Source organism: Mastigoproctus giganteus, chromosome 3 (genome assembly GCF_048544385.1).
Source record: "Mastigoproctus giganteus isolate SK-2022 chromosome 3, ASM4854438v1, whole genome shotgun sequence".
NCBI classification, from domain to species: domain Eukaryota; kingdom Metazoa; phylum Arthropoda; class Arachnida; order Uropygi; family Thelyphonidae; genus Mastigoproctus; species Mastigoproctus giganteus.
The window spans coordinates 234,595,424-234,739,602 of NC_143577.1; the positions used below are offsets into that span (position 1 = coordinate 234,595,424).

A 144,179-nucleotide genomic window follows, 5' to 3' on the forward strand; every position below is an offset into this window, starting at 1 on the left:
AATTTCCGGGAGAAAAAACCATGCTGCCATCACCTGAAACCGACTTAACTCAGCCACGCTGTGAACAAAACCCCCATAAAAGTTCCTCGCGTCATTGACGCGATTCGAGCAGAGGTCTTTTCCACCTGGTGTGGGGAGGACGGTGATTATACTAACTGTGCTATCCACGAGGGCTTTGCCAATCCAAGTTTTTTCCGGTGTGAGAATTAAGAACATTGCATTATCCCATTATCCATACAGTTTAAATACTACTGACTGAAAAAAAAAAAAAAAAATTCCAGATGAAAGGACAAGACAGCCATTATAAATGTTTAATAGATGTTAATAAGTTTAGCTGTTTGTGCTCAAATTTATTGAAATATGCTGCTCTATAACTGCTCAAGCACTAGGTATATCTCACTAAAATTCAGAAACTCTCAATCCTCGAGTTTGCTGAATTTTAATGAATTTACTGTATATATTTCACTAATAGTATATTATTTATTTGATTCTATAATCATTTAGGAAACCATGGTTTCTCAGTTGTTGTATCAAGAGAAATCTTTGTGTAGAACACCAAAACCTTCTTCTCTCGTGCCTCTGCTTTTAGATAAGCGTTCATAATAGTTTGATTTAAAATATGTTTAGCAAGATAAGATTCTCAAGGAGTTTATCGTTGAGTCATAAAAAGGATAGGATAATTCTATTTACAAAGATGAAAAACAAACGTATGGGCATATTTGAAATTTATCTAAAAAAGGAAAAAAGAGTGAGAGAAACAATTCGACCATTGAAGCGAAATAAATCTATTACAGAGTGGGATTCAGTTATTCCCTCAACAAAAGTTAGGCTAAAATTTAATTAATAAGATAATTACACTGAATTGGTAACGCAAACCAAACAAACAAAAAAACAAATTATAGTAGAATACCCAACTATATTTAACAAATATGGTGAAAGATATAAAATTTATATCAAAAACAAAGTTAGCAATTAATTGCATTACAACATTAAGCTTTAAAATTCTTTGACGTAAAACAATTAACAAAAATGGTTAATAATTCAGAAATCATTTAAATACACCTTAATAATGGTATTTTCACTAAGATAAAAAGTTAAATTGAATATGATAACTTTATATATTGCGTGAAAGGCATAAGTGGGGATGTTTACCATTTAATATAAAAACTATAGCTATTTATTAGCCGAATCACATAAAGCGGGCGGCCTGATGACAGAATTTAACAGTGGATCCAGAAACGTTATCTAAGAGCTGATTAGATTAACCAATGTCGTGTATGTATAAAATGATTATTTGAAAATATTCATTTTATACATACACGGATGAAGAAAAATAAAAGTGATTGTCTATGCTAAAGTAAAAGTATATCTGCCAAAATAAACAGTGGAGTTTCTAAAAAAATAATTAGGTACAAATGAGCTTAAAGAAACATATCATGAAATGTGAAAGAATCACTTGCTTTCCACTCATTAAGAACCTTTGGGGGATGCTTTTGAGAAACCAGTTATGTCTTTCGTTTCTTGAATCGTGGCTCCTTCTAAAAGTGCACCCACGATAAGACCTTTTTCAAAGTCTGATAGATCACGCCTTTTCCCCTTTTTGGCTTCAGATTACTACAGTTGAACAGCCTGTGTAGTCTTTATATTCAACGAGGCAACTCATACTTTATATTCAACTCATCACCCACGTCACAGTTTTCTTTGCATTTATTCGTCATCTATTGCATCTATTTGCCTTTCTTTTGTCTGTGACTGTCTTGATACAAAGGTTAGTATTTTTGTTTTGCCAGTGTGTGTATAAACGACACAATATGGCCTAAGTAGCTGATGCACCAAAAATCCTACAACAAACAAACAAATTTTTGATCCTGTCAGCGTTTGGTAGGATTTTCATCCCCCTTTATTGACTTTCGCTTTAAACGATTTAAATGAATAAAAGAAATTAGTGCGTCATGTGACGTCACTAAGAGCACAATGACCGGGCGCGTGTGTGCATGCTACCGTTAGCATCTACTAAGAGAAAAATTTCCGAGAAATAGAGCGAAGGAGCTGAGAGCAGAACTGTTTTTACGCTATCTCGAACACAATACACTTCTGCTTTTTGAAGCTGTGGACCTCCCTAGGAGATGCCACTGTTTAATACATGACCTTCCCATTAAAAAAACTTTACACACTTTGCTTTATAGAGTAGAAATATAGATATCATAAACAATTTGCTGATCCCTAAGAACCGCAACACCAGGGAAATGACTGAAATATCCAGAAATACGCATTAAAGCATGAAATATTTTATGATTTACCCGATGTTAGTTACAGGCCCCAGTTTCTTATGACCCTAGGGGAGATGCTGGATGGCTCCCATGCGATAGCATATATGCGTAAAGCACTTATTGTCCTCACCATGTCCGTCCGCATGTAATAACTCGACTCCAAGTATATGGATTTTCGTGAAATTTTATATTTGGCTCTTTTAGAATGATATGTGCAACCTTTCAAATTTCATTAAAATTGGACCAATGTAATCTTGCAATTACTATTTCTTTTACTATTTAATGAAAGGACAACACAGTGGATGCGAAGAAACAAAATGTTCTCAGTTCGAGCCCTTACAGAAACATTGAAATAAATGTTGAACAGCAGCTTTGATAATTTCAAAATTTCACTTATTTAGAATACTATTCTAGACCTTTGTACCATATATCATCTCAACAGGTTAAACCCTCCATCTCCCAAAAAAGAACTACACAAATTCCTCGTCACAACTACCCAACACGTGGTGAGACCTTGATAAACACTCCTTTGAGTACAATACAGAATTTTTTTTTAATCCTTGGTATTATTTAAATATATAAATATAGATATCGTAAACAATTTGGATCCCCAAGAAGCAGACAACTAGGAATATGACTGAATATAACTATAACCGCCGTGGACCTTTGCACAGCACGTGAGAATCAGCTTTTATTTCTTTATGAAACAGAATAATAACATGATAATGCTTTTCCCAACTGTGAAAACCACCCTGACCAGCTTGGTGGTGATAGAATTTCTGAGGTTAGGTTAAGCGTTTTCTTTTTGAGGGAGTGGTAGCTAAACCACTCATTCCGGAAACTTAACGTTGGTAGATGACCTAATGATTTGATTATGCTGAAATTCTGGTTTCATCTTCTGATGGTGGAGAAACATTAAGGCCTTTGTTCCATTGTAGTCCGAGTTCATATACAACCAATAGGAGGCAGCTTTATATTTAACTTATAACTTCCTAAACAAATATATGCTTCTTGTACAGAAACATAATTAACTTGAAAGTAAGTCACAACTGTTTATTTATTTTTTATTATTCTTTCAAACGAAACTGCTTGAATTTTTACATGAAATTTGACGAATTACTGTAATTTCACATGAAAAATCAGAGTTACCGGGAGGGAAAACCATGCTACCTTCGCCTAAGGCAGACTAACTCAGCCACGCTGTGAAAAAAGGCCCATAAAAATTCTTCACGTCATCATCGATAGGACTTGAACTCAGGCCTCTTCCACCCGGTGTGGAAGAGACCTGAGTTCAAGCGATCCTACCAACTGTCCTGCCCACGAAGGCTACATATTTGAATAAATAAATAAGCCCCAGCTCTTGTATCCTTTGATTATGGTGAGGATGTAAAATCGCAGTCAGGCTACAATATCGGTCTTAGTGCTTTGAGGGGGAACTGTTGTCACAGAGGCTGAAAAAGGATAATAAAAGTTCATTTATACCCTTCACAGTACCTCATGGCCTTAACATGATAAATTTTCTAAAAGCACAGTTTAAATTCCAGTCGAACAATTTAAAACTGCTATCTCTCATTGTTTTGAAAGTTGTGATCTGGAACTGGTTAAAAGTAAATGTTTTTTAGTAGTACAAGGACCTATTCTTGGAAAACTGGTTGGGTTACTTTGTAATCTGATCTATGTAAGGTATAATCTTTGTTTCCCTTAAGTTTATATAAAAGAGAGAGACAAGTCATGGCCCAATAGCCTTTCTATCTCTTCTTTCTCTATATCATATACAAAAAAGTCACGTAAAAGTGTTACAAGCAGTTTTCTTGAAAATTAATTGAGCTGTTTTGTTTTTGTTTCCTCAGGGGATCTGTAAAAGTGTTTTGTGAATTGTTTTAAAGAAATTTCTCTAACTTATTTTAGTATTTTAATTTTTTTTATTTATCCCATATGACAAATCCTGTTCATTGATTTCCTTTAGGTTGGAAAGAAAGAAAAAGCGTATATACGTAAAGCGCCTACTGTCTTCACCATGTCCATCCGTCTGTCAGTCCATCCGCAGGATTGACAACACATATTCACACACAAACATGTCAAGATATTCCTCCACCACTTGACCTCTATTTGGCTGCAATATTCACTTCATCGCTAACAGTTATCCGTAATACACTGCTCGACAAAATTAACAGAACACGCAGAAACGTGGTGTGGGGGTGCGGTTTGTCACAGATTTTCTTTTCATGCACGACAACGCCACATAGAGGTCAAGTGGTGGAGGAATATCTTGACATGTGTGTGTGTGGACATGTCTTGTGTCTTACGCAAGGTGGCCCCTAAACGTTAGTTCATCATGGTTCTCTGTGATGATACACAAGACTCTGTACAATGGCCAGAAATGAGTGTAGTGTTATGTTTGCGTAGTGTGTGTGTGTTGTTTAGCTGTTTCTGGCGGCTTTGCTACCAGGAAGACTGCTTCTCAGTACCCGTCCATGCCACGAGGAGGCGGTGTAAATAAAATTTTAAAAAAATTATTAATTAATTAGATAAAATGTTAAAATAATAATTATTATTAAAGAGAAAAAAAAGTAGCTTTGTTGAGTATAGAAGTCAGCTCAGTAATCCGCGTCGTCTGTTGAAAACCTGTGTGGCAAATTCCTGTAGAACTGAGAAGGCATTTTAATTTGTAATAAGATATCTCTCATTTCCAGGAGAGAAATTATGCACTGTACTAGATAATGTTTGTCTTAAATCTTGGTAAACTGGGCAGAAGAACAAGACATGACTCCAGTCTTCGGAGGCGCCACAGAAACAGGTATCTGACGTTACTAGATTGATTTGAAGAAGACGAGCGTTCAAAAAATCGTGGCCAGTTAGAATGTATGATGTAAGACTTGGGTAGAACCAAAACTGATTACTTTTTGAGGTAGTGAATTTAATATCAGGTATAATATCTTGAAACTGAAGATATCCAATGACTGCACGATCACCAGATTTAAATCCGATCGAACATGTGTGGAACGCCCATGGGCGTCGCATTGCACACTCCTCGGTCACTTGGTGAGTTAAGGTCTGCTCTGATGGATTTTTTGATTTGGTAGTTGTTGGCGCATCGGCTTCTGTGGCCATATTGCACCTCCCAAGGTTTTTGCAGTACTTTGATCCAAGCCCGAGGCGGGAATCGAACCCGCGACCTTTGGGTTGCCGGGCAGGTACTTTACCCACTCGGCTAGCCCGGTCGGCGCTCTGATGGAAGAATGGGATTTGTTGCCACAGAATCTTATAGACACATCCTTATATCGGGCATGGTTCATCGCTGTCAGGAATGTTTAGCCGTTGGAAGGGATCATACGCCGTACTGATGCCATGTGACCATATTTTCGAGCATCTTGTATCGACTTCTGTAATGTAACCTTTTTGGTAATCCTTATTTCTCGCTGTGTCCTCATTTCCTCGTTATTCTGGTACACCAACATACCAAATTTTGTCCAGCTTCATCGCAAGCTGCACGAGTTACACTACGTGTTCTGTTACTTTTGTCGAGCAGTATATATATATATATATATATATATATAAAGTTTATAAAAATGGGAGTTATTTTGTCTAACAGAACATGGCTGAACGGAACCAAATACCACCCATAAAATTAGTTACCGTTTTTCTTTAAAGCAAGCACGTTTGAGCACTGCGATTGGTCATGCTCTAGAAAACAAGGAATTTCTCATTTTGCTTCCGATAAAAACGGTAGTTCACTGTCCGGGGCGTTAGACATTTTTGCCCCCCTTCAAAAGTGCAAGCACATCTAGGAAAGCGCAGTTTATTATTTTAAGTAGCAGCTGTTATTTGCATCAGAACAAAGTAGCCGTGTGCTAGTTAGATTTAAAAAAAGAGAGGTCTAAAATTTTTCAGTTACCATATATTGGATAAAATAACTTAGAATTAACATAATTATTAAGCTAAATTAAATTATTTTTAATCAAAATATTTAGATATTACCATTATTAATTAAAGTTTTTAATTATCTAATTATCATACGTTAATTATCGAAACTATAAAAGTATTTAAAAATACGTATTTAATTATATGCAAATGATCTCTGATCCGTATTGTTCAATGACCAAGAAATTAAATATCAAAAGAATCAAATAGCAAATAAACCAACCCTCCAAAAAGTACGCACACACAAGCTATTGACGTCACAACCGCTCATTTCACTAGTATGTCGACAAGCCCCCTTTTGCCGCTAATAACCCCCCGACCCACCCGGGTAAGCTTTCCACCAAAGAATAATAGATTGCAGCAAGTAGGGTTCTCCATTCGTATTGCAGAACAGTGATCCGTTGAGCTATCCGTTGAGCTAACCGGTCAGACAGTAGGACGTGTTGGTCTAACCCTTCTCACCACGATCCAGTTCATCCCACAGGTGTTCCATAAGATTCAAATCAAACTCTGCATCGGCCTTTTCAACATTTATACATTCATTTCCATGAACCATTCTCGAGCAATACAGGCGGTATGGCATGAGGCACTATCCTGTTGAAGGAAAGGTGGGTCTGTAACAAAGAACTGCGACAGCCTGGAACTTGCCAAATTTTAAGGTAAAAAAAATCCATAAGTTGCGTGTTCTCTGGTCGGTTTTCTTGCGCCTGAGAACGACTAACTCAGCCACGAAGTGTAAAAATGCCCCTAAAAGTTCCCCCCGTCATTGATGGGATTCGAAGCCAGGACATTTGCACCCGGTATGGGGAAGACTTGATTATAACCACTGTACTACCTCGAGAACAAAACGTTAAGGTAAAAGTGTAAAGTGTATTCGTGTCTAGAGGTACCAGGGGTCCCCCCCCCCCCATCTCCGCGTTGCTTTCATTGTGGGCACTGCAAAGGCCAGAGATTTAAAAGTGTATGGATGGATTTTTAAGTGTAGTGTTATGTATCGTCATTTAGTCGCTAGACCCCTGCTGGGGCCCAACGTTGCCCACACTTTGCCTCATGGAGGTAGACCAGGTACCCAGTAGTTTGAATTTTTACTCTGTCAGTCCCTGTCACCTAGTTTCCTGAGATTTCAATGGTTAGGGCCTATAAAATATATGTATATATATTGTGGGGGAGTAATCGCTGCAATGGTTAAGCCGAAAGAGTTTTGCGTGCGTGCGCAGAAATGTTAAGGTAGTCAGCATTCATGGTTCCCTGCACAACCGCTAAAGGTCCTAGGTCATATCAAGAGAAAGAGCGTCACAACATAACCCCACCTCCGCTGAACTTCACTATTGCCCCAATGTGCTCCGGCAGCAGACTTTCTTTAGGCATCTTCCACAGTCCCACACCAAATTCTGAATATTATTACTATACTATTACTATATTAGGGTTACCCGTAAATGATTACATTAACCCGTATTCGTGTCTGTAAATGCGTGTGTTCTCTGGTCGATTTGCCTGTTTTGCTGGACGAAAAAACCCCAGTTTCTGACGGAAAAAACCTTGCTACCTACGCCTGAGACCGACTAACTCAGCCACGGAGTGAAAAAAGCCCACTAAAGTTCCTCGCGTTATCGACGGGATTCGAACCCGGGCCTTTTCCACCAGATGTGGGGAGGACGGTGACGATACCACTGTGCTACCCACGCAGACACCAAATTCTGAATAGGGTGTAGCGAGATTGGTCACTCCACAGAACCGATTTCTACTGCTTTATGGGCCAAATAGGGCATTCGTCACAAGGGGCGAGATCGCTGAACTGAGGTTGATGAATGGTGGCTTATGTGTCACCGTCTTCCATGAAAACTGATGCTGTGGAGCTCCGCACATAGTGTGTTCGAACAGATCTCCATCTCTTCACGCCTTACACCCCTAGTTGTTGTTTTGCAGGGATGTCTGACGAGATTATCGTACTACATTTCCGATTACCCTTTTGTCACGTAAAATGAACTTCTGTGGTATTCCTGTTCGGTGCTGGAAGGTGGCGGCACTGTCGCCCTTCTATTACATGATAACGTCATTGATGGTCGATTGTGGATGGTGTTGGATGTCAGGAATTGCACAAATCGACAAATGAACAATGTGACATCTGACAATAACACCCTCTCTAAAGAACAACTAACTTGTGTGGCTCATTCTCCTTTCTTATATATCATCTGAGTTATTCGTTTGTTCGGAAAGATCCAATGGACTATGAAAACAGGGGTGTCCGGATACTTTTTTCATAATCCATTGGATCTTCCCTGATAAACAAAGCGACTCAGAGTGGTACATAAGGGAGGCGTATGAGTCATACGAGTTAGTTGTTCTCATCATGGCCCTTAATGCCAAGCTAACTGATTTCCAGGTGAGTGTTATTGTCAGATGGAACGTTGCTGACTTGTCCATCTGTGAAATTTCTGACAGCCTACATCATCCATCCGTCCGTGATGATATCATAAAACAGGAGTACGATGGTACCACCACTGTCCAGAAACGAAAAAGAAGAACAGAGCAGGTCACTCCACATGGACCAGGGGTACTCAGTAGGGTAATACGAAACTCTCGTCAGACTCCTGAAAAACATCAACCGAAAGTTTAAGGCATCAATGGGGATTGAGAACTGTAAGAACTATGTACGTATCTCCACAGTGCCAATTTCAAATAGCATCATAAACCGCGGTCTCGCCTTTTAACGACGCCATAATTTCCCTATAAAGAAATTGGTTCTATGGAGTGCCGAATCTCACTACACCCTATTCTGATCAGATGAGCAAGTGTGGTGTGGAGAACTTCTGCTGCCGGAGTGCACTGTGACAACAATGAAGTTCGGAGGAGATTAGGTTGTGGTGCTGTTAGTGGCGATGGTACAGTCTAGAGTTTTCGGTGGTTGTGAAGGGCACTATGGACTCCAGCGCCTACCTAGTGGACATAGTGTGTATCTGACAAAGGTACCAGTGGTCCTCCGCAAAACCGCGTAAAAGTATCACTGTAAAGAAGCAAAAACTGCCAAATCCAGAGGATGAGGGTGTATGTAGTGTAGGTATCGTGAGAACAGTGTTGTGTTGTTCTTGTTGTTCATTTGGCCTCTTAGTTACTGGAAGGCCCACCAGGAAGGGGACATTCCAACATCCGTCCACAGCACGAGGAGCCGGGCCAGGTTAGTAGAGGGATGCCTATTGGAGTGAACGCCTCCAGCCTAGGAAGGAGGGAGAGGATACTTCTACATTAACAATTTGGACAATTTTGTGCTCCAGCTATATTATTGTTGTTACAGGATTTTAAGCGCAACAGCAACTTAGGCCATATTGCGCCGTATATAATATGTCTGTAAATTTCGTGTGTTCTGTGGTTCATTTGCTGTTTGCTAGACGAAAAACCCGAGTTACCGGGAAAAAAAACATGCTACCCTCGCCTGAGACCAACTAACTCAGCCACTTTGTGAAAAAAGACCCATAAAAATTCCCCGAGTAATTGACGAATTCGAATTCAGGTCTTTTCCACCCGTTGTGAGAAGGACAGTGATTATACCAACTGTGGTATAATCACCGTTGCTCCTATGATGTGGCAGTTTGGTACAGTCCCATATTTGTTTTAATAAGATAATGATCCATTTCATACCGCCGGTGCTATTCGAGAATGGTTCTAGGAGATGAGTGTACAAAAGTTGGAATGGCCAGCGCACAAAAAATAGTTTGAGCTCTATGGAACACTCATAGAATGAACTGGTACGTCGGATGAGGACGAGAACAATATGTCCCACATCTCAAGCTCAACTGGAAATTACTCTACAGAAAAAATGGAGAACTATACCTGCGTTAGTTTATCGTTCGTTAGTGGAAAATATATCCAGGAGGGTGAAGTTGACAATCCAAGTTATTCATTACAATTACCTTACTGATGAACCACACGTCTATCTGAATGCGTACTTCAGATCATACATGTCTGAGTCACAAAAATTCTTAAAAATCTTCATGTAACCAAGGAACTTGCATCTAATAAAATGCACAGTGTGAAGGACTATTACATCTGCTGGAACTGTTGGACCAATCGCTCATAAAGATGCAGTGAATTGAGTATTATTCATATTTTCAAGGCAAGATAGTTGATTAAAGATACTAGATTTTGACACCATGCTAGTTATATTAATTAATAGGATTCGTCTAAGATAGGGAAACCAAAAATTGACATACCTAACTATTGGTAAATTAATATTACAATATGAATGCAAATACAAACAAATGTATTGCAGAATTGCCTTAAGGTCATTGACTTTCAGTAAAAACATCTTAGCCTCAAGTAATACACATTTTTTTCCGGCAAGTGACAATGTTTCTCGTTTCAGTAAGCAGAAATACTTCCTTCTTCATTCATTTTGTTAAAGAATACTATTTATTAGGCTCGATAAAATTAGGGCACTTTTAATGAGGGTATGTTTTGACTGTTGGAAGCATAGCATTAACGAGTCGAACCAGTGAAAGAGCAGAAACTATATTCCATTTGTGTTTCCTCGTGAAAATGAGGTAAGTGATACACGGTTAATCATAGAGTATTTCAACTTTTTTTTTTTTAAAGCCTTGCACCACCTCATTTCAAATCGGACCTACTTAGGATTCTCTAGATTGCACATTAACGAAAATTGTATCACTGCAACACTATGCCCTCGTGTGTGTTTTACTTTTAGTATCTCCAGTTCAGACCTTATCTAAGTTATGCCGTCTACAAGTGGAATGAGAAAAAAAAAAAAAAAAAAAGATTGACAGACTAAGCCCATTCGGCCATAAATTGCACGTGTGTGTTCTGTGGTCAATTTTCTGTTTGCTGGACGAAAAACCCGAGTTTCCGGGGTTTAAAAAGCCATGCTACTCTCGCCTGAGACCGACTAACTCATCCACATTTTGAAAAAGGTTCATAAAAATTCCTCGTCATCGACGCAACTCGAACTCAGGTCTTTTCCACCTGATGTGGTGAGGACGGCGATTCCTACCAACTGTGCTACCCACATTTACAGAAACATTCCAAATGGCATAGGAAACTACGCACCTACAACCATTGTATATTTGTAATTATTGCACGCCACTTAAGTATACACTGACACGGATTTGCTAAATCTGCCACCGATTTTATTGCTTTAAGATAAGAAAATCCCCAAACAATCAAATACTCCAACAGTTGCTATGATAGACTATGACTTCGAAAAAAAACATTTGATTCGGTCAAACCTTGCTGTTTACACTAAAAGAGAAATACTGGTCTCTGTGATGCTGGTGAAGGCTCAAAGTTGGAAACGGCTGGTATAAAATTGTAGTTCGCACACGTGGCGATATCTCGACAACAGCCAACGTGGCTAAGTGCTCCTGTTTTGTGGTGTCAAGAGTCTAGCGTGACTGGCCCAGCAGCGATCGAACAACCAGTAAAAAATCCCAGTTGGGGCTGTTGTTGTTTGGTTTTTAGGAGCATTAGCAACTAAGGCCATATTACTCCGGGGGGAGATATGCGGTGGTCATTCCCTGACCTTTCCGCATCCTCCGTATTTGGTGGTCACGGGCTCGAACCCCGGTCTAATCAAGAAGTGTGTGCTACGCACTGCTGCTCCTGCCCATCTGGCTACGGAGGCGCAACCGACCCCCAGGTGGGGCAGCTACGTATTGACGCCCACGGTGAGTGTAGTGTGTCTCGTTTCGTAACACAGCAACGACGTAGCACAGTGGCATAGCTAACCACCCAGTACAATGCAGGAATAGCAAGACCAACATCCATAAGGTCTATGCACCGGACATTGACTCGTATAGGCTATGACAGTTGAAAGCCATCACAGGTCCCATGCTCATTTCAAAAACTCTGCTTTGCATGACAGCGTCGGCACCAACGCTAGACTGTCATGTGGAAATCTGTCGCTCAGTCTGATAAATCCAGTTTCCAAATCTATCATGATGGTGGGCTATCAGCATTTGGAGAAAGCAACATGAGGCCATGGCAACTGGCTGCACTGTTGGTATTCGGTGGATGGTGTTATGGCGTATAGCGTTTCTTGTCAAGAAGCACGTCCCCCATCTTCGCGTGGTATAATCTGTGTCGCAGTACAAACTCTGTAAAGGCCAGAGAGAGAAGGTCGTTTGGAGACTGTTTTCATGGGCTGTCATGGCATGTCCTCTGATCACCGTTAATCAACGGCTCGATGGGAATGCCTACCTTTCTATCGTCGCCGACCAAGTACAGCTCTTCATAATGATAGTGTAACAAGACAACATGCCATGCCACAAGGCCCGGTGGGTTTCTAACGGGTTTCGGGAATCTTTTTTATATGCCATCTCCATCTTGGAGATTAGAAGCCATCATACACCAATAGTCACTTTCTCTCTACTCCTATGAATGATTTCTTCTGTGGAAAGTCCCTTGCAGTCTTTTATATCATCCATCTAGTCTTCCTTTCCTTCCTCTGGGTCTTTTGCTAAGAATTTTCCCATCTAAGGTCAATTTATGTATTTAATATTTTGTTTAATAGTTCTCTTTTGGTGCCACCCTTTTGAAGGACTATTTTATTGTGTATTTTGCCTATCCATGTGATTTTAATCATTCTTCTCAATACCCACATTTCAAATGCGTCTATTCTTTTTACGAAATCTTTCTTGGGGTCCATGTTTCACATCCATACATTAAAATGGGCCAAAAATAACATTTTAAAATTCTTAGTCTTGTTTTTAGGCATCATTTAGGTAGGGCGGCTCCTGAACGCTAGGTCAACCTCGCCTTAGTACTCTGTGATGATTACAGAACTTTGAAAAATGGACAGAAATGAATCCATGGCAAGCTTCATTTTGCTGAAGCTTGCCTTGACTAGTCCGATCCTAATTTTTTCAGGAGTACGAACAATGAATTCTCCGTCCTCTCATGGCCACCCAACACAGCCGATCTCAACCCAACTAAGCATGTTTGAGACCTACTGGTGGATGGTCGTAGCATTCAAAGGATATTGGATGCTACGACCATCCACCTGACAATGTGCAGGCATTATTGGACACATTGTACAACGCATGGGTAGAACACCGTGCAACAAGTTGCGAAGTCCATGCCAAGATGTGCACGGGCTGTATTATGGGCAAAAGGTGGTCCCATGAGATATTAAGTAGATGTTACTAATACAAAGTCAATTCAGTGTATATTAGGAATACACATGTGAAAATGTACGTGGCTGAATGGAAGACAAGTAACGATTGGATCAAATTTGGCCACTGAAAGTAGCAAAGAATGCGCGGATTGTTAAACGTGATGGGTTCCAAGACTTTGGAAGGATCCTCGTTCCATATTATTTGGACACTTTTCCTTAGACTACTAGAATATAAGGGAAATATAAGATCCTTTCCCGGTTGCCAAACTTCCTTGTAAGTCATATAATCTACAATTATCTGATGGGTATTTGAATAATTCTGTTTAATTGTGCGTAATGTTTTTACTTTCAAACATTAAGCAGCAGAACGGTTTAGGAGGGAGGGAGGGAGGGACCTCTTCCCTTGCAACAGCAGTCTATGCTACAAGTGCGCAAGAAGACGATGTGGGACATACCTGTATAGTTATTTTCCTAAGTAGGTCACTGCGTTCGTTTGACATATTAAACTATCTGATTAGTAACTTTCTGAGGCTTCCATTGCTTTCGACTGATTAGCAGTTTTCTAGGGCTTCTGTGTTTTGAGGTAAGTTGTGTTGAGACCCACGTACAGAAAGAGTGAAAAAAAGAGCATTTAGTTTTATCCAGCTCATGCATGTGTTCGACCTGTCCATTTTAATTTCATTCAAGCGAAACTCCAATCCATCAAATTCTTTCAAAGGTCAAAGAGATAAGGATTTTTTAAATGACAAGGACAAATCAAAGAACGCTTTTTTAATCTTTAATCTCCCCCAATTTAACCTCGTTATTGGAGAGAACTAGTATTGACATAAATACCTAAACCTGCAGCTTGACTAGTAAATACACTGCTCGACAAAATTAACAGAACACGTACAAAACGTGGTGTAATGGTTGGATAATTAATGAAATTAATTATCCAACCATTACACCATGCCAGGTTGGATTGAGATCTGATGAATGAAGAGATGGCGCAATATGCTGAGTACCTAGAGTTTACAATTCTGGTCTTATGACATGGCACATTATCCTGTTGGAAAAATCTGTTCACAGATGGATACACTGTAGCCATGAAGGGACGAGCCTGGTCGGAAAAACAATTTCCAGATAATTTGTGGTATCCAAATGTTGCTCCATCGGTATCAGGGAGGACGGCAAAAAACACCACAAAACACTTTCTATACCATTACGCCAGCCCTCGTGGGTGTTGGTGTAATCACGGTCCTTCTCACAGGTGGTTGGAAAAGAACTGAGTTCGAATCCAATCAATGACATGAAATATTTATGGGTCTTTTTCAAAACATGGCTGAGTTAGTTCGGTCTCAGGCGAGGGCAGCATAGTTTTTCTCACGGAAATTTCGGTCCAGCAAACTGCAAATCGACCACAGAACACATGCAATTTGCAAATATATACAGCGCAATATGGCCTAAGTTTCTGATGTGCCTAAAACTCTACAACCAACCCGTCAAGCAAGCAACCAATACACCGCCATCACCAGCCTGTATTGTTGAAATCTGACAGGATGGGTCCAGGGACTCATGCTGTTTTCTCCGTATTCTGTCTCTCTCAACATCATAAACAGCAGGAAAAGATTTGTCAGACCAGGCAGTGGTTTTCTCCAGTCTATCACTATGCACGGTTGAAGTTTGTGAGCCTACTATAACTGTAACTCCTCGTATTTTGCTTACAGGAGTGCAACCTGGTTGGAATGTCGGTTGCAATACCCCATCAGTGACAAAGTATTACGACTTGTGCATTCTGAAAAGCCTCTTTGGTTACAACAACTGTTTTAGTGGGTTGTTATTTGAACTGATTGTAGCCTTTCTATTACCCTGCACAAGCTAACGGAGGCTAGTGCCTCCGTTAGCCTCTCGCATAAACAAGATATTTCCAATCACAAGATCATTTCTGGCTGGATGTTATATGGTTATTGGACCAATTTCAATACACTCAAGACCAACGTCGTACTTGAAAATCCCAAAAGGGTTGTAGATTCCGATATATACTGGCTTATCTAGCGCCGACTACCATGACACTTTCAAAGTCAATTAAATCTTTCCTCTTGCCCATTCTGGCACCGAATTACACAAATACAGCAAAAGGGTAGGTGTACCTAATAAAGTGACCATTCAGTGTATACTCTATAAGCGTGTACTGCAGTAACTTCTCATATTTAGAAATGCAAACTTTACTTTTGTAAATAAAACTTCATTGTGAAATTTTTGAAAACTGTGAGCTCTGTGTTTCAAGAGACATCTGCATAGCAATCCAGTGAACCAGTTGAAGAGGCAACAGGGAAGTCCACCAGACAGTAACGGACATCTTCGTTGAAGTGAAATTAAGAAACTGCACTACAATATTTCTTTATGCTATTTATCTCCTTGAGTAATGGAGGTTGTCGTATTACAACCTTTGTCGAAATCACTCGTCCTTGACACGTTTCATACCATTTTACCTAGCTAGCCACTCATTATGATTCATTTTAAAATTAAGAACCTTTTAACCTTTCATGGAGGTCAGTATATTGCAGGTTGAAGACTACACTGACAAAAATTCGTCTACTTTTCGTTTTACACGACATCGCTTAACAACAGACCTAGAATAGTTCACTCTCTGGGACTACTTGACATTTTGTTTTAGAGAGTTACCTGTTCTCCTGTAGCCAACGATCGCCATATTTAAACACCTTATATTTTAGCTCGTCCTTCATTACATTGGGACGGTTCATTCTTCAACATTCTGGAAGGTCATAGTTCAAGATCATTCAGTATATAAATAGGAATTTTAACTTCAGATCTAGGCGTTCCGATATCCGAAAATAACAAATTGCCATTAACAGAGAGGGGTTGCCCTCGTGGGTAGCACAGTTGGTAGGATCGCCTTCCTCCCCACACCGAGTTAGTCGGTCTCAGGCAAGGGTAACATGGTTTTTTTCTCCAGAACTCTGGTTTTTCATCCAGTAAACAGAAAATCGACCTCAAACACAATTTACAGACCGTATGCACAAAGCAATATGGCCTTAGTCGTTGATGCTCCTAAAACTATTACAACAACAACAGAGAGGTGTCCTTTTGACAAATGCATGCTATCTGAAGACCTATTGAGAAGCGCAATTTTTCATTAGGCTCATGCGGTTAGGTAGATTTAACTCACAAGAATAACGGTTACCTTCCCTGTTTGATAAGTCTGCAACAGGAACAAAATGTAAGGATTATTTAATTATAAAAATTAAAACAAAATAATCCTGACATTTTGCTTGGATAGTACTAATACAGTTACATTTTTCTGCGTGATGAACAGGCGCTCTTTCGTTTCGACAGTCAAAATGTTGTCAGAGCACTTTACAGGACAACAAATGCTCAGTCTACGGTTAAGAAGGTCGATCCCCGGTCTACTTCCTTAAAGTCAGGAAATCTTGACACGGATGTCAGTCTGTCTGCTGTGACTCACCCAATTTTGGTGACTAGAATGTTCCTAATGCCATGAAACTTGTTTAGACTACCTGTTTGTATCTCAAGCATACAAGGAGGATTTGTACCATTTCAAAATTGTCTTCCTTTCATAAATTTTTGGAAAATATGATGGGTGGAGATCAAATATATATAATTTATTACTTTTACGCACGCCTGACACGATAAAACATCACGCGTTCCTTAAAGTAGACTGCATTTAAATAATACTCATGGTTTCCTGGATCTCGGATTTCGTAAGCCCACGGGGTTCTTGTTTTCCTACTTATAGTTGCAGAAATACTACTTCGTTATTTTCAACTTTAAGACGCAAACAGTGAGGTTTTGTTTCTTGTAACGTTGTAGAACAACTTATTCACCTCCTATTCTGAAGACCACACAGGCAATATAGTAAGCTTCGTGAACAATATTTTCTTCAAATGAATTTGAAGAGATTTGGTCGAAGTGAACAGGGCGTGCCTCTCATACGTGTGCTGGCTCGTGACAAAGTCATGCTAAGCAAGAGAAATATGACTATTCTACCTGAAGACATGCCCCACTACATATCAGAGGAGACACTGATGACAGGGTAGTAGTAATTCATCCTGCTTCACTAACTGTTGTGCAGGGTCCACGTCAGTTCGCTAAAAGACGTTGTATGACAGCTCAGTGCATAACAATTCGCTGTATGTCACAATTTGATGAAAGACAATTGGCGACTTAGAAATGAGGAATGCAGAAATTTAGATAAAAGAAAGTAATATACTTTTTATTCATATAATTTGCATTAAAGGATTCACGCCAATCCTTTTCATGGGCAGGTTGGAGAGTGAGGTGCCAATTTCAGCATGACTTCGTCCATACTGTAACACCTTTAATCCAGATAAGATTATTTATTATTTTTTTTAACATTCCTAATCAATTGAATCCTATGCTTTTCCAGAAGCATGAATTGGTTGAGAGTTGGGAAGATAGAAGAAAATTACGGAGGCAGAAACCAGGTGAAAGGAACAGACTACCGCACAATCCCTTAGTCAAGAACATGGAGAACCGCCACCGGCCTTGGGGAAAGCGCCTCACTGGGCCAGAGGGCTTTTCCATGTAGGGGGATTGGAACTCCAATTATGACCACTACAAAATCTCCAGGAAAGCTTACCCGCCTACCCTTAACCAAACCATAGTAGACTACCACTAACTTCCTTCAATAAAAGCTATAGCGTGGATTGCAAACTGAGTCAGAAGATGGGCATTACCCAGCAGGCATCCATTATTGACCTCTACTATTGGAATATGGAATAACTCTCCCCCTACCCATAAAAAATGCGACTTAGAGAAGTGAAAGTAAAGTGCGAACAAGGTTCTCTTGCATCCCAATCCTTAACCTGCCCGTGGCACTTTTTTATTAGGATCTCCCAAAAAAAGTAGACTGTGCATTTAAAAAAAAACCAAGGTGGATAGTACGCTCTCTCAGAAATATAAAATATCAAAAAAAGCTATCGTGATCACTAAATTCACCTGTCCTAGTGGGGTAGCACAGTTGGTAGGATCGCCGTTCTCTCCACATCGGGTGGAAAAGACCTGGGTTCGAGTCTCGTCGATGACGTGAGGAATTTTTATGGACCTTTTCACAACGTGGCTGAGTTAGTCGATCTCAGGACGGCGACTGAGGGTTGGGAAGCTAGTCTCAGGCGAGGGGAAGCAGGGTTTTTTCTCCCGGAAACTGTGGTGTTTCGTCTAGCAAAACAGAAAATCGACCTCAGAACATACGCAATTTACAGACAATATATAGCAGTAGGGCCTTATTCGCTGATGCTCCTAAAACTCAACAACAACGACCACCTCCCCCTCTAATAAAATTTCTGTTACTCTTGGAAAGATCCATATAAACACATAACTTTACTGCTGTATAAAAATCAAATTGCTGCACAAATTGAGAATTAACTAATAAAAAAAATATGAAAAAAGGCTACATGTGTGACCATCATTATTGATATACACTTGGAACACCAGTAATTCAAACAGCTTAATTTTATGGTCGGAGAAAGAAAGAAAGAAAGAAATGTTTTGCAAGTATTCACTGGTCTGTTTCAGATTAAAAAGGTCGAAATCATGGGTCACCTCTTTTGAAACAATTATAGATGCTGGTGGTGTTCTCTTAGCAAAAGTAGGATACCACAGGGGTCGTCACAGAGAATGAAGATGCATTTAACCTGATAATTCCAACACGCTGGTGGTTAACATATATTCTTTAATTATTTAAGGAAAACGATTTGTTGTAAACAACTTTCCTAGAAAACAAGTTATAACGAACAAAATTGTTAACAAATTAAAATCTTTAAAATCTTCATTGCAATAATACGACCTTTCAAGGCCCCAGGGGTTTTACATCGAAAACTGAAATAAGGCTAGAGGGCTCACATCGACCTGAGTCTCTAGTCTTCTGGTATTAGTTTATACCAGATATAAAATTATAAGGAATTCAGAAAAAGGTAAAGCGGATGACAGTTTCCAATTGGATTTCCGTTATTAAACAAACTGGAAGCACAGTTATAACAACCTTGTGCATCCTGGACTCGAATATGCCTCAGGTGAGGATTGAACACCTTCCATTCCCCCAGAAAAACAGCAAACCGGCAACTGAGTACACGTAATTTGAAGACACGTGCACTGACACCTCATACCCCTAAGTGCTTTGGTGAAAACGAACAAAAACATATGCTTTCGCCAGACTCAACAGTTTCTAGCCAGTCGTACAGTGCTGTATTTGGAATTTGTAAAATTGCAATGAAAAGAAACTTCGAATAAACGAAAGGAACTGTTCTCTTTTCATTGTGATATTACTCAATTATTCTGAATGGCTTTGCTAGATAAAGTTATGCATGACTTCTTCGGGTTGCTATTTGCTAACAAATTGGTCCTTCTGTGACCAAATACACTAGGGTTGTTCAAGAAGTAGTCGCAACATGACTGTTGCACAAAAAAAGAAAAAGAAAAAAGGAGCTATATTTTGAAATATCTGACAGTTAAATCCCTCAAAGTAATTTCTGGCTTCCTTACTCGATTTCAAAAATTCGGAAGGATGAAGGTCGTGGGCCGCATGGGTTGCCCCACAAGTGGAATGAGGGCCACAGTTCCTTACCATTAATTATGCATTTTTTGAAATATCGGATATTTTCAATTGTCAAAGTAAAACTATAGTTTGCGACACGCTAGTTTGAAACTCGGGGACACAACACTTGAAAGCTGCCTACATGACCAATCTGGAGAGGATGGCAGAATTTACACTTTAGCCACCGTTCTAATGATGCACATAACAGGCTGCTGGAAGATAACTTCATGAGATCTAGCCTTCTCTTACTACCTAACGTTCTATATTTGTGATCCCCAGTTGCTGTGTCCCCTGTAAATATACCACCCTCGTTCATTTAACTGATACGCTTCAGGGCTTTATATATCTCAATTAGATCCCCCTCCTGAGATGTCTAGTTGACAACCTTTGCAGTCCGCACCTTTTAAGCCGCTCTTCATATGGACCCTTCATATAGCGTCCCTCAGAAATCTAGTAGCTCTTCTTTGAACCCTTTCTAGAAGTTCTGTGTCTTTCTTCAGGTGTGACCTTCAGACCTGAACACTATTATAAATGAGGTACCGCCATCGTCTTATATAACGAAACAATGACATCCTTTTCCACACTTGGAAGGTCCTATATAAACGTGCAGTAACACACGCTCTTTGAGTAGACCGAGGTTCAAGTCCCTGACTGCTAAATACGGTTGATCTGCAAACCCGAACTGGACCAGCGTGGCAGATTATATTCCATTTCTCTCAACATGAATTGTTGAGGTGGCTTTCATCCTGCAGTGGATTGATAATGACTGCAGTTCACCTTTTACCTTTTTTTATATATAAAGGACACCATGTGCCTTCCTAACCGCTTGTTTACACGCATGGTAAATTTCATATCTGATTAAGCCATAAGTCTTTTTCTTCCCGAACCCCTTTTGACTCCTCTACCTCCTAATTTATAAGTAACTGCTGGATTTCCGCAGGCGCAAAACCTTACATTTAAAAGCATTAAACATCAATTGGCATTTTTCAGACCATACCCACAACCGATCTAAGTAATATTGAAGCATGTATTGTATCGTCCGAAGCGTTGACTTTGAGCAGTCCTTCATCTTGGACAAGAAATCAGTCTCACAAGAAGTCATGCCACGAGATTCCTGCTCAGGAGCGCGGTTGTTACTACTTTCTGAATGGAAGTCTCGTACACAAGACTTCCATTTGAGGCTAATGTTCGTTTGTCAGCTGCTTGATTATTAATATAATCGTTGAAGCAAGTAATTATTGTGGTATGCTCACAGCAATAGTTATGCGCAACAGGGAACAAAGTTTCTACGATCCAGTTCGTAATGCATTATTTCTGTCTGTCGCTTCTTGGGGGGTTCTTCCTAAACAACAATCAATTTTCTATTCGTATGCGTTATGCTGAAATTGTGTAAAATGGGGCTGGAGTGGAGTAAACAGAAAGAGCCATGGCAGCTAAGTCCTTGGTGGAAATATTGGGAGGAGGGAAGGAGCATTAGTCCGAGGTCTATTGATGTCAAGAAGCCTGGACTGTTGTTTCTGATCTTATTCAACATGTGATTTGTCGTGAAACTCCTGTCACAAGACCCAATACTAAGGAGACGTTTTTTTTGTGGCAGAACCGGTATTCTCTCATCTGTAAATTTCTTCCGGCAAGCTAATGTTCAAAGGAAATGAATGAAGTTTGTTCAGTTCTTTTAAGATTTTGCGTGGCTGTCACCTGAAGTCACGCACAAATAGACAAGTTGCCATGCATGTAAAAGGGAGCAAATAAAGCTACCTGATCATAGGATTGTATATTATTGAACAGCAGGAAGCATGTCTAGTTTTATAAAGTAGGGTTAAATGAAGAAACCGTTGTGTGAAATATATCCATAATACATACTGACAAAGGAAGGTATTGTGGAAAATTTAAACGTGACCAAAGGACAATTACTCAAAGTGGTCATTGCGATTATACTATTATTCTTTCTATATACTTTCTTTTACGTTCTTTTTTATTGTCGATCTTCTTATGCTGTGTTCTTCTAAGATAGGGGTATAATCAAACAAGTCATTATTCTCCTATTGCAAATCTTTGATATACCAGAGACTGTAAATTATCCAGAAGTTCAAAAAGAAACTATCTTTTCGATAAAGTTGGTAGCTAAGTTTAAAAATGTTCCTATTGACTATTTTCTTGGACTATTATCACTTACTTGTAATCACATATATACTGAAAAGTCGTGTGGAAGAATTTACTTCGACAAACCGACCACAGAACATACAATTTACAGTCGTAATACACATGGGAGTATGAGTATTATTTGTGGGGCGACCATAATATGAAATGAAATGTTTGTTTGTTTGTATTTACACTTAAGGATTTATTATATCGAAGCCTTGCAGGTAGCAAAGTTGATATAAATCACCATCCTCTCTTCATCAGGTGGAAAAGACTGAGTTTCAATCCCGTTAATGAGGTGAGGAATTTTTATGAACTTTTTTTCACAATGTAGTGGTTGAGTACTAACTCAACCACCACATTGTGAAAAAAGTATGGTTTTTCTGGCAAGTAAATTGTTTTATGGAGAGAGAGAGAGAAAGGCTAGATAATTAGTAATGATACTTTTGAGATAGTTACTTATTCATTGTGTTGAAATAATGAGAACCATGTGGTTTTAAATATGTAGCATATGTCCACTGATGCGAAAGTTTATTAATCTTCCTACTGAAAGCAATAGTAATTAAATAATATTAGAACGTGACGTGTTTATATCACATTTCTGATTACATGTTTTGATCATTTATAAAACTTCATGATTACTATCTAAAGATTATTGCTCACATATCAGATAATTTATTCTCAGTAATGGACAGTTATTTTAGTACTGTAAAGTGAGAAAACAATTTGCTAGAAGCCAACGTTTGATACCAACGTCTGTACGCCGCTGGAGTATATCGTGTACACTGCCCTGCCAGTAATATGCGGACACCTACCTTGAGACAACAAAAAGGGTTTTTATTGTATCATTTATTATTTTGTGCTGAAACCTTTTGCTTTTATGACGGCCTTCAATCTTCATGGCATACTCTCAACCAGCTTTTTATAAATTGCAGGTGATATGTTCCTCCACTCGGCCTTTTACACAGCCACCAGTTTGGCCTTGTTCTTTGGGCCATCTCGACGTGCGCGTACCCAACGATCCAATACATCCCAAAGATGCTCGATAGGGTTCAGATCAGCACACTGGGCAGGCCAAGGCAACTTTTCCACACCCATGTCCTCAAACCACTCCATTACGACCTGAGCAGTATGACATGGCGCGTTGTATTGCTGATACAGGTATGGGCCTTCCCCCGAAGTATTGCTATAATGGTGGAAGTGCATAATTGTCCAGGCTGTCCTGGTATTGCACAGAATTCATGGTTTTGTCGATAACGACTAATGGGCCCAAGCCATACCATGAAAGAAGCCCCATACCATGACACTGCCTCCACCAAACTTCATTGTTGGGAGGATACAATCAAGAAGGAACTGTTCCCCTGGCATTCGTCACACCCAGGAACGACCATCACACTGGTAGTGTGCGAACCTCGACTTGTCTGTCCATTGGACTATTTTCCACTGCTCTACAGTCCAGTATTCGCGCTACTTACACCATGTTAATCGGCGTCTAGAATTTGTTGAGGCGATCAATTCTGTTGAAATGTTGAGGTAATTCTGTTGAACGTATCATCTTGCATGCCCACTTCTGCAATTGTCTGTTCGAAGCCCAGTGTGCATATTTATAGCAGGTCCTATGCATGTGTTGCATGCATAGGACCTGTTTCTCCATCCATGGAGGGGTATCCGGATATTAATGGTAGGACAGTATATATGTGTAATATAGAGTTCTAGATTTTGTTTGATTTTGCTGTTAACAAATATGATGTCATATTCAAGAGATAGTTGGGAGTTAGTTTGATTAAGTGCTCTTGTATTTAGTCAAGAAGTCTGATAATGTGAAATCATGAATCAGATAGCTCTAGTGATTATTGGATGATATGAAACTGTGAGCGAAACATTATAATCGCTGATATTCGATTTTAAATAAGTGCTAATAGGATAAATGAGTAGATGCGTAATTTATATACGAGTGATGACAGATTACATGTATACTGCATATTGTACTATTTAAGCCTCACTGAATGAATGAAATGAAAGAACAGCATCCAGTTCACTGTTCCTATGGTATAACGTGAACCAATCGGCCATAATGAAAGACTCCTATGTCTGTCTGTCTTGCAAAAATTTCAGATATTTCGAGGAACAGCAGAAATAAAATAGAATCTCCAAAAAAGTCACTTCTACACCTGTACCACTAACTAATTGGAAAGAACCAGCCATTCCGGTGAAGAGAAACTAATGGAAGATCCAAGTTACATTGTACAGAGTAGCAATGACCATACATGAATAAAGCAAGCTTAATGACATATCACGTGATTAAAATCTATGTTTGTTTCCTGTAAGGTTTTAGGCGCATTAACGACTTAGGTCATATTGCGCTGTAATCATATCTGTAAATTGCGTGTGTTCTGTGATCAACTGGACTGTTTGCTGGATGAAAAAACCAGCACTTAATCATGTTGGCTGTTGTCCAGATACTGGATCTGCAAGTCTTGTCCACACAATCATTTCACGTTCGAAATCGGAAAGACCTCGATGCCGATCCTTCCTTCCTCGCAGACACTCAACAACTGATTGCCAAGTGTGTGAACTACAATCTTAATATCAGCCATCCCTGACTTTGAATCTCTTCCAGAAATTGTTGTTGTTGTTGTTGTAGAGTTTTAGGCGCACCAGCAACTAAGGCCATATTGTTCCGTATATGTCTGTAAATCGGGGAGCTCTTATCAAGAAAGGCTTCATTTATGCAAATTGCAGCGTCTACAAACTAGACACCTGCGAGGTGATCTGATTGAGGTGTTTAAGGCTTTGAATGGATTGAGCAAACTCGATACTGATGGGATTCTTCCTCTTGCTCAGACCACACATGAGAGGGCACAAATTCAAATTGAGGAAGGACGGTTGCAGAAGTTTCCCTTTAGCTAACGGTGGTTAATTGTTGGAACAAACTTCCATCTGTTGTCGAGGAAGTTGATAGTTTAAATAAATTCAAGGAAGAACTAGACAAACTATTGGGAGGAATGAACAGGTGGAAATGGAAGGTGTCGTGACTAGCCTTTTTTTTTTTGTTTGATTCTGTATAAGTTTGCCTTCTTGCATCATTTGCCACTGCTAATGTTAATTGCGTGTGTTCTTTGATCGATTTGCTGTTTGCTGAACGAAAAGCCCGAGTTGCCTGAGACGGACTAACTGAACCACATTGTGAAAAAAAACCATAAAAATTCCTGGCGTCACTAAAGGGATTGTAACTCAGATCTTTTCCATCCAAAGGCCCGCCCTCGTGCTACCCACGAGGGCGGGTCTTTCCCAGCATCACAGACCAGCCCATTTCTACACAAGGGGTGTTGCTAATGCAAAGCCAACTCAGTGTATAAAATTAGGTATATAATATACTGTACTTTTAGCATGTGTTGTTGGTAGAAACACCTCGTTTGAAGTACTACTATTACAAGATATATTTCAAGAGCCATACATAAATGCCACCCGCAATATATATAATTCATTTCAAGAAGCTACTGGTGATGACCGAATCGGTTCCCATTTTTATTATTTTGCAGTAAATTTATTATTGACTAGTCCGAGGCGAGGGTACCATGGTTTTTTCTCCAGGAAACGAGGGTTTTTCGTCTAGCAAACAGAAAATCGACCACAGAACACACGCAATCTACAATATGCCCTTAGTTGCTGATACTCCTAAAACCAAACAACATCGCTAGCCTTTCGTGTTCAGAATTACCAATGAAAAAAAAAATGACCTCCCTCATACCTAGTCCTCAAAATCATTTAGTGACCACCTTAGGCATTGCCAACCAAAGGCTACACGCCACTGATCTAAACCTTGACACAAAAATTAATTGGCCTTCGTGCTGCAGCTCGCTTTGAACTATGTTGTCACCTTACACTTCATTTTAAAAACTCCAATAAGTACTATTAGCCACAGCTGCTCAAACAGTGGTTAAAATCACTATTCATCCATACTGCGTAGACAAGGCCCGGAATTAAATCCCATCGAGAGGGAAGAAAGCTTAATGGGCTTTTTTTCACACCGTAGCTGAATTATTCGGTCTCGGGCAACTAGTTGGGCGATGTTTTAACCCGGAAACTCGGGTTTCTCTTCCAGCAAACAGTCAACCCAACCATAAAATACACGCAACTTACATTGACAACATGACTTTGTCTTACGGAAATTCAAAGTCAGTACGAAATGTACTTATAGTACTTTCGCGCTAAGATGTACACTTACAAATACAGTATACCACATTTTTAAGGCTGTCCCTATACTTTTTTTACATGCGTTCAACCACTAATTGTGCAAGTTTTTGAAAACTGAAATTGAATAGTCATACTTATGAAGCCTATGAAAGATGCTGTACTTCGATAGCATACTCTTGTAACATTTTTCAAACAAATCCGGAGCGATGGATAATGACATTGCCGTGCTGAACGTATCCACTTTTTTAGAGAAAAAAAAAATCCATCTTTTTCTCCTTATGGAATTTTTTCTGCCCCGTGAAGGGCACTGGTACCAAGTGCATGGGGTGGATAGTTGTGTCCAGTTATTATTATTATTATTGTTGTTGATCGAGGAACTCTCTGACTATCCTACAGGTGTTCCATGTAAGGCTTTTTGGAGTTCTATGTAAGTGTTCTCTGGGAAATCTATTGATGCTAGGTTCTTATGGAGGCTCTTTGGTACCATGCCGGTGGTTGATATGGTGATCGGGATGGTCATTATTTGTTATATATGCCGCATTTCTTTGACTTCCTGTCTTAGGTCTGTGTACTTCCTGATCTTTTCCTCGTAGGTTTTCTGGAGGTTGTTGGTGTTCTGTACCGTTATCTCGATCAGGTAGACAGCCCTTTCCTTCTTTTGGATGAAAGTTATGCCTGATCTGTTGTGGAGGATCGTCTTGTTCGTCGTTATGGCACGGTCCCAGTATAGTTTGTGAGTAGGGGTCTCCAGTATAGCCTAGGGTTCATACAAGTAATACGGTACACTTTCTTTGCGCAACTGGTACTTTTGCGCAAGCTTCTGACCTAGTCGTGTCTATGAGTGTACTCCGTCTGGGTGATCACCCTCCATTCCACAGCGACGTGTTGGCTTGTTTCTGGGGCCAGGTGGCATCATCGACATGTGTCATCTGTTGCAGCAGGATCCTTGGCGATGTATTTTCTATAGTCTGCGCGGGTAACACAGTGGTATCGTCGCCATCCTCTCCACACCGAGTGGAAAAGGCTCGAGTTCGAATCCCATCGATGACGGGAGGAACTTTAATTGGCTTTTTTCATTCCGTGGCTGAGTTAGTCGGTCTCAGGCATAGATAGCAAGGTTTTTGTCTATCTTAATCGGTGATAGCTAGTTGTGTGGAGGATATCATGGAACATTAGTTCAAGTGAGGATCCATTCGACAGCACTGGCAAAATGGCAGCCTATAATCGGTACCTTATTGGTTATCTTAATCGTTGTCTTAATTTAGGTTATACGGGGCGGTTGAAAATCGACTATTGCAACTCATATGGGACCACTACTTTTCACACAGTATGATAATGTTATTACATTGGTATGTTTTAGTCAATGCTGAGTTCTGCATATAGGTCTGGAGGCCTATATGCAGAATTTTAGGAAGGATATAGAGCTGCAAGAACGGAGGCGGAGAAGGGAAACGAGATTGATGAGGGGAACAAAGGGGTGCTCTTACCAAGAAAGGCTGCATTTCTGCAAATTGTAGCGTCTGGAGACTAGGCACCTGCGAGCTGATCTGTTCTAGGTGTTTAAGGCTTTGAATGGATTGAGCAAGTTCAGTGCTGATGGGATTCTTCCTCTTTCTCAGACTACGCAGATAAGAGGACATAAACTCAAATGGAGGAAGGATGGTTACAGAATAGTTCTACGGAAGTTTGCCTTCAGCAAGCGGGTGCTTAATTGTTGGAACAAACTTCCATCTGTTGTTGTGGAAGTTGGTAGTTTGAACAAATTCAAGGAAGAACTAGGCAAACTATTAGAAGGGATGGACAGGTGATATGGGAAGGGTTTTTTTTGTTTTTTTTTTCCCTTTGGCTGATGCTGCATAAGCTTGCTTTTTTTTTTTTTTTTTTTTTTTTGCATAATTTGCCACTACTAATACTAATACGAATTTCCTCAATCTAAAACATGACAGTCAACTTGAATTCTTGAAAGAGTTTCCAATTATAAGGAAGGTCTCCACTTATGAGTATAAGCCTGAAATTATGTTTTCAGAAATGAGAATATGAGGATGTCAAGGACCATGAATTTAGCTTAACTGTAACTGGTCATTCCATAAACACATTAGGCCTGACGTAGCCGAGTGGTCAGGAGTAAGAGTGCAGTAGCACGCGCTCTTTGAGTGGACGTGGGTTCAAGCCCGTGACTGCTAAATACGATTAACATTTGTATTGATGATTTATTGTAAACTCCACTGACCTGGTGGTTGTGCCGGAGTATAAACAAGAACGTACACATTTGCAACATTATTAACTCGGCATACAGAATGATAGGTTAATTAAAAAGATAAGTCCCAATTGAAATGAGACAGGGCGCTTGTATTGTTCTCATTATTGGTGATATCTATTATGGACTATGAGTCAAGTGTCTGGAACTTCACTTCACAACACATAATGAAAAAAATTTTTAAAGATAGTTCGCGAAATAATTATGTTATACGAACAAATCACTTACCGTACTCAGACTAAGCAGACGTTGCAACATCTCCAGATTAAATTTTTATAAAATGAGAAAGTTCGATGGCATACTTTAAGAACAGCCAAGGTAGATTACCATGCTCGATTCTATCAACCTCTTATACGTATCACTCTGACAACTGATACTGCTGAAACTCACTGATTATGAATGATACAGACCCTAAAGTCGGATGATATAGGAAGCAAATTATGTGCAGCTTGCCTTCGAGAATGACTTCCTTCAAGGAAACTTTTAGACTAGTTTGCTTTCTTTTTGTCTTTGTATTTACACAAAACTCCTTGTCCCCACACTCATCAGGGACTCAACTATCTAGTAACCAGTCAGGTAACGTTTGTGGCATTTTTCCAAACATAGCCGAGCTAGTCAGTCTCTGGAGAACTAGAGCCCAAATCTTCCCTCTTCTAGAAACTTGAGTTTTTCACCCCACTAAATAGGCAAACTCCTCATAGAATACTTTGCAGACACCATTTATTGATGCGTCATTGCCTTATTTCTTGTTGTCGTTGGTTTTAGGAGCATTAACGACCAAGGCCATTTTGCTCCGTATATACTGTCTCTAAGTGCTGGGGTTCGATTTTCTGTTTGCTGGACGAAAAACTATGCCCCCATCGCCTGAGACCGACTAATTCATGGCTGAATTAGTCGGTCTCTGCTATCCATGAGGGCTTGCTGGACGAAAAACTATGCCCCCATCGCCTGAGACCGACTAATTCAGCCATGAATTAGTCGGTCTCAGACCCATAAAAATTCCTCTTGTCATCGACGAGTCTTGAATCCACCGGTTTGTGGAGAGGACGGCGATTCTACCAACTATGCTATCCATGAGGGCTTGCGTTATTTGCCTAAGCACTTATTCTTAACAACTTAACTCAAAGTCGCAGTAAAAATACTTGATCTATGTTAGACACTTGATTTCATTTAAATCACTAAAGTTGAAGTCCTTTCATTATTGATTTACAGAAGGGGAAAAAAATTCAATACTGCAAACTCCACTCTTGCCTTCTCATTTATTTATCGCAGAAGCAAATTTATTTGGCCACTTGTAAAGTAAAAAAGTGTGCTGTTTAGGAAGTAGGCCTATATTTCGCAAACCAAATGCTTTCTTTATTCATAAGATTAGATGGAAAGAAAATTTGTTGTGAATCAGGTTAAGGATTTCCTCTTCTTCTAATATGATGTCGCCAAAGAATGAATGACCCAGACAACTCAAATTGAACTAAAACACGTTACATACATAAGAAATGTTAAGTTAGACCAGAAGAAATTAATCATTATGGTATGTGAAAAGCTTGAAAATTGAGCATAACTAGACAATGACATCTGCCAATTACTAATTCTCGGATTAGCTAGCATATCTAACAGCAAGAAAGGGTAAATATGTCACCTCCATGAAGACAAGCGTACAACAGAAACGTTTAGCAGGGTTCCTGTTCCGTTTTAATTCTAAGAAACCTCGAGTTGTTTTCGTTTTCCGGTATGAGATAAAGTGGTTGGTATTTTAACAGTTATATCCGCTGTTTAGGTACGCACAGTTCTAAATCTCAGGGATATGGACACTAATTTGACTGTTCATGTTCCGAATCATTGGCAGTGCTGGGGGCAACTTCCAGCTCACAACAGAGTGGAGTGTTTGGTTCCCACTCCTACCTAGCGAAAAATTCCGATACTGTATTTTACAGTCAACACAGGTGACATTAAGAAGTGCGTCCATCTGTAAAAAGTCAGCTTCAGTCATTGATAGAAAACACTAGGCAGTCTAGGAATCAACTGCGTAAATATTCCGAATTAGGGGTTCCCTACATTACGATGTCTACGTGTGTGTGCCAACGTGTACAACCGCAGATGGGTGCACACACACAAGATCACCCGGTCTTGCTCTATTTAAAAAATTCATGGTTTTCCACAACTTGGCCTCACAGGTAATGAGTGGATAACGAAGCGGCTCTTTCATACCTTCGTGGAAAAATCCTTGGGTTCGTTGTTATATCGGCTATCGTAAAACGCTGAAGTTACAAATTCTACTTGGTGTAGTTGTACAGTCTTAGAATTTTTTTTTATTTTAAAACCGAGAAACTATTTTGATTACTGCACTGTTTCTCAATTTCTACTTCTAGCAAACCCTTACTGAGCGAAAATAAATCAGCAATTCCTTGAAGACTACCTGGCCGGTTACAAGCTTAGTTCCCATGTTATTTTCGAACTTCACGAACCACTACTTAGATCTATTCACAAACAATGGCAAAAATATTTAAGAGTGTTTTCGTGGTTCAAATTGGGACCCTTAAAATCGTCATTACAAATATTTATCGTATTTAGTAGTCACGGGCTTGAACCCCAGTTACTCAAGGAACGAGTGCTATGCCTTCTCGCTCCTGACAACTCCGCTACGTCAGGCCCATGTTTATATGGTACAATACTCTATATACAAGTATTTACTAACCCTTACCAGCCAGTTGGTTGGTGATGAAGTTCTCAAAGTGTGTGTGCGCTCCTTGAGGGTGCACTTGATTTTTGGGGGGCGTGTGTTTCTCGTATGAAGCGATTTTTTATTGAGATAAATTATCGCCTTTCAGCATAAATGAGCTGCACCCGTTCCTCCCATCTTTGCGGGGTTTTTTTCCCCTTTACTGGAAAGGTCACTGATCTGCCATAATCACCATTTTTTTCAGCGCATCCACCCTAAAGTTCCGACTATTCCTTGGCTGCATACTTTACAAGCTAAATAGCCAATATTTCCCTAACTTTGGGCTCATGTTCGCACAGAGAGCTAATGACTTCACGCGTAAAACCTTTTATATCAGATGAATCTTATTATTCTGATAATCAGAACTTTGTTTTATTTCTTGAAATGTCAGTACTTTGGTCCATGAGGTTGTCACAAACATTCTCTCAGATATGCCAGACAAGCTGTACTTGCTACCTGGGAGTCTAAAACGCTGATGGAACGGATATTCGGGTGACACTAAAAAGTCAAGTGGACCCAATTTCGGCGAAGTCCGGACGGTCTGTGATAGACAAATCCTCTGCTTGCACCTTTACGGTGCTGGAACTGTTAGTAATCCTGGGTATAACCCCCATGCACAAGCACACTGTGGGTGACCACCAGGTGTGAACCAACTTAAGCAGGGGTCGAGGTGTGGCACCCACACCACATGGAGGAATGCCACTCCTCTGTGTTACTGGCAATACTAGGTGATAGATGACTCTCATCAACCGGTACAATACCACCAATTTGCTTATTGGAGGCTTGAAGTGGTGGAACCCATGTTTAGTCTCCAGAGCTAAGTTCCGATGAACCCTTCCCCAACTCTTCCATCATGCAGTATAACTGATGGCTTTTGAGGTTATGATGGACATCTTGGAGAGATCCAATCTTCCTTACATTTCGAGGGTACAGCTCTAAAACGGTGTTTGCAGGCCGGCCCCTAGTTAGTACACCAGACCGAACCTATTGGTAACTCTTTAGGAGGCTTCCGGATCAGGTAGTGAGGTAATCTTGCTACCTCTACTCTGCCAGATAATGACTGGAGGGAGTCCGAGTAGTGTGTATACGGGAGCATTGTAGAGGCCACGTTATGTCAAGAATGTGGGTATATTCTTACAATGTGAACGCCATATCCAAAAATTTCATCACTTCATGCAGCATTTCCCCCCCCCCCACTTTTTCTTACTATTGAATACACCATGAATTGTCAAACTAATAGAGTAAGCTTATCTGCGAAAAGATCTACACCTCCAAACACATCCTAGTTCATTTCACAAATATACGTGGTCTCAATTCTAATATCAACGACGTACATTTTCACTTGCAGTCTGCAAAACCCCACGTACTTTTTCTGAGTTGAATCGGTTGATTCAACTAATGCTCATCTCAGTTGCCCAAATTATTCGCTGTATGATTCCGTTTGTTTCAAAGGTGGTACTAGTGCATATATATGTAATTTGGAATGTCCTCTTTCGATCTTCTCTGGCTTAAAATCTCTTTACCTCATTCTGTCAAATTCATCTGTTGTCTCTACCGTTCTCCCAACTCCACTAATCACTTGGAGCTCTTCGACTTCCTCTCTTTACAACTTGACTTTCTCCAGTCTAACTTTCCTAACAGTGAGGTAGTTTTCCTTGGTGATTTTAATGTTCACAACTTCAGCTGGCTTCCGTTTTCAAGTCGTACCAACCCAGCAAGTCGAGATGCTGAGGCTTTTGCAATTACTAATGACCTAGCAGAGATTGTTCATTTACCTACAAGAATACCGAACAATCCTAACAATACAGCCAACACGCTTGATCTTTTTCTCACAAACATCCCTTCTAAGTACACGGTCGAAGTGAGTGGTCCTTTAAGCATCTCAGATCACAACTTGGTGATTGTCTCTTCTCCAATGGAGCCTTTATCTCATGGCTATTCCTAATCTCGTGTTGTTTTCCATTACAAGAATGCAAAATGGGATGACCTGCGAAATTTCTTTTCTTCTTTTCGTTGGTCGGATTACTGTTTCAAAACTTCTGATGTCAACGTTTGCTCAGATCGTGTCAGTGAAATTATTCTTGTAGGAATGGAATCCTTTATCCTACATTCCATTTTAAAATCTCGTCCTTTATCTAAACCTTGGTTTTCCAATAAATGTGCTAAGGCTGTTCAAAGAGAAGAATGTTGCATATCGTAATTGGCTTGTTTCCAATTCTTCAGTTTCATTTTCTGCCTACACCAAAGCTCGCAACAATTGTAAAGCAGTCATTAATAGTCCAAAGTAGATTTTGAACAGGCTAAGAGTAGAAAACTTGCTTCTTGCCCCAATGGTAGCCAAGCATTCTGGTCTCTTTTCAAAGCTATTGGCCGCAACTTTTGCCCATCTCTGCTCCCACCTCTGTGAAAACCAGATGGTTCTGTTGTCACTTCGATCAATGATAAAGCTGACCTGCTAGCATCCCATTTTTCTTCCAACTCATGTATTAATGATCTTGGTAAAACACCTCCCACCATTCCCAACACGCTCCATTCAATGCCGCCTGTGGTCTTCCGTCAAAAGGATGTCAGAAGGATTTTGACGAATCTTGATGCTAAGAAAGCTCCAAGTCCTGATGGTATTTCTCCGCTTGTATTCAAAACCTGTGCTCCTGAACTTACTCCTTTTCTTTTCTTCTTTTCGTTCGACCTGTTCTTTTCCGCCTTTTTTCACTTTCTTATTTCTAAGATGTTTTTCCTTCTGCTTGGAAATTTGCTTATATCCAGCCAGTTCTTAAAAAGGGTGACAAATTCCTCCAATCCAATTATCGTCCCATTGCAATTACTTCTATTACTTCTTCGTTTATTCATTCCACTTCCGTTTTCTGGAACAACCTTCCTTCATATGTCTTTCCTGAAAATTACGCATCTACAGAAGTTCACGTTTAATATCAACAAATATCTTCTTTCGTCTTCTCAACCTCCAACCCAAGCACGGTACTAAGTACTATAGGTTCTAATATCTCTGGTGTTTGGAGTTTTCATAAAAAATAAAAAAATAAATATATATATATATTTTTTTATGTGTATCCAACGTAGAGTGCATTGCATGAATTTTTAAATTTTATTATAAAATTTTTTGGTGCAAATTACCAATAAAAATGATTAATTCAGAAAGTGTTTTTTCAATATTGGTACTCAGAAAAGGTTAAGAATCACCTACTATGAAATATTCGAGTTTATGGAGAAAAGTAAAAATTTTAATTACTTCAACCCGATTGATTAATTAAGTGATTAATTACTAAAAGGATTACAAATAATTCTTGGACATTTTTGGTACAGGCAGCATGCCAAACGTATAAGAATTATTTTAATTCCTTTGTACCAGGAAACCCTTGAGAATTTTTAAAATTTTCACCTTTGCTACTAAAAGAACAATTTAGATTCTTGTTTATACTTTAAAAATAAAAATTACAAATACGTAAACTCTATATTTATACGATGAGAAAATAAAGTAGTTTGAGGGAGCACCCGGGATTGAACCGGGGACCTCTCGATCTGCAGTCGAATGCTCTACCACTGAGCTATACTCCCTTCGATGCAGTTCACTACTGGCACGGTTCACAATCACATTGAGGCAGTAATTGCATGAACCATCAACCCATAAATTATGGTACCTGTACCACTATATACGGTAACAAAACGGTACTTGAATTTAAAAGTGACAAAATTTATCTAAATAGTGTTATAATGAAAACAAAAAATATTTTTATTGTAATTTTCAATATCGTAAAAGTTGCTTTATGATCTATTAAAATAATTTGTTCCTGAATTTGGTTGCTGGGAGTATAGCTGAGTGGTAGAGCAGATTCGACTACAGATCGAGAAGTCCCCAGTTCCATTCCGGGTACTACCTGAAATTCATTATTTTAACCCTAGGGGCTCACCCTAGGGTTAAAATAGTGAGTATGGTAAGTATCTGGTGAGTATGAGCTTGGCACACTCAGGGTCCGGGTATTATCATAAGGGGAGGGGGGCATGGCCATCAAGCTTTGATGATTTTTTTTTTTTTAATACAACCCTCCTGCCTTCTTTTTAGGAGGGAGGGCATATGCCTCCTCTGCCCACCCCTGAATACGCCCCTGCTTATGGTTAATAGTATATACATAGATAAAAATATAACATAATTCGAACTGTAACGTATATATTAAAATCTTTTAAAAATTATGTACAAATTAAAAAGATAGTATGAATCAGAGCTGTAATATTCAATAGGTTCTACGTTGATAATAATATTAGTAAAATAATAAGAGGAGTATACCTCAATATAGTACGTAGAACACTTCCGTATGATACCCTCCAGAAATTAAAACGGAAAAAACGAAAAAATCGACAACTTACCGGTACATTAGAGTAAAATATAAATAATTAAATAATCAATTTAACACAATTCAAATCAATTTAAAACAATTAAAAATCAAATTAACGCAATTAAAAGAATCTAACGAAAATATTCAAAACGATTTTCCTTCCTGAAGCTGGCAACACTTTTCGACCGAATGTCGTGATCACAGGAATGAAAATCCATTCTGAATTTTCATTCCTGTGATCCTGGATGTTCCTGTGATTCCTGATCCTGTGATTCATGAATGAAATGAAAATTCAGAATTTTCATACCTGTGATCACGACATTCGGTCGAAAAGCGTTGCAGCTTCAGGAAGGAAAATCGTTTTGAATATTTTCGTTAGATTCTTTTAATTGCGTTAATTTGATTTTTAATTGTTTTAAATTGATTTGAATTGTGTTAAATTGATTATTTAATTATTTATATTTTACTCTAATGTACCGGTAAGTTGTCGATTTTTTCCTTTTTTTCCGTTTTAATTTCTGGAGGGTATCATACGGTAGTGTTCTACGTACTATATTGAGGTATACTCCTCTTATTATTTTACTAGTACAAATTAAAAGTATGAGTAAATAAACAACAAAAAAACTAAAATAAATAGATGAAACAAGACGTACTTTCAGCGTAACACTACCTTTACCAACCAACAACACTCCAGTACAAGACATATTTCTCTATTACAGTACAGTTAACCTTGAACTTTTTATTTTTTATTATTACACAGTTAAACTTAGCTTTCAGTCTTTTCGGATTAGAACTGAGGACAGTATTTTGTAGATCAAGAAATCCGTGGTTCAATATCACCTCTCCCTTTCATTTTTTATTTTCTTCCTACTGAACAAATATTTCGCATAGTCGTGGAAAAATGAGAAAATAGTATTGCAAACTCAAATGCCAAATTTTGCCTAATTTTCCAAAGTTTAGAATCAGTCCCGAGGATGGGAATTTTGAAAACCCAACGCAGGCATTAAAATTAAATTCTTTTTGAATTCCTGTGTAGTGTATCAACTGTTACTTTTCCGATTGTAACGTTATTTAAGAACTTAGATCAGAGGGTTGTATGCGTTTTTTGTGGGGGGAAGAAGGAATTTCACGTCGAAAAATAGAAATGTTTTGTAAAATGAAATCTAACCATAGAATTCAGTCATCCTACAGATACATTAAGAAGTATCAGAGCGCTACTAAACATAGAGCCAATCAGTTGGTAGTGAGAAAGAATAAGTATATAGAGTATAGCAAAGTTAGGCCTGCTAACAAGGGAGCATAGCTCAGTGGCAGAGCATTCGACTGCAGATCGAGAGGTCCCTGGTTCAATTCCGGGTGCTCCCTAAGCCATTTTATTTAGTACAATTGGCATTACACACTCAAATATTTGCAATTACGAAGGCTGTTCAATAATGAATGATCACAATTTTTTTTATGAACAACCGTACTCCTTGCTATTTTTAGCTGAGCTGAGGAATTTAAGAACAAACCAAGCTACATCACATAGCAACTGCGCACGGTGTCACCTTGGCGGTCGGTCAAGTTTATGCCTGTTCAGGTTGGCCTACGCAACAGTAGACGTGACACGCGAGGAACAGATTTCAAGAAAACATTAGCTAAAGCGTATGAAACGTTAAAAGAGGCTTATGGTGAATCTATGCTTCCATATAGCACAGCTCGCAGGTGGTTTAGAATGTTTAAAGATGGACGTGATTCAATCACAAAAATCGGGAGTCCTGGAGTTCCAACCACTGCTGTTACCACAGAAACTATAAATACTGCTTCACTAATCGTAAGAGAAGACCCAAAATCAAAAACAATTTGTCGTATATGCAGACGACTTGAAATTTTTCGTCACCTCGAATGACCAAAACACATCCTTACAACGTAACAACGAAGCAAACTCCAAAATCGCCGAGTTGCAAGAATATCTTAATTGCATGGGGCTCCGACTAAATGAACACAAGACAGCACAAATGGTTTTCACCAACAAGGTATTAAAAAACCACATATCAATACGCGTAAATGGCAGTGTGGTCAAAAAAGTCAGGACACATTGATTTTGGTCTGAAATGGGACGAAAACCTAAACTTCACACCCCATTTAAGATGTGTAAAGAAGAAAACTTGCGCAGCGCTATGGACCTCCAGACAAGAACTGGTGGGTATCAGGAACACTGACCATGTTAAACAATATATTTTAAGATGCGTCATCCCCATCCCTCTCTACGCATCTCAGATTTGGTCTTCTGCCCCAGATGCTACAATCAAGGCTTTCCTGGGTTTAGAGTACTGGATGCTGAGATGGTTAAACAGGATCACTACGCAGCCATTTATAATCTCAAGAACCATTTTATATGCCAACTTGGATGTCACGCCTTGGTCTCACATTATAGTCACCAAGAACATTCTCACGCTTGCAAAACTGCTGACCGGGAGACTCGACTCGCCGAAAACTGACTACCTGCTGACTCGGCCCCGCATGACGCAAAGGTGGGCGAATAGAACACCATCCCCTCCAATCAGTAGCGCGCTCACGCAGCTGGAAAGCCTTCGGCGATTTTTTCCTTTGAACACCATTAAGATGTTCAACGATCTTCAAGCAGACCCAGAAAGGCTTTGCGCAGAGAAGAGATACAGGACTGAAGTGTTTCAAAATGCATTACTCCACCTATAAATGTTGAGTGATGCCCACATATGAAAACAAAAGAGAATGCAGGAGATAAAGAATGAACTGGACGGGACTGTTTTTGCTCCACACTGGTGCTCCTGTTATTTTTATATAGGACGTCTTGTCTTTCTGTTTTCTCGCTGTAAATAGTGGTGTAGTTGAGAACATTCTCTAATTCATTGTAAATTGCAAATTATGCTTGTGCTCTCTTTCTATCCGCCTGCCATGTAAAATAAGGCAATGATATGTATAATATAATTAATTAGACAATGTATAATTTAGAAAATGTATAATTTGTATAAATTATAAATGGATAATTATATATATAACTTATATTTGTATATATGAATGTACACCCCCCTGGTTAATAGCTGTAAGCGGGTGTCTCTTAGGGGAAAATAAAGATAATAATGTCGTAAAACAGTAAGGTAACTAACAGCGATGTGGATTTTTTTTTTTTTTTTTTTTTGATTTGGTAGTTGTTGGCGCATCGGCTTCTGTGGCCATATTGCACCTCCCAAGGTTTTTGCAGTACTTTGATCCAAGCCCGAGGCGGGAATCGAACCCGCGACCTTTGGGTTGCCGGGCAGGTACTTTACCCACTCGGCTAGCCCGGTCGGCTCAGCGATGTGGAGTATATCAGTAGGAAGCACTCACGGTATTCTTCATTATCATTTGAGCATGCCACGTGTCTTCGAACCCAGCGTGCACAAAGATGCTGAGGTTCAGTATAAGGTGATAACGGCGGATGAGACAAGGCTTCATATTTTAATCCAGAGAGAGAGTGAGCAACAAAGTTCTGGAAATCTACGTGGTCACCAAACAGAAAAAAAAAAAAAAAAAAAACGAAAGGTGTAGTTTCCGCAGGAAAGGATGTCATCTCTTTTTCCAGGAATGGTTTGCCAGTACTTTGTGTCACATCATGCGATTGTTGCCGGAACTTCAGGGTGGATAGACTGAAGAAAATTGTGATTCTGGCACATCAGTGACCTTTGCAGTAAAAGGGGGAAAACTATGCAAACATGAACAGAACGGGTGCAACTCATTAAGGAACCTTACTACATTACTGTACTCAGGGTGGGCGAGGTCGGCATCGCCTACAGGCGGCAGTTCAGGAAACTGCACGCAGGTGGGTGAATGCGAGACCTCACTCCGCTCAGAGTTCTCACGTCTTCGAAACACCTTAGACGTTTCGCTTCGCATAACAATAATTTCAAATGAAACCTCTCGACATAGTAAGGTGAGATGCTATTCAACCGAGAGACCACTTTACACACGTTTTACGTCGGCGCCATTTATTTCCCGTTTTGTCCCACGTAAATTGTAGAGGTATGACGGAGTAAGTCAATTCTTCTGCACCCCTCTTAAATTATATTAATAGACTGTACTAACATTTTAACGCACTGATCGAAATCTAATCAGGAAATCACCTGTACAATTTGTGCATTTGTAGAGACGTAATTCCCCCGCCCTCCCCCCCACTTGTAACGTCACCCGCATCTCTCTTCTCCCATTGGCTCGAATAAATATCACAAAGAGGAAAACTTTTTTAATCTATAGAGAGATAATATAACTTTTATGCAATTATAAATTAGTATAAAAAAGTTGTTTGTTCTCTTTTTAACACTAGATAATTTTTGACACTTTTAATTTATGTACTGTTTGACTACAGTACACAGTGGTACTGGAACCAATGAGTGGTTGCTTCATGCAGCTAATGCATTATCACAGATAGTAAACAGTTGCCGTTAATAAGGGAGTATAGCTCAGTGGTAGAGCATTCGACTGCAGATCGAGAGGTCCCTGGTTCAATCCCAGGTGCTCCCTGATTTTCATTATTTTTAAATATGTGAAATGCATTACAGCTCACATGTTCTCGCATCGTGTAAACATAAAATTTATGAATTTGACGTTTTTTGATTTCAGATATAACCTCGAATCTAAATTGTTCTTTTAGTAGAATAGTGTCCAGGTAAATCTAGAAGGAGAAACGTGAAAAATTTACAAAATTCTCTGAAAATTCGTGGTATTAATGAATCACAAATAAAGCTTAGAGATTTGTATTTGTAATCTTAGAAGAGATTAGTATTTCTAATCTCTTCAGTAATTAAAGACAGATTTTACTCTACACAGGTTGAAGTAATTAAACTTTTTTACTTTTCTCGTTAACTCGAATATCTTATTGTAGGTGAATCATAACCTTTTCTGAGTACCAATATCGAAAAAAACTTTCTTAATTAATCCCTTTTATGACCTCTCTCTTTATTTTATTTCCTTGGTACTGAACAAAAGTAGCATTTTTTTTTTATTCACATTATTATTAGCCATATGGTGTAAACAAGCCTGAGGCTTATGCTGCACTAGTCAAAAAAAATTATTCTCGAGTAAAAAAATTATACCCTGAGAGAGAGAGAGAGAGAGCGCAAGAGTCAGAAATAGAAAGGAATCTACAAAAAAGACAAGAATGATGATATCCAGCTCAGGACCCTGGATGTGCCAAGCCAATACTCACCAGATGTGAGCCTCTGGGGTTCAAGAGAACCAGGGACCTCTCGATCTATAGTCGAATGCTCCCTTAATTTTTTTTTTTTTGCATAGTCATGGAAAAATGAGAAAATGGTACTGCAAATCCAAATTTTTTATCCGTATAAATTTCGAATCGGTGCTTCTGAGGATGCGAATTTTTGAAAAACAAATAAAGGCATTAAATTATTTGTGAATTCCACGTAGTGTGTGGGGCATTAACTGTTAGTTACCACTTCCCAATATATTGTTATTAAGATCTTGGATCAGGGGGCTGTATGTTTTTATCTCCCTGAAACGAAATTTCACGTTGGAAAACAGGAATATTTTCTAAAATGAAATCCCACCATAGAATACAAACGATCTATAGATATATTAAGATAAACACACAGGCACTATTGAACATGCGAAAACCAAATGGATGGTAAAAGACAATATATAATGCATAACAAAGATATCATCATCATTAAGGGGGCATAAATCAGTGGTAGAGCATTCGACTGCAGATCGAGAGGTCTTTGGTTCAATCCAGGGTGCTCCCTAGTTCTCTTTTATTTAGAACAACTATATGAATATGACACTACCGACTACAGTAATTCAAAAAAAAGTGAATTATATGAATTCCGGTGGTCTTTATCAATCATAAATTTAATCACAAACAGAAATTAGTATTTTTCCATTAGGGAACCATGAAGCAATTTGAGACCCATATGAAATTTTAAAATATATTTTCATCAATAAAATGTATGCTATCTCTTTGTTAGGTTTTTATTTAAATAAAAAGAAGATGAAGTCAAAATATATAGAAAGTATAAGTGAGTGCAATGGAATACATGATCTCTGAAGTATTGGTGAACGCTGTTCCACTGACGTACCAAATGCTTCTACTATAGACTGCTCACACCAAGACAAGTTAATGCTGTTCAAAGAACACTTCTCAAAGAGCTATCAAATAATACGGACTAGTTTAAAAGAACACTTTCTTATGACTGTTGCTAAGTATTCAACACAACGGGGGTGTAGCTCAGTGGTAGAGCGTTCGCTTTGCATGTGAAAGGCCCCGGGTTCAATCCCCGGCACCTCCAATCTTTTTTTTTTTTTTTAATCCGCCTACTTTTAAATTTTCTTTTTTTAAATACATATCCATCAAACTAAGCAGTACTTACAAAATCATTACATTCACCCGAAATAAATAACTGAAAGAATAATACCAATACTTCTTAACATTGAGTCGCTCAGAATAGATAAATACATTACCCGACAAAAGTTAACATATACTCAACTTTATTTTTATTATTATTAGCTATATGGTGAAAGGAAGCAGGAGGCTTATGCTGCACCAGCCAAAAAAAAAAAAAAAAAAGTCTGAATTAACCTGAGAGAGAAAAAACAAGAATCAGAAATAAAAAGGAATCACCAAGAAAGAGAAGAATGATGATATCCAGCTCAGAACCCTGGGTGTGCTAAGCCTATACTCACCAGATGTGAGTCCCCAGGAGTTAAAATAATGAAAATCAGGGAGCACCAGGGACCTCTCGATCTGCAGTCCAATGCTCTGCCACTGAGCTATACTCCCTTACACTTTTACCCTAAATAGATTATTTATTAATGATTTCTTTGATAGTTTTCTCAATGCCATTCTACAGATGTAATTATTATAAAATTTAAAATATCCTTTTAAAAGTGGCAATCGAAATGGAGAAAATTTTCTGATTACCGATAGAATTCTTTTGATAGAGAGTGGTTTCATGGCGTATTCTTCAGAGATCCCCCTTCCCGGGATGAGTGTTTCAGTGGAGTTTATTGATAATATCATTGTGTACTACTAACTGATTTCTTTTGGACGTTGCGTTCGGGTGTGTGGGGGGGGGGGTGTTGTAGCTCACTTGTAGGGTATTCGATTTGTATATGAAAGATCCCGAGTTTGATCCCTTTCAGCTCCATTTAATCGACCTACGTTGTTCTCGGCACTGTATTTTAATGATATAAAATATATATGTAAATAGTCCTTTATTACTTTTTTTACTGAAAAGAAAAAGAAAAAAAAAACACAAGAAACCGACATCGAAAGCAAAAACTGATTTCGAACTGAACACTCTACCGTTCATGTTTACTTTCCACTGGTGGAGAGAGAGACTACTGTGAGAATTCGATGTGCAAAGATCAGGGTTGCTATCAAACCGTCTGTCCACCCTCTCGATATCACGAATTAGACTAGACTTCTATATTATTTTTAATTATGATTCGTTACACAAGCAGGCGAAAGAAGAGTGTAGCACAGTGGTCTCTTTATATGTGAGGGTCCCATTATCTACTAAAGTGTTCTTTCAATTTATCTCTTTTTTCATACATTTAGAACTGACTCTCTATATATGTAATTACTTAATTCGTATAAATATTTAGAATATTTATCAAATATTATCGCTCCCCTTAGGGGAACTTATCCTAATGTTTATCCGAATTCAGTACTGTAGAAATATTCATTTTTAAAATTTTTGTACACTCCTCAGGTCCTTTTGTGGTAACTCTGAAGGATGTTGCTCAGTGGGAGAGTGTTCGCTTTTCAAGTGTAAAGTGCCCGGGTCAATCCTCCGGTTGTTGAATAACACTTTTTGAACAGTCATGAATGTGAATTGAAACCAAATAATTGTGGATTCAGATCCAAGAGGCAGAGAATACTTCAAAGACAAGGTTGATCAAGTACTTCAATGCCAGCAGATAAATTTAGATGAAATCACGTGAGATCTGTTGTGACTACTTTCAGGAATATGATTGTAAATTGAGTCACCTTTCCTGATCCATTCCCTCAATTTCCAGATTAACCAATTTATTCTAACGTGGGATAATGAGGATTTTCGCCATCTTCTTTACTGATGCAGGAGGAAGATACAGAAGTGACTCAAAATTAGGTTAGTCGACTCCATGCTACTTAGAAACAAATTGATTTTAAATTTAAAACCCTGCCACTAATGTACAGCTCTATTTCGTCGAAACACTATTCTAAGAATTCATTAAGCAACAGTAAGTTGATTAACGAACGGGGGTGTAGCTCAGTGGTAGAGCGTTCGCTTTGCATGTGAAAGGCCCCGGGTTCGATCCCCGGCACCTCCAATTTCTTTTTTTTTTCCCCTTCTAAATTTCGAAATCCTGTCCGTACATTTCTTACATTTGAAACGAGGCAAAACTGCCTATCCAGAAAAGAAAAGTCCGAGTAGAATTATTATTGTACATTATTATTGAAGAACCTTGAAAAATTGAAATGCAACACGCATTTCACTGTTCTTCTGTAATTTGGTCGTCCTGGAGTATAAACAGAAAATTTATTTTCTATTTATACTCCAGGAAGAATAAACAGAAAATTTATTTTCTGTTTATACTTCTATTCTATACTCTATATAATAGTATAGACTCCTATTCTATACAGAAGTCTATATAGAATAGAGAAGAGGACTCCTATATAGAGTTTAGCAAAGTCAGATGTGCTAACAAGAAAGTATAACTCAGTGGCAGAGCATTCGACTGCAGATCGATAGGTCACTGGTTCAATTCCGGGTGCTCCCTACGATATTTTATTTAGTACAATTGGCATTACACATTCAAATATTTCAATTATAGTACATCGAAGTGGACATTTTACGTATTGGTAATTACGAGGGCTGTTCAATAATGAATGATCATTATTGAATGATCAATAATTAATGATCATTATTGAACAACATCTACATTCACACATGAGGAGTTATTAAGGTTTGAAAATGGCAGAAGGTTATCAATGGAGTGACTGGTTAAAGATGCACTGCAGGATCATCTAGACTAGACTGCAGCAATAATTCAGACACAGCATGGGTTTGTTAAGGGAAAGTCTTGTCTAACAAATCTGATAGGATATTATGATGTGGTTACAAAGGAACTGGATGCAAAAAATAATTTTTATATCATCTATTTGGATTTCAGGAAAGCTTTTGACACTGTTGCGCATGGAAGAGTATTGTACAAATTGGAGCCAAATGGTATTAAGGGTAAGTTGCTACAATGGATAAAAGGATGGTTAAGTGGGAGAAGACAGAGGGTGATAATCAATGGGTGCTGCTCTTCGTGTACTAATGTTATTAATGGAGTCTCACAGGGTTCGGCGTTGGGTTCTGTTGTTTTGTATATTTATCAATGATATTGATGAAGGTATATCAGGCTTAATGTCGAAGTTTGCAGATGATACAAAGGTTGGCAGGGTTGTTAATGACAGTAATGGCAGTGTGCTACTGCAACAGGATCTAGATAATTTGGACAGATGGACTAAGAAGTGGCAACTGAAGTTTAACCTTGACAAATGCAAAGTACTGCATATGGGTAGAAGTAACCCCAGAGAAACGTACCAACTATGTGTATTACACTTAACGTGGTAGAAAATGAAAAAGACCTGGGAGTAATTGTGCACTCAGTTATGAAGTTTTCTCAGCAATTCAGACAGGCTGCCAGGGCAGGTCATGGGGTTTTATCAGATATATAGGAATTTTGCTAGCAGGAAAAAGGACGTGATTGTCCCTCTGTATAAGGCAATGGTCAGGCCTCGCCTTGAGTACTGCGTACAGGTCTGGAGGCCTCATTTTAAGAAGGATGTAGATTTGTTTGAGCGTGTACAGAGAAGGGCAACAAGATTGGTAAGGGGAATGAAGGGATCGTCTTACGAAGAGTGGCTTAAGCCTACGTTGTCACCAAACCGAAAAAAAAAACAAAAAAAAAAACGAAAGTTGTAGCTTCCGCAAGATAGGATATGGTCATCTCTCTTTTGTTATTGCAGGAATTGTTTGCCAGTACTTCGTGTCACATCATACGATTGTTGTCGGAACGTCAGGGTGGATAGACTAAAGAAAATTGTGATTCTGGCACATCGCTGACCTTTGCAGTAAAAGGGGAAAAAACACTGCAAACATGAAAAGAACGGGTGCAGCTCATTATGGAACCTTACTACATTACTGTATTTGGAGTGGGCAAGGTAGGAGTTTGCAGTTCAGGAATGATTTGCCAGTAGGAATGGTCTGCACGCAAATGGGTGAATGCGAGACCTCACACTGTTTCCACTGATATCGAGTACTTAGTCGACATTAATGTCAAATGTGTTCCTCATTCGCCCTACACACTGACTTTGCACCTTTTTTTTTTTTTTTTTTTTTTTTCAAAAGATAAATGAGCCGCGAGGAAAACGTTTAAAGCCCTAAGAAGAGGTTGTAAAGACATAGGAGGAGATTGTCAAACGCTTGTAAAAAAAAAAAAAAAACGCATTATAATCTGAAAGAAAACACTCTTATGAAATATGGGAAAATTCAGAAATTTATGAATGTCTACTATAATAGGGTTTATTTCGCAGTATAATCTTTCGTCTGAACCTTCAGTCACTCTTTTCACAAGAACAAACAATATTTTTAAACAACTTTTAAAAAATATACCAACCTCTTTTATAGAATCATGTTTAATATTAACACCAACTACAATCTATATTCTTGAACAAATTATTTTAATAGATAACTAGAGGGCTCAACCCCGTACTCGCTTCGCTCGCCAATATCAAATATACAAAAAAAAAAAAAATGCCTTAACGTGCTCGGCAACATTACTGAATCCGCTTCAGAAAGAGTTTCCTTCACATGATCAAAAGATCATGTGACCTCCCGCTCAAGCGGATTTTTGAAAAGTCTTCTACACTACTCCGTTCACAGTTTTCACATCTTCGAAACACCTTAGACGTTTCGCTTCGCATAACAATAATTTCAAGTGAACCCTCTCGATTCATTTGAAATTATTGTTATGTTACTCGAACATCGTAGGCTGAGATGCTATTCAACCGAGCGACCACTTTACACACGTTTTTACGTCGAAGCCATTTATTTCCCGTTTTGTCCCACGTAAAATGTAGAGGTATGACGGAGTAAGTCAATTCTCCTACACCCCTCGCGTAATTATATTAATAGAATGTACTAACATTATAACGCACTGATCGAAATCTAATCAGAAAATCACCTATGCAATTTGTGCATTTGTAGAGACGTAATTGCCCCCCCCCCCCACACACACACACTTGTAACGTCATCCGCATCCCTTATCTCCCATTGGCTCGAATAAATATCACAAAGAGGAAATGTTTTTTAATGTATAGAGAGATAATATAACTTTTATGCAATTCTAAATTAGCATAAAAAAGTTGTTTGTTCTCTTTTTAACACTAGATAATTTTTGACACTTTTTAATTTATGCACCGTTTGCCTACGGTACACAGTGGTACTGGTACGAATGAGTGGTTGCGTCATGCAGCTAATGCCTTAACAAAGATAGTAAACGGTTGTCATTAATAACGGAGTCTAGCTCAGTGGTAAAGCATTCGACTGCAGATCGAGAGGTCCTATGTTCAATCCTGCCTGCTCCCTAATTTTCATTAATTTTAAATGCATTACAGCTCAAATGTTCTCGCATCGTGTAAAGATAAAATTTATGAATTTGACGTTTTTTAATTTCAGATATAAACTCGAATATAAATTGTTCTTGTAGTAAAATACTGTCCAGGTAAATCTAGACCGAGAAAGATGACACATTTAAAAAATTCTCAGACAATTTGTGGTATTAAGGAATCACAAATAAAGCTTAGAGATTAGTATTTGTAATCTTAGAAGAGATTAGTATTTCTAATCTCTTCAGTAATTAAAGACAGATTTTACTCTACACAGGTTGAAGTAATTAAACTTTTTTACTTTCTCGTTAACTCGAATATCTTATTGTAGGTGAATCATAACCTTTTCTGAGTACCAATATCGAAAAAACACTTTCTTAATTAATCACTTTTATGACCTCTCTCTTTATTTTATTCCTTGGTACCGAACAAAAGTAGCATTTTTTTTTTTTACATTGTTATTAGCCATATGGTGTAAAGAAGCCTGAGGCTTATGCTGCACTCGTCAAAAAAAATTATACCCTGAGAGAGAGAGAGAGAGAGAGAGAGAGAGAGCGCGCAATAGTCAGAAGTAGAAAGGAATCTCCAAAAAAGAGAGGAATGATGATATCAAGGCTCAGGACCCTGGATGTGCCACGCCAATACTCACTTAGCCAATATCCACCTGGGGTTCGAGAGAACCAGGGAACTCTCGATCTACAGTCTATGCTCCCTTAATTTTTTTAAAGGAGAATAGCTATCGAGCTATGCTCCCTTAATTTTTTTTTTTTTTTTTTTTTTTTTTGCATAGTGAGGGAAAAATGAGAAAATGGTACTGCAAATCCAAATTTTTTATCCGTATAAATTTCGAATCGGTGCTTCTGAGGATGCGAATTTTTGAAAAACAAATAAAGGCATTAAATTATTTGTGAATTCCACGTAGTGTGTGGGGCATTAACTGTTAGTTACCACTTCCCAATATATTGTTATTAAGATCTTGGATCAGGGGGCTGTATGTTTTTATCTCCCTGAAACGAAATTTCACGTTGGAAAACAGGAATATTTTCTAAAATTAAATCCCACCATAGAATACAAACGATCTATAGATATATTAAGATAAATACACGGGCACTACTGCACATGCAAAAACCAAATGGATGGTAAAAGACAATAAATATATAATGCATAACAAAGATGCACCATCATTAAGGGAGCATAGCTCAGTGGTAGAGCATTCGACTGCAGATCGAGAGGTCCCTGGTTCAATCCCGGGTGCTCCCTACTTCTCTTTTATTTAGTACAACTCTATGATTATGACATTACCGACTACAGTAATTCAAAAAACATTGAATTATATGAATTCCGGTGGTCTTTATCAATCATAAATTTAATCACAAACAGAAATTAGTATTTTTCCATTAGGGAACCATGAAGCAATTTAAGACCCATATGAAGTTTTAAAATATATTAGAAGAAATTTTAAAATATATTTTAATCAATAAAATGTATGCTATCTCTTTGTTAGGTTTCTATTTAAATAAAAAGATGAAGTCAAAATATATAGAAAGTATAAGTGAGTGTTATGGAATACGTGATCTCTGAGGTATGAGTGAACGCTGTTCCACCGACGTACCAACTGCTTCTAGTATAGACTGCTCACACCAAGACAAGTTAATGCTGTTCTTTCAAAGAACACTTCTCAAAGAGCTATCAAATAATGCGGACTACTTTAAAAGTTCACTTTCTTATGACTGTTGCTAAGTGTTCATGCACAACGGGGGTGTAGCTCAGTGGTAGAGCGTTCGCTTTGCATGTGAAAGGCCCCGGGTTCAATCCCCGGCACCTCCAATCCTTTTTTTTTTTTATTCTGACCACTTTTAAATTTTCTTTTTTTAAATACATAACTGAAAGACTAATAACAATACTTTTTAACATTGAGCCGCCCAGAATAGATAAATACATTAACCGACAAAAGTTAAGATATACTCAACTTTATTATTATTATTATTATTAATTGGTGAAAGGAAGCCTGAGGCTTATGCTGCACCAGCCAAAAAAAAAAAAAAAAAAAAATTCTGAATTACCCTGAGAGAGAAAAAACAAGATTCAGAAGTAGACAAGGTGTGCTAAGCCTATACCCACCAAATGTGAGCCCACGGGATTGGACTATGGACCTCTCGATCTGCAGTCAAATGCTCTACCACTGAGCTATATTCCCTTACGCTTTTACGTGAAATAGATTATTTATTAATGATTTCTTTGATAGTTTATCACTACGCCATTCTACAGATGTAATTATTTTAAAATTTAAAATATCTTCTAAAAGTGCCAATCGAAATGGAGAAAATTTTTTGATTACCGATAGAATTCTTTTGATAGAGAGTGGTTTCATGGTGTATTCTTCGGAGATCCCCCTTCCCGGGATGGAGTGTTTTCAGTGGAGTTTATTGATAATAGTATTGTGTACTACTAACTGATTTCTTTTGTACGTTGCGTGTGGGGGGGGGGCTAGGTTGTAGCTCACTAGTAGAGTATTCGCTTTGTATATGAAAGATCCCCAGTTCGATCCAATTCAGCTCCATTTAATCGACCTACGTTGTTCTCGGCACTGTATTTTAATGATATAAAATATATATGTAAATAGTCCTTTATTACTTTTTTTACTGAAAATTAAAAGAAAAAAAAAAAAACAAGAAACCGACATCGAAAGCAAACACTGAATTCGAACTGAACACTACCATTCTTGTTTACTTTCCACTGGTGGAGAGAGAGAGAGACTACTGTGAGAATTCGATGTGCAAAGATCAGGGTTGCTATCAAACCGTCTGCCCACCTTCTCGATATCACGAATTAGACAGGACTTCTATATTAATTTTACCAATGATTCATTACAAAAGCAGGTGAAAGAAGAGTGTAGCGCAGTGGTCTCTTTATATGTGAGGGTCCCATTATCTACTAAAGTTTTCTTTCAATTTATCTCTTTTTTCATACATTTAGAACTGACTCTCTATATATGTAATTACTTAATTCGGATAAATATTTAGGATATTTATCAAATATTATCGCTCCCCTTAGGGGAACTTATCCTAATGTTTATCCGAATTCAGCACTGTAGAAATATTCATTTTTAACATTACACTCCTCAGATCCTTTTGTCGCAACTCTGAAGTCTTAAAATAACAGTTTCTGTAAAGGATGTAGCTCGGTGGGAGAATGTTCGCTTTTCAAGTGTAAAGTGCCCGGGTCAATCCTCCGGTTGTTGAATAACACTTTTTAAACAGTCATGAATGTTAATTGAAACCAAATAATTGTGGACTCAGATCCAAGAGACAGAATATTTCAAAGGCAAGGTTGGTCAAGTACTTCAATGCCAGCAGATAAATTTAAATGAAATCACGTGAGATCTGTTGTGACTACTTTCAAGAATATGATTGTAAATTGAGTCACCTTTCCAGATCTATTCACTCAATATCCAGATTAACCAATTTATTCTAACGTGGTATACGGAGGATTTTCGCTATCCTCTTTACTGATGGAGGTGGAAGATACAGAAGTGACTCAAAATTAGGTTAGTCGAATCCATGCCACTTAAAAACAAATTGATTTCAAATTGAAAACCCTGCCACTAATGTATACCTCTATTTCGTCGAAACACTATTCTAAGAATTCATTAAGCAACAGTAAGGAAATTAACCAACGGGGGTGTAGCTCAGTGGTAGAGCGTTCGCTTTGCATGTGAAAGGCCCCGGGTTCGATCCCCGGCACCTCCACTTTTTTCCCCTTCTGAATTTTGAAATCCTGTGCGTACATTTCTTACATTTGAATCGAGGCAAAACTGCCTATTCAGAAAAGAAAAGTCCGAGTAGAATTATTATTGTATATGTTTATTGAAGAACCTTCAAAAATTGAAATGCAACACGCATTTCACTGCTCTTCTGTAATTTGGTCGTCCTGGAGTATAAACAGAATATTTATTTTCTGTTAACCTTCTATTCTATACTCTATATAATAGTATAGAGTCCTATTCTATATAGAATAGAGAAGAGGACTCCAATATAGAGTCTAGCAAAGTTAGATGTGCTAACAAGGGAGCATAGCTCAGTGGTAGAGCATTCGACTGCAGATCGAGAGGTTCCTGGTTCAATTCCGGGTGCTCCCTAAGCCATTTTATTTAGTACAATTGGCATCAAATATTTCAATTATAGTACATCGAAGTTGACATTTTACGTATTTGTAATTACGAGGACTGTTCAATAATGAATGATCATTATTGAACAGCATCTACATTCACACATGAGGAGTTATTAAGGTTTGAAAATGGCAGAAGTTTTGAAAATGGAGTGACTGGTTAAAGATGCATTGCAAGTTCATCTAGACTAGACTGCAGCAATGATTCAGACACAACATGGGTTTGTTAAAGGAAAGCCTTGAGTAACAAATCTGATAGGATATTATTATGTGGTTACAAAGGCACTGGATGCTGCGCATGGAAGACTATTGTACAAATTGGAGCAGAATGGAATTAAGGGTAAGTTGCTACAATGGATAAAAGGATGGTTAAGTGCTAGAAGACAGAGGGTGGTAATCAATGGGTGCTGCTCTTCGTGGACTAATGTTATTAATGGAATCTCACAGGGTTCGGCGTTGGGTCCTCTGTTGTTTTCTATATTTATCAATAATATTGATGAAGGTATATCAGGCTTAGTGTCGAAGTTTGCAGGTGATACAAAGGTCGGCAGGGTTGTTAATGACAGTAATGGCAGTGTGCTACTGCAACAAGGTCTAGATAATTTGGTCAGATGGACTAAGAAGTGGCAACTGAAGTTTAACCTTGACCAATGCAAAGTACTGCATATGGGTAGAAGTAACCCCAGAGATACGTACCAACTGTTTGGTACTACACTTAAGGTGGTAGAAAATGAAAAAGACCTGGGAGTAATTGTGCACTCAGATATGAAGTTTTCTGAGCAATGCAGACAGGCTGCAGGGCAGGTCATGGGGTTTTATCAATAATATATAGGAATTTTGCTAGCAGGGAAAAGGAGGTGATTGTCCCTCTGTATAAGGCAATGGTCAGGCCACGCCTTGAGTACTGCGTACAGGTCTGGAGGCCTCATTTTAGGAAGGATGTAGATTTGCTTGAGCGTGTACAGAGAAGGGCAACAAGATTGGTGAGGGGAATGAAGGGATCCTCTTACCAAGAGAGGCTTAAGTTCTGTAAATTGCAGTGGCTGGAGACTAGGCACATGCGCGGTAATCTGATTGAGGTGTATAAAGCCTTGAATGGGTTGAGCACGCTGAATTCTGATGGGATCCTTTCACTCATTCAGATTACGAACCTAAGGAGGCATAAATTCAAATTAAGAAAAGACAGATGTAGAATCGATGTGTGGAAATTTGCCTTTAGCCAGCGGGTGGTTAATTGCTGGAACAAACTTCCATCTGTCGTTGCGGAAGTTGATAGGTTAAATAAATTTAAGGAGCAACTGGACAGGCATTTGGAGGGAATGGTGTGATTTTTTTTTTTTTTTTTTTGGCTGATGCTGCATAAGCTCATACACTTGCTTTCTTCCATCACATGCAACTACTACTACTATCACGATTTTTTTATGAACAACCGTACTCCTTGCTATTTCTAGCTGAGCTGAGGAATTTAAGAACAAACCAAGCTACATCACATAGCAACATCAAACGGTGTCATCTTGGCGGTCAGTCAAGTTTATGCCTGTTCATGTTAGCCTACGCAACAGTATACATGACACGCGAGGAACAGATTTAAAGAAAACATTAGCTAAAGCGTATGAAATGTTAAAAGAGGCTTATGGTGAATCTCTGTTTCCATATAACACAGCTCGCAGGTTGTTTAGAATGTTTAAATATGAACGTGATTCAATCATATTTATCGGTGGTCCTGGAGTTCCAACCACTGCTGTTACCACAGAAACTATAAATACTGCTTCTCTAACGTGCACTAACAGCGATGTGGAGTATATCAGCAGGAAGCACTCACGGTATTCTTCATTATCATTTGAGCATGCCATGTGTTTGTGCACGCTGTGTTCCAAGACTACTTACACCTGAGTTACAGCGATTTCGAATGGAAGTTTGTCAGGAGCTGCAATGGATGCTTGTATTGAAGATGCTGAGGTTCAGTATAAGGTGATAACGGTGGATGAGACAAGGCTTCATCATTTTAATCCAGAGAGTGAGCAACAAAGTTCTGGAAGTCTACGTTGTCCCCAAACCGAAAAAAAAAAAAAAAAAAGAAAAGTGTAGCTTCCGCAAGATAAGATATGGTCATCTCTTTTTTGTTATTGCAGGAATGGTTTGCCAGTACTTCGTGTCACATAATACGATTGTTGTCGGAACTTCAGGGTGGATAGACTGAAGAAAATTGTGATTCTGGCACATCAGTGACCTTTGCAGTAAAAGGGAAAAAAAAAAAACCTGGAACATGAAAAGAACGGGTGCAGCTCATTAAGGAACCTTACTACATTACTGTACTCAATAATTTCAAGGTAGGCGTCGCCTACAGGCAGGCGACAGCTCAGGAATGATTTGCCAGTAGGAATGGTCTGCACTCAAGTGGGTGAATGGGAGACCTCACATTGTTTCCACTGATATTGAGTATTTAGCCAACATTAATGTCAAATGTGTTCCTCATTCGCCCTACACCCTGACCTTGCACCTTTTTTTTTTTTTTTTTTTTAAAGTTAAAAGAGCCGCGAAGAAAACGTTTCGATCCCTAAGAAGTGGTTGTAAAGACATCGGGGTAGATTGTAAAACGCTTGTAAAAAAAAAAAAAAAAAAAAAAACGCATTATAATCTGAAAGAAAACACTCTTATGAAATATGGGAAAATTCAGAAATTTATGAATGTCTAATATAATAGGATTTATTTCGCAGTATAATATTTTGTCTGAAGGTTCAGTCCCTCTTTTCACCAGAACAAACAATACTTTTAAACAACTTTTAAAAAATATACCAACCTCTTTTATAACATCAAGTTTATTATTAACACCTACTACTACAATCTATATTCTTGAACAAATTATTTTAATAGATAACTAGAGGGCTCAATCCCCTGCTCACTTCGCTCGCCAATCACCAGCCAATATCAAATATACAAAAATATGCCTTAACCTGCTCGGCAACATTAATGAAACCGCTTCAGAAAGGGTTTCCTTCACATGATCGACCGATTTGCTTAGACCTGCCGCTCGAGCGGCTTTTTGAAAAGTCTCCTACACTACTCCGTTCACAGTTCTCACGTCTTCGAAACACCTTTGACGTTTCGCTTCGCCTAACAATAATTTCAAATGAAACCTCTCGACATCGTAAGGTGAGATGCTATTCAACAGAGCGACCACGTTACAGACGTTTTTACGTCGACGCCATTTATTTCCCGTTTTGTCCCACGTAAAATGTAGAGGTATGACGGAGTAAGTCAATTCTTCTACACCCTTCGCGTAATTATATTAATATACTGTACTAAGATTATAACGCACTGATCGAAATCTAATCAGGAAATCACCTATGCAATTTGTGCATTTGTAGAGACGTAATTGCACCGCCCACTTGGAACGTCGCCCGCATCCCTCATCTCCCGTTGGCTCGAATAAATATCACAAAGAGGAAATCTTTTTGAATGTATAGAGAGATAATATAACTTTTATGCAATTCTAAATTAGTATAAAAAAGTTGTTCCTTCTCTTTTTAACACTAGATAATTTTTGACACTTTTAATTTATGTACCGTTTGCCTACGGTACACAGTGCTACCGGTACCATTGAGTGGTTGCTTCATGCAGCTAATGCCTTATCACAGACAGTAAACGGTTGCTATTAATAAAGAAGTATAGCTCAGTGGTAAAGCATTCGACTGCAGATCGAAAGGTCCTCGGTTTAATCCCACGTGCTCCCTAATTTTCATTATTTATAAATGTGTGAAATGCATTACAGTTCAAACGTTCTCGCATCGTATAAACATAAAATTTATGAATTTGACCTTTTTAATTTCAGATATAAACTCGAATCTAAATTGTTCTTTTAGTCGAATAGTATCCAGGTAAATCTTTATAGAGAAAGGTGAAAAATTTACAAAATTCTCAGACAATTCGTGGTATTCAGGAATCACAAATAAAGCTTAGAGATTAGTATTTGTAATCTTAGAAGAAATTAGTATTTCTAATGTCTTCAGTAATTAAAGACAGATTTTACTCTACACAGGTTGAAGTAATTAAACTTTTTTACTTTTCTCGTTAACTCGAATATTTTATTGTAGGTGAATCATAACCTTTTCTGAGTACCAATATCGAAAAAACACTTTCTTAATTAATCACTTTTAGGACCTCTCTCTTTATTTTATTTCCTTGGTACTGAACAAAAGTAGCTTTTTTTTTTTTACATTATTATTAGCCATATGGTGTAAAGAAGCCTGAGGTTTATGCTGCACTAGTCAAAAAAAAAAAAAATATATATATATATATATACCCTCAGAGAGAGAGAGAGAGAGAGAGCGCGCAAGAGTCAGAAGTAGAAGAGAATCTCCAAAAAAGAGAAGAATGATGATATTCAACTCAGGACCCTGGATGTGGCAAGCCAATACTCACCAGATGTGAGCCCCTGGGGTTCGAGAGAACCTGGGACCTCTCATTCTACAGTGGAATGTTCTACCACTGAGCTGTGCTCCCTTCATTTTTTTTTTATTGCATCGTCATGGAAAAATGAGAAAATGGTACTGCAAATCCAAATTTTTTATCCGTACAAATTTCGAATCTGTGTTTCTGAGGATGGGAATTTTTGAAAAACCAATAAAGGCATTAAATTATTTGTGAATTCCACGTAGTGTGTAGTGCATTAACTGTTAGTTATCACTTCCCAATATATTGTTATTAAGATATTAGATTAGGGGGGTGTATGTTTTTATCTCACTGAAACGAAATTTCACTTTGGAAAACAGGAATATTTTCTAAAATTAAATCCCACCATAGAATACGAACGATCCATAGATATATTAAGATAAATACATGGGCACTACTGCACATGCAAAAACCAAATGGATGGTAAAAGACAATTAATATATAATGCATAACAAAGATGTCATCATTATTAAGGGAGCATAGCTCAGTGGTAGAGCATTCGACTGCAGATCGAGAGGTCCCTGGTTCAATCCCGGGTGCTCCCTACTTTACTTTTATTTAGTACAACTATATGAATATGACATTACAGATTACAGTAATTCAAAAAAAGTGAATTATATGAATCCCGGTGGTCTTTATCAATCATAAATTTAATCACAAATAGAAATTATTATTTTTCCATTAGGGAACCATGAAGCAATTTGAGAACCATATGGAGTTTTAAAATATGGTAGAAAAAAATTTCAAAATATATTTTAATCAATAAAATGTATGCTATCTCTTTGTTAGGTTTTTATTTATATAAAAAGAAGCTGAAGTCAAAATATGTAGAAAGTATAAGTGAGAGTAATGGAATACATGATCTCTGAGGCATGGGTGAACGCTGTTCCACTGACGTACCAAATGCTTCTAGTATAGACTGCTCACACCAAGACAAGTTAATGCTGTTCAAAGAACACTTCTCAAAGAGCTATCAAATAATACGGACTACTTTAAAAGATCACTTTCTTATAAATGTTGCATAAGTGTTTATGCACAACGGGGGTGTAGCTCAGTGGTAGAGCGTTCGCTTTGCATGTGAAAGGCCCCGGGTTCAATCCCCGGCACCTCCAATGCTTTTTTTTTATTACGACCACTTTTAAATTTTATTTTTTTAAATGCATATCCATCAAACTAAGCAGTACTTACAAAATCATTGCATTCAACCGAAATACATAACTGAAAGAATGATACCTATACTTTTTAACATTGAGTCGCCCAGAATAGATAAATACATTAACAAAAGTTAAGATATACCCAAGTTTATTATTATTATTATTAGCTATATGGTGCAAGGAAGCCTGAGGCTTATGCTGCATCAGCCAAAATAAAAAAAAGATTTCTGAATTAGCTAGAGAGAGAAAAAAGAAGAGTCAGAAGGAATCATCAAGAACGAGAAGAATGATGATATCCAGCTCAGAACATTGGCTGGGTGTGCTAAGCCTATACTCATCATCAGATACCACAGGGGTTAAAATAACGAAACTCAGGTAGTACCTAGGATTGAACCAAGAACCTCTCGCTCTGCAGTTGAATGCTCTATCACTGAGCTATACTCCCTTACCCATTTACCGTAAATAGATGATTTATTAATGATTTCTTTGATAGTTTTCTCAATGCCAATCTACAGAAGTAATTATATTAAAATTTAAAATATCCTTTAAAAGTGCCAATCGAAATGAGAAAATTTTTTGATTAACGATAGAATTCTTTTGATAGAGAGTGGTTTCATGGCGTATTCTTCAGAGATCCCCCTTCCCGGGATGGAGTGTTTTCAGTGGAGTTTATTGATAATAGCATTGTGTCTAACTGATTTCTTTTGTACGTTGCGTTCGGGTGGGGGAGGGGGGAAGTTGTAGCTTTCTTGTAGAGTATTCGTTTTGTATATGAAAGATCTCGAGTTCGATCCCCTTCAGCTCCATTTAATCGACCTACGTTTTTCTCGGCACTGTATTTTAATGATATAAAATATATATGTAAATAATCCTTTATTAGTTTTTTTACTGAAAAGAAAAAGAAAAAAAAACACAAGAAACCGACATCGAAAGCAAAAACTGATTTCGAACTGAACACTACCATTCATGTATACTTTCCACTAGTGGAGAGAGAGAGAGAGAGAGACTACAGTGAGAATTCGATGTGCAAAGATCAGGGTTGCTATCAAACCGTCTGTCCACCCTCTCGATATCACGAATTAGACAGGACTTCTATATTATTTTTACTTATGATTTATTACACAAGCAGGCGAAAGAAGAGTGTAGCGCAGTGGTCTCTTTATATGTGAGGGTCCCATTATCTACTAAAGTGTTCTTTCAATTTATCTCTTTTTTATCTCTCTTTTTTATCTTTCAATTTATCTCTACATTTAGAACTGACTCTCTATATATGTAATTACTTAATTCAGTTAATATTTAGGATATTTATCAAATATTATGGCTCCCCTTACGGGAACTTATCCTAATGTTTATCCGAATTCAGCACTGTAGAAATATTCATTTTTAACATTACACTCCTCAGATCCTTTTGTGGCAACTCTCAAGTCTTAATATAACAATTTCTGTAAAGGATGTAGCTCAGTGGGTGAGTGTTCGTTTTTCAAGTGTAAAGTGCCAGGGTCAATCCTCCGGTTGTTGAATAACACTTTTTTGAACAGTCATGAATGTGAATTGAAACCAAATAATTGTGGACTCAGAGATCCAAGAGACAGAGAATACTTCAAAGACAAGGTTGATCAAGTACTTCAATGCCAGCAGATAAATTTAAATGAAATCACGTGAGATCTGTTGTGACTACTTTCAAGAATACGATTGTAAATTGAGTCACCTTTCCTGATCCATTCCCTTAATTTCCAGATTAAACAATTTATTCTAACGTGGTATACGGAGGATTTTCGCCATCCTCTTTACTGATGGAGGTGGAAGATACAGAGGTGACTCAAAATTAGTTTAGTCGAATTCATGCCACTTAGAAACAAACTGATTTCAAATTGAAAACCCTGCCACTAATGTACACCTCTATTTTGTAGAAACGCTATTGTCAAAATTCATTAAGCAACAGTAAGGTGACTAACGAACGGGGGTGTAGCTCAGTGGTAGAGCGTTCGCTTTGCATGTGAAAGGCCCCGGGTTCGATCCCCGGCTCCTCCATCTTTTTTCCCCTTCTGAATTTTGAAATCCTGTGCGTTTATTTCTAACATTTGAATCGAGGCAAAACTGCCTATTCAGAAAAGAAAAGTCCGAGTATAATTATTATCGTATATGATTATTGAAGACCCTTCAAAAATTGAAATGCAACACGCATTTCACTGCTCTTCTGTAATTTGGTCGTCCTGGAGTATAAACAGAAAATTTATTTTCTGTTTATACTCCAGGACGACCAAAGAAGTATAAACAGAAAATTTATTTTCTGTTTATACTTCTATTCTATAATCTATGTAGGAGTATAGACTCCTATTCTATATAGAATAGAGAAGAGGAATTCTATATAGAGTGAAGCAAAGTTAGATGTGTTAACAAGGGAGCATAGCTCAGTGGCAGAGCATTCGACTGCAGATCGAAAGGTCCCTGGTTCAATTCCGGGTGCTCCCTAAGCCATTTTATTTAGTACAATTGGCATTACACACTCAAATATTTCAATAACAGTACATCGAAGTCGATATTTTACGTATTTGTGATTACGAGGGAAAAGAAAAGAAAAGAAAAGTCCGAGTATAATTATTATCGTATATGATTATTGAAGACCCTTCAAAAATTGAAATGCAACACGCATTTCACTGCTCTTCTGTAATTTGGTCGTCCTGGAGTATAAACAGAAAATTTATTTTCTGTTTATACTCCAGGACGACCAAAGAAGTATAAACAGAAAATTTATTTTCTGTTTATACTTCTATTCTATAATCTATGTAGGAGTATAGACTCCTATTCTATATAGAATAGAGAAGAGGAATTCTATATAGAGTGAAGCAAAGTTAGATGTGTTAACAAGGGAGCATAGCTCAGTGGCAGAGCATTCGACTGCAGATCGAAAGGTCCCTGGTTCAATTCCGGTTGCTCCCTAAGCCATTTTATTTAGTGCAATTGGCATTACACACTCAAATATTTCAATAACAGTACATCGAAGTCGATATTTTACGTATTTGTGATTACGAGGGCTGTTCGATAATGAATGATCACAATTTTTGTTTATGAACAACCGTACTCCTTGCTATTTTTAGCTGAGCTGAGGAATTTAAGAACAAACCAAGCTACATCACATAGTAACTGCGCACGGTGTCACCTTGGCGGTCGGTCAAGTTTATGCCTGTTCAGGTTGGCCTACGCAACAGTAGACGCGACACGCGAGGAACAGATTTCAAGAAAACATTAGCTAAAGCGTATGAAACGTTAAAAGAAGCTTATGGTGAATCTATGCTTCCATATAGCACAGCTCGCAGGTGGTTTAGAATGTTTAAAGATGAACGTGTTCAATCACATTTATCGGGGGTCCTGGAGTTCCAACCACTGCTGTTACCATAGAAACTATAAACACTGCTTCTCTAACGTGCACTAACAGCGATGTGGAGTATATCAGCAGGAAGCACTCACGGTATTCTTCATTATCATTTGAGCATGCCATGTGTTTGTGCACGCTGGGTTCCAAGACTACTTACACCTGAGTTACAGCGATTTCCAATGGAAGTTTGTCAGGAGCCGCAATGGATGCTTGTATTGAAGATGCTGAGGTTCAGTATAAGGTGATAACGGTGGATGAGACAAGGCTTCATCATTTTAATCCAGAGAGTGAGCAACAAAGTTCTGGAAGTCTACGTTGTCACCAAACCGAAAAAAAAAAAAAAAAACGAAATGTGTAGCTTCCGCAAGATAGGATATGGTCATCTCTTTTTTGTTATTGCAGGAATGGTTTGCCAGTACTTCGTGTCACACCATACGATTGCTGTCGGAACTTCAGGGTGGATAGACTAAAGAAACTTGTGATTCTGGCACATCGGTGACCTTTGCAGTAAAAGGGGAAAAAAACCCTGAAACATGAAAAGAACGGGTGCAGCTCATTATAGAACCTTATTACATTACTGTACTTACATTACTATACTCAGGGTGGGGGCTTAGAGGGGAACAGGTATCCTGTGTGTTATCAGACACAGCCTAAAACACTGATGGATCCCATATCTCTCTATAACAGAAGACTTGTGGAATTTGACAGGTGAAAATCACAAGTGAAACTTGGGCACTGACCAAAAGAATGGAAGAGAAGCTGAGAACTACACAGCGAAGAATGGAACGAATTATATTGGGAATCAGACTGTTAGATAAGAAGAGAAACACATGGATTAGGCAGCAAACTCAACTAAAGGACATTCTTATCAAAACTAAAGAACTAAAATGGTCTTGGGCAGGACACATAGCTCGAAGACATGATGACAGATGGACTAAGAAAATAACAGAATGGTACCCAAGAGGAGCTAGAAGAAAACCTGGAAGACAAAGGCGGAGATGGATAGATGAAATTCATGAGTTTTTGGGTAGTAAATGGATGGCCAAAGCTCAAAACAGAATGAACTGGAAAGTTGCTGGAGAGGCCTTCATCCCGCAGTGGATTGAAAATGGCTGATGATGATGATGATGACTCAGGGTGGGCAAGGTAGGCGTCGCCTACAGGCAGGCGACAGTTCAGGAATGATTTGCCAGTAGGAATGGTCTGCACGCAGGTGGGTGAATGCGAGACCTCACACTGTTTCCACCGATATTGAGTACTTAGCCAACATTAATGTCAAATGTGTTTCTCATTTGCCCTACACCCTGACCTTGCACCTTTTTTTTTTTTTTTTTGAAAAGTTAAAGGAGCTGCGAGGAAAACGTTTCCAGCCCTAAGAAGAGGTTTTTTTTTTTTTTTTTTGATTTGGTAGTTGTAGGCGCATCGGCTTCTGTGGCCATATTGCACCTCCCAAGGTTTTTGCAGTACTCTGATCCAAGCCCGAGGCGGGAATCAAACCCGCGACCTTTGGGTTGCCGGGCAGGTACTTTACCCACTCGGCCCTGAGAAGAGGTTGTAAAGACATCGGAGGAGATTATAAAACGCTTGTAAAAAAAACAAAAAAAAACCGCATTATTATCTGAAAGAAAACACTCTTATGAAATTTGGGAAAATTCAGAAATTTATGAATGTCTACTATAATAGGGTTTATTTCGCAGTATAATCTTTCGTCTGAACGTTCAGTCACTTTTTTCACAAGAACAAACAATATTTTTAAACAACTTTTAAAAAATATACCAACCTCTTTTATAGCATCAAGTTTATTGCATCAAGTATAGCATCAAGTTTATTATTAATACCTACTACTACAATCTATATTCTTGAACAAATTATTTTAATAGATAACTAGAGGGCTCAACCTCCTACTCGCTTCGCTCGCCAATATCAAATAAAGAAAAAAATGCCTTAATCTGCTCGGCAACATTACTGAAACCGTTCAGAAAGAGTTTCCTTCACATGATCAACTGATCATGTGACCTGCCGCTCAAGCAGATTTTTGAAAAGTCTCCTAAACTACTCCGTTCACAGTTCTCACGTCTTCGAAACACCTTACACGTTTCGCTTTCCATAACAATAATTTCAAATGAAACCTCTCGACATCGTAGGGTGAGATGCTATTCAACAGAGCGACCACATTACACACGTTTTTACGTCGACGCCATTTATTTCCCGTTTTGTCCTACGTAAAATGTAGAGGTATGACGGAGTAAGTCAATTCTTCTACACCCCTCGCGTAATTATATTAATATACTATACTAAGATTATAAGGCACTGATTGATCGAAATCTAATCAGGAAATCAGCTATGCAATTTGTGCATTTGTAGAGACGTAATTGCCCAGCCCACTTGGAACGTCGCTCGCATCCCTCATCTCCCGTTGGCTCGAATAAATATCACAAAGAGGAAAACTTTTTGAATGTATAGAGAGATAATATAACTTTTATGCAATTCTAAATTAGTATATACAAGTTGTTTGTTCTCTTTTTAACACTAAATAATTTTTGACACTTTTAATTTATGTATCGTTTGCCTACGGTACACAGTGGTACTGGTACCAAAGAGTGGTTGCTTCATGCAGCTAATGCCTTATCAAAGATAGTACACGGTTGCTATCAATAAGGGAGTAGAGCTCAGTGGTAGAACATAAGATTGCAGATCGAAAGGTCCCCGGTTCAATCCCAGGTACTCCCTGATTTCCATTATTTTTAAATATGTGAAATGCATTACAGCTCAAATGTTCACGCATCGTGTAAACATAAAATTTATGAATTTGACGTTTTTTAATTTCAGATATAAACTCGAATCTAAATTATTCTTTTAGTATAATAGTGTCCAGGTAAATCTAGACGGAGAAAGGTGAAAAATTTACAAAATTCTCAGACAATTCGTGGTATTAAGGAATCACAAATAAAGCTTAGAGATTAGTATTTGTAATCTTAGAAGAGATTAGTATTTCTAATCTCTTCAGTAATTAAAGACAGATTTTACTCTACACAGGTTGAAGTAATTAAACTTTTTTACTTTTCTCGTTAACTCGAATATTTTATTGTAGGTGAATCATAACCTTTTCTGAGTACCAATATCGATAAAACACTTTCTTAATTAATCACTTTTATGCCCTCTCTCTCTTTATTTTATTTCCTTGGTACCGAACAAAAGTAACATTTTTTTTTTTTTTTTTCATCATTATTAGCCATATGGTGTAAAGAAGCCTGGGGCTTAAGCTGCAGGAGTCAAAAAAAAAAATTATTCCCGAGTTACGCTGAGAGAGAGAGCGCTCAAGAGTCAGAAGTTGAAAGTAATCTCCAAAAAACAGAAGAATGATGATATCCAGCTTGGGACCCTCGGTGTGCCAAGGTCCCGGTGGCTCACCAGATATGAGCCCACGGGGTTCAAGAGAACCAGATAAATACACGGGCACTACTCAACATGCAAAAACCAAATGGATGGTAAAAGACAATAAATATGTAATGCATAGCAAAGATTTCATCACCATTAAGGGAGAATAGCTTTGTGGTAGAGCATTCGACTGCAGGTCGAGAGGTCCGTGGTTCAATTCCGGTTGCTCTCGAGTTCTCTTTTATTTAGTACAACTATATGAATATGACATTACAGACTACAGTAATTCGAAAAAGGTGATTTATATGAATCCCGGTGGTCTTTATCAATCAATCATTAGGGAGCCATGAAGCAATTCGAGACCCATATGAAGTTTTAAAATATGGTAGAAAAAATTTTAATTAATAAAATGTATGCTATCTCTTTGTTAGGTTTCTATTTAAATAAAAAGAAGCTGAAGTAAAGAAACTATAAATGAGAGTAATGGAATACATGATGTCTGAGGTATGGGCGAACCCTGTTCCACTGACGTACCAAATGCTCCTAGTATAGACTGCTCACACAAAGACAAGTTAATGCTGTTCAAAGAACACTTCTCAAAGAGCTATCAAATAATGCGGACTACTTTAAAAGATCACTTTCTTATGACTGTTGCTAAGGGTTCATCAAGAAGGGGGGTGTAGCTCAGTGGTAGAGCGTTCGCTTTGCATGTGAAAGGCCCCGGGTTCAATCCCCGGCACCTCCAATCCTTTTTTTTTTTTTTTATCTTTCCGACCACTTTTAAATTTCCTTTTTTTAAATAAGCATCCATCAAACTAAGCAGTACTTACAACACCATTACATTCATACGAAATACATAACTGAAAGAATAATACCGATACCTTTTAGCATTGAGTAGCCCAGAATAGATAAATACATTAACCGACAAAAGTTAAGATATACTCAGGCTTTTTATTATTATTATTATTATTATTATTATTATTAGCTATATGGTGCAAGGAAACCTGAGGCTTATGCTGCACCAGCCAAAAAAAAATTTCTGAATTACCCAGAGAGAGAAAAAACAAGAGTCAGAAATAGAAAAGAATCACCAAGAAAGAGAACCCTGGGTGTGCTAAGCCTATACTCACCAGACGTGAGTCCCCGGGGACTAAAATAACGAAATTCAGGTAGCACTTGGAATTAAACCATGGACCTCTCGATCTGCAGTCGAATGCTTTACCACTGAGATATACTCACTTACACATTTACCTTAAATAGATTATTTATTAATGATTTCTTTGATAGTTTTCTCAATGCCATTCTAGAGATGTAATTATTTAAAAATTTAAAATATCCTTTAAAAGTGCCAATCGAAATGGATAAAATTTTTTGATTAACGATAGAATTCTTTTGATAGAGAGTGGTTTCATGGTGTATTCTTCAGAGCTCCTCCTTCCCGGGATGGAGTGTTTTCATTGGAGTTTATTGATAATAGCATTGTGTACTACTAACTGATTTCTTTTGTACGTCGCGTGCGGGGGAGGGGGGGAAGGTTGTAGCTCCCTAGTAGAGTATTCGCTTTGTATATGAAAGATCTCGAGTTCGATCCCCTTCAGATCCATTTAATCGACCTACGTTTTTCTCGGCACTGTATTTTAATGATATAAAATATATATGTAAATAATCCTTTATTAGTTTTTTTACTGAAAAAAAAGAAAAAAAAAAAAACAAGAAACCGACATCGAAAGCAAAAACTGATTTCGAACTGAACACTCTACCATTCGTGTTTACTTTTGACTGGTGGAGAGAGAAACTACTGTGAGAATTCGATGTGCAAAGATCAGGGTTGCTATCAAACCGTCTCTCCACCCTCTCGATATCACGAATTAGACTATACTTCTATATTATTTTTATTTATGATTCATTACACAAGCAGGCGAAAGAAGACTAATGTTTATCCGAATTCAGCACTGTACAAATATTCATTTTTAACATTTTTGTACACTCCTCAGGTCCTTTTGTGGCAACTCTGAAGGATGTAGCTCAGTGGGGGAGTTTTCGCTTTTCAAGTGTAAAGTGCCCGGGTCAATCCTCCGGTTGTTGAATAACACTTTTTTGAACAGTCATGAATGTGAATTGAAACCAAATAATTGTGGACTCAGATCCAAGAGACAGAGAATACTTCAAATACAAGGTTGATCAAGTACTTCAATGCCAACAGATAAATTTAAATGAAATCACGTGAGATCTGCTGTGACTACTTTCAAGAATATGATTGTAAATTGAGTCACCTTTCCTGATCCATTCCTTCAATTTCCAGATTAACCAATTTATTCTAACGTGGTATACGGAGGATTTTCGCTATCCTCTTTACTGATGGAGGTGGAAGATACAGAAGTGACTCAAAATTAGTTTAGTCGAATTCATTCCACTTAGAAAGGAATTGATTTCAAATTGAAAACCTTGCCACTAATGTACACCTCTATTTCGTCGAAACACTATTCTAAGAATTCATTAAGCAACAGTAAGGTGATTAACGAAGGGGGTGTAGCTCAGTGGTAGAGCGTTCGCTTTGCATGTGAAAGGCCCCGGGTTCGATCCCCGGCGCCTCCACTTTTTTTTTTTTTTTTTTCCCCTTCTGAATTTTGAAATCCTGTGCGTACATTTCCCACATTTCAATCAAGGCAAAACTGCCTATTCAGAAAAGAAAAGTCCGAGTAGAATTGTTATTTTATATGACTATTGAAGAACCTTCAAAAATGGAAATGCACCAAGCATTTCACTGCTCTTCTTTAAATTGGTCGTCCTGGAGTATAAACAGATAATTTATTTTCTGTTTATACTTCTATTCTATACTCTATATAATAGCATAGACTCCTATTCTATATAGAATAGAGAAGAGGGCTCCTATATAGAGTCTAGCAAAGTTAGACGTGCTAACAAGGGAGCATAGCTCAGTGGCAGAGCATTCGACTGCAAATCGAGAGGTCCGTGGTTCAATTCTGGGTGCTCCCTAAGCCCTTTTATTTAGCACAATTGGCATTACACACTCAAATATTTCAATTACAGTGCATAGAAGTCGACATTTTACGTATTTGTAATTACGAGGGCTGTTCAATAATGAATGATCATTATTGAACATCATCTACATTCACACATTAGGAGTTATTAAGGTTTGAAAATGGCAGAACGTTATCAATGGAGTCACTGGTTAAAGATGCATTGCAGGATCATCTAGACTAGACTGCAGCAATAATTCAGATACAGCATGGGTTTGTTAAGGGAAAGTCTTGTCTGACAAATTTGATAGGGTATTATGATGTGGTTACAAAGGAACTGGATGCAATAAATAATTTTGATATCAGATATTTGGATTTCAGGAGAGCTTTAGACACTGGTGCGCATGGAAGACTATTCTACAAATTGGAGCAGAATGGTATTAAGGGTAAGTTGCTACAATGGTTGAGTGGGAGAAGACAGAAGGTGGTAATCAATGGGTGCTACTCTTCGTGGACTAATGTTATTAATGGAGTCTCACAGGGTTCGGTGTTGGGTCCTCTGTTGTTTTGTATATTTATCAATGATATTGATGAAGGTATATCAGGCTTAGTGTCGAAGTTTGCAGGTGATACAAAGGTTGGCAGGGTTGTTAATGACAGCAATGGCAGTGTGCTACTGCAACAGGATCTAGATAATTTGGGCAGTTCGACTAAGAAGTGGCAACTGAAGTTTAACCTTGACAAATGCAAAGTATATGCATATGGGTAGAAGTAACCCCAGAGAAACGTACCAACTGGGTGGTACTACACTTAACGTGGTAGAAAATGAAAAAGACCTGGGAGTAATTGTGCAGTCAGATATGAAGTTTTCTCAGCAATGCAGACAGGCTCCCGTGGCAGGTCATGGGGTTTTATCAATGATATATAGGAATTTTGCTAGCAGGGAAAAGGAGGTGATTGTCCTTTTGTATAAGGCAATGGTCAGGCCACGCCTTGAGTACTGCGTACAGGTCTGGAGGCCTCGTGTTAAGAAGGATGTAGATTTGCTTGACTGTGTACAGCGAAGGGCAACAACATTGGTGAGTGGAATGAAGAGATCCTTTACCAAGAGAGGCTTAAGTTCTACAAATTGCAGTGGCTGGAGACTAGGCACCTGCGCGGTGATCTGATTGAGGTGTATAAGGCCTTGAATGGGTTGAGCCCGCTGAATTCTCATGGGATCCTTCCACTTGTTCAGATTACGAACCGAAGGAGACATAAATTCAAATTAAGAAAAGACAGAGGTAGAATAGATGTGCGGAATTTTGCCTTTAGCCAGCGGGTGGTTAATTGCTGGAACAAACTTCCATCTGTCCTTGTGGAAGTTGATAGGTTGAATAAATTTAAGGAGGAACTGGACAGGCATTTGGAAGGAATATGGTGTGATTTTTTTTTTTTTTTTTGGCTGATGCTGCACAAGCTCATACACTTGCTTTCTTGTATCACATGCCACTACTACTACTATCACAATTTTTTTATGAACAACCGTACTCCTTGCTATTTCTAGCTGAACTGAGGAATTTAAGAAAAAACCAAGCTACATCACACAGGAACTGCGCACGGTGTCATCTTGGCGGTCGTCAAGTTTATGCCTGTTCATGTCAGCCTACGCAACAATAGACGTGACACGCGAGGAACAGATTTCAATAAAACATTAGCTAAAGCGTATGAAATGTTAAAAGAGGTTTATGGCGAATCTATGCTTCTATAGCACAGCTCGCAGGTGGTTTAGAATGTTTACAGATGGACGTGATTCAATCATAAATAACGGGGGTCCTGGAGTTCCAACCACTGCTGTTACCACAGATACTGTTTCTCTAACCGTAAGAGAAGAATGTCGTATAACAGTAAGGCAACTAACAGCGATGTATATCAGTAGGAAACACTCACGGTATTCTTCATTATCATTTGAGCATGCCACGTGTTTGTGCACGCTGTGTTCCAAGATTACTTACCCCTGAGCTACAGGAATTTCGAATGGAAGTTTGTCAGGAGCTGCAATGGATGCTTGTATTGAAGATGCTGAGGTTCAGTATAAGGTGATAATGGTGGATGAGACAAGGCTTCATCATTTTAATCCAGAGAGTGAGCAACAAAGCTCTGGAAGTCTACGTTGTCACCAAACCGAAAAAAAAAAAAAAGAAAAAAAAAAACGAAAGATGTAGCTTCCGCAGGAAAATATATGGTCATCTCTTTTTTGATATTCCAGGAATGGTTTGCCAGTACTTTGTGTCATACGATTGTTGTCGGAACTTCAGGGTGGATAGACTAAAAAAAATTGTGATTCTTGCACATTAGTGACCTTTGCAGTAAAAGGGGAAAAAACCCTGCAAATATGAAAAGAACGGATGCAGCTCATTAAGGAACCTTACTATATTACTGTACTCAGGGTGGGCAAGGTAGGCGTCGCCTACAGGCAGGTGACAGTTCAGGGATGATTTGCCAGTAGGAATGGTCTGCACCTAGGTGGGTGAATGCGAGACCTCACACTGTTTCCACTAATATCGAGTACTTAGCCAACATTAATGTCAAATGTGTTCCTCATACGCCCTACACCCTGACCTTGCGCCTTTTTTTTTTTTTTTTTTTTTTAAGTTAAAGGAGCCGCGAGGAAAACGTTTCCAGCCCTAAGAAGAGATTCTAAAGACATCGGAGGAGATTGTAAAAAAAAAAAAAAAAAAAAACGCATTATAATCTGAAAGAAAACACTCTTATGAAATATGGGAAAATTCAGAAATTTATGAATGTCTAGTACACGTTCAGTCACTCATTTCACAAGAACAAACAATATTTTTAAACAACTTTTAAAAAATATACCAACCACTTTTATAGCATCAAGTTTATTATTAAGACCTACTACCCTGACTGCTGAATACGGTCGATCTGCCAACCCGCATTGGACCAGCGTGGCAGATTATGGTCCATTTCCCTCAGCATGAATTGTTGAGGAGGCTTCCATCCTGCAGTGGGTTGATAATGGCTGCACTTTACTTTTACTACAATCTATATTCTTGACCAAATTATTTTAATAGATAACTAGAGGGCTCAACCTCCTACTCGCTTCGCTCGCCAATATCAAATAAAGAAAAAAATGCCTTAACCTGCTCGGCAACATTACTGAATCCGCTTCAGAAAGAGTTTCCTTCACATGATCAACCGATCATGTGACCTGCCGCCCAAGCCGATTTTTGAAAAGTCTTCTACACTACTCCATTCACAGTTCTCACGTCTTCGAAACACCTTAGATGTTTCGCTTCGCATAACAATAATTTCAAATGAAACCTCTCGACATCGTAGGGTGAGATGCTTTTCTACAAAGCGACCACTTTACACACGTTTTTACGTCGAAGGCATTTATTTCCCGCTTTGTCCCACGTAAAATGTAGAGGTATGACGGAGTAAGTCAATTCTTCTACACCCCTCGCGTAATTAATAGACTGTACTAACATTATAACGCACTGATCGAAATCTAATCAGGAAAGTACCTATGCAATTTGTGCATTTTTAGAGAAGTATTTGCCCCGCCCACTTGTAACGTCGCCCGCATCCCTCAACTCCCGTTGGCTCGAATAAATATCACAAAGAGAAAGCTTTTTGAATGTATACAGAGATAATATAACTTTTATGCAATTCTAAATTAGAATAAAAAAGTTGTTTGTTCTCTTTTTAACACTAGATAATTTTTAACACTTTTAATTTATGTACTGTTTGACTACGGTACACAGTGGCACTGGTACCAGTGAGTGGTTGTTCATGCAGCTAATGCCTTATCAGAGATAGTTAAGGTGTGTTATTAATAAGGGAGTATAGCTCAGTGGCAGAGCATTCGACTGCAGATCGAGAGGTCCCCGGTTCAATCCCGGGTGCTCCCTGACTTTCATTATTTTTAAATATGTGAAATATATGAATTTGACGTTTTTTAATTTGAGATATAAACTCGAATCTAAATTATTCTTCTAGTAGAATAGTATCCAGGTAAATCTATATAGAGAAAGGTGAAAAATTTACAAAATTCTCAGACAATTCGTGGTATTAAGGAATCACAAATAAAGCTTAGACGTTTCGCTTACTTCCTTTATCACAAACGTCACAAAAGTATTTGTAATCTCTTCAGTAAATAAAGACAGATTTTACTCTAGACAGGTTGAAGTAATTAAACTTTTTTACTTTTCTCGTTAAATCGAGTATTTTATTGTAGGTGAATCATAACCATTTCTGAGTACCAATATCGAAAAAACACTTTCTTAATTAATCACTTTTATGACCTCTCTCTTTATTTCATTTCCTTGGTACTGAACAAAAGTAACATTTTTTTTTTTTTTTTTTTACATTATTATTAGCCATATGGTGTAAAGAAGCCTGAGGCCTATGCTGCACTAGTCAAAAAAAAAAAAAAAAAAAATTATTCCCGAGTTACCCTGAGAGAGAGAGAGAGCGTGCAAGAGTGAGAAGTAGAAAGGAATCTCCAAAAAACAGAAGAATGATGATAGCCAGCTCGGAACCCTGGGTGTGCCAAGCCAATACTCACCAGTTGTGAGCCTCCGGGGTTCAAGAGAACCAGATAAATACACGGGCACTACTGAACATGCAAAAACCAAATGGATGGTAAAAGACAACAAATATGTAATGCATAACAAAGATGTCATCATCATTATGGAGCATAGATTAGTGGTAGAGCATTCGACTGCAGGTTGAGAGGTGCATGGTTCAATCCTGGGTGCTCCCTCGTTCTGTTTTATTTAGTACAACTATATGAATATGACTACAGTAATTCAAAAAAAGTGAATTATATGAATCTCGGTGGTCTTTATCAATCACAAACAGAAATTAGTATTTTTCCATTAGGGAGCCATGAAGCAATTTGAGACCCATATGAAGTTTTAAAATATGGTAGAAAAAATTTTAATTAATAAAATGTATGCTATCTCTTTGTTAGGTTTCTATTTAAATAAAAAGAAGCTGAAGTAAAGAAAGTATAAATGAGAGTAATGGAATACATGATGTCTGAGATATGGATGAACGCTGTTCCACTGACGTACCAAATGCTTCTAGTATACACTGCTCACACCAAGATAAGTTAAGGCTGTTCAAAGAACACTTCTCAAAGAGCTATCAAATAATGCGGACTACTTTAAAAGTCCGCTTTCTTATGACAGTTGCTGAGTGTTCATACACAATGGGGGTGTAGCTCAGTGGTAGAGCGTTCGCTTTGCATGTGAAAGGCCCCGGGTTCAATCCCCGGCACCTCCAATCCTTTTTTTTTTTTCATTCCGACCACTTTTAAATTTTCTTTTTTTAAATAAACATCCATCAAACTAAGCAGTAATTACAATACCATTACATTCATCCGAAATACATAACTGAAAGAATAATACCGATACCTTTTAGTATTCAGTAGCCCAGAATAGATAAATACATTAACCGACAAAAGTTAAGATATACTCAAGCTTTTTATTTTTATTATTAGCTATATGGTGCAAGGAAGCCTGAGGCTTATGCTGCACCAGCCAAAAAAAAAAAAAAAAAAAAAAAAATTTCTGAATTACCCAGAGAGAGAAAAAACAAGAGTCAGAAATAGAAAAGAATCACCAAGAAAGAGAACCCTGGGTGTGCTAAGCCTATACTCACCAGATGTGAGTCCCCGGGGGTTAAAATAACAAAAATCAGGGAGCACTTGGAATTAAACCACGGACCTTTCGATCTGCAGTCGAATGCTCTACCACTGAGCTATACTCCCTTACACATTTACCCTAAATAGATTATTTATTAATGATTTCTTTGATAGTTTTCTCAATGCCATTCTAGAGATGTAATTATTTAAAAATCTAAAATATCCTTTAAAAGTGCCAATCGAAATGGATAAAATTTTTTGATTAACGATAGAATTATTTTGATAGAGAGTGGTTTCATGGTGTATTCTTCAGAGCTCCTCCTTCCCGGGATGGAGTGTTTTCATTGGAGTTTATTGATAATAGCATTGTGTACTACTAACTGATTTCTTTTGTACGTTGCGTTCCGGTGGGGGAGGGGGGAAGTTGTAGCTTTCTTGTAGAGTATTCACTTTGTATATAAAAGATCCCGAGTTCGATCCCCATCAGCTCCATTCAATCGACCTATGTTGTTCTCGGTATTGTATTTTAATGATATAAAATATATATGTAAATAGTTTTTTATTAGTTTTTTTACTGAAAAGAAAAAGAAAAAAAAAAAAAACAAGAAACCGACATCGAAAGCAAAAACTGATTTCGAACTGAACACTCTACCATTCATGTTTACTTTCCACTGGTGGAGAGAGAGACTACAGTGAGAATTCGATGTGTAAAGATCAGGGTTGCTATCAAACCGTCTGTCCACCCTCTCGATATCACGAATTAGACAGGACTTCTATATTATTTTTACTTATGATTCATTACACAATCAGGCGAAAGAAGACTAATGTTTATCCGAATTCAGCACTGTAGAAATATTCATTTTTAACATTTTTGTACACTCCTCAGGTCCTTTTGTGGCAACTCTGAAGGATGTAGCTCAGTGTGAGTTTTCGCTTTTCAATGTAAAGTGTCAGGGTCAATCCTCCGGTTGTTGAATAACACTTTTTTGAACAGTCATGAATGTGAATTGAAACCAAATAATTGTGGACTCAGATCCAAGAGGCAGAGAATACTTCAAATACAAGGTTGATCAAGTACTTCAATGCCAGCAGATAAATTTAAATGAAATCACGTGAGATCTGCTGTGACTACTTTCAAGAATATGATTGTAAATTGAGTCACCTTTCCTGATCCATTCCTTCAATTTCCAGATTAACCAATTCATTCTAACGTGGTATATGGAGGATTTTCGCTATCCTCTTTACTGATGGAGGTGGAAGAGACAGAAGTGACTCAAAATTAGTTTAGTCGAATTCATTCCCCTTAGAAAGGAATTGATTTCAAATTGAAAACCCTGCCACTAATGTACACCTCTATTTCGTCGAAACACTGTTCTAAGAATTCATTAAGCAACAGTAAAGTGATAAACCAACGGGGGTATAGCTCAGTGGTAGAGCGTTCGCTTTGCATGTGAAAGGCCCCGGGTTCGATCCCCGGCGTCTCCACGTTTTTTCTTTTTCCCCCTTCTGAATTTTGAAATCCTGTGCGTACATTTCCCACATTTCAATCAAGGCAAAACTGCCTATTCAGAAAAGAAAAGTCCGAGTAGAATTGTTATTTTATATGATTATTGAAGAACCTTCAAAAATTGAAATGCACCAAGCATTTCACTGCTCTTCTGTAATTTGGTCGTCCTGGAGTATAAACAGAAAATTTATTTTCTGTTTATACTTCTATTCTATACTCTATATAATAGCATAGACTCCTATTCTATATAGAATAGAGAAGAGGGCTCCTATATAGAGTCTAGCAAAGTTAGACGTGCTAACAAGGGAGCATAGCTCAGTGGCAGAGCATTCGACTGTAAATCGAGAGGTCCGTGGTTCAATTCTGGGTGTTCCCTAAGCCATTTTATTTAGCACAATTGGCATTACACACTCAAATATTTCAATTACAGTGCATAGAAGTCGACATTTTACGTATTTGTAATTACGAGGGCTGTTCAATAATGAATGATCATTATTGAATGATCATTCATTATTGAAATAATGAATGATCATTATTGAACAGCATCTACATTCACACATGAGGAGTTTGATAATGTGTTTATGTATCACACATGATACATAAACACATTAAGGTTTGAAAATGGCAGAACGTTATCAATGGAGTCACTGGTTAAAGATGCATTGCAGGATCATCTAGACTAGACTGCAGCAATAATTCAGACAGAGCATGGGTTTGTTTAGGGAAAGTCTTGTCTGACAAATTTGATAGGATATTATGATGTGGTTACAAAGGAACTGGATGCAATAAATAATTTTGATATCAGATATTTGGATTTCAGGAAAGCTTTAGACACTGTTGCGCATGGAAGACTATTGTACAAATTGGAGCAGAATGGTATTAAGGGTAAGTGCTACAATGGTTGAGTGGGAGAAGACAGAAGGTGGTAATCAATGGGTGCTACTCTTCGTGGACTAATGTTATTAATGGAGTCTCACAGGGTTCGGCGTTGGGTCCTCTGTTGTTTTGTATATTTATCAATGATATTGATGAAGGTATATCAGGCTTAGTGTCGAAGTTTGCAGATGATACAAAGTCTGGCAAGGTTGTTAATGACAGCAATGGCAGTGTGCTACTGCAACAGGATCTAGATAATTTGGGCAGTTCGACTAAGAAGTGGCAACTGAAGTTTAACCTTGACAAATGCAAAGTATATGCATGTAGGTAGAAGTAACCCCAGAGAAACGTACCAACTGGGTGGTACTACACTTAAGGTGGTAGAAAATGAAAAAGACCTGGGAGTAATTGTGCAGTCAGATATGAAGTTTTCTCAGCAATGCAGACAGCCTGCCAGGGCAGATCATGGGGTTTTATCAATGATATATAGGAATTTTGCCAACAGGGAAAAGGAGGTGATTGTCCTTTTGTATAAGGCAATGGTCAGGCCAAGCCTTGAGTACGGCGTACAGGTCTGGATGCCCCATGTTAAGAAGGATGTAGATTTGCTTGAGCGTGTACAGCGAAGGGCAACAAGATTGGTGAGTGGAATGAAGAGATCCTCTTACCAAGAGAGGCTTAAGTTCCACAAATTGTAGTGGCTGGAGACTAGGCACCTGCGCAGTGATCTGATTGAGGTGTATATGGCCTTGAATGGGTTGAGCCCGCTGAATTCTCATGGGATCCTTCCACTTGTTCAGATTACGAACCTAAGGAGACATAAATTCAAATTGAGAAAAGACAGATGTAGAATAGATGTGCGGAAATTTGCCTTTAGCCAGCGGGTGGTTAATTGCTGGAACAAACTTCCATCTGTCGTTGTGGAAGTTGATAGGTTGAATAAATTTAAGGAGGAACTGGACAGGCATTTGGAAGGAATATGGTGTGATTTTCTTTTTTTTTTTTGGCTGATGCTGCACAAGCTCATACACTTGCTTGTTGTATCACATGCCACTACTACTACTACCACAATTTTTTTATGAACAACCGTACTCCTTGCTATTTTTAGCTGAGCTGAGGAATTTAAGAACAAACCAAACTACATCACACAGCAACTGCGCACGGTGTCATCTTGGCAGTCGGTCAAGTTTATGCCTGTTCATGTTAGCCTACGCAACAGTAGACGTGACACGCGAGGAACAGATTTCAATAAAACATTAGCTAAAGCGTATGAAATGTTAAAAGAGGTTTGTGGCGAATCTATGCTTCTATAGCACAGCTCGCAGGTGGTTTAGAATGTTTAAAGATGGAAGTGATTCAATCACAAATATCGGGGGTCCTGGAGTTCCAACCACTGCTGTTACCACAGATACTGTTTCTCTAACCGTAAGAGAAGAATGTCGTATAACAGTAAGGCAACTAACAGCGATGTGGAGTATATCAGTAGGAAGCACTCACGGTATTCTTCATTATCATTTGAGCATGCCACGTGTTTGTGCACGCTGTGTTCCAAGACTACTTACCCCTGAGCTACAGCAATTTCAAATGGAAGTTTGTCAGGAGCTGCAATGGATGCTTGTATTGAAGATGCTGAGGTTCAGTATAAGGTGATAATGGTGGATGAGACAAGGCTTCATCATTTTAATCCAGAGAGTGAGCAACAAAGCTCTGGAAGTCTACGTTGTCACCAAACCGAGAAAAAAAAAAAAAAAAAAAAAAAAAAAAAAAACGAAAGGTGTAGCTTCCGCAGGAAAAGATATGGTCATCTCTTTTTTGATATTCCAGGAATGGTTTGCCAGTACTCTGTGTCACATCATACGATTGTTGTCGGAATTTCAGGGTGCAGACTGAAGAAAATTGTGATTCTGGTACATCGCTGACCTTTGCAGTAAAAGGGGAAAAAACTCTGCAAACATGAAAAGAACGCTTGCAGCTCATTAAGGAACCTTACCACACTACTGTACTCAGGGTGGGCAAAGTAGGCGTCGCTTACAGGCAGGTGACAGTTCAGGAATGATTTGCCAGTAGGAATGGTCTGCAGGCAGGTGGGTGAATGCGAGACCTCACACTGTTTCCACTGAAATCGAGTACTTAGCCAACATTAATGTCAAATGTGTTCCTCATTCGCCCTACACCCTGACCTTGCACCTTTTTTTTTTTTTTTTTTGAAAAGTCAAATTAGTCGCGAGGAAAACGTTTCCAGCCCTAAGAAGAGGTTGTAAAGACATCGGAGGAGATTTCTTTTTTTTTTTTTTATGTGAAACCCAAACAACAGAGGTATTAGAACCTATAGTACTTAGTACCGTGCTTGGGTTGGAGATTGAGAAGACGAAAGAAGATATTTGTTGACATTGGACTTGAACTTCTGTAGATTGTAATTTTCAGGAAATACGTATGAAGGAAGGTTGTTCCAGAAAACGGCAGTTGAATGAATAAATGAGGAAGATGAAAAGTTGGTTCTGTGGGTTTGAAGTTGGACAGTAAATGGATGTTGGCTGGTGGTGGCACGTGTTCGGACTGTTTTGAAAGAGAGAGCGGGAATTATAGAAGCTAATTCAGAAGAACAGTGCCCATGGAAGTATCTGTAGAAGAGGCATGCAGCAGAAACAGTGCGTCTATGAGAAAGCGAGTGGAGAGACTCTGTTAGAGATGAATTATTAACCTAACTGCCCTTTTCTGAATGGAATCAAGAAGCCTAAGAGAGGTTTTGGGGGCACCACCCCAGATATGGGAACAATATGCCATGGCCGAGCGGATTTGCGATTTATACAGAGTGAGCAGCTGTTTAGAAGAAAAGTAACGCCGAGAGCGAAAGAGAAAACCAAGTTTTTTAGATGCAGAGGAAGCAATATTTGTAATGTGCTTGTGCCAAGAGAGATTAGAAGTCAGGGTAATCCCCAAAAGAGATATATCATTTTGTCTAGAAATCGGAGTGTCACCAAAGATAAGCACAGGAGCAGAAGAATCCTTTTTTTGCGAGATATAAAAGAAGACTGAGTTTTAGAAGGGTTGAAATCAACTAAGTTGTCTTTGCCCCACTGGAGAATTACCTGAAGGTCGGAATTTAAGGAATTGGTAGCAGATTTTCGAGAAGTTGAAGCTGATTGAGCAGGACAAGGTTTCTCAAAATGGAAAATTGAATGCAATGTGCTATCATCGGCAAAACTATGGATAGGATTTCCAGTCAATGGAAGAAGGTCATTGATATACAAGAGGAAAAGAGTGGGGGAAAGAACTGAACCTTGGGGGACACCGGCATTAGTGGAGAAGTTAGAAGACAGAGATAGAAGAGCCATCAAGCATCACCCTCAGTGAGCGATCAGAGAGAAAACTGGATAACCAATTACTAAAAACAGTTGGCAAACCAAAAGATGGAAGCTTGTTTAGAAGACCTTTATGCCAAACACGATCAAAAGCCTTTGAGATGTCAAGAGCAACTACTTGTGTTTCACAGAACCTTTCCATTGAATTAGTCCATAAATGGGTAACATAAGCCAGAATATCACCAGTGGATCGACACTGACGGAATCCGTACTGGTGATCGTTGATCAGACGGAAGGTTTCTAGGTAGTTTAAGAGTTGGCGGTTAATTGATTTCTCCATTACTTTAGAAAGAGTAGAAGTAATTGCAATGGGACGATAATTGGATGGGAGGGATTTGTCACCCTTTTTAGGAACTGGCTGGATATGAGCAAATTTCCAAGCAGAAGGAAAAACACCTTTAGAATAAGAAAGTGAAAAAAGGCGGCAAAGAATAGGAGTAAGCTCAGGAGCACAGGTTTTGAGAACAGGTGGAGAAATACCATCAGGACCTGGAGCTTTCTTATCATCGAGATTCATCAAAATCCTTCTGATATCCTTTTAACGGAAGACCACAGGAGGCATTGAATGGAGTGTGTTGGGAATGGTGGGAGGTGTTTTACCAAGATCATTAATACATGAGCTGGAAGAAAAATGGGATGCTAGCAGGTCAGCTTTATCCTTGGCTGAAGTGACAACAGAACCATCTGGTTTGGACAGAGGTGGGAGCAGAGATGGCAAAAGTTGCGAGCAATAGCTTTGGCAAGAGACCAGAATGCTCGGCTACCATTAGGGCAAGAAGCAAGTTTTCTACTCTTAGCCTGTTCAAACTGTAGTTTGGATTGATTAATAACTGCTTTACAATTGTTGCGAGCTTTGGTGTAGGCAGAAAATGAAACTGAAGAATTAGAAACAAGCCAATTACGATATGCAACGTTCTTCTCTTGAACAGCCTTAGCACATTTATTGGAAAACCAAGGTTTAGATAAAGGACGAGATTTTAAAGTGGAGCGTTGGATAAAGGATTCCATTCCTGCAAGAATAATTTCACTGACACGATCTGAGCAAACGTTGACATCAGAACTTTTGAAACAGTAATCTGACCAAGGAAAAGAAGAAAAGAAGTCTCGCAGGTCATCCCATTTTGCATTCTTGTAATGCCAAACAACACGAGGTTGGGAATAGCCATGAGATAAAGGTTCCATTGGAGAAGAGACAATCACCAAGTTGTGATCTGAAGTGCCTAAAGGAGCTCTCACTTCGACCGTGTACTTAGAAGGGTTGTTTGTGAGAAAAAGATCAAGCGTATTGGCTGTATGATTAGGATTATCCGGTATTCTTGTAGGTAAATGAACAATCTGTGCTAGGTCATTAGTAATTGCAAAAGCCTCAGCATCTCGACCTGCAGGGTCGGTGTGAACCTTGTAAACCGCTTGTGAAAAAAAAAAAAAAAAAAACGCATTATAATCTGAAAGAATACACTCTTATGAAATCTGGGAAAATTCAGAAATTTATGAATGTCTAGTATAATAGGGTTTATTTCGCAGTATAATCTTTCGTCTAAACGTTCAGTCACTCTTTTCACAAGAACAAACAATATTTTTAAATAACTTTTAAAAAATATACCAACCTCTTTTATAGCATCAAGTTTATTATTAACATCTACTACTACAATCGATATTCTTGAACAAATTATTTTAATAGATAACTAGAGGGCTCAAACCCCTACTCGCTTCGCTCGCCAATATCAAATATACAAAAAAATGCCTTAACCTGCTCGGCAACATTACTGAAACCGCTTCAGAAAGAGTTTCCTTCACATAATCGACCGATTTGCTTAGACCTGCCGCTCGAGCGGATTTTTGAAAAGTCTTCTACACTACTCCATTCACAGTTCTCACGTCTTCGAAACACCTTAGACGTTTCGCTTCGCATAACAATAATTTCAAATGAAACCTCTCGACATCGTAGGGTGAGATGCTTTTCAACCGAGAGACCACTTTACACACGTTTTTACGTCGAAGGCATTTATTTCCCGCTTTGTCCCACGTAAAATGTAGAGGTATGACGGAGTAAGTCAATTCTTCTACACCCCTCGCGTAATTAATAGACTGTACTAAAATTATAACGCACTGATCGAAATCTAATCAGGAAAGTACCTATGCAATTTGTGCATTTTTAGAGAAGTAATTGCCCCGCTCACTTGTAACGTCGCCCGCATCCCTCATCTCCCATTGGCTCGAATAAATATCACAAAGAGGAAAACGTTTTGAATGTATAGAGAGATAATATAACTTTTATGCAATTCTAAATTAGAATAAAAAAGTTGTTTGTTCTCTTTTTAACACTAGATAATTTTTAACACTTTTAATTTATGTACTGTTTGACTACGGTACACAGTGGTACTGGTATCAATGAGTGGTTGCTTCATGCAACTAATGCCTTATCAGAGATAGTAAACGTTTCTTATTAATAAGGGAGTATAGCTCAGTGGTAGAGCATTCGACTGCAGATCGAGAGGTCCCCGGTTCAATCCCGGGTGCTCCCTGATTTTCATTATTTTTAAATATAAGAAATATATGAATTTGACTTTTTTAATTTCAGTTATAAACTCGAATCTAAATTGTTCTTTCAGTAGAATAGTGTCCAGGTAAATCTAGATGAAGGAAGGTGAAAAATTTACAAAATTCTCAGACAATTCGTATTATTAAGGAATCACAAATAAAGCTTAGACGTTTCGCTTACTTCCTTTATCACAAACGTCACAAAAGTATTTGTAATCTCTTCAGTAATTAAAGACAGATTTTACTCTACACAGGTTGAAGTAATTAAACTTTTTTACTTTTCTCGTTAAATCGAGTATTTTATTGTAGGTGAATCATAACCTTTTCTGAGTACCAATATCGAAAAAACACTTTCTTAATTAATCACTTTCTTTCTTTTGTGAAAGTAACATTTTTTTTTTTTTACATTATTATTAGCCATATGGTGTAAAGAAGCCTGAGGCTTATGCTGCACTAGTCAAAAAAAAAAAAAAAAAACATTCCCGAGTTACCCTGAGAGAGAGAGCGCGCACAAGAGTCAGAAGTAGAAAGGAATCTCCAATAAACAGAAGAATGATGATATCCAGCTCGGGACGCTGGGTGTGCCAAGCCAATACTCACCAGATGTGAGTCCCCGGGGCTTAAAATAATGAAAATCAGGGAGCACCGGGGATTGAACCACGGACATCTCGTCTGCAGTCGAATGCTCTACCACTGAGCTATACTCCCTTACACATTTACCCTAAATACATTATTTATTAATGATTTCTTTGATAGTTTTCTCAATACCATTCTACAGACGTAATTATTTTAAAATTTAAAATATCCTTTAAAAGTGCCAATCGAAATGGAGAAAATTTTTTGATTACCGATAGAAGTCTTTTGATAGAGAGTGGTTTCATGGCGTATTCTTCAGAGATCCCCCTTTCCGGGATGGAGTGTTTTCAGTGGAGTTTATTGATAATAGCATTGTGTCTAACTGATTTCTTTTGTACGTTGCGTGTTGGGGTGGGGGAGGTTGTGGCTTACTAGTAGAGTATTTGCTTTGTATATAAAAGATCCCGAGTTCGATCGGGATCGAATATTTAATCGACCTACGTTTTTCTCGGCACTGTATTTTAATGATATAAAATATATATGTAAATAGTCCTTTATTAGTTTTTTTACCAAAAAGAAAAAGACAAAAAAAAAACCAAGAAACCGACATCGAAAACAAACACTGAATTCGAACTGAACACTCTGCCAGTCGTGTTTACTTTCCACTGGTGGAGAGAGAGACTACTGTGAGAATTCGATGTGCAAAGATCAGGGTTGCTATCACACGGTCTGTCCACCCTCTCGATATCACGAATTAGACTAGACTTCTATATTATTTTTACTTATGATTCATTACACAAGCAGGCGAAAGAAGAGTGTAGCGCCGTGGTCTCTTTATATGTGAGGGTCCCATTATCTACTAAAGTGTTCTTTCAATTTATCTCTTTTTTCATACATTTAGAACTGACTCTCTATATATGTAATTACTTAATTCGGATAACTATTTAAGATATTTATCAAATATTATGGCTCCCCTTAGGGCAACTTATCCAAATGTTTATCCGAATTCAGCACTGTACAAATATTCATTTTTAACATTTTTGTACACTCCTCAGGTCCTTTTGTGGCAACTCTGAAGGATGTTGCTCAGTGGGAGAGTGTTCGCTTTTCAAGTGTAAAGTGCCCGGGTCAATCCTCCGGTTGTTGAATAACACTTTTTTGAACAGTCATGAATGTGAATTGAAACCAAATAATTGTGGACTCAGAGATCTAAGAGACAGAGAATACTTCAAATACAAGGTTGATCAAGTACTTCAATGCCAGCAGATAAATTTAAATAAAATCACGTGAGATCTGTTGTGACTACTTTCAAGTATACGATTGTAAGTTGAGTCACCTTTCCTGATCCTTTCCCTCAATTTCCAGATTAACCAATTTATTCTAACGTGGTATACGGAGGATTTTTGCCACCCTCTTTACTGATGGAGGTGGAAGAGAGAGAAGTGACTGAAAATTAGGTTAGTCGAATTCATGCCACTTAGAAAGAAATTGATTTCAAATTGAAAACCTTGCCACTAATGTACACCTCTATTTCGTCGAAACACTATTCTAAGAATTCATTAAGCAACAGTAAGGTGATTAACGAATGGGGGTGTAGCTCAGTGGTAGAGCGTTCGCTTTGCACGTGAAAGGCCCCGGGTTCGATCCCCGGCACCTCCACTTTCTTTTTTTTTCCTCCCTTCTGAATTTTGAAATCCTGTGCGTACATTTATTACATTTGAATCGTAGCAAATCTGCCTATTCAGAAAAGAAAAGTCCGAGTAAAATTGTTATTGCATATGGTTATTGAAGAACCTTCAAAAATTGAAATGCAACATGCATTTTACTGCTCTTCTGTAATTTAATACAATAAACAAATAGGGACATGAACCTCACATTCTAATATTCGGTCAACATTTTTGTAACGTTCTTTACTTATTTCTTCCTGAATTCTAATAGTAATTGAAAGATAACATGAATTTCACGTCTATCGTGCGTGATTAGTATAATAATTTATGATTTGTAATTATTTAGTAAACTGATAACAAACAAGTTGGTTAATTTTCCCAGTGCGTTACATTTTAGTCAGGTTGACCAATAGTAATAATTCATTATTAATAACATAAAAGAACAAAAACCAAGAACTTTTATGGGGTAAACAAGAACGTTTCGTTCATGCACATCTGCCACATTGCTTATTCGTTCCTCCAACCACCTCATGTTAAAAAAAAACATAATATCCAGTGATCCAGCTACAATATACGGTATATGGATAGTCTACGTGATATATATAGAAAAATAAATAATAATTGCCAGATGTCTATTGGTCCGATTTTAATGAAATCTGGGAACTAGACAAACTGTTCTAAAAGAGCGAAATATGGAATATGATGAAAATCGTATGTAATAATCCATCATCCACTGGAAGATGGATTATTACATGCGTATGGACAGAAAAAGAAATAATAATTGTCGGATTTCTATTGATCCAATTTTAATGAAATTTGGAATGGCTCAACAAGGTTCTCTAGAAGGCCCAAATAAAGAATTTCATTGAAATCCATCAAATAGTATCCGAGTTATTGCATGCGGACGAACCGACGGACGTGGTGAAGCTTTTAAAAATTGTTACGGATACATTTGATTATAAATATATATTAAATTATTTTGAAAGTTATGTATAAATTTAAAGAATAAGTAATAAAGATAGATAAAACCAAACGTAACTTTCGGCAGTGCATACTACCGTTGCCAACTAAGAACCTTCCAGTATAAGCTAAATTTTTTAAATATAGTAACAGTTTGAATCAATGCTTCAAAAACACTATAAGAATTTTCACCAGGGTATTTTTCCAACAAAATCTTTCACAACACCAAGTTTCTAGTACTGCAATTTATAAACTGGAAAAAATATATTCGTGAAAAATAATCAACTTTTTCCATGCATTAAATTAGAACAGCAGATTTCAAACTTCAGTGAAGGATCACCTATTAGCTTGAAATGTTTTTCAAGCTAATAGGTGTGATCCTTGAATTAATGTTTGAAAAACATTATTTCATGTACCACTTTTCTGCACTGGTGTGCAAAACTTAAGGACCAAAACTATTTCTAAACGTTACAACCATAAAATCTTACTTAAGGTACTCTTTACTGATGAGAGCAGATTCAATCTCAGCAGCGATTCTGTACGTCAGCTAATCTGGCGAGAGGTTGGCACATGGTATACCCCGCAAACATCGCTGAAAGGGATCGATATGGCGGTCGAGGTGTTCTCGTCTGGGGAAGCGTTATCTTGGATGGACGTACACAACTCCAGATACTGGAAGACGGTACTGTAACCGGTGCACGCTACTGTACTGAGGTAATCCTTCACCATGTGCGTCTGTTCCGAGATGCCTGTTCGTGTTCCGAGATGCCGCTTGTTCGTGTTTATGGATGATAACGCCACACCCCATCGCACTGCAGCTGTTGATATGCTTTGGAAAGTGAGGACATTGTTCGTATGATTGGCCCGCCCGTTCCGAGGATCTAAACCCCATCGAACACATATGTGACGCTCTGGGCACGTCCACACCCCCAGAATATGTTCACCAGCTGAAGATGGCGCTGACAGAGTAATGGACGATGTTACCGCAAGAACTTATCGACAACATTGTTCTAAGTATGGACATGCGGTGCAAAACCTGCATCGACATTAGGGGGGGGACCATATCTCCTACTGAGGACCACCTCTTCCCTTTGTTCCATCTTTGGCAGTGATGCGTCTGTATCATGGCAGCCAGTGCTATGTTGCCATTTTTGAATAAAGTCCCCCGTGCCGTTTTGTTTCCGTTGCTGTGTCAGTGTTGTTTCCTTCATAATTTCTGTACCTCACGAGGTTCCTTTGGTATGCTTTTCCCATACCCAGGCCACTCCTATGAGAAACTACAGGTGAAAGCCTGACTGGTCCTTAAATTTTGCACACTAGTGTATATCAGAAAAACGAAATCGAAGTTTGCTGTATTAAAAGTTGAAATGTGATACATTCACCTTCTGGACAATTCTGCTTTTTCTGCATTGTCGAAGCAGTACGAGGGAAGCACGACAATGTGCCATGCCATACTATACTGCGTATGGTGAATTTGTTTAGAGATATTAAAGTGCGAAAGCTTCACTGTACTGACTAGAGCACGGCCTTAACCCCACTGAACACCTTTGGAATAAATTTAAACGTTGGTTTCGGGCCAGGCCAATATGAACACTATCAGTGGCTAAATTAACTGCTGTGATGAAGGAGAAAAGGATCAAAATACTGCCTTCCTGTTATCAAAAATTTGTTCAGCGTATACAGACAAGGGCACAGTGTATAATTAAGGCGAACACTGGGCCAAGAAGTTATTAAATACTATAGCACTAAAAAGTTCTTTGCAACAGTAGTTATCAAGTTATTGGCTGTAGTGTGCATCAAAAAGTTTAGAAGCTTACATTGTATTGCACTATAAACTAAAAATCTACGAAAGATGTGGCTCATTTCAAGTAAAAGTTGTAATGTTTTAACTTAAGAAGAATGCCCATCCTGGTTGTTGGGTTGAAAAACCCGAGTTTGCGGGAGAAAAAAACATGCTACCCTCGCTTGAGACCGACTAACTCAGCCACATTGTGAAAAATTACCCACAAAAATTCCTCTCCTCATCGATGGGATTCGAACTCAGGTCTTTTCTACTCAGTGTGGGAGGACGACGACGATCCTACCAACTGCGCATCCTGGTAAATTCAAATCTATTTGAGGTGCACAAAAAAAAACAAAAAAAAAAAACTCATTATATTTTGAAATGAAAAAAAAACCTCTTATACCACATGTGACGATTCAGATATTTATGGATCTAGTTGACGGACAATGTTTTATTTAATTAAATAATAAAACGCTATTATTTAATAAAATAATAATGTTTTGTTTCGCAATAAAATATAACCTTTTGACGGAAACAGATTGAATAACCACTTTCCGTCACTCTTTTCATAACAAGAAAAAAAAAATTAAACTTTAAAAAAATTTGTATCAGCCTCAATGTAGAGGTATGACGGAATAAGTCAAATCTTTTCTACATAAAAGACACACCTGTCCAAACGCACTGATGTTCTTCCTCCCCCTTTTTACTCCCATCCTTCAGCTATCTCCCTCACTCATGCAATTTTTTTCTCTTTTGTTCTCCATCAGGAAGTTCAGGCAACCCCAGATGGAGAGCAGCCAGAGTACTGTGGATAGCCTGGCTCACCTGGTAGTGGTGGTGGCGGGCAACGTCGAGTCCCACTAGGGGCCCTGCGGCCAAGAAGCCAGCACAAACAACAGAATCCAACACTAAACTACACATGCAACACACAACACTTTTCTGGCTTTTACAGAGGTTCTGTATTCATCACAAGAGTACTGATGGTGCCGATGTGGGAAACCAGGTGGCGCCTTACCCAAACACTACGCCACGATGATCGATATCTAATCAGGAAATGACTTATGTAATTATTTACCTGTGCATTTGTACTGACATAATTTCCCCACACACTTGTACCATGTGACCCGCATCCCTCTTCTCCCATTGGCTACCCCACCTTCCACCATGAGGCATTCTCAAGGTGGAATAAATATCACTATGTAATTATTTACCTACGTTTACATAGGTCATTCAGGAAAAGGCATTTTGTTTCAGGTTCCATAATGCATGAGGATGAGGAATATTGTAACATCCGAAAGAACAGGATTAAAAGTTAAAATATTTAACTAAAATATTTACAAACTATACAAATACTAAACTATTTACAAACTATACAAATACTAAACTATTTACAAACTATCGAGTCGCTTCATCAGCTGACAATACAATGGAACATCAAATGATGCCGTGCGTGGTCTTGTATTACAGAGTGAAGCATGTGCACGAGGTTGATGAACGTTAAGGAGGCAGTTGTCTTTCAATGGAAGACAGCAATGTAATTATTTATAATAATTACATTGCTGTCGAATAATGAAGAATAAGCGACCCGGTTAAATTCCGGGTCCCTTATTCTTCATTATTTAAAAAAAAAGTGAAATGCATTACTGCTCAAGTGTTCTCGTAGTATAAACAGATTTTACGAATTGGTAATTTTTAATTTAAAATATAAACTCGAATCGAAATTGTTCTTTTAGTAACATAGTGCCCAGGTAAATCTAAATGGAGAAAGGTAAAAATTTACAAAATTCTCTGATGATTCATGGTACTAAGGATTTACAAATAATGCTTAGGCGTTTCGCGTACTTCCTGTATCATAAAACGTTCCAGAATTATTTCTAACTCCTTTAGTAATTAAAGACAGATTTTACACGAGAATGTCTTTCTAACTCGCTTTCAATTTGACTTTTATACATACCCTATGCAGTTAGATCCTGCTTTCAGGCCTTCCAGAAGAGTCCTGAGGGCAGAATTAAACACATTACGTTGTCAATTATAAAGTATTGTAGTTCTGTTATGCACTATTTAACTGAGGTTCTGAGGTAGGTCAGTCGCATGTAGATAGAGAAATTCCTGGTTCAATACCGCCTTCTGGCACGTTATTTTTCGAATATTACGATAATGGTATTGCAAACGCAAATGATTTCTTCCAATAAATTTTGGTATCGTCTTTTTTTGACGAGGGGAATTGGAATTATAATTTCAGTTCCTACATAACGCTGCTGTTAACATTTTTAATTATTACAGTTAGGCTCAGCTTTCAGTTGATCCAGATTAGAACTGAGGACAGGATTCAGCACAGAACCCAGAAAAGTAATAAATTATTATTTCTAATTAGAGTGTATTCAGCTTTGTGGTAAATTGTTCGTCTTGTAAATCAAGTAATCTGTGCTTCATTATCACTTCCTCCTTCATTTTATTTCTTTGTTACTGAACAAAAAAATATTTTCGCATATTTGTGAGAAAGTTTGCATAAATTTTTTTTAGTAATTTTTCGAATTTTGGAATCAGTGCTTCTGAGGACGGGAATTTTTGAAAAGCCAATAGAGGCATTAAATTCTTTGTGAATCCACGTAGTTCGTTATCACTTCCTAATACTGTATAACGTTTTAAGAACTTAGATCAGGGATTTGTATGTTTTTATTTACAAAAAACGAATCGCACTTTGAAAAACAGGAATGTTTAAAATGAATTCCGACAATAGAACACAAAAAAATCTACAGATAGATTACTAAACGTGAAGCAAACCAAAATGGATGGTGAAAGACAATAAATATATAAAGCATAAGAAAGGCATTTTCATCAAGGGAGTATAGCTCAGTGGTAGAGCATTCGACTGCAGATCGAGAGGTCCCTGGTTCAATCCCGGGTACTCTCTACTTCCCTTTTATTTAGTACATGACATTACAGACTCCAGTAATTCAAAAAGTGAATTATAGGAATCCCAGTGGTCTTTATAAATCATATATTTGATCACAAACCGATATTAGTATTTTTCCATCAGGGGGCCATGCAGCAATTTGAGGCGCATCAGAAGTTTAAAAATATGATAGAAAATATATTTTAATCAATAAAATGTGTATTCTACCTTTGTTAGGTTTCTATTTAAATAAAAAAAGAAGCTGAAGTCAAAATATATAGAAAGTATAAGTGGGTGTAATGGAAGACATGATCTCTCAGGCACCAGTGATTGCTGTTCCACTGAGGTATCAATTGCTTTTAGTACAGATTGCAGACACCTGGCAAATTGCTAACGCTGTACAAAGAACATTTCTCAAATAACTAAAATAATATGGAAATATAACTACAATATAAATAATAAAGTTAGACTCCTTTTTCAAAAGTTCACTTTCTTATGACTCTTGCTAAGTGCTTGTGTATAACGGGGGTGTAGCTCAGTGGTAGAGCGTTCGCTTTGCATGTGAAAGGCCCCGGGTTCAATCCCCGGTACCTCCAATTATAACTGAAATTTTTTTGGTTTTCAATCATTTAAAAATTTTATTTTTTTAAATACACATCCATCAAACTAAGCAATACTTACAAAATCATTACATTCATCCGAAATACATAATTCAAAGAATTATGCAACCTATACTTTTTAACGTTGAGTCGTCCAAAACAGAAAAATACACTAGTTGACAAAAGTTAGGTATACTCAAGTTTATGCATTTACCCTTAGTAGATGATTTATTAATGATTTCTTTACAAATTTCGTCAATGCCATTCCACAGATGTAATTATTTTTAAATATCCTTTAAAGGTACCAACCCATTGGAAATGGAGAAAATCTTTTGATTTCCAATAGAATTCTTTTGATAGAGAGTGGTTTCATGGCAGATTCTTCAGAGATCTACCTTCCCAGGATTGAATGTTTTCAGTTTGATTGATAATAGCAGCGTGTAGCCGGGTTGTCAGGCGAGAGGGTGCGTAAATACACGTTCTTTGTGTGACCGCGGTTCAAGCCCGTGACTGCTAAATACGGCGCTGTTTCTCGTATTCTTCGTATCTTTTTAACTCCAATGATCCCGGAGTATAAAGAGAATAAATGTAACTGATTTATTTCGTATGATAACCTGGGGTTATCATATGAAATATATCAGTTAAATTTAAATTTTACAGAATAGACAGAATATATTAAATAATCTTTGTTCTTATTTAATACTGTGTTATTATTAGGTAACATACAGGTATTGTTAAAAACTATTATTCTGTTAACGTCTTGTAATAACGGGGGTGTAGCTCAGTAGTAGAGCGTTCGCTTTGCGTGTGAAATGCCCAGGGTTCAATCAATGGCACCTCCAATTCGGTTTTTTGTCCCCCAGCGGCTCATATCTGGTGAGTATGGGCTTGGCACATCCAGGGTCCTGAGCTGAATATTATCATTTTTCTCTTTCTCTGACTCGTTTTTGTCTCTCTCAGGGTAATTCAATTTATTTATTTTATTTTATTTATTTGTTTTTTTGGCCGGTGCAGCATAAGCCTCAGGCTTCCTTGCCACCATATGGCTAATAATAATAATAATAATAATAATAATAATTTCGTATAATACTTGTATATAATTATTATGTTATATGAATAAATTATTTGGGAATACAAAATTTGTATTGTCATACTTTATGAATAATAGTTGAGGGTCCTCAAAAGAATTTTCTGCCTCGGGTTTCAAAACGCGTAAGTCCGGCTTGACTTCCACTAATGTATACATCCCATTCATCTAAACAAGAATTCTAAAAATTCATTAAGCTAGTTTGCCTAGCGAATGGGGGTGTAGCTTTGCATGTGAAAGGCCCTGGGTTCGATCCCCGGCACCTCCAGTTTATTATTTTATTTTTTTTTTTGGCTGGTGTAGCATAAGCCTCAGGCTTCCTTGCCACCATATGGCTAATAATAATAATAATAATTTCATATAATACTTGTATATAATTATTACATTATATGAATAAATTATTTGGCAATACAAAATTTGTATTGTCATACTTTATGAATAACAGTTGATGGTCTCAAAAGAATTTTCTGCCTCGGGTTTCAAAACGCGTAAGTCCGGCCCTGCCTTCCACTAATGTATACATCCCATTCATCTAAACACGAATTCTAAAAATTCATTAAGCTAGTTTGCCTAACGAATGGGGGGGTGTAGTTCAGTGGAAGAGCGTTCGCTTTGCATGTGAAAAGCCCCGGGTTCAATCCCTGGTACCTCCAATTTGGTTTTTTGTCCCCCAGCGGCTCATATCTGGTGAGTATGGGCTTGGCACATCCAGGGTCGTGAGCTGAATATCATCATTTTTCTCTTTCTTGGTGATTTCCTTCTACTTCTGACTCGTTTTTGTCTCTCTCAGGATAATTCAATTTATTTTATTTATTTATTTTTTTTTTTTTGTCCGGTGCAGCATAAGCCTCAGGCTTCCTTGCCACCATATGGCTAATAATAATAATAATAATAATTTCATATAATACTTGTATATAATTATTATGTTATATGAATAAATTATTTGGCAATATATAATTTGTATTGTCATACTTTATGAATAACAGTTCAGGATCTTCGAAAGAATTTTTCGCCTCGGGTTTCAAAACGCGTAAGTCCGGCCCTGCCTTCAACTAATGTATACATCCCATTCATCTAAACACGAATTCTAAAAATTCATTAAGCTAGGTTGCCTAGCGAATGGGGGTGTAGCTCAGTGGTAGAGCGTTCGCTTTGCATGTGAAAGGCCCCGGGTTCGATCCCCGGCACCTCCAGTATTTTTTTTTTTTTGCTGAATTTTAAAATCCTGTGCGTACATTTATTACATCTGAATCGCAGTAAAGCAGTCCAGTTCTGCGTTCTTCAATAATCATAAATTTGTATACAAAGCTGGTTTACCTGGGGCAAAATTTATGATCCTCTTAAATTTATGATCCTCAAAAAAGCGTAGCTCTTCTCCTCAGAACAGGAAATTCGTAGAATACGATGAACATTAAAATTAATCCCAAATTAAATAATTAACAATATATAAAAGTAATTATTTTCAGATAACTGTATATACCTCACAACTTAATATTCACTCCAAGTTTTGGAATAATTTACTTATTTGCCGTAGCCGAGTGGTCAGGCACGCAGGTGCATAAATACACTTGTCTTGAGTGACCGGGGTTCAAGCCCGTGACTGTTAAATACGGTATTGTTTCTTGTATTCTGTCTATCTTGCGAACTCCTCTGACCCATTTGGTCGTCCTGGAGTATAAACAGAAAATTTATTTATTTAATAAAAATTGAAATGCAACACGTATTTTACCGCTCTTTTGTGAATTAATACAATAAACAAATAGCGACGTACTTCACATCCTAATAAACAGTCAACGTTCTTGTACCGTGCTTTACTTATTTCCTCCTGAATTTTAATATTATATGAAAGATAACATGCATTTCTTGTTACATGTTAATTCAGAAAGATAACATTCACACGTAACAATAATTTATATATTTAGTAAACTGATAACAAACAAGTTAGTTATTTTTCGCGCTGTGCGTTTCAGTCTCATTGGCCAATAGTAATAATTCATGATTAATAACATAAAAAAAAAAAGCAACAACTTTTATGCGTAACCAAGACCATCTCATTTATGCACATCTACCACTGATTATCCGCTCCTCAAACCAGCACATGACAACAAACATAATATCCAGTAATTCAGCTACAATATGGCCAGTCTATGTGATATGTACGAAAAAATAAATAATAATTGCAAGATTGGTCCGATTTTAATGAAAACTGGGAACTCGGCAAATTGTTCTAAAAGAGAGAAATATAAAATATAATGAAAATCCATCCACTGGAAGTTTGTAAAATATATATTAAATTATTTTGAATACGCATAAGTGAAAAAGAAATAAAGATAAACAGATAAAACCAAACGCAACTTTCGGCAGAGCATACAACCTTTGCCAACCACGAACATTCCAGCACAAGCAAATTTTTTTAATACAATAAATTAACCTCAAACTTTTTAATTTTTGATTGGGCCCAATCAATGCTTCAATAACAGTACTAAGAATGTTTCGCCTCAGGTATTTCCCCAACAAAATCTTTTATAACACCAAGTTTTTAGTACCGAAATACAGATAAACTGGAAAAAAATAAACAGGGTGTCCCAAAAAGGTGTAACCAATTTTAAATGTTTGTAACAAATGTAATTTTAATGATAGAAACACAAAACCTGCGCTAAATGTGAGAAAAACAGTTGAAGTTTTTACTGACATTCAACATGTGCACCACTTGTCACACGAACAATATCTAATAGGTAATAAAATTCATCCAATGTTTTTTCAAGATGTCACGCTTAATCATGGTAATTGCATTTGTAATCCTGCGCTTTAAGTCTGCGATGTCTGCAACAGGGGTCTTGTAGACTGTGTCTTTGATGAATCCCCATAAGAAGAAATCACAAGGGAATAAATCTGGTGAACGTGGTGGCCACGCAATGGGACCATCACGCCCCATCCAACGGCCAGGAAACTTGTCATCAAGAGACCTCCTCACACTCAAAGCCCAATGTGGCGGCGCTCCATCCTGTTGGAAAATAACCCTATTTGGCAGTTCATCCAATTGAGGATACACATAAAGTTCAAGCATGTCTGGTAATTATCCGCTCTCACAGTCGCTTCTTGAAAGAAAAAGGGTCCAATAATACGATCAACCATGATGCCACACCACACATTCACCTTTGGGCTATCTCACTGATACTCCTGTGCGCAGTGTGGGTTTTCAGTCCCCAAAATTCTGACATTTTGCTTATTCACCTTTCCCGAAACATGAAATGTGCACTTGTCCGTGAAACAAATCCGTGTCATTACACGTTCATCTTGTTCCATTTTCTCCAACATGTTTGTATTGCTCATTTAAAATTGGTTACACCTTTTTGTTGGTGTAACAAGATGAACGTGTCATTACACGTTCATCTTGTTCCATTTTCTCCAACATGTTTGTATTGCTCATTTAAAATTGGTTACACCTTTTTGTTGGTGTGACAAGTGGTGCACATGAATGTCAGTAAAAACTTCAACTGTTTTTCTCACATTTAGCGCAGATTTTGTGTTTCTATCATTAAAATTACATTTGTTACAAACATTTAAAATTGGTTAACCTTTTTGGGACACCCTGTATATTCATGCATAATAATCAACTTTTGGGAGGCAATAAATTATAACAGCAGATTTCAAACTTCAGTGAAGGATCACCTATTAGCTTGAAAAACATTTGCCAGACCTCTTTTAGCTTTAAAATATATTCGTGGACCTCAACACGTAACAATATTCTTTCTCTGCACTAAAGTTGTTTCAGTTTAAATATTAAAACAAATTTCGGACATTATTCCCTGATCCCCTGAAGTATCTCTACGGACTTCGAGGAATCCAAGGATCATTGTTTAAGAAGCGCTGAATTAGAAGAAAGATAAATTTTATTATCCCTTTTCTATAAAAAAAAAGATTCGTTTTTTGCCTTTTATAATCGTCCATTGGTGTCTTCTGTAAGAGATTCCAACAGTAGTCTGCCAACATATTTAGACTCCATTTTCCCTGGTATCCTTTTTCCATTTGAAAATTATCTTGGTGAAACCTTCCACCATGCTCATCGGAAACCGCTCCCAGGTTTTCAGGAAAAAGTCTAAATGGGAATGTAAGAAATGAAGCTTCAACGACAGATTTTGATTTTGGTCATTAACCTACGATATTTAAAAATTGGTGGCGATGAGGACTTTTTAAGCACATATCTGAGTTTTTGAACATATTTCCTACCAGAATCTGTCGAAATTATTTTAGGGAGAAAATTGATGCTGACCAGTGTCCCTTCTTTGGTCTGAAATCTGAAATAAAACACTCTTATACCACATGTTCAGATATTTATGGATATCTAGTATAATAGTGGGTTTTTTTTTTTGGGCAATATAATCTTTCTTTTGAAGGAAAGTGTTTTATTTAGTTGCAATAAAGATTCTCTCTCTCTCATTAAGTATAATTAATTAAATAGTAAAACACTATTATTTTATTAAATAATAGTGTTTTATTTTGTAATATAATATATTCTTTTGACTGAAAGTGGTTGAATAACCACTTTCGGTTAATCTTTACACAAAAAAAGACAATTTTTTAAAAACAACTTTAAAAAATTTTGTATCAACCTCTTTCATAGCATCAAGTTTATTATAATACCTGGTACTACAAGCTATATTTTGGAACAAATTATTTTAATAAATAACTAGGAGGCTTTGCCCCCTGCTCGCTTTGTTCGCCCACACCCGCGCACGCTTTTCAACGTAAAATGGTTATGCATTTTACGCATCAGCCAAAAAAAAAATTTAGAAAACCATTCCCTCTAAATGTTTGTCCAGTTCCTCCTTAAATTTATGTAACCTATCAATTTCCACAACGACAGATGGAAGTTTGTTCCAGCAATTAACCACCCGCTGGCTAAAGGAAAATTTCCGCTCATCTATTTTACATCTGATTTTCCTCAATTTGAATTTATGCCCCCTTAGGGTAGTAATCTGAACAAGTGGAAGAATCCCATCAGAATTCAGCGTGCTCAATCCATTCAAGGCCTTATATACCTCAATCAGATCACCTCGCAGGTGCCTAGTCTCCAGCCGCTGCAATCTGCAGAACTTAAGCCTCTCTTGGTAAGAGGATCCCTTCATTCCCCTCACCAATCTTGCTGTCCTTCTCTGTACACGCTCAAGCAAATCTACATTCTTCCTAAAATGAGGCCTCCAGACCTGTACGCAATACTCAAGGCGTGGCCTGACCATTGCCTTATACAGAGGGACAATCACTTCCTATTCCCTGCTAGCAAAATTCCTGTATATCATTGACAAAACCCCATGACCTGCCCTGGCAGCCTGTCTGCATTGCTCAGAAAACTTCATATCTGACTGCACAATTACTCCCAGGTCTTTTTCATTTCCTACCACGTTAAGTGTAGTACCACACAGTTGGTACGTTTCTCTGGGGTTACTTCTACCCATATGCAGTACTTTGCATTTGTCAATGTTAAACTTCAGTTGCCACTTCTCAGCCCATCTGCCCAAATTTTCTAGATCCTGTTGCAGTAGCACACTGCCATTACTGTCATTAATGTAAAAGACACGCCTGTCGAAATGCATTGATCGATATCTAATCAGGAAATGACCTATGTAATTATTTACCTGTGCATCTGTAGTGCGCTGTGTAATTATTTACCTACGTTTACATAGGTCACTCAGGAAAAGGCCTTTTGCTTCGGGTTCCATAATTCATGAGGAATATTGTTGCATCCAATTCATGAGGAATATTGTTGCATCCAAAAGAACAAGACTAAAATATTTAACTGTAATTATTTACAAACTATACAAATATTTTAGAATATTTCCAAAATACAAAACTATTACTAAAACTATTACTTACTATACTATGTATAAAGTAGGTAAATATACAATGTTGATTAATATACAAAAAAACGTTACAATGGAACATCAAAGGTTAGACAGTGAAGCACGTGCACGAGATTGGTGAACGTTATGGAGGCAGTTGTCAATAATTAATTGTATTTGTAATGACGTAATTGCCTCGCCCTCTTTTCCCATTGGCTCAAATATATATAACACTATGAGGAAAACTAGACAAATTCTTGGAGGTTACGGATGGATGAACTTTTTTTTTTTTATGGCTGATGCTATATAAGCCTGCTTGCATTATTTGCCATTACTACTCCTACTACCACTATTATATGAATATGCCATTAAATACTCGAATGTTTTTTACTGTATAAAAGTAATGACATATAAAACCAGAATCATCTAGAATAGGAGGTTCTGCTCTAAACGATTCCTTTATAAAACTGTTAGTGTTAAATTCATAGTTAGTATATACATAAGAAAACTATGAAATAAATCGACCGTAAAGTATCAATTAAAATCTTTTTAAAAATGATGTACAAATTAAATGTATGAGTAAAGAAACAACAAAAAATTAAAATAAATAGATGAAACCAACCATTAACATTCCAGTACAAGACAAATTTAACTAATACAGTACAGTTAACCTTAAAATAAAATTTTCATTTTTTATTATGACGGTGAGAATGAACATTCAGTGCTTCCAAATTAGAACTGAGGACAGGATTCAACAGAGAACCCAGAAACGTCGTAAATTGTTAAGTAGTGTAGTTCTATTGAGCGAGTATTTAACTGAGTTGTAACTCTATGGTAAATCGTTCGACTATAAATCAAGAAATCCGTTGTTCAGTATCACTTCCCCTTCAATTTAACTCATTGTCACAGAAAGAAAAGTATTTTCTTTCAGTGACAATGCAATGACAAAAGTGCATTAGCTGTTGGTTACCACTTCCCAATTTAATGTAATTAAGACCTTTAGGCCAGAAGGCTGAATGTTTTTATGTTCCGGAAAAGGATTTCACGTCGCAAAACAGGAATGTTTGGTAAAATGAAAATCCAGCCATAGAATAAAAACAATCTAGAGATACATTAAGATACGCGCACTACTAAACATGCAGCCAACCAATTGGGTGGCGAGAGACAACAAATATAAAAACTTAGAACAAAGATAGCTTCCCAACAAGAGATCGTAGCTCAGTGATAGAGCATTCAACTCGAGCGGTACGTAGTTCACTCCGTGTTCCTTAGGTTTTATTTTCTTTATGCAAAAATTGAGTGCGCGGAACACTGTCTAAGGAAAGCTGAACTAGAAGAAATATAAATTTTTATTCCTATACTCTCTTTAGGTAAATGCTACTATTTTTTTTAATTCACGTACCAGTTTCCTATACTGTAAAATCCACAATAGTACAAGTATGACTGTAAGACGTACTTGTACTATTGTTCTTATACTTGCCCGTTGCTGAATTAAAAGTTGGCATGGGATACATTCACCTTCTGGATAATTCTGCTTTTCCTATACTGTGGAAGCAGTGTGAGGGTGGACCTTTTCTGTTTCAGCATGATAATGCGCCATGTCATACTGTACAGCCTATGACGATTTGGTTTAAAGATGTGAGAGCGCGAATGCTTCATTGGACTCTCCAGAACACAAACTTATCCCCACTGAACACCTTTGGAATAAACTGAAACGTTGGTTTCTAGCCAGGCCAAGAGGAACACAATCAGTGGCTGAAATGACTGCTGTGGTGTGCATACAAAAGGTTGACACCTGTACACTGTATTGCACTATAAATTAAAGCACCACGAAGTAATGTGGCTCATTTTATGTATAAGTTAAAACATTACAGTTAAGAAGGGTAGCATGGCGATTTACCATGTACATTATTGTCTAAATTAAAATCTTAAAATACAAACCCTAATCTTTTTCAGTTGCATATTGTCTTCTTTGATTATGATTATCAAAAAAAAAAAAAAAAAATGCTTAATGAGCAATAGTAAATAAGTTCTTTCAGGGGAACCATATAACGGGATATTGCTCATTGCTGGAGTGTAGATGGAGGTGTGAATCCATCGCCATTTTTCTGGCCGCGGAGCGAACTTTGCCTTCATATACACTGGTGTTCAAAGAAAGTGCATCACGTAAGTATATGGCAATATTTCTTACAGATTGCATCAAATAAGATTGACACGCGTAGGTGATGATGTAATATTGCATCAGCTGTTACTTTCAGCTATATAAAAACGCTCTGCAAGAGTTGCAGTCGACGCCACGAAGAAAGAGTGCAATTGTTGCTTCACGTGAGGAAGTTATTCCAGTTATATTGCTTATAGTGTGTCTTGTAATCAGTTGACAGAGAGTAGATTTCTTTCCAAACTCAAGAATACTAGTTCCGCTGATAAGAAAGAAGGAACCGGACGCAAACGAGTCTCTACGCCAAAACAGGACCGCGTTTTGAAGCGCTTATGCTTTAAAAACCGCAAAGCTTCTTCGTCTGAGCTGAAATGAGAATGCGAAGAACATACAGGACTGGTAGCAAGTGCAGTAACAGTCAAAAGATGCCTCTTCGAAAATAGACTTGTAGCCTGTCGTCCTAAGAAGAAGCCTCTCCTCACACAAAAAATATAAAGGCCCAATTAATTTGGTGTAAGGAGCATGTCAAATGGATCCCTTGAGCAGTGGAAGTCAGTTATTTCTCGGATGAGAAGAAATTCAACTTGCATGGCTCTGATGGGAGACAAACGATTCGCTGTAGGCGTGGTGAAGAATACCATCCAGACTGTATGGTGTCTACAGTGAAATTCCCTACCAGCCAAATGATATGGGGGTGCATTTCGTATCGCGGAGTAGGTCACCTGCAGTTTATAAAAGGCTCTGCAAATGCCAATGGATACCTGGCTATACTGGAAGGCACACTGCTGCCAACCATTAGAGACCATTTCAACCTGCCAAGTAACTGCATCTTTCAGGACGACTCTGCTCCTTGACATCGGGCGAAAAGTGTAAGTAGGCACTTCTGTAGTTACTTTAGCTTCATTTCTGCATTACAGGTTCAACAGTAATGTGTTTATATTTGTTACAGATGAAAAAATGGTTGGAAGAATGGTCCATTACAACTCTTAGCTGGCCAGGAAACAGCCCGGACCTGAATCCTATAGAGAACTGTTGGCATCATGTGGAATCTGCAGTTGCCAGAAATAAACCAAATACCCTTCGTGAACTTCAGGAAGCCATAATTCATGTTTGGACTCATGAACTATCAGTTGATTATCTTCAGAAATTGATCTTGTGAATGCCTTGATGGTGTGCTGCTGTCATTAGGGCCAGAGGCGGTTCAACTAAATGTTAGTTTGCACCTGATGAACTTTTCATTTTGTTTTCCATTTAAAATGATAAACTGAAGCAAATTGAGAGCTTCTGATAACATTTCAGCCATAATTATTGTGTTTACCAAAACTGTTGTATAAAGGTTCAAATGCTCATTTTGGAATATTTTGAGAGCACCTGTCAAATATTACTTAGCTTTGCCTTAACTATTAATAAATATCTTTTGTTTATATTTCTATTTGTGATGCTAGTCATTAATGTAACATACCATCTCGAAAAAGGGTTAGAAATGTGAAATTCCTAGGTGATGCACTTTCTTTGAACACCAGTGTATGTACTTCGCTGTTAGCATGCATATCTTCGACAACAAAGATTTATTTATTTATAAGTATATAGGTACTACTAAACATGCAGCCAAACAATTGGGTGCTGAGAGACAATAAATGCATAGAGTACAGCGAGTTTTATTACCAAGAAGGGAGCAGTGCTCAGTGGCAAATCATTCGACAGCAAATCATGAGGTGCGTGATTCAATCCTGGGTGCTCCCTAACATTTTTATTTATTTAGTACGACTATATGAATATGGCATGACAGATTCAAATGTTTCAGTAGCATAAAAGTCGATATTATACAAACAAATCGGGATCTTATAGAGTAGGAGGTTCTAGTCTAACATATTCCTTCATAAAATCGTTATGGTTACAATTGGTTGGTAGGATACAACAAGCATCATTACCAAGAAGGGAGCATAGCTCAGTGGTAGAATATTCGACTGCAGAGCGAGAGGTCTCTGGTTTTGAACCAGGGATCCGTCCATCAGTGCCATGGATCCATCGCCGACCGGACTAGCCGGGTGGGTAAAGTGCCTTTCTGGCAACTCAAAGGTCGCGGGTTCGAATCCCGCCTCGGGCTTGGATCAAAGTACTGCAAAAACCTTGGCAGGTGCATTATGGCCACAGAAGCCGATGCGCCAACAACTACCCCCCAAAAAAAAAAAAAAAAAAATGGATCCATCACTCCAGTGTTCAAACCTTTCTTTAGTCATAATGCTATTTTTTTTTTTTTTTATTATTCTCATCTTTGTTTATTATGTTGTGTTATTCCTTTTATATAAACTCTTGGCTTGCAGCCGTGAAGGGTGTTGTGTATAGCAATGTGCCTTCTGTATACAATAAAGAGTTCTTCTATATTCTTTTATAAAATCCTTATGATTACAATTGGGTGGTGAGAGACAATACACGTAAAGAGTACAACAACTTCATTACCACGAAGGGAGCATAGCTCAGTGGTAGAGCATTCGACTGCAGATCGAGAGGTCCCTGGTTCAATTCCGGGTGCTCCCTATTACTTTATTTATTTATTTTTTTTAGTAGGACTATATGAATATGGCATTACAGATTCAAGTGTTTCAGTCCCATAAAAGTAGACGTTATACGAACAAACCGGAATCTTCTAGAGTAGGAGGTTCTAGTTAATATATTCCTTTATAAAATCGTTATAGTTACATTTAAGGTTAATAAAATACTGTATATGTAAATAAAAATATTAAAGAAATAATTTTAAATTATATAATAAGATCTTTTGAAAGTTATGTACAAATTAAAAGTATGACAACGTAAATAATATATATAAAGATAAAATCAAACGTAAATTTCGGCAGTGCTTACGAGCCACGAATTTGCCAACCATGAACATTCCAGTACAAGCCAAATTTTTCTACATTACAGTTAGCCTTCAATTAGTGGCGTAACTAGGGTGAGGAGGTGGGGTAAGTGCTCTGGGCGCCAAATTTGGGGGACGCCTTTTTATGGTTAAAAAATGTAAAAATTCCAAAAGAATAATTTTCAAGGGGCGCCATTTTTTTTATTTGCCCTGGGCGCCATCAACCCTAGTTACGCCACTACCTTCAATTAAAGCGTTTATTTTTAATTGGGCTCAATCAGTGCTTCAAAGAACACTATTAACACTGTTTGACCTGACGCTAAAGGTTTTTTTTTTCCCCAATAAAATCTTTCATAACATCAAGTACTAGATTCAATAACCTGTAAAAAAATATATTCACGGATAATAATAAACTTTTGCTATGCTATAAATTATAATTAAGATAAATTTTGGTCTTGTATATTCTCTTCAGCTAAATAATATTATCATATTTTGACTCGTGCACCACTTTCATTCACTACAGAAATCACAGTAGTAGAAGTACGACAGTAAAACTTTGGATTTTGCTGCATTAAAAATTGGTATGCGGTAAATTGACATTCTATACAATTCAGATCTTCCTACATTGTGGAAGTAGTATGGGGGAAAGCCCTTTTCTGTATCAGTATGAAATGAAAATGTGCCATGTCATAATGCACAGTCTGTGGTGACTTGGTTTAAAGATATGAGGGTGCGAAAGCTTCATTGATCTGTTCAGAGCACCAACCTTAACCCCACTGAATACCTCTAGGATGAACTAGAACACTGGCTTCGGGTCAGACCAATCACCTGCTGAATTTACTGCTCTGCTGAAGGAGGAATGGACCAGAAGGTCCATTCCTCCTTCAGCAGAGCAGTTTATACATCAGCCAAAATGAAAAAAAAAAAAAAAGCACTTCCAATATTATTTGTCCATCCTCTCTAATAGCTTGTCTAGTTCTTCCTTGAATTTATTCAAACTACCCACTTCTACAACACCAGATGGAAGTTTGTTATAACAATCAACTATCCAATGGCGGCAAATCTCCACACATTTCAATTATGTCCACTCACACCTTCCTCTATTTCAATTATGTCCACTCACATGTGTAGTCTGAACATGAGGAAGGATTGCATCAGCACTGAGGTTACTCAGTCCATTCAGAGCATTAAACACCTCAATCAGATCTCCTCGCAGGTGATCTGAAGCTGCAGTCTGCAGAATTGAAGCCTTTCTTGGTAAGAGCACTTTTGTTCTCTTCATTAATCGCATTGCTCTTCTCTTTATCCGTTCCAACGCATTCTCCCTAAAATATCTAGACCTGTATAAAGTACTGAAGATGTTGCCTAACCATTGACTTATACAACGAGACAATCGCCTCCTTATCCCTGATAGCAAAATTCCTGTATATCATCGCAAAATGCTATGAGCTGTCCTGACAGCCTGTTTGCACTGCTATTAGCACTTCATATCTGACTGAACAATGAACCCCAGGCGCTTTTCATTCTCCATTACCCTGACTGCGCTATCATACAGTTTGTACATTAATCTGGGATTACTGCTGCCTCTATATGCAGTATCTTGAATATTGTTATTAAAATAAAAATAAACCCCGTTATATTGTGAAATAAAACATTCTTATGCCACATGTGACGATTAAAATATTTATTGCAATAAATACCTTAATCATAATATGTGGTATAATAGTATTTTATTTCTCAATATAATTTTTGCTATGCCATTATTTATGAGTTGTTGCTTCATGTAGCTACTGCGTCATCATAGTGAATAGATGCCAGGAGAAAAATGAGTATAAGGGCGTATAGCTTAGTGGTAGAGGATTCAACTGCAGACCGAGAGGTCGCCAGTTCAATCCCGGGTGCTCTCTAAATTTCATTATTTTTAAATACAGTATGTCAAGACGGTTACTGCTCAAATGTTTTTATTGCATGAAAATATACATTGGCTAAAATATAAACCAGAGTCAATAGTGTTCTTTTAATAGCATTGTGTCCAAGTAAATCCACGTGTAAAAATTTTAAGGCATTTCGACCTGAGTACAAGAAATCTGTCTTTAGTAAACAAATTATAAACCATTCTCATAAAAATAAAATTAGAACTTCAAACACAAAAAATTACAAATTCTCTGACGTCTCGCCTTACTTCTTGTACCACCAAACATCCGAGAATTATGTTGACACAGAAAGTGCCCTAGTGGGTAGCATAGTTGGTTAGATCGCCGTCCTCCCCCACACCGGGTAGAAAAGACCTAAGTTCGAGTCCCATCGATGATGTGAGGAATTTTTATGATAATTTTTCACAACGTAGCTGGGTTAGTTAGTCTCAGGCGAGAGTAGCATGCTTTTTTCTCTCGAAAACTAGGGTTTTTCGTCCAGTAAAAATAGAAAATCTACCTTAGAACACATACTCAATTTAGAGACAATATACACGGAGTAATATGGCTTTAGTCGCTGATGCTCCTACAACAACACAGAAAGTGGGATAGCTAAAGAAGTTCTCAGTGACAGCCCCATAACTTATGTTTAGAAGAATATGTTACCGAGGTGGGCAAAAATAGAACACTTTGAGCTTGTGGAAGTTTGCTGCACTTAACTCTATTGTTACGTCAATAGACACAGATGGTGGAATTAAACTGACACTACCAGATATAAGGCCTCCGTAGCCGAGTGGTCAGGAGCGGGTGTGCAGTAGCACACGCTCCTTGAGTAGACCGGGGTTCAAGCCTCTGACTGCTAAATACGGTCGATCTGCCAACCCGCACTGGACCAGCGTGGCAGATTATGGTCCATTTCCTTCAGCATGAATTGCTGAGGAGGCTTCCATCCCAGTGGGTTGATAATGGCTGCAGTTCACTTCTTTTTTTTTTTTTTACCAGATATAACAGACAAATAATATTTTAAGCATCTTCCGTTGGTACCAATTTCTCCCTTGCCATACACTTGTTTGTTCTTTTTGAGAAAAAAGTGCTGCTACTTTTTTTTCTTTCTGCACACCACTTGAACAACACTGTACATACCATCAGCGGTACACGTACTCAGGGGCGGCTTGAGGGAGGCGACAGTCCCAAGCGCTAAGTGATTGGGATATGTGAATCTCAATAATGTTTTATAATAAAATCGCTGCATGAGGACTGCTGGCATTATGCAGAAAGCGCCTATCAAAACAGTTATTGACCTTCAAATTATAATTCTTTTACTGTATGGTACATTTCAATTTTAACTAAATATTTTGGATAAGACGATTCAAATCCCGACAATAGATATCACAACTGTAACGTTTCTTCTTAGAGATGTTATACACTGAATGATTATACCAAATTATACCAAAATATTTTATAACACCGGGTTTATTATGATATCTAGTACTACATATATTCTACAACAAATTATTTTAACAGATAATAATACAACTTTTGGATATTCTAAATTAGAATAAAAATGTTTTTTTGTTCTCTCTATAACAATATTTAGATAAATTTTGCCACTTTTAATTCCTACCATTTGCCTAGGGAGTATAGTTCTGTCTAGGCATTAACTCCATTTGATATCTGAAGATGTCCATGGGGTTCTGCAGCCCTGCTACCTGCAAGGCTGCAAGTAGTATTTCCACAATGTCCGAATAGATGACAGTTGCGTGTCCATACGCCCCATTTCCCGTTCCAAAACATCCCAAATGTGTTAATTTGGATTGAGATCAGGCGAATTGGAAGCCCAATCAAGATGGGTGATATCTTCAGTGTTCTTCGAACCACTCGTGCACAGTGCGGGCCCGATGATACGGCGCATTATCGTCTTGGAAGATACCGTTTCTGTCAGGGAAAAAATGCAACATGGCAGGGTGCACATGGTCTCCTAAGAGCTGCCGGTAAACCTCACTAGTGAGTAAGACAAACCAGCAAGATCTCACTAGTGGTAAGATAAAGGGATTGCCCACCAGAAATCTACAACAGTCTCATCAATTACTTCATTGACAGAAAAATCACTATCAAAACCCTCTTCCATACATAACCAAGTCCACATGTAGAGGCAGCCCTCAAAGTTACATCTTAGGTCCGGCTGTATAGAACATGGTGCTGGATGAATGGCTCTGCAACTCCTTCCAGCTTACCTCCATGTTCGCGTACGTAGATGATCTCGTCATCCTCGTAGAGGGTTCTGCCCGGGCCTCGCTTTGAGTTGGGGGAAAAACGACGTCCTGTCTGTTCTTGCACATTGGACAGAAACGCATAAGGTGACCATCTCCACCACCAAAACGAAAATGCTCCTCATCAAGAGAACTTTGGACATAAATAGACCTCCAGTTATTCGCATTCAGGGCGTGTCCCACAACTCCAGCGTTACAATAAAATGTCTTGGAGTCATCTTGGACTATAAATGGACATTTTTCCCACACCTGTACTACATCAAAACTAAAGTAAAGAAGTACGTAGAGATACAAGCTAGAGTCACCCACAAGGTCTGGGGACTCAAAGGACCTCAGTTCCATGTACAGTATATTACCGTTTTCCTCCCGATACATCTTATGGTACATTCGTCTGGTTTCGCAGGGTAGATAGAATAACCTTCGCAAACAAAGAAAATGAAATCCAGCGGCTCTTATCATATGACTAGGGCTTGCAGAACCACAGAACCTCCAGCTCTCCAGGTGATCCCTACATTGCCGAATGGGTCTAAAAAACGGTTAAAAACAAAATTTCTCAGATATCCACCCTTGCAGGAGACAATCACTTTTTTGGACAAGAGGAGTTTGTGGTTAAAATTTACCAGTTTATGGCAGACCCGCTGGTCCTCTGGATGCAAAGGTGAAGCCACCAGAAAATTCATTCCTGACATTAACTACTTAAACAAACATACTTGCCTGGTTTATTCCAAACCTGGAAACTACTTACTTTTAAGTTGAGCGGTCACGGCTCCATTAAAGTCCGTCTCAAACAGCTTGGCCGTGCTGAAGACGACATATACCTGTGTGGTGAGAGGGAAGACTGGACCACCTCCTGCAAAACTGTAGAGGTTAACTTGATCTCAGACAGCAGCTCCTCCTCAAGACAAACCTTCCAGCTCTTGATCCACCTCATTCCCTAACGGACAACAACGAAGCATTCAATGCTGTCATACAATTTTGTACTGCTCTCTTCAAGCGTAGAAGAAATTTTCTGGCCGCTGCTCCCACCAGCTCCAGAGTAGACAACCTTTGCCTGAAACCTTTTCTGTTCTCTCAAGCGCTGAACTTCAATTTCACGCTAACCTTTCAGGGCTGGATTTCTTGCTGATACCACTGCACTGAGATGGGATTTATCCACGCAGGTCCCCCTTGTGTCTGCGCTCTCCTCTTTGGGGAAGGTGTGTCATCCTCTTTTGTCTTCCAGCACTCTCTCCTGTCTCTATCACCTCTATTATGCACTCTTCTTGTTCTCACTCACCTTTCTTCGGTGTTCTCCAACTAGTGGTCTCCGATTTCCTACTCGCCTGAGGGACCCCTCCTTTTGTTTCCCCGCTTTTTCTCAACGCCTTACCCATTCCCACTTTCCCAACTTGTTGTCCTGGGTCCTCTCCCTCCTTCCCAGGCAGGAGGGGTTCACCCCAACAGGCATCCCTCTATTAACCTGGCCCGGCTCCTCGTGCTGTGGACGGATGCTGGAATGCCCCTTCCTGGTGGGACCTTCCAGTAACCGAGTGGCCAAATGAACAACACAACAACATTGTTCTCACAATACCTACAGTATAATCTTTCTGTTGAATAACCACTTCCATCACTCTTTCACAACAAGAAAAAAAAAATTTTAAACAACTTTAAAAAAATTTTCACTATGTACGATCTCTTTTATAGCATCAAGTTCATTATAATACTTACTACTACAATCTATATTCGGGAACAAATTATTTTAATAGATAACAAAATAACTTTTATGTTATTCTGAGTTAGAATAAAAAGTAAGTTCTTTGTTCTTTTTATAACACTATTTAGATAATTTTTGCCACTTTTAATTCAAGTATCGCTTATCTATGGTATATAGTGGTACAGGCACCATATTATTTAATCAGTTGTCGCTTCATGAAACTATTGCCTCATCGTACATAGTGAACAGATGCAATTAATAAAATGCATATGGGGAGTATAGTTCAGTGGTAGAGCATTCGACTGCAGATCGAGAGGTCCCTGGTTCAATCCCGGGTGCTCCCTGATTTTCATTATTTTTAAATATGCGAAAGGTATTACTGCTCAAATGAAAACGTACTGTAAATCCAAATGTTTTATTCGCATAAATTTTGCATAATTTTTCAAATTTCGAATCAGTGCTTCTGAGGACGGGAATTTTGAAATGCTAATAGAGACATTAAATTCTTTGTGAATTCCAAGTAGTGTGTAACGCATTGACTTTTGGTTATCACTTCCTAATATAGCATTTTAAGAACTTAAATCAGTGGGTTGTATATTTTTTATCTTCAGGAAACGAATTTCACGTCCCAAAACAAGAAAGTTTTCTAAAATGAAATCCCACTATAGAATACAAACAATCTACAGATACATTAAGATAAGTACACAGGCACAACTAAACATGCAGCAAAATAAATGGATGGTGAAAAACACTAAATATATAAAACTCAACAAAGAAAGCGTTATCATCAAGGGAGTATAGCTCAGTGGTAGAGCATTCGACTGCAGATCGAGAGGTCCCTGGTTCAATCCCGGGTGCTCCCTAGTTCTTTTTTTATTTAGTACAACTATGTCTAATCGAAGAAGTTAGTGCACACCATTATTTTAGTTAGAAGTACATCACCGAAGATAAGTGAAATGACATTGTTTTCGTTACATCACATTTTGTGAATGCTTTCACAACGAGATGCCCTGATATTGCACTACCTCGAATAAGCAATGCTTCGCCAGTAGGGAAGACTATGGTTACTTATTCTTGGCGGATACCACCAACAAGACGCGTTTCGAAGTTTCTTGACCTCTCATCGGTGGGGGGGAACAAGTACCCTGGTGATGCAATAAGCGACAACTCAGTTATGAAGTATAACTGCACAATATGAGAGATGCCAGATGGCGTGCAACAGTAAATACTAAAAAGGGTTTTAGGGCTGAAGGCCTCAGACAACGGAAAAGTTACTAATCGAACAAGTTGGTGTATAGCATCATTTTAGTTCGTAGTTATGCACCAACTTGTTCGAATGTTTCACCTGATTCACGTGATTTTGTTTATTGACAAAATCTTTCAAAACACCAAGTTTCTATTACCGTCATTTATATATATATATATATATATTCATGAACAATAATCAACTTTTGCGATGCAATAAATTAGAATAGTAGTTTTCAAACTTTAGTGAAAACTTTACTTGAAAAACCTTTCACAGACCTCTTTTAGCTTTTAAAATGTATTCGTGGACCTCAACACGTAACAATATTTCGTTCACTGCACTAAATTTTTTTCAGCGTTTAAATATTAAAAATAAATTTTGGTAATTATTCGCTAACCCCACTACGGACACCCAGGAATCCGAAGACCACTGTTTAAGACGCGCTGAATTAGAAGAAAGAGAAATTTTATTATTCCTATACTCTCTTCAAGCAATTGCTACTATTTTTCAATTCACGTACCACAACTTTCCTATATCGTAAAAACCACAATACCACAAGTACAACTGTAAAATTCGAACTTGGCTATATTAAAAATTGAAATTTGGTACATTCACCTTCTGGACAATTTTGCTTTTTCTACACTTTGGAAGCAGTATGAGGAAAGGACAATTTTCTGTTTCAGCACGATAATTTTCCAATGTTATACTGTACAGTCTATGGTGATTTTATTTAAAGATATTAAGGCGCGAAAGCTTCACTGGACTGGAATGATGTGGCCCTTTCTGGTTGGGGCCTTCCAGTAACTTTACTAGGTGGTAGATGACTCTCATCAACCGGTGCAATACCACCACTTTGCTTATTGGAGGCTTGAAGTGGTGGAACCCATGTTTAGTCTGCAGAGTCAACCGGTTCCGGTCAACCCTTCCCATCTCTTCCATCATGCAGTCTGATTGATGACGTTTGAGGTTACGATGAACGTCGTGGCGAGATCCAAAATTCCTTACATTTCGAGGGTACAGCTCTAAAACGGTGTTCGCAGGCCGGCCGCTAGTTAGTACACCGGACAGAACCTATTGGTAACTCTAGGAGGCTTCCGGATCAGCTGGTGTATAATCTTGCTACCTCTACTTTGCCAGTTAGTGACTGAAGGGAGTCCGAGTAGTGTGTATGCGGGGAGCATTGTCGAGGCCACGTCATGTAAAGGAGCTGGGTATATTCTTACCACGTGTACGCCATATCCAAAAATTTCATTACTTCATACAGCATGTCCCACCCACTTTTTCTTACTATTGAATACACCATGAATTGTCAAACTAATAGAGCAAGCTTATCTGCGAAAAGATCTAAACCTCACAAACACTTCCTAATTCATTTCACAAATATACGTGGTCTCAATTCTAATCTCAACGATGTCCATTTCCACTTGCCGTCTGCCAAACCCCATGTACTTTTTCTGAATCTCAGTTATCGGTTAATTCAATTACTGTTCATCTCAGTTGCCCAAATTATTCGCTGTATGATTCCTTTCCTCCTCAAAGGTGGTACTTGTGCATATGTCAGTTCCGAAATTCCCTGTCAGAGACTTGGTAATTTGGAATCTCCTCTTTTCGATCTTCTCTGGCTTAAAATCTCTCTACCTCATTGTGTAAAATTCATCTGTTGTCTCTACCGTTCTCCCAACTCCACTAATCACTTGGAGCTCTTTGACCTCCTCTCTTTGCAACCTGACTTCCTCCAGTCCAACTTTCCTAACAGTGAAGTAATTTTCCTTGGTGATTTTAATGTCCACAACTCCAGCTGGCTTCCGTTTTCTAGTCACACCGACCCAGCTGGTCGAAATGCTGATGCTTTTGCAATTACTAATGACCTTACACAGATTGTTCATTTACCTACAAGAATACCGAACAGTCCCAACCATACAGCCCACAAACAATTCTTCTAAGTACACGGTCGAAGTGAGAGATCCTTTAGGCACCTCAGATCACTACTTAATGATTGTCTCTTCTCCAATGGAGCCTTTATCTCATGGCTATTCCCAACCTCGTATTGTTTGGCATTACAAAAATGCAAAATGGGATGACCTGCGAGATTTCTTTTCTTCTTTTCCTTGGTCGGATTACTGTTTCAAAATTTCTGATGTCGTTGCTCAGATCGTGTCAGTGAGATTATTCTTGCAGGAATGAAATCCTTTATCCCACACTCCAATTTAAAATCTCGTCCTTTATCTAAACCTTGGTTTTCCAATAAATTTGCTAAGGTTGTTCCAGAGAAAAACGTTGCATACCGTAATTGGCTTGTTTCTAATTCTTCAGTTTCATTTTCTGTCTACTCCAAAGCTCGCAACAATTGTAAGGTAGTTATTAATCAATCCAAACTAGAGTTTGAACAGGCTAAAAGTAGAAAACTTGCTTCTTGCCCTAATGGTAGCCGAGCATTCTGGTCTCTTGCCAAAGCTATTGGCCGCAACTTTTGCCCATCTCTGTTCCCACCTCTGTCAAAACCATATGGTTCTGTTGTCACTTCGGCCAAGGATAAAGCTGACCTGCTAGCATCCCACTTTTCTTCTAACTCATGTATTAATGATCATGGTAAAGCACCTCCCACCATTCCCAACACGCTCCATTCAATGCCTCCTGTGGTCTTCCGTTAAAAGGATATCAGAAGGATTTTGATGAATCTCGATGATAAGAAAGCTCCAGGTCCTGATGGTATTTCTCCACCTGTTCTCAAAACCTGTGCTCCTGAGCTTACTCCTATTCTTTGCCGCCTTTTTTCACTTTCTTATTCCAAATGTGTTTTTCCTTCTGCTTGGAAATTTGCTCATATCCAGCCAGTTCCTAAAAAGGGTGACAAATCCCTCCCATCCAATTATCGTCCCAATTCAATTACTTCTACTCTTTCTAAAGTAATGGAGAAATCAATTAACCGCCAACTCTTAAACTACCTAGAAACCTTCCGTCTGATCTACGATCGCCAGTATGGATTCCGCCAGTGTCGATCCACTGGTGATATTCTGGCTTATGTTACCCATTTATGGACTAATTCAATGGAAAGGTTCGTTGAAACTCAAGCAGTTGCTCTCGACATCTCAAAGGCTTTCGATCGTGTTTGGCATAAAGGTCTTCTAAACAAGCTTCCGTCTTATGGTTTGCCTACTGTTTTTTGTAATTGGTTATCCAGTTTTCTCTCTGATCGTTCACTGAGGGTGATGGTAGAAGGCTCTCTGTCTTCTAACTTCTCCACTAATTCCGGTGTCCCCCCAAGGTTCAGTTCTTTCCCCCACTCTTTTCCTCTTGTATATTAATGACCTGCTTCCATTGACTGGAAATGCTATCCATAGTTTTGCCGATGATAGCACATTGCATTCCACTTTCCATTTTGAGAAACCTTGACCTGCTCAATCAACTTCAACTTTTCGAAAATCTGCTACCAATTCCTTAAACGCCGATCTTCAGGTAATTCTCCAGTGGGGCAAAGACAACTTAGTTGATTTCAATCCTTCTAAAACTCAGTCTTGTCTTATATCTCGGAAAAAAGATTCTTCTGCTCCTATGCTTATCTTTGGTGACACTCCGATTTCTAGGCAAAATGATATATCTCTTTTGGGAATTACCCTGACTTCTAATCTCTCTTGGCACATTACAAATATTGCTTCCTCTGCATCTAAAAAACTTTTTCTCTTTCGCTCTCGGCGTTACTTTTCTTCCAAACAGCTGTTCACTCTGTACAAATCGCAAATCCGCCCTACCTACCATGGAATATTGTTTCCACATCTGGGGTGGTGCCCCCAAAACCTCTCTCAGGCTTCTTGATTCCATTCAGAAAAGGGCAGTTAGGTTAATTAATGATTCATCTCTAACAGAGTCTCTCCACTAGCTGTCCCATAGACGTACTGTTTCTGCTGCATGCCTCTTCTACAGATATTTCCATGGGCACTGTTCTTCTGAATTGGCTTCTATAATTCCCGCTCTCTCTTTCAAAACAGTCCGAACACGTGCCGCCACCAGCCAACATCCATTTACTGTCCAACTTCAAACCCACAGAACCAACTTTTCGTCTTCCTCATTTATTCATTCAACTGCCGTTTTCTGGAACAACCTTCCTTCATACGTATTTCCTGAAAATTACAGTCTACAGAAGTTCAAGTCCAATGTCAACAAATATCTTCTTTCGTCTTCTCAACCTCCAACCCAAGCACGGTACTAAGTACTATAGGTTCTAACACCTCTCGTGTTTGGAGTTTACATAAAAAAAAAAAAAAAAACTAATTGGCCAGATGAACAACAAGGACAACACAACAATACTGTTCTCATGATATTTACAGTACCCACCCTCATCTAGCCTTTGCATATTTTGGTTCTTCACAGTGACACTTTTACGCGGTTTTATAGGGGATTACTGGTACCGAGGATAGATAACCACATGTCCAGCCCTCACCAGTGAAACGTTGTCCATACGCACCAGAGGTCCTGGTTCTTGTCAGCAAAACATGCTCATATTAAGCAACTTCCGTATTAAGGCCATATTAAGCCTGCAAGAAAGCATAGAAGGGAAATATTTGATGATGAGGGACAAAGGCAAAGACCGGAGGAGTTAATAAAACGCCAATTTTTCTACGTTGCAAATTATAATTTTAATAATAAAATTTATGGTTTATTGTCAAATAAATCTTTATTTTCCAGGGATAATTACAAGATATTTTAAAATAATAAAAATCGAAAATATTTCCTTTCTGTATATATATTATAAAAAAATATATTTTTTTATAAAGTGGAATGGAGACAACAGAACCACTTGCACTGTGTGCTGTTTACCCCGGAGTTGGCATAAACAATTAGTGCTAATAAGAGAGAGTAAATACATAGTAGCTGAAACATAGGAGTATATCGTAGCTCAGTGGCAGGACATTTGACTGATGATCAACAACTTTCAATCAATTGACAATTCTTGAATCTGATTCATACCTCCACCGCTTCAGGCTCCACTGAGTTTAATTTTTTTTACATCTAGCTCATCCATCAGTAAATCGTCCGTCATCTCTACGAGTAGTTTCAGATTACTGTTAAGTTAAACACTTCCTTTTGTTCATTACCTTACGTATTTGTCTGTCACAGTTTGTCGGGTCCCTAACCTCTGCGATCGGCCAGGAATCCTTATAGCTTATAGTTTAAAAAAAAAAAAAAAATAGATGAGAGCGTTTCAAAACATTTTTGTAACTATTCATCCGTCCCTGCTAACTTTTATTATGTTTCTTGTTCTCTTTATTGCACTTTTGGGGGAAATGCTACCTATTTTTTTTATTTTCTGCGTACCACACGACGAGGTACGTACCATCAGCAGCATGTATACTACAAGTTCTATCGCTCCGTGGTAGAACATCTACTTGCAGTTCGAGAGGTCACTGGTTTAGTGCCGGGTGCCCTTTTTTATTTCCCTTCTCGCTTCGATCACAAAAATAAATGTCGATATTGACAATGATTAGTTACCTAATGTACAATCCAAACAGTTTAGAGCAGTGGTTCCCAACCTTTTCTAACTTGAGTGCCGCTATAGAAACAATACTTTTCTCTTACCACTATTTTATTTACTTATTAATAAATAAATTAACTAACTAACATTGTTAAGTCCAGGATAAAAGCCTGAAGATATGAAAGCTTTAAAAAGTCATTGTATACCCGACAATGTAGCCTTCCGAATTTCAGGTTTTTTTCAGTAGAACCATACCCACTTCATTTGCTGCACCATTTCGCATATCACATATTGTGGATATAATTGGGTTGTTCAGGGATTCATAGTACCTACCTACCTACCCACCGAGGAGACCCCAATCAAGGTCGAAACCATAGTCTCGATAGTGACATACACTTTAAATAAATAGTGGCATACACTCTAAATAAAAAGCACTTCTCCAGTGGAAAAGTGCTTTTTATTTGGAGCAGTGCAATACGAAGGCAACTTGTGTCGAAGTGCATCCACAATATGAGATCGATGCACTGAGTAGCAAACCCACTTTGCTCAAAACTATATAGAGCAAGAGGCTATGTCCGACATGTACAATGATTTTTTAATTAATTAATAAATTTCATATATTATATAAATAAATAAAATTTGTTTATTTATTATTAATTCTGTACCAAAATCTTGTCATTTTTCATAAATTTATGATTATAAATTAGAATAATATTTAGTTTCGTTGCTGTTGTTCTTTCTACATAAATTTTAGGTGCAATTTTCTATTTTTTTTTTCCTTCTTTTGCTTTTATACTCGGTGGTACTCGTACTGAAACCAGACCGAACTGCTGATTTAAACAATTTGTAACTAGAATGAATAAATTCTCATTGTACATCAGTAGTTCCAAGCTGTAGGAGCAAAGACATTTCATAAGAAGTTAAAAAGAAGTTCTCTCTCTCTCTCTCTCTCTCTCTCTCTCTCTCTCTCTCTCTCTCATAGGGCTGAACTTACGTCTAAATAAATAAATGTTTCGGGGTAGGGAAAACCACCTCAAATATTTTGAAGAAAATATACAATACTCCTTCCAATTGCCCAATCTTCAAAAACAACACAGCTTACAATTATTTTCAAGAACATTGTACCCTATTATGGGTACAATGTTCATGTACTCATAATAGTGACTACTAATGAATTAATCCGAATTGCATTTGCCATGTAGATATGAAAAATGTATAGATAATTCTTCGATAAAATCGATTACTTATGCAATTTGTAGTTTAAATAGTCACTACTGATAAGAGAGACGAGGCAGCACATAGGAACATGGCTCTGTAGTAGAGCATTCTGTTGCACCAACTTAACGTACTCAAAGCAAAATCAGATATTGTTAGCAGCGCAAAATTTTACAGATACATATTAATAGGGTGTTGGGCTTCCTTTGGCCACTTTTTTGTGGAATGTACAGAAAGAGGAAATATTTCTCCAAGCAGGATACTTTTTATTTTATTTACTTTACCTACCAAGAAGCCCTTTCATTTAACCACACCACTTAATTATACATAAAGGATTACCGCCCTGAGAAATTAGCAGAAAAAGTTCCAGAGGAATTTCCGCTTGGTGTAAATGCAATCTGAAACACATTGCTGAAACACAGCAATGGACGCCCAAGTACTGTACTAAGATTCAAATCTCTTGTTGTATGCATTTCCGTTTGTGGTCAATACATGAATTTTAAGTATTCGCAGTAAGAAACGTCGATAAAAATAACGAAAAAGAAAAAGAAAAGCCTGCTGTAATTTTTTGTGAGCATTATTCTTCGAAAATATTTTGTATTCGAACCTTTAAAAATAATGTCCAACTTTTATTTTCAAATATTAAAAGTAAACTATCCTAAAATCATCGTCACACAATTTTAAGTGTTGGATTCTAGAACTGGCAATAATTCACTTCAAGGCAATCACGAAAGTTCATTAGAAAAATAACAAAAAGTACCACTAAAAAATATAATTAATTATTCATATCACTATTCTAACTAAGAAACATTTCATGTTCATGCTTCCAAGAATAAGGTTCGACTTTTACTTCCAGACATTATTAAGAGAGAAATTACACGAATCACATAATTTATATGAATTAGCGCTGTACACAAAAAATTTCGCAAAATTTTAACTTTTGTGTACTTTAGAGCACTTTACCGCAATAAAACCAGCTAATTACTACTAATAATATCATATATAATAATTATTATCACTTACTGTTGTTATTATGCTAAGTAGCCATCTACAATACTTTGTTTACGCAGCCATCTGCAAACGAAATACTAAGGAACCAATAACAACAACAGATTATGTCATTTGCTTTTGACGTCATTTAGTTTAATTGAATCCTTAAATATCAAAATACTGTAATTAGAGTTAATTATTTAATTTAAATATATTAATTTATCATTAAATTACGGTTAATTTATATAATGATATAAACAAGTAAATAAATATATGAATAAACGAAATATGAGAGAGATAAAATGAATGAATAAAAATAAGAAAATAATTAAATATGATAGGAATTTACTTAATTAATTATCTGTTATATTTCGTAATTATATATTTATTAATATCTTCAGTAATTTGCACACATTCTTGTCACTTCGACGAAATTTTAAAAATTGATATAAACCCATAACTACTCTGTATTACCAGCACTAATTTTAAAACCTAACTGTTTTAAAATTAACTCCTAGTTGGGGTTAAAAGGTAACTGTAGTTTAGTATAGGTTTGGAGCTGAGTTTAATAAGCTTAATTGTAGGCTTATCAAGAGGTAGGCTACTGTCCATCATCCCGATATAGATCATCATATCCGGAAGACCACGTTCACGCTTTCTCTTTAGAATTTCGTTAGTCACCCGTAACTTTCTTGTACGGCTACTACAGTAACTTATTCTGCTACCAGGAAATGCTTGTTCACTGAGCTATTATTAACTGTAACAATTTTAGAGGTATACAATTATGGTATAACTAGCTTTACCTGCACAAAAACGGGCGTTAAATCAAAATTACCAGAATGTGTAATCATTTGTGGGTCCAAAAAATTCCGATGTTAAAATAGGGGATACCACAGTTTAGGTGACCATATAGTCGTTGTAATTATATAAATGTAATGAAAAGAGAACGGCGCTGTTTTAAAATTTAATCTCATATAGCGGAAAGCATGTGATGCAGTTTTTTAAGGTCAGATTATGTGCAGCGAAAGATAAGCCTATGAGGCGTCAATGTATCGTGTTATAAGTTGTATGTGTGGTATGGGCCGGTTTTTCTGTTTGTTGGTTGAAAGCTCCTTCAAGGAGAAAAAAATATGCAACCTTAGCACAGATCAACTAACTTGGCAACGGTATTAAAAAAAAGAGGAATTTTGTAACTTTGATAGTTAAAATATTTACCAAGTTTTAGTTCATTGCCTTTCCATGCTCAAATTATTCAGACAGCGCAACATGCTTTCTGGAGACATTAGCAGATCAGTATGAGATCACTGAAATTTGTTCCTTTTGCACAATAATGCACCCACTCCATGGAACATCGTCCGTGTAAAATTTTTGTTTGTTTACCATGAAATAAAACAGCCCTGAGGATACTTATAAATGCATGCAGAGCTTTGCATGAAAATGTATGCGTAACACAAATATCGCTTCCCCTGAATCGAAAAAAACTAGGTTTTTTCTCTTTCGCTCTTGGCGTTACATTGTTCTAAATAGAAATTGACTTAGTGCAAATCTCAAATCCGCCCCACCATGAAATATTATTCCCATATCTTTGGTGGCGTCCGAAAATTTCTCTTAAATTCCTAGATTCTATCCAGAAGAGGACAATTAGGACACTTACTATTGTTGGCTTACATTCGCTTTATATTCCATGCTTTTTCTATTGATATTTCCAGGACACACTGTTCTAATAAGATAGAATCTTTTACGTCCAGCTGCTCCTCACAAACCACACCAAACAAGTGCTTCGACTAGTGAACAGCCATTCACAATTGAATTACAAAAATGTCGAACTATCTTTTTGTTTGGGCACTACAGACAATCACAAGCAAGACGGACTTACATACAATGAGAAACAACTCCTAGTTTGGGTCAAAAGGCACTGAAACAAAATGAAAAAAGAAACGATACTGCTTTTATACGTAAGACTTTTACATATACTCATGTGTTAACATTGTCCTGTCTTAGTTTACATTTTTTCAAAACCGGTCAAGTAACAGTTCTTTACAATTGAACGAAGTGACTTGAGTTTTGAGCGACTTCTCACGTGAGTTTTATATACAATCCATACTAGGGAAGGAGAGAAAGAGGTGGCTTTCAAGCCCCAATTTAACAATCTCATAACTAGGATCGTTCGGACAGTAATTGCAAAAAAACTTTGAGCAATTGTTTTGGATTTCAGTTAGTCAATCTTTTGAAAGTACCATAAACATCAAGAGCTGCTACTGGGATTAGTATATAGTATTAATAAAGACAAAAACATGAAAGGAAGCTAGACTTCTGCTGAGTCAGTAAAAAAAAAAAAAGTCTATACAATCTTTATCCCTCATACCATTCATCATCCCATTAACAGATAGCACCGCTTTGTGGATAGCGAAATGATTATAATCACTGTCCTTCCATACAGTATGGAAAAGGCCTGAGCTCGAATCCCATCAACGAAAAAAGAATCATTTATTGTTTGTTTTTCTTTTTACATCGTGGATGAGTTTCTCGGGAAAGATTTTTCTCCCGGAAACTGGGATTTTTCCGCCCAGCAGACAAGCAAAACGAACAGAGAACATGAGCAATTTACACACAAAATACGCTTGGTTGTATAAGCTATCGCTCGGATAACCAGTAATTTGAAAATCTTTTGTTTTTGTTTACCAGTTATGCCGATACAGCTGCTCCTCAATTTTCACCTGACTACAAACCTCAACCACCCCTAGAAGAAAGTTTATTTCAGAGATCAACAACATGCTGACCAAATGTAAACTTCTTTAGCTCTAGTATATTATTTTTCTCCAATATTTTATATTTATGCCTCATGGTTTTAGTGCCCCATTTCAATGCGAAAATTCTATCGTCATTCAATTTGTTCTCCCCTCCCCCATTCAGTGTGTCCTCCTCATATCGATGTATTTTGGCTGTTTTCACAAGGTGAGTCTCGCACCTTTGGAATCTTTTAGGAAACTCAATGTCTTTCTTTTTACGGGTCTCCACACTTGAACACAATATTCTAAATGCAGTTTTACCATTGACTTGTATAATGCAACTATAACCTCCTTCCTGGACAAAGATACCGTAAATCATTGATAAGACCCTGCTCCTTCTTGGTGCTGATCTAAATTGAGAAAATTTTGTTTACTTTGCAAGAGATCAAAGGGGGAAATTCAAAAATTGAGACTGAACACAATTCTCTGGGACGATTTTGACTTCTTAATTAGACCTCACTTTAAGTTTCAGTGAATGGTAAGAATTATGAAGGATTTTATTCCTTATAAATGTTTCATTTATCTGTGTGGGTCGACACGCAGAATGTTTACCAGAAACATATTTTAGAGATAACAATGACCTCTGAATGCTAATCATTGAAAACTTCGCTCTCTTGAGGATTGTTTTTTGATGGAAGCAGCTGAGAGAGTGTATATGAGATTGAGTTTATCTATGTTGCTGCGAGATGTATTTTCCATGGAGCCATTCCTAAGTTCGTGTACACAATTGCCTTTGATATTATGAAGAGAACTATGAAACAACTCTGTTGAGTTATCACAGTAAGTAGCACCGCAGGCCACAGAAACTTTTGGTTTCGAGGGAGGTGCAGATGACTGGATGGCAGATGCATAGCGTGGAACGGCCAGAAGGCATCTTTTCTCGTACTGCATTACAAAGTTTAAGTCATGGAAGTTGGCTAGCTCCTGCTTTTTATTTTTTCACATGACTGCAAAAGTTTTGGTTTTCTTGGGGACAAAATGATTTCTAAAGGTCAGACCAACATCTGTGTGAGATGCAACATTTTGACAAGGACACCTTTCACATGTATGCCAATATTGTTTCTTAGTTTCTTCTTAGAATAAATTCAGCAGTTTGGGATGGGATAAGTTTCGAAATTTCAATTATACATATTACTCAGTGATTGTGATTTGATTCCGTGATTTGTCTGTTTCTGGACATGAAGGAATGGGAGTTATCAGAGACAATGAATAATTTTAGATCGGCATATAAACTTAGACTGGCGAAGTGGCGAGGGAGGTTCTGACAGCTGTGGCAAACAGTGTAGTTAAGAGGACTATTCTCTGTTGACAATATATTTGGTGTAGAGATGATTGAAGCAAATATGGTGCCTATGACGTGAAGTGACTTCGATTATGATAAACAAATTTCCACTTGTTATGAAATATTTCACCGGAATACGAAAAGGAGCAGCGATTAAATCTATCAAAGTTATCGATGTCATATCAGTAATAAGTGAAATGTATATTTCTTATACGTTATCCAACCAAAAACCGTAGGACACCTCTCTAATTGGAGGAAATTGTGTGGGACTATGAAACTTGGAAATATTTTGGCATATAAAAGTAATCAACAATTAGCCCAGAATTAATTTCAGAGGTGTATGGCAAGCGATGAGCAGATGGAAAGAGCTAACAGAGTTTCAGGGGAAAATGATAGCTTGATCAGAGGGGAATGACAGTCCGTGCATATTCTGGCTCATCAATTGAACATTATCCTGTTAAGAATGGATAACAGTAAACGTAGAATTACTGACTGAGGAACCAAGAAAACTAAGACTGTGAGGCGTCAGTATATTGTCTCTAATTAATTGCATGTATTCTTCAGTCGGCTTGCCTATTTGCTGGACGAAAAACCCGAGTTTCTAGTAGATAAACCATACAGACATGATGGCGAGATATAGCAAGGGCGATGCGACTGATATCCAACAACAGGAAGTAAATACAAACCCCTGTTATCTTTTCCCATAACGTATTATAAACTGTAGATATGGGGACGAAATATTCTATTTTTGTACAGGTCGCAATATCGGCTAGCTAAGGCCAGGAGTGTCGAGGCGTGTTAGCTGCCCAAAGCCAGACGTGGAGGGGGACGGAAATGGAGTCCAGGTTCTCTACGGGGAAATCCTACGGAGAAAATGCTTCACAGTCTAGCCGGACCGTGAAGCTCTTCTCCATAGGATCAGTTCTGGCTCTCGACTCCTTTGGCTTTGGTGTGGGGCTCTAACTGACCTCCAAAGGCTGTACACTGATTGTTCTCACTTAACGTCGTTTTTATCAACAGTTTTCTATAACGGTATAAACAATGTCGGTTGTAAATATTAGTTAGTCTTGTTATTCGTTGAATCTTTATTGAACAACAAAAATTTAATTGTATATTGTTCATATTTTGCATATTGTTCATATTTTGACAAAAACTAAATAAACAAATGTGCATAATAAAGATGAAGACAGGTTATTCAGACCCTGGAAAGTTAGCGAATGACAAGCTGACTATATTAGCTCTACAAAAGAAATTCGATCTTCATCCAACCACCCGTTTCCATGACGGTTTTACTTTGAATCATATATGGAATTTGCACTGTGTATATTCACACCTTCTTATAAAGGGGAAGTAGCAACTAAAATAAAAAGGGTCACTGCTCGGCTAATGCTTTCAAGCGTGCCGTCATCGCGAAGCGTGGCCTTATTCCCTTCGAGCCCCGGGGCGATTTCTTTTGCTTTGTTTGTGAATCACGCTGATGGAATTCCAAGGTGTGAGTAGGTTTTTGTTCTGCAATTGTAGTGACACACAACAGGCTATGAGGCTGCTGCCTGTATTTTTCCCTAATCCCTTTCAGTTTCGTTAACTTTTTTTGGTTCGGTAACAAGAAGCCTAACCATTGATGAATTAAAATATAACTAAAGCCTATAAAATAACATTTTTGCTTTGTCACTAAGAATAATGACTAAAATTTAAAACGTTTCTATGAGATTTATTTGCAACACTCTTTACACAGGAAGGATGAAACAAAATAATAAAAATGAAACTAATGAATTTTCTGTTTTTTTTAGGAGCATCAGCGACTAAGGCCATATTGCTCTGTGTATACTGTCTGTAAATTCCGTGGGTTCTGTGGTCAGTTTTCTGTTTACTAGACGAAAACTCGAGTTTCCAAAAACCATGCTACCCTCTCCTGAGACCGACTAACTCAGCCACGTTGTGAAAAAGCCCCATAAAAATTACTTACGTCATCGATGGTACTCGAACTCATGTGTTTTCCACCCAGTGTGGGAGGACGGCGATTCTACCAACTGTGCTACCACAAAGGAGTAACCACCCTCTTTGTCCGTTCATTACGAATCTATAACTCGTGGATGAGCTACACTGAAACCATTATGCTTATTATTATTGTTTATTCAGTTTTAAATACAAATCACCCAGGAACAGCAGGAATGCTGTAACAAAAAGGCATTGCAATTAATCGATAGACCCTAACAATAGCAAACGCTAGATATAATTAACAAAATTAGAATATAGAAAACAAAACAGGGACTGTTATGCTAACCAGTCTTTCCAGGCTCTTACGGTGTACATAAATAAGAACTGTTTACATTCCTTCGCGTGGGTCCTCCCAGATAGCATAGTGGTTATAATCACCGTCCTCCCACATCAGCTGGAAAAAGCCTGAGTTGGAATTATTATTATTATCATGAGTCATATGGTGCAAGGAAGCCTGAGGCTTTTGGTGCACCAGCAAAAAAAAAAAAATTCTAAGTTACCCTGAGAAAGAGAGAACAAGAGCCGGAAATCCTTGACTTATCCTTTGCATTCGACGCTGTTCTCTGCTCAGTGCTTCTTTACCTTTTGCAAAAATTCTATGGAATACAAGGTAAGTTCCCCTTTTTCATATAGGAATCCGACCTCCATAGAACCCTTCTTGTACGACTGAATCATTCATTTTTAACTAAAAATTTATCCGTTGGTGACACCCTTTTTGTCCTACTCTTTTCTGTCTTAATTCCACCACTACTACTTATTCAAGTGTTCCTCATCACTTATGCTGATGATATTAAAATCTCCGCTGGTTATCTCCACCTCATATGAGGAGGTATAGTAAAAAAAAAAAAAAAAAAAAAAAAAAAAAAATCATATTAGGGTTAGCCGAGAACAACCTCAACGACCCGCATGTATTATGCCCATAAATTGCATGTTGTCTCTGATCGGTTTGCTTGTTTTACTGGACGAAAAACTCGAATCTCTGGGAGAAATAACCATAGTCGCCTCAGACCGAATAACTCGGCCAAAGAGTGAAAAAAGAGCAAAAGTTTCTGGTGTCACTGATAGGATTTGAACCCATCCCTTCTGCTCTCGGAGTAGAGTAGTAGTAGTACTAGTGGCAAATGATGCAAGCTTATACAGCATTAGACAAGAAAAAAAAAAGAAAAACCTATGCTGTTCACCAATCCGTACCTTCCAAAAATTTAAAATTACGGAAGACCTTGATTAAGCTCCGTTCTGATAGTCATATTCAACTTAGAGCACTTGCATCCATTTGAACACTTTGACAAGCACCCTCCCACAACCCAACAGCTCAGGTTACCTTTCACAGCCTCAGATGAGGAAATCGAGAGGGATGGAGCTCTTGCAGCCCGGTACTCTCTACCCGCGGTCAGAGACTTTTTGCAAAGCTCAAAAACTCAAACTATTATATTAGAGCCACTCATAATTTCTTATATATGTCCATATATGTATTATGTCTGTAAATTGCGTGTGTTCTCTGGTCGATTTGCCTATTTTTCTTGACGAAAAAACCTTGCTATCTACGCCTGAGACTGACTAACTCAGTCACGGAGTGAAAAAAGCCCATTAAAGTTCTTCGCGTCATCGACGGGATTCGAACCCGGGCCTTTTCCATCCGGTGTGGGGAGAACGGTGACGATATCACTGTCCTACACGCGAAGAATTGGCAAAGCTGGTAGTAGTCATAACGGACTACGTAAGTAGCTTCGATAGCAAGCCTAAGGTGATCTTCCGTTAAGAGAGGACGGCGATTATAATCAATATGCAACTCGCGAAAACAGAGAAGGCACAGCAGAGCAATTCACATATTAGTGATGCTATTGCTTGTATTCTATGCAATAGCATAGAATACAAGCAATAGCATCACTAATATGTGGTCGCTAATTATTTTAGCCTTCATACTGTCTTGAGAAATGTGCAATATTTCTTTCTCAAGGGAAAGCTTCTCCTTATATTCCAATCCCGCCCCTCATTGGAAATCAGTCTGTTAGTTAAATCAGTTAAGTCTCAGAGATCTGGGGATACTCTTTGATACTAATCTTATCTTTCACTCTCACATTATCTTTCTGGGTATAAATCAACAGTTTCCTCAAATCTCCAACACGGTTATTATCTTCCCCATTATAAAAGCTTATCCTCTTTCTTCAGTGTTATGCGCAGCTGGAATCTGGTGTGATTTAGCGCCCTGAGGCGAACCACAGCATAATAATAAGCACATCTACGTAACGTCGAAAGCTTTTTTTTAGATTTTAATTTCTCAGATGTGCTTATTATTGCGCTCAAATGAATGCACGATCAGACCGCTCTATTTGAAACCACGTATATATTTGTATCACAGCAATGCGCACACATGGTCAACTATATTTGCATTAGTTGGTTTTTTTACTCAAACTCCACTAGACCTTAATTCCGTCCATCAGTTTAGGGGCTGAAATTTAAAACAGAGGTATTCTTTTATTGAAGCGCTGCATAACAACTTTTTAACGATACGCTTTCAAAAAAGATTTCATCAACACTTACTGCATTTATAATCATTATTATTTTTATATTTCTGCCGTCTTAGTTGTAAATTAGCTAGTGGTGACCAAGGGTATACTTTTAAGTTTCGATGTGGAAGGTAACATTCACCTTTTACATCACTTGTAAGTTGTAAGTGGAGTATTGACATTCGCATAATGCATTTCGTTTTAAGTGGCAGGCTACTTAAAACGAAACAGGAACATTTTTGTTATTGGGTTTTAGGAGCATTAGCGACTAAGGCCATATAGTGTCTGTAAATTGCGTGTGTTCTGTGGTCCATTTTCTGTTTGCTGGACGAAAAACTCGAGTTTCCGGGATGAAAAACCATGCTACCCTCGCCTCAGAACGACCAACTCAGTCACGTTGTGAAAAATGCCCATAAAAATTCCTTTCATCATCGAGGATTCGAACCCGGGGCTTTTCCACCCGATGATGGGAGGATGGCGATTCTACCAGCTGTGCTACCCACGAGGGCTGGGAATATTGTAAATGGAGCGACTTTTATGGCCTCTGAAAAATCAATGAAATCGGAAACTCTACTTATAACGAGGGGCAGCCAGTTGAGATTGCACAGTGGTTACAACCACAGCTCCTCCACACTGGATAGAAAAGGCACGACCTGAAATCCCACCAGTGACGCGAGGAATTTTTAGGGCTTTATTTTTCAAATGTGGCGGAGTTAATCGGTCTCAGGAGAGGGTTTGCATTGATTTTTTCCCCTGAAACTCGGGTTTTTCTTGCAGTAAACATATTGAAGAATAATTACAAACAGAAGATCATCATGGGTAGCACAGTTTGTAAAATCACTGTCATTCCCACACCGGGTGGAAAAGACCTGAGTTCGAGTCCCGTCGGTGACGTGAGGAATTTTTATGGACCTTTTCGACAACGTGGATGAATTAGTCGGCCTCAGGTAAGGGTGGTATGTTTTTTTCTCTCGGAAACTCGGGTTTTTCGTCCTGTAAACAGAAAATCGACCTAAGAACACACCCAATTTACAGACAAATGAACACGAGGCAATATGGCCTTAGTCACTGATGCTCCTAAAACCCAATACAACAAAATACACAATATACTGACGAATAGCCTTGGTTGTCTTGGCGTTTAACGCACACACATATTTGCTTCTTTCAATTTTCTATTTTGAATAGAATCGTCTACCATCTATTTTTTTTCTTTATTTAGCGATTTAATCGACTCCAGTCTCTTCCTGCTTAGTCAAATTTTAAAATTGACTTTTCCTTCTCCTTATCACCTACATTAGCAAACAAGTCTCCCGGCTTTATTGCAGCTATTTCCTATTTTATTTATCTCCTCATTTTTCGTATTCTAATTCTGAATGCCATTGTCCACTTATCTCAAGTGTCTTAACATCAAAAACCACTAGTGTCATTTTGCTTTCTCCGGAAATGAAACTAGCTCAGCTAAAAATACATAGAATTTTGGGTCTTCTGTACTGCGCGGCAGCAAAGGATGTAATTACATTACTTTCTACTGTATCGGATTCCCCGCTGTTACATAAAGATGATTTAAAAATTAAAAGTGGAAAACTCAGACTATGAGGAGGATCAGGGAGTATAAAGACTTTTATGCAACCAGATGCAAACAAGAAAATGCTGTCCTTCCCTTCCATCAAAATGTCCTAGTAATCCTATACTTATTTTTGCTACCGCCTGATATGTCATTTCAAGTTTTACAATATTTCCAGATGCACAGAAATACGAGTAAAGAAAAGAATAATTAAACTGGCCTCATATTGCGCCGGAATATAATAGATGCGGCATTGCTTTCAGATGGTTGATAGGAAAGCACAGGGAGAAACAGAAAAGGTTAAAAGAGGCATTTCTGGATTTAAAAAACACATATGATAGAGTGCAGCGACGGATAACTTGGTGAACGATGAGAAAGAAACATATATTGCAACATGAAAGGACTAAGAATTCATGGAATACCTGGTTCCTGGGCATCCCGACGCTGTCACCTCCTCTCGCGTGGACGAAACCACCGCTTGGCACGTATATAGGTACACTTAATTCAAGTAGACGGTAATTCGATATCAGTAGGGATAAACGTCGTGAGTTAACCGACTTTGAAAGAGGGATGATAGCGAGTGCCCGACGCATGCGTCACTCTATCGCAGAGGTGGTACAGAAATTGAACTCTCCCCGTTCGACACTATCAAGAGTGTATCGGGAATAAGCCATTTCCGTAATAATATCTCATTTTGGACAGCGCTGTTGGCAAAAAAAACAAATTATGATATTAGGGTCCCCTGTAAATGATTATAGATACCCATATTTATTTTGTCTGTAAATTGCGTGTGTTCTCTGGTCGATTTGCCAGTTTGCCGGACGAAAAAACCTTGTTATCTACCCCTGAGACCGACTAACTCAGCCACGGAGTGAAAAGCGCTGTTGGCAGAAAAAGGTGGTGGATGAACGTGGCCGTTGACGTCTGTCTCGCATTGTAGATAGCAAGGTTCCCCCCCCCCCATAGAAACTCGGGTTTTTCGTCCAACAAAACAGACAAATTGACCATACAACATACACAATTAACAGGCATAAGACACACAACACAGCAGATGAATTTAATTATTCGGGCGGCCTAAAAATAATAGTTTTTTTTTTTTTTTTGGAGGGTGCGTATCTGGCAGAAACCGCTGAAGCTATGCACCTCTCATGTTAACAAGGAACTGTTTAGGCAGGTGGAGGGTCGGTAATGGTCTGGGACGTGTTCAACTGGCACAAGTTGGGACCTCTGGTACATCTAGACATGTATCAGAATGGTCCAGGTTACGTGTCCATCCTTTGTAGACCATCTGCATCCCTTCATGGTCATCGTACATCCACAGGGCAATCGACTCTTCCACCAGGACAATGCGCCTCCACATAGAACCATAGTTCGAAGAGCATTCCGCAGATTTTACCACCATGGAATGGGCTCCCTGTTCACCGGACATGAATCCTGTGGACCATCTTTGGGATGCTGTGGAAAGGTCCATTCGAGCTTTGGATCCTCCACCCAGGAAAGCGACGGAATTATGGACAGCGGTGCAGCAAGCATGGATGGAAATACTTGTGGAACGCTTTCGTGAACTAGTGGACTCAATGCCTCGCCGTGTGACTGCCCTTATGCGGGCCAAAGGTGGGCCTACCCGTTATTAGGTAGGTGTCCCATGATTACTGTCCACTCAGTGTACGACAGAATGATAATGGGTATATACACTGATAAATAAAAATTATGGTGCATTTAAGTGGATCCTGTTTCGAGCTTAAATGATAGCTAAATACGATAAGGATTGTATTCTTATCTAAATTATTACTTGTAAATTCCTCTGAGTTACGCTGAGTTTATTACGTACAGTTACCTAATACTGAGTAAGCTCTTCAACTGCTTTCCACACTTGTAGCAAATTAGATAGCTGTGGATCTCTGCTCCAAAGGACGCATTCTACCTGATCCTACATGTGTTCGGTTGGATTGGACAGAAGCCCGCCGCCGTAGGCTGAATATACTCTGATTGATTTGAGTCTACTCCAGTGGGCTCCTGTTGGAAGAATCCATTCGCTGATGGGTACATAGCAGTCGTGAAGGGATATGCGTAGTCAGAAACAATTTCCAGATGGAGCATCCAAATTTTTCTACATGGTTAAGGGACCAGGCTGCATTGTTGACACCTGCCAAGACAGGTCCATGGATTCGTGCTGTTTTAGTATGAAATGATGCAAGAAAGCAAGCTTATACAGCATGAGCCAAAAACAAAAAAATCCCCACATAACTTGTCCATCTTCTTCCAATAGTTTGTCTAGTTCTTTCTCGAATTTATTCAAACTACTCACTTTCATAACAACAGATGGAAATTTGTTGCCACAATCAACCATCCACTGGTTGAAGGCAAACTTCCGCACATCCATCCTGTAGCCATCCTCAATTTGAATTTATGCCCTCCCTTGTGTGTAAGAGGAAGAATGCCATCAACGTTATGCTTGCTCAATCCATTCAAAGCGTTAAACATCTGACAGATCACTTCCCGCAGTTTTGTCTCTAGACGCTGCAATTTGCAGAACTGAAGTTTTTCTTAGTAAGAGCGTCCTTTTGTGCCTTTCAATAATCTTGTTGCTCTCTTCTGCACCTATTCCAGCAGTTCAACATCCTTCCTAAAGGAAATCTTTTCTTTAGAAATTATGTAGATCTGATAGAAGCCAACTGGGTCCTCCTATCAACATAAAATAGCAAGAGCAGAAATTCATCAGATGAGGCAAAGTTTTTTCAAACGCCACTGTCCAGTGTTCGTGTTACTGGAGCTAACCGTGAAAGTAACTTTATTCTTTTGCTGACACGAATGAAATTCAGTTCAGTCGTCGGCTGAACGATGAGATCCATGACACTGTGTGAGAACGAATTGTACGGCGTTCTGAAATGCTTCTTTAGTTATTCTTGTACCGGGTGGCTATCTAACTGTCCTCCGTGACAGTATAGTCGTTTTGCCACTTGTCACTCGTTAGGCACAGGAACTTTTATGGGCATTTTGCACTCCGTGGTCGATCTCAGGCGAAGACAGCGAGATTTTTCTTCCCCGGAACCCGGGGTTTTTTGTACAGAAAAGCAGGCAAATCGACTAGAGAACACACGCAATTTACAGACACAATACACATGGGTAGTCTGCGCGGTAGCACAGTGGTATCGTCACCGTCCTCCCAACACCGGGTGGAAAAGGCCTGGGTTCGAATCCCGTCGATGACGCGAGGAACTTTAATGGGCTTTTTTCACTCCGTGGCTGAGTTAGTCGGTCTCAAGCGTAATAGCAAGGTTTTTCTCCCCAGTAACTGGGGTTTTTTCGTCCAGCGAAACAGGCAAATCGACCATAGAACATACGCAATTTACAGACACAAATACGGGTTAATGAATTTAATTACGGGCAACCCTAAAATAATAATAATAATAATACACATGCGTAGAAGAAATAACTTTCTTGGGGTTTTTTTTTTTTCACTCGTTAGGAGAGGTTTGGGTTCGATTCCTGTCGACGAATGGCAGGAATTTCTAGTCTTCTTCAATCGGGGTTGTAGTTACTAGATCTCAGACGCTGGGACTAGGGTTCTTTCCTGAGAGTTATTCCGGGTTTTCCAGCCTGCGAACATGTAAATAGGTTCATGAACGCACACTTCTACAGATATAATATACTTATACAGATATAAATTATGCTTGGGAGCCCTTAACATAATAATTTCATTTTTTTTTAGCTGACTGTATCCTTTCCATTACCCCACACAAATCTTATCAGCCTATAGCATGAATGAGCTGTTTCCGAGCACAGAATGGTCATTGGTTGGATGCTATTTTGGTTATATCTGGCACATTTTGGTCTCAGCTTCCCTTGTGCCCTTAAACACCAATACCAATTTTGGTTATTCGACCAATTTCGACACACACTCGTAAGTGAAAATCCCAAAAGAATTTCAGTTTCCGAGATACTCATACAGGTGCGTCTGGCGCCGACTACCGTGTCGTATTCGAAGTCATTTAAATCTTTTGCCTTTCCCATTATCACACTGAATTGCACACAGAACCCCTAAGCATCTGTCCACTTGTTTATATCGCACTGTATGAGCTCATGCTACTGAAGGAGTACTCGATTTCGTGAAGGGTAGGTATATCTAATAAAGTGGCCCCTCAGTGTATGTGATCACGCCGAGGTACACACAGAACATAAACGGCAAAAGTGCAATGGTTTATAAAATAGTTAACGGGCTCGCTTGCTTTCAATAAGGGTGGCTGAAGGTTCTTTCATTTACAATTAAGATTCTTCGGCAGGGAGCCCTCGTGTGTAGCACAGTTGGCATAATCGCTATCTTCCCTATACAGGGTGAAGAAGACCTGAGTTTGAATCTCCTCAATGACTCGAGGAAATTTTATGGGTCTCTTTCGCATTCACAATGCGGCTGAGTTAGTCGGTCTCAGGCGAGGGTAGCACGGTTTCATCTTCTGGAAACTCTGGTTTTTCGTTAAACAGCAAATCTATCACAGAACACATGCAATTTACAGACATATTCCACCCTACAAACAACAAAACAACCTTAGGTGGGGGAGAAGGAAACAGCAATTCCAAAAATTCATTGGAAATACACTTTCCCTCTGAAGAACGTTCCCATCAATTAAACTCCATGGGGAAGAACATTAGAAGAAACTTGGCATCCACTACATCCATAAAAAGTATGACTAGGGCTCATGAAGTTATGTTTCTTTACTGCACAGTTCATCTCTGGAAGATCTGCCTCTCCGTACATGAAGTGCCATTATGCTTGCTACGAGCATCATACCCATCTCATCCGCATCAGCCCCTTTCCATGATGTTTATGGAATTAGCTCGCATACCTCCTCCTCCACATCCACTTGAGGAAATGTAGAGAAGAATCAGAATGTAGACAGAATCTGATATCAACCATGAACTTCAAATAGAACCACTGGACGTACTCAAGACACCAACTGAAACGATCTTTTTTCTGCTACAACGTGAAAGGAAAGCAAATCATATTGTTCACCATCACATGACTAATATCTGGACATAAGAGTCAGTTCAGCAGAGAGTTGCAGTCTCCTAATATCAGCTGACAGTTAGGGGTAAATATTGGTCACATGGCGGTGTTGTAACCCATGATAGAAAACGTACGATTCTTCGCTATAATTTCCCGAAGTCTTGATATCTCCACAACCGAGATATCAAGACTTTTTAAGAATCTGAATGCAAATAAGAGATTGCCGAAGCGCTTCTCCCTCCAAAAATGGAGGGAAAAGCGGCATTCTCCTTGTGTCGTGATGTTAACAATGGGACTCTGGTGTGTCGGCGGCTCCCATAACCTATTTCGACTAATGATGGTCTTGGTGGAGACGTTTCTGGCACCTCCCTCGTCGAAGTCGGCGGTGATTTGTGCCACTGTCTCTCTCTGGTTGGCTGAAACAATGCAAGACAGACGTCGATGGCCAGGTTCATCCACCACCTTTCTCCGCCCACAGCGCTGTCCACGATGAGATGTTATTCAGGAAATGGCATATTCCGAAACACTCTTGATAGTGTCGAACGAGGATAGTGCAATTTCTGTACCACCTCTGCGATAGAGTGACACATGCGTCAGGCACCCACTGTCATCCCTCTTTCAAAGTAGGTTAATTCACGACGTTTACTGTCTACGTGAATGCATGGATTCGTCCACTAGCGAGACGGGTGATAGCGTCGCGTTGCCCAGGAACCAGGTATCTCATGAATTCTGTCCTTTCAGTGTATAACACTTGAACTACCTTCGTAGGTAGCACAGTTGGCAAAATCGCCGTCCTCCTCACACCGGGTGGAAAAAAACTTGAGTTCGAGTTCCGTTGATGACGTGTGGAATTTTTATGGGCCATTTTTACAACGTGGCTGGGTTAGTGGATCTCAGGCAGGAGTATCATGGTTTTTTCTCCCGGAAACTAGGGTTTTTTTGTCCAGCAAACAGAAAATCGGCTACAGAACCCACTCAATTTACAGACAGCATAGCCTTAGTTGCTGATGCTCCTGAAACCCTAATACAACAATAAACTACTTGGACTATGACTCTAGAGCTGTTTGTTTAATAAATTTATTTATTTTTTCCGTCTTCATTCCTAACATTTCTGATTAGGCTACCTTTGTTTGAACATATTCTACGTGATCTGAGTAAGGCTGTCTTTGAATATTATTATTAACATATTCTACGTGATCTGGGTAAAGCTGTCTTCGAGAACAGAAAGGCAAAATAGGTAGCTGGTTTTATATGAATGACTGTCCACAGTATAGAAGAGCCTGTGGCAGAGGGAGGGAGAACATTTCGTTTTATATTACATAACTGCTGGCTTAGTGCCGTGAAGGTAGGGTATCTGCGTGTACGTAGGAACATTACAATAAAGATCATATATATAATTGTACTATCACGTTTTTACGCTTCTAAAAGCTACCAATGGGAAACGTCTAAGCACTCTCCTTTCTCAAACTAAATTTAAAGGTGTGCCGTTGACCCAAGGTGAGCAAAGTTTGAGGAATTGATGGAGTGCTTATATCCTTTATAACGTTTAACAGACATTTTGTTTTGTACTCCGGAAAACGGATTGACCGGTTATACGTCGCCCACTAACTTAAAATGGGGATCGCGTATTTTTTGGCACAATGAGACCTTGAACCAGTGATATGGTTTACTTGTGGAAACAAAGTTCAGTCATGACTAGCCTATGGCCATCCATTACAGAAAGAAATAGAAAGGGACGAGGATAAATAGTGAAAGAAATGTTGTCACGCCATTAAGAGAAGTCAGTCGTCTCTTTTCGAGAACAGATTTCGGATACGAATTTCGTGTTTTATAAGGATTTTAAAATCCTTAATGATGTAATTAAATTATTGGTAACTAATAAAGATTGCACTATGTTGTATTATTATTACTACCATTATGTTAATAAGGAAGAATATGCCTAAAATTTTTGTATATCTACTTGTTTATGTGAATAATTAAATTGAATTGTATTATCATTATTATTTATCTCTTAACGTCCACAGAAAATTTTCCTTGGAGAAAAATCATTTTTTTTAAGTCGTAATTATAACAAATGTAATTACAATATTGAAAAAAATTTATTTATTGATAAATGCCTATTGTTACATCCAATTTAAATAGTTAGAAATAGTAATTTTCTGTATAATATTTTAGTTCGTTTTTTCAAATTCCAGGGGGCGAAAAATCTTTCTGAGATTCATATCCCTCACCTTTTGGGAAATTAAATTAAATGTATCAATTAGCGGTCTCCAAAACCACAAAAGGTTTTCTGCCTATACTAAAGCATCTAAAAATGATACGGAAACAGTAATAAAGAAATGAATGACCGGTTTTCATAAGCATTTTATTTAACAAGTTAAAAAATAACCCAACGATTCATTCGAATTTTTTGCCTTATCTGGTCTAGATTACATGATATAAATATGGCAGACTGATGCTGCGACTGTTTAATTTTTACAGTTTAATTTTTTATGTTCATATTAAATAAATTGTTTTATATTTCTTAAATATAAAACAATTTATACTTCTCTTTCTCATGGGTCATCATTAATAAAACCAAAGAAAGGTGTTCAATAGCATCAGTTTGGTGACAGAATATGGAGTATGAAAATCAACAGTTTTAGAATTAACATTTTCGTCACAACAAATCGATTATCGTACTGGTCAACCACCATTTTTAGATAATCGTCAGCATTTATTTTGCCCCTCTCTCTAATTCATTATAAGAAATAAACCTTTACCTATTCTCCGTTGGCTTATTATGCAGCAAGAAGATTTAAACAATGAAAACATGTTTTTCTTTCTCATTTTCAGCTCTAAACTTTCCAAGTTTAGAATTAAAGTTATAGTGTGGTATATATATATATATTGAAGAAAACAAATATACAGTATATACTATATTAAAGAGGTTTCATATAAGTGAATTTAGTACTCTATATTTACAATTTAAAGTCTATTGAAATGATTGAGAGTATGCATCTCAATCTCTAATGATGTGTTTTCTTTTTTTTATTGACAAAGAAAAATGTTATGTTACCTCTAATTGATGGGAATATTCTTCCGTAAGTCTTTCATTGGTCCGGCTTAATTCTTCATTTTTTTCTAACAGAGCTTTTCCAAGCTCTGCGGCCAAGATCAGCTCTTTTTCTTTTTTAGCAAGCTGTGCGAAAATATCATCACTCTCACCTGAATTGTGTGCCTGTTGGTGTTCGATCTCACTCACGTAATCTTCAAGATCACAGTAAAATCCACGATTTATTGACATTTGTTGCAAGTATTGCAGGCGGCACCATGAACGCATTCTTCACTATTAGACCATTTCGAAGGGTGTAGCAATCAATAATGTAATTTTTTACCTGCTGTGATGGAGTATTTGTTTTCAGTCGAGTATATTTCATATACACATCACCTAAAAATGCGCATGTAAAATGGTTAATTAACTATATGTATTTAATACTTGCACTTTAAAAGTTGTGCTCCTGCCATCGCCATCCACTTTTAACAAGTGTTTATGAAATTTTGAAAAGAAATTACAATTATGATTGCAATCAAAAGCACACCGAACTTTCAGCGATAGTCCCGAACAAGTAACAGTTGTCATCCAGTGAAATGATTACTTCCAGCATAAGCACTTTCCAAAACGTCACTTGACACGGCCAAAACCAGTATCTCACGAAAACCAGCTGGGAGCCAACAAACAAGTAAAGTGAAACTTTACTTCTCAGGTACATACATTAAGATTATAACTCTGACGTCAGATATAGTAATAGCCAATAGCGTAATGCTTTTAATATAACATTTTACAGAGTTGTTGGCGCTAAAACCTAGATGGCGTTATTCGGCGCTATTTATGAACGGAAGTTTTATTTTGTCTTGTACGCTGATCGGTTGATTATTAGCTGTTTATGTTTATGATAGTTGTACAGATAAAATATTATCAAACTGACATTAAATGTATTGAGCGTAAGGCATATGGAGGCATTTTATGTGACAGCACATGTCAAAATGTTGTAATTACTTCAAGACACTTTTAACTAAAAGGTAATGGTTCGATATATTCTAATATTTTTCTGATGAACTAGTTATAGGTGGATTCTGTATTGCACGTTTTCTTCATGTACTACTTACAGTAGAAAATGTTTTGGAATATTATTATGAATTCTGAATAACTTTTGTCTTTAAATTATCAAAATATTGATGCCTTTGTCTCTCAAAGCGAAATAAAATTTTGGGCGCGAAATATGTAACGAGAATTGTATTAGAAAACGTTAAAGCAAATTATCAGTTAATGTAGAGTTTCTGGACCTCCCTTTCATACAAATTAATTGATGTGATGCCTCTTTAGAGAGGAATTCTTTCACCACAATTATTCTCAGCCATTAAGACTAATTCTGTGGCATTCTGTCATTTCATATTGTGCCTATGACTTTCCATTCTTTTGTGATTAATCCTACTTGTAACAAATCAAAAAGCGAAATATGAACGAATCTGAAAATATGTATTTTTTTATTAATCATAAATCCCCAGAAATAATCGTGGATATCTTTCTCATTTATGTAATTATTTTTAAATTTCGTCTGCTCCGCCGCCGCCTCTCCGAAACTTGGCTTCGCCTTCAACCATTGAAAGGAATTCTATTTGTCAACACCCACCTTCAGTGTATAAATTGCACTGGCAACAAAAACTAATTTGTTGGTTCTGCTATTTTATTTTGTATTGTGTGATGGAACTTGCTCCTGCACATACAAAAAAGCCATCATTTTATTTTCCAATTCTAAAAGAATAAAAATAGATCGTATTTTCAATCATTCTTAAAAATGAAGAAGCAACAATGATTATAGAGGCATCTTTCTGTGATATTGTAAACTCTAGTACAAAAGTAAGTACCTCTGTAATAAAATTTAATTATGCTATTTTATTGAGAATAGTATAACCTTATTTAAGTGACACATTAATCTTATCACTTTCCTAGGACCACTGTTACCGACTAATCCTTGCTATCACCTGGGAATTTTAGTACTTGTCTCTTGATAATATATCATTATTATTATTTTTATAGCTCCTTCAATTTTTTAATGTTGAAATATTTCAGCATTACAAAACAAATTTGAAAAAAATAAAAAAAGTCTCCTTAAGCAACTTACTTTGAAAGCTAGGTTTTATCTCCTCATTTATTTTCTTTTAACGATGATAAACTATTGGAACAGGTATCCAAGGATGATTTTGGATGATTATCTATCTTTGGATGGTTTTGTGAATAGAATTTATGAAACAATTAGAAATTCTAGACATTTAAATAGAACAGATAAGGAGTACTGACAGTAGGCTGAGATCAAAGTAAACTACAAGTAGTAATAAGTCTCTCTTTAAATGGAACAATTAATTGAATAGAAGAACAAGTACAGGATGATTGCAATAATTATTTTAACCCTTGTAGAAGTGGTTACATTACAACTACAGTGCTCTTTTACACACAACATGTGATACAAGCTTTTTTTACCCATAATTCCTTGTCAAACCATATACTTTTTTAACCCCTCAAAGTATTTATGCAGTATCCTAAATGAGTGTTACAAGCAGTCACATCAAGAAACAATGGATTATTGTCTGGGTCCACAAGCATCTGCAAACAGGCAAGGCACTGGGAAGAGGTGCGGGTCAATTTCCAGCATTGATTCAGGCTAGAAGTTTCTAAAACACACTTCTGCAATGGGGGATATAAAGATTTTGCTGCAAGCATCATCAAGGATTAGCCAAAAACTGGAAGGCTATGAATTTGTTGAGGAATCTGTTTTCATATTACCCTAGACATTGACTGGTAAATGGAACCTGAAGTACTTTGTTTGGCAGTGCAAATGTATATGAAGGTTAACCTGAATCTGCACTTACGTCTTCCACTGTTCATCCAGGACTTAAAGACAATGATATAATGGGATGCCTTTGCAAGGATGATTAATACATTTGACACAATACCAAAATGTGGTAAAGTCATCTTCAGTGGGCAGAAGATGACTTTACCAAGCTGTTTATATGGGATGTTGTGTTTAGGTCCAAGGAGAGAGAGCACCCACATTTTGTCAAGGAATTGGAACATAATCCTCCACATGTTGTGATATGGTCTGGGTTAGATAATACATGACTGTTTGGAACATATTTTTTGATGCTGTGTGTACGTGTATCATAGTGGCTCCAAGGCAGTAGCTCATCTCTACCTAATTTTTTTGATTGTTTGTTTGTTTGTTTGTTATTTGGTTTTTAGGAGCATTAGCAACTAAGGCCGTATTGCTCCATAAATATGCGGTGGTCATTCCCTGACCTTTGCGCATCCTCCATATTTGGTGGTCATGGGCTCGAACCCCAGTCTAATCAAGAAACATGTGCTACGCACTGCCACTCCTGCCCACCTGGCTACGGAGGCGCTAATTTTTTTGATACTGTAGTTAATTGACATATGTATTTGGGCATGCTGAAAAACCGATTCATATGACAGCTAGAAAACCTTAGTATTAAAAATAGTTCTAACCAGACAGCATCTTTAATACCAAAGAACTCTAGCACATTACAGAGTTATTATAGGGAATATCTTAACACCTATGCTACTTGCTCCACTTGACTGGCCATGAATTTCCTTTGGAACTTCATAAGGGAGATTATTGCACAGCAATGTTGCAAAACTAGGGGCTTGCATTTGGCGAGTATGGGTTTGGCACACCCAGGGTCCTGAGCTGGATATCATCATTCTTCTCTTTTTTGGTGATTCCCTTCTATTTCTCTCTCAGGGTAACTCGGAAGTTTTTTTTTTTTTAGCTGGTGTAGCACAAGCCTCAGGCTTCCTTGCACTATATGGCTAGTAATAATAAATAATAAGTACCAATAATCTTAAACAAACAGTGAGTCACTATTTAATTCTGTCACTCCATAAATACCCTTGAAAACGTCACAAAGAACATGGCAAAGAATTATTCTCGATCATGAGAATATTAGCATTAGCAGTCACAAATGATGCAAGAAATCAAACTTATACAGCATCAGCCAAGAAAAAAAAAAAAAAAACATGACACTTTACATATTTATTCCCCCCTCCAATAGTTTGTATAGTTCTTCCTTGCATTTTTTTAAACTATCAACTTCCACAACAACAGATGGAAGTTTTTTCCAACAATCAATCAGCTGTTGGCTAAAGGAAAACTTCCACATATCCATTCTGCAACCATCATTCCTCAGTTTGAATTTGTGCCCCCTCTTGTGTGGTCTGAGCAAGAGGAAGAATCTCATCAGCATTGAGCTTGCTCAATCCATTCAAATCCTTAAACACCTCAATCAAATTACCTTGCAGGTGTGTAGTGTCCAGGCACTGCAATTTGCAGAACTGAAACCTATCTTGGTAAGAGCACCCCTTTGTTCTGCTCACCAATCTCATTGCCCTTCTCTATACTTGTTCCAGCAGCTCCGCATCCTTCCTAAATGAGGCCTCCAGACATCTATGCAGTGCTCAAGATGTGGCCTGACCATTGTCTTATACAGTGGGATGATCACTTCCTTATCCTCAAAATTCCTGTATATCATTGACAAAACTCCAGGAACTGTCCTGGTAGTCTGTCTGCATTGTTCAGAGAACTTCATATCTGACTGCACAATTGCCTCTAGGTCTTTCTCATTTTCCACTACCTTGAGTGTAGTACCACACAGTTGCTACATTACTCTGGGGTTGCTGCTATCCACATGCAGTATTTTGCATTTATCAATGTTAAACTTCAGTTGCCATTTCTCAGTCCATCTGCCCAACTTTTCTAGATTCCGTTGCAGTAGCATACTGTCATTAACCACCTGCCAACCTTTGTATCATCTACAAACTTGGACATTAAGCCTGATATGCCTTCATCAATATCATTGATAAATATAGAAAACAACAATGGGCCCAACACTGAATACTGAGGGACTCTTCCCTTAATGCCACACTGCTCCAATTTGTACAGCAGTCTCTTATGTGTAACAGTATCAAAAGCTTTCCTGAAATCCAAGTATATCATATCAAAATTATTTTTTGTATCCAGTTCCTTTGTGACCACATCATAGTAACCAATCAAACTGGTCAAACAAGATTTCCCCTTAACAAACCCATACTGCACTGTGTTTGAAATAAATTGCAGCCTTGTCTAAATGATCCTGCATTACTTCTTTTACCAGTGACTCCATTATTTTCCCTGGAATAGAAGTTAAACTAACAGGTCTGTACTTCAACACAATACCCCAAGTACAGTCTTACAGCCTCATAGAGTGGGATTATGATCTCCATGCAGGCTATTGTTCTACAGAACACCATAGGATTTCCTAATTTTTCCAGATCCCTTTCTTCCTCTACTGTTTTAAATTCAACCCCACCAAGTGTATAAGTTATTTTGGGGTTGTTATTATCCAAGTGTAAGACCTAGTATTTTGTTGCATTAAAACATAGCTGCCACCTTTCCCATTATCCTCGCAGCCTGTTAAAGTCATCCTGAAGGAGTACTGCTTGGCACTAATCATTAATGACTCTCCTAATCTTTACTTCATCTACAAATTTTGATGTTGTTTCCTCTACCCCTTTGTCAATGTTGTTTATGAAAATCAAAAATAACGGTGGTCCATGTACTGACAATGGGACCTCACTTCTGATGTAACACCAATCCAAAGAATATCCATTAATCACAATCTTCTGTCCTGCAGCCACCCTGTGATCCTTCTTAGAACCTTGCCAGTAATCCAAACATGTTCCTGCTTCTGCAGTAACCTTTCATGAGGGACTGAGTCAAATGCCTAGCTAAAATCCAAATAAACTCTGTTGAAATTATTCCCTACATCCACCCCTGAGTAACTGTGTCAAAATAGTTCACCAGGTTAGTTGAACACAATTTTCCATTAACAAAATCATGTGTGTGTCATTTAGAATGCCATTTCTATCTGAATGTTCTTGGATTGCACCCTTAATCATTGCCCCCAAGATTTTCCCTAACACTGAAGTTAGTCTAATTGATCTGTAGTTACTGACTTGATTCTCAAAACTGCCTTTATGTATTGGTAATATGTTGGCACTTCTCCAATACAAAGGAAACTCTCCTATTCCAATGATCCTCATAATTAACCTCAATAGTTCAAGGCACTCTCTGACCACCTCTTTAAAAATAATTGAGTATATGCTATCAACTGGGTGTGTTCAAGGGGTGGTGACGTGCATTCCATAACCTCTCCTACCCAAATGTCAACCTCACCTTCTTGGGGCAAACTGACCCGTTTCCACAGACAAGGCTCTGGCGGCCAAGTCACAGCGGTATAATTGTCCCATCACATACAGAGGAAATGCTGTACCTGAAGCCTGTCTAGACTTACCCCACGAAAGGCTGGTAACCTATTCGGGGGACATTCTAAATACTCGAATAAGCTCAAGGAAAAAAACTGAACGGATCTCAAGGGTAATGACCTAGGCAATGGATATAGGACTACGATTAAGGAACTTAAAGTAGCAACTTGGAACATTAGGGGAATAAATCACAAATTAGATGAATTGACCATGGAACTAGAAAATAGAAATATTGACATAGCAGTCATTACCGAAACAAAAAAGAAGAACAAAGGATCCAAAGAAATAGGTAACTTCATAATGATATATTCTGGCATACCAAGTGAAATGTGAGCATCATCGGGAGTTGCTGTTATAATAAAGAAAGAATGGGTAAACAAAATATTAGACTACTCTTGGATATCACCCAGAATATTGAAATTAAGACTAAAAATTCTATCTTATACAATAACAATCATTGGCATCTACGCACCAGTAGAAGGCAACATTGATGAAACCGCAGAATTTTATGACGAATTACAACAGATCATAGACCAAACTAACAAAAACGAGTATCTCATACTAGCAGAAGATTTTAATGCAAAGGTTGGTGCTCAATCAGTAGACAAATGTATAGGATCAGACGGCGAACCCGTGGTCAACAATAATGGAAGATGCCTGATAAACTTCTGCATTTTTAATAAACTTAAAATTACAAATACGTTTTTCAGACACAAGAATATCCATAAATTCACATGGGAAGCAAGAAACACAGTCTATAATAGATTATATTATCATTAATTAAAATTTAAATGACAAAATTAGAGACACTACAGTATTGAGGCAGTGAAATTGACAGCGATCACTATCTAGTAGAAAGCACTTTCAAAATAAAAAGAAATTATCTTAATAAAAAGAAGAAAATACCAGCAAAAACTATTAAGAAATTAAAAATACATTAGTTGGAAGATGAAAGCACTAAATTCCTGTATGAAAGTTGATTGAAAGATAAACTCAAATCAGATGAAAGTGATAATGTTGAGGAAATCTGGTCAAACATCAAAAAATCAATTCTAGGAGCTGCTGAAGAAAGTCTTGGATATAAACCTATAAAAAATAAAAACTGGCTAAGAACTTGGAATGAAGAATTGAAACAAACAATCAATGAGAAAAAAAAGACCTATAAACTGTTCCTACAAACTAAAGACCTACATCTACACATAAAATATAAAAAGCTTAGAGCAGAAGTCAGAAAACGAACCAGAAGAATCCGACGAGATGACTGGGATAAATTTGTTAAATCTTTAGAACGTGATATCACGGGCCCACAGAGAAAAGGTTTTAAATTTTTTAAGAAATTACTAGACACAAATGATCAAATAAAAACCAACTCCATCTCCCAAGCAGAATGGAAGCAACACTATTCCAAACTATGGTATAACCCAGGCACTAGGGAATTGGAAGATGAATCTGTGGTAACCAAAGATGAAGAAAGTATAACAATGGAAGAACTAGAGTTAATATTACAAAAATCAAAAAACCGAAAAAGCCCAGGCATAGACAATTTGAATGTAGAACTATTTAGAGGCGCCTCCGTAGCCAGGTGGGAAGGAGCAGTAGTGTGTAGCACACGCTTCTTGATTAGACCGGGGTTCGAGCCCGTCACCACCAAATACGGAGAATGCAGAAATGCCAGGGAATGACCACCGCATATCCCGGAGCAATATGGCCTTAGTTGCTAATGCTCCTAAAAAAAAAAAAAAAACAGAACTATTTAAATATGGGGGCACCTTATTAAAAAATGCACTACTAAACTTATTTAACATCATATGGCATAAGCAACAGATACCCACAGATTGGGAAACAGGAATAGTAATCAATTTACACAAAAAAGGCTCCAGAAATAACCCTAACAACTACAGATGGATAACACTGCTGTCAACTGCTGCAAAGCTATACTCTAATATACTAAAGAATAAACTTAATAAATACAGTGAACAATTCTTAGAAGAAGAACAATGTGGTTTCAGAAAAGGGAAAAGCACAATAGATGACATTTTCTCACTACAACAAATTTTGGAGAAAATAAGAGAATTCAGTCTACCAACATTTCTGCTGTTTATTGATTATGAAAAAGCATATGACAATGTAAACCGGGAAAAACTTTGGCAGATTCTACGTGAAGAAAATATCCCAACCCAACTCCGGAAAGCGATCCAAAGCCTATATAAAAACTCAAAAGTTTGTATAAAATATTCTAATGGCCAACTATCAGACCCAATTAACACCAATAAAGGAGTGAAACAAGGATGTGGACTATCACCAAATTTATTTAATATCTACATCAATAAAATTCTTAAAGAATGGAAACAAACAATTAACAATGGAATACAGTTGAACAACAGGAATAAAATCCAAACTGTATTATATGCAGATGATCAAGTTGTAATTGCAAAATCCGAAGATGAACTGCAGATAGCAGCAAATGAACTTAATAAAATAGGTAAAAAGTACGAGATAAATCTCCACCTCAAAAACAAAATCAATGGGATTATGTGGAAAAAACAGAGTCAAAATTGTTATTGATGATAAAATAATAGAACAAATATCTGACTTCCTATTTGGGAAATTTAATATCAAATGAAGAGAAAGACATCCACACTAAACTACAAAAATATAATAAAATGAATGGAACGATTAAACGCCACTTCAGAAAACAAATGACAACTGAAACAAAATTACAACTGCACAACATCACTTCAAATCCAGCTGTCTTCTACAGCTGTGAGACTTGGGTCATAAATAAGAAAGATGCACACAAACTAGAAGCAGCACAAATGAAATTTTTAAGACCATTATTAGGCTTTACAAGACTAGACCACCAAAGAAATTTAGATATCCGCGAGAAATTAAAAGTAGATAACATAGTAAATGACATAAAACGGTATTAGGAAAAATGGATCAGCCACATAGAAAGAATGAACCCAGGCCGGATCCCAAAATTAGCCTTTAGCTACAAACCTACAGGCAAGAGAGAAGATGTTGGTCGACCAAGACAACGATGGTGAGATCAAGACCACCTCCAAGAGCTACAACGGAACAGGTCTTAAAAGACCTAAGCCAGATCAAGTTCATGCTGATGATGCTATCAACTACAGGATCCTTACTTACCTTTAGGCTGAAATTTTTCTAATATACAATCAAGTAGTGCGACACATGAAATTTCTAAATCTGTAATTTAGAAATTGCTAATTTCATGTGTTGCACTACCTCTTCTCAGCTTGAAGGGTTTTTCATCAGTAAAGATCAATGCAAAATACCTATTTGATTCATTAGAAATGTCAGCTGGGTTATCTAAGACTTTCCTACACCCATTACACAAGGGTCCAGTCTGATTTGTTTTCTTCTTTGTATTCACATAAATGAAAAACCTCTTGTCTGCATTCTTTCTCTCTTAGCCAGTGCCTTTTCATACTCTGCCTTTGCCACATTTACCTTATGTGTGGTACTGTTACACATCATTTTGGGCTGTTTGTTTTATCTGATATGCTGGTACAAATAATAACCTATTTTATTTTAAAAAATTGTTCCCCATGGTATGGTGAGTTTCTCTTCCACTTATTCCAGACAGTTAGGGGCAATTGAAGTCACCCATTCCATCTGCATGTAGAGACTCATTATGCTCTTTGCAATCTTCTGGTCTGTAGATTACCTCCACTCTTGTTATACCTTTGCTTTACATGCAGATTCTGTGCTGGCAGCTATAAATTCTGACTCTGCAAAAGCTCTTTTCATGCTCAGGCTGCTTTTGATAAGAAGTAATCCCATCAC

At 38.0% G+C, this 144,179-nt stretch overlaps 31 non-coding genes across 31 annotated transcripts; 29 read left to right on the plus strand and 2 right to left on the minus strand.

Annotated features, from left to right (window-relative positions):
- Positions 1 to 34,701: 34,701 nt before the first annotated feature.
- Positions 34,702 to 34,773, minus strand: TRNAC-GCA (transfer RNA cysteine (anticodon GCA)). Its single transcript has one exon. It is a non-coding gene; the product is annotated as a tRNA-Cys (tRNA).
- A 2,069-nt stretch (positions 34,774 to 36,842) lies between these two features.
- Positions 36,843 to 36,914, plus strand: TRNAC-GCA (transfer RNA cysteine (anticodon GCA)). The gene has a single exon. It is a non-coding gene; the product is annotated as a tRNA-Cys (tRNA).
- A 3,081-nt stretch (positions 36,915 to 39,995) lies between these two features.
- Positions 39,996 to 40,067, plus strand: TRNAC-GCA (transfer RNA cysteine (anticodon GCA)). The gene has a single exon. It is a non-coding gene; the product is annotated as a tRNA-Cys (tRNA).
- Positions 40,068 to 41,776: 1,709 nt separating this feature from the next.
- Positions 41,777 to 41,848, plus strand: TRNAA-UGC (transfer RNA alanine (anticodon UGC)). The gene has a single exon. It is a non-coding gene; the product is annotated as a tRNA-Ala (tRNA).
- Positions 41,849 to 43,802: 1,954 nt separating this feature from the next.
- TRNAA-UGC (transfer RNA alanine (anticodon UGC)) lies at positions 43,803 to 43,874 on the plus strand. The gene has a single exon. It is a non-coding gene; the product is annotated as a tRNA-Ala (tRNA).
- A 4,516-nt stretch (positions 43,875 to 48,390) lies between these two features.
- Positions 48,391 to 48,462, plus strand: TRNAC-GCA (transfer RNA cysteine (anticodon GCA)). Its single transcript has one exon. It is a non-coding gene; the product is annotated as a tRNA-Cys (tRNA).
- A 495-nt stretch (positions 48,463 to 48,957) lies between these two features.
- Positions 48,958 to 49,029, plus strand: TRNAA-UGC (transfer RNA alanine (anticodon UGC)). The gene has a single exon. It is a non-coding gene; the product is annotated as a tRNA-Ala (tRNA).
- A 1,850-nt stretch (positions 49,030 to 50,879) lies between these two features.
- Positions 50,880 to 50,951, plus strand: TRNAA-UGC (transfer RNA alanine (anticodon UGC)). Its single transcript has one exon. It is a non-coding gene; the product is annotated as a tRNA-Ala (tRNA).
- Positions 50,952 to 51,268: 317 nt separating this feature from the next.
- On the plus strand, positions 51,269 to 51,340 carry TRNAC-GCA (transfer RNA cysteine (anticodon GCA)). Its single transcript has one exon. It is a non-coding gene; the product is annotated as a tRNA-Cys (tRNA).
- A 4,954-nt stretch (positions 51,341 to 56,294) lies between these two features.
- Positions 56,295 to 56,366, plus strand: TRNAC-GCA (transfer RNA cysteine (anticodon GCA)). Its single transcript has one exon. It is a non-coding gene; the product is annotated as a tRNA-Cys (tRNA).
- Positions 56,367 to 56,861: 495 nt separating this feature from the next.
- TRNAA-UGC (transfer RNA alanine (anticodon UGC)) lies at positions 56,862 to 56,933 on the plus strand. The gene has a single exon. It is a non-coding gene; the product is annotated as a tRNA-Ala (tRNA).
- Positions 56,934 to 58,934: 2,001 nt separating this feature from the next.
- TRNAA-UGC (transfer RNA alanine (anticodon UGC)) lies at positions 58,935 to 59,006 on the plus strand. Its single transcript has one exon. It is a non-coding gene; the product is annotated as a tRNA-Ala (tRNA).
- A 369-nt stretch (positions 59,007 to 59,375) lies between these two features.
- Positions 59,376 to 59,447, plus strand: TRNAC-GCA (transfer RNA cysteine (anticodon GCA)). Its single transcript has one exon. It is a non-coding gene; the product is annotated as a tRNA-Cys (tRNA).
- Positions 59,448 to 59,843: 396 nt separating this feature from the next.
- On the plus strand, positions 59,844 to 59,915 carry TRNAC-GCA (transfer RNA cysteine (anticodon GCA)). Its single transcript has one exon. It is a non-coding gene; the product is annotated as a tRNA-Cys (tRNA).
- A 4,487-nt stretch (positions 59,916 to 64,402) lies between these two features.
- Positions 64,403 to 64,474, plus strand: TRNAA-UGC (transfer RNA alanine (anticodon UGC)). Its single transcript has one exon. It is a non-coding gene; the product is annotated as a tRNA-Ala (tRNA).
- Positions 64,475 to 66,252: 1,778 nt separating this feature from the next.
- Positions 66,253 to 66,324, plus strand: TRNAA-UGC (transfer RNA alanine (anticodon UGC)). Its single transcript has one exon. It is a non-coding gene; the product is annotated as a tRNA-Ala (tRNA).
- Positions 66,325 to 66,654: 330 nt separating this feature from the next.
- On the plus strand, positions 66,655 to 66,726 carry TRNAC-GCA (transfer RNA cysteine (anticodon GCA)). Its single transcript has one exon. It is a non-coding gene; the product is annotated as a tRNA-Cys (tRNA).
- A 3,823-nt stretch (positions 66,727 to 70,549) lies between these two features.
- Positions 70,550 to 70,621, plus strand: TRNAC-GCA (transfer RNA cysteine (anticodon GCA)). Its single transcript has one exon. It is a non-coding gene; the product is annotated as a tRNA-Cys (tRNA).
- Positions 70,622 to 71,927: 1,306 nt separating this feature from the next.
- TRNAA-UGC (transfer RNA alanine (anticodon UGC)) lies at positions 71,928 to 71,999 on the plus strand. Its single transcript has one exon. It is a non-coding gene; the product is annotated as a tRNA-Ala (tRNA).
- Positions 72,000 to 72,414: 415 nt separating this feature from the next.
- TRNAC-GCA (transfer RNA cysteine (anticodon GCA)) lies at positions 72,415 to 72,486 on the minus strand. The gene has a single exon. It is a non-coding gene; the product is annotated as a tRNA-Cys (tRNA).
- Positions 72,487 to 73,773: 1,287 nt separating this feature from the next.
- Positions 73,774 to 73,845, plus strand: TRNAA-UGC (transfer RNA alanine (anticodon UGC)). Its single transcript has one exon. It is a non-coding gene; the product is annotated as a tRNA-Ala (tRNA).
- A 326-nt stretch (positions 73,846 to 74,171) lies between these two features.
- On the plus strand, positions 74,172 to 74,243 carry TRNAY-GUA (transfer RNA tyrosine (anticodon GUA)). The gene has a single exon. It is a non-coding gene; the product is annotated as a tRNA-Tyr (tRNA).
- Positions 74,244 to 80,558: 6,315 nt separating this feature from the next.
- Positions 80,559 to 80,630, plus strand: TRNAC-GCA (transfer RNA cysteine (anticodon GCA)). Its single transcript has one exon. It is a non-coding gene; the product is annotated as a tRNA-Cys (tRNA).
- A 2,179-nt stretch (positions 80,631 to 82,809) lies between these two features.
- TRNAA-UGC (transfer RNA alanine (anticodon UGC)) lies at positions 82,810 to 82,881 on the plus strand. The gene has a single exon. It is a non-coding gene; the product is annotated as a tRNA-Ala (tRNA).
- A 5,593-nt stretch (positions 82,882 to 88,474) lies between these two features.
- TRNAC-GCA (transfer RNA cysteine (anticodon GCA)) lies at positions 88,475 to 88,546 on the plus strand. The gene has a single exon. It is a non-coding gene; the product is annotated as a tRNA-Cys (tRNA).
- A 506-nt stretch (positions 88,547 to 89,052) lies between these two features.
- TRNAA-UGC (transfer RNA alanine (anticodon UGC)) lies at positions 89,053 to 89,124 on the plus strand. The gene has a single exon. It is a non-coding gene; the product is annotated as a tRNA-Ala (tRNA).
- A 1,671-nt stretch (positions 89,125 to 90,795) lies between these two features.
- TRNAA-UGC (transfer RNA alanine (anticodon UGC)) lies at positions 90,796 to 90,867 on the plus strand. The gene has a single exon. It is a non-coding gene; the product is annotated as a tRNA-Ala (tRNA).
- A 468-nt stretch (positions 90,868 to 91,335) lies between these two features.
- TRNAA-UGC (transfer RNA alanine (anticodon UGC)) lies at positions 91,336 to 91,407 on the plus strand. Its single transcript has one exon. It is a non-coding gene; the product is annotated as a tRNA-Ala (tRNA).
- Positions 91,408 to 100,678: 9,271 nt separating this feature from the next.
- TRNAC-GCA (transfer RNA cysteine (anticodon GCA)) lies at positions 100,679 to 100,750 on the plus strand. The gene has a single exon. It is a non-coding gene; the product is annotated as a tRNA-Cys (tRNA).
- Positions 100,751 to 107,217: 6,467 nt separating this feature from the next.
- TRNAC-GCA (transfer RNA cysteine (anticodon GCA)) lies at positions 107,218 to 107,289 on the plus strand. The gene has a single exon. It is a non-coding gene; the product is annotated as a tRNA-Cys (tRNA).
- Positions 107,290 to 107,736: 447 nt separating this feature from the next.
- TRNAC-GCA (transfer RNA cysteine (anticodon GCA)) lies at positions 107,737 to 107,808 on the plus strand. Its single transcript has one exon. It is a non-coding gene; the product is annotated as a tRNA-Cys (tRNA).
- Positions 107,809 to 144,179: the final 36,371 nt, after the last annotated feature.